The sequence below is a fragment of the Nuphar pumila genome, chromosome 16, assembly GCF_984573655.1.
Source record: "Nuphar pumila chromosome 16, dmNupPumi1.hap1.1, whole genome shotgun sequence".
In the NCBI taxonomy this organism is placed as follows: domain Eukaryota; kingdom Viridiplantae; phylum Streptophyta; class Magnoliopsida; order Nymphaeales; family Nymphaeaceae; genus Nuphar; species Nuphar pumila.
In genome coordinates this window covers 32,575,493-32,719,671 of record NC_143264.1, presented here as the reverse complement: position 1 = coordinate 32,719,671, position 144,179 = coordinate 32,575,493, and the positions used below count along the sequence as shown (strand labels likewise).

General features: G+C 35.9%; 3 protein-coding genes across 4 annotated transcripts; 1 reads left to right on the top strand and 2 right to left on the bottom strand.

The window, feature by feature from the left end:
- Window positions 1-12,223: 12,223 nt before the first annotated feature.
- LOC149813147 (cell division topological specificity factor homolog, chloroplastic-like) lies at window positions 12,224-24,518 on the bottom strand. The gene is made up of 2 exons (XM_089991377.1): window positions 24,349-24,518; window positions 12,224-13,167 (listed from the first exon to the last, which is right to left on the bottom strand). Exons 1-2 carry the CDS (start codon window positions 24,460-24,462, stop codon window positions 12,559-12,561), a joined length of 723 nt encoding a protein of 240 aa, XP_089847503.1. The 5' UTR covers window positions 24,463-24,518; the 3' UTR covers window positions 12,224-12,558.
- Window positions 24,519-52,005: 27,487 nt separating this feature from the next.
- RRG (sporulation protein (DUF155)) lies at window positions 52,006-132,970 on the top strand. 2 transcript variants are annotated; one of them, XM_089991463.1, is made up of 8 exons: window positions 52,006-52,449; window positions 52,850-52,961; window positions 55,649-55,808; window positions 73,947-74,095; window positions 74,172-74,323; window positions 132,186-132,300; window positions 132,401-132,587; window positions 132,669-132,820. In XM_089991463.1, the coding sequence occupies exons 1-7, from the start codon at window positions 52,136-52,138 to the stop codon at window positions 132,539-132,541; spliced, it is 1,143 nt and encodes a 380-aa protein (XP_089847589.1). In that variant the 5' UTR covers window positions 52,006-52,135; the 3' UTR covers window positions 132,542-132,587; window positions 132,669-132,820. The 2 variants fall into 2 exon arrangements, with proteins under 2 accessions (XP_089847589.1, XP_089847588.1); XM_089991462.1 differs by having other exon boundaries at window positions 132,401-132,970.
- A 1,930-nt stretch (window positions 132,971-134,900) lies between these two features.
- On the bottom strand, window positions 134,901-139,034 carry LOC149813145 (uncharacterized protein At5g01610-like). The gene is made up of 3 exons (XM_089992089.1): window positions 138,887-139,034; window positions 136,679-136,733; window positions 134,901-135,350 (listed from the first exon to the last, which is right to left on the bottom strand). The coding sequence occupies exons 1-3, from the start codon at window positions 138,971-138,973 to the stop codon at window positions 134,974-134,976; spliced, it is 519 nt and encodes a 172-aa protein (XP_089848215.1). The 5' UTR covers window positions 138,974-139,034; the 3' UTR covers window positions 134,901-134,973.
- Window positions 139,035-144,179: the final 5,145 nt, after the last annotated feature.

Sequence of the window (144,179 nt, the reverse complement as noted above, 5' to 3'; positions counted from 1 at the left end):
TTCAAATATTGAATAGGAATTTTTCTCGATGTAAGCTCACATGTCCATATGAAATAAGTAATTTGATTGTGTTTATATAGCCTTAGAAAAATAGTCGTTGCCTTTTTGAAATGATAGTCTTTTTGGGATGTGAGATGTCAAGTCATTTCAAAAAACATCTTTATGGATTTTCGAAAAAGTCTTCTTTCCATAAAAGTAGTATTTGAGGTACACTAGTCATTGTAATATTTTAGGTATGATATATTTTATGAAAAAAAGTCTCTTTCTTATAATAGTACATTGAACGTTGGATGTGTATGTCATCATGTAGTTTTGTCTTTATTCTAATTAATAATTTGTAGTACTTAAGTATTTTATTTAGAAATTGTCACTTCTTTACTTAAATGAGTGTAAGTACAATAAATGCTTTGAGATCTTTATTTGTAAATAGTCATATCAAGAATTGCTTTATGATGTGCTATTTAATGTCTACAGAGAGAATGAAGACTTTTAAGCAAGTCGACATTCTTGAGTGGGATTAAAATAGTTATTTCTAAAAAGATTTTTAGAGGAGGTATTTAATGTTTTACAAAGAGAATGATGACTTTAAGTAAGTCGACATTCTTGAGTTGTAAAAAGGTAACTAAAGTCTTTTCTAAACATATTATATTTGTTTTTCTTTGTCTAGCCGATTTCTATGTTTTGTCTTTTTCTTACATACTTGAAATCATTTCTTTTTTATTTCTTTTCAAGTTGTCTTATAAATGATAGAAGGTACAATTATTGTTTTTTGAAAACATGAGCTAATATATCATGTCAAAATACCTTTTCCATAAAGGTTTGTAAGAAGGTACAATTATTAGTTTTCAAAAAAGTGTTTTTTGAAACTATCATATACTTCTATGAAATATAGCTTTTGGGAATAAGTGACTTTTATGATAAAGTATGTAATATGCAATATGCATGCTTCTGAAGGTTCTGTTACATATGACTCTAAAGAAGAAAAAAGTCTTCATCTTGAGGAAGCCGATCTCTTTAGATGATCTTTAAGAATGCATGGCTCATCAAGCTTTTTCTTCAAGAAGTATGATTGCACCAAGGTTGTACTTGAACAGGAGGTCTCTATCCTTTTGGGTGAGATATCCTTGCATCAAATACTCGTTAGATTCATGGCAAAGCATATCCAGTCATAATATAACATTTTTCAAGAAGACATATTATCATATCATATTAAATCAAATATGACAGTGTATCATATTGTGTGTCATCAAAATATAGTTTCTCAACAAAAACATTACACAATACGTATAATAAAAAAATTCAATTAGCATATAAGATGGGTAAAAGATTCATACCTAAGCACCATAACCTGACTTGCAGCTTAGCTTATGGATAGACAGATTCTGTTATCTTCGAGGCCTTCTTATCAATCAGGAGAGTTTCAATTCGCAGCCATCCTTTCCTGTAGATTGAAGCTATTGGCTTCCTGTGTTTGCACGTTGCTTCGTGGCTCTCCACAACAAAGACAACCAGAACCTTAATGTTCCAGATCCTTCGGTCATCTCCAAGATTCAGTGCTATCCCCAGATGATCCTCCTTGTTCTCACAACAGATCTGATAAGAGCAATACCCTCAAAATTGATAACAGCCGATGCAACTTCCTTTGATATAACATGCAAAAATCATCCTTAGATCAACAAAATTTGAAAGGATTAGATACAATAGAATTACAACACATCCCCAAACATTCTTCAAAACCTCAGCACAGAGAGGGTCACTTCCAGATGAATGTTGAGTCATACTAGCTTCATTCCACCAAACTTAAGCAGAAAATGGGACACTAAAGAAGCTAGAGTCTTCTACTTTGGTTCTGGAACCAGCAATCCATGGAAATGGAATGCTCAAAATCAGCTTAAATCGATTCAATCTTAATAAAACAGAGGCAAATCATGCCATTCTCCGGTGGCAAAGAGGGAAAGGGAGGCTCTACAAAGTAAAGGCCCTTTCATAGTATCTAATAGTTTCTATGCATTTGGAAATAAGCAAGTGAATCTAACGTATATTTTGCAGACAGGAGTTTTAAACCTTTCTGAAAGCTCTATACCTTCCAGGGCATCAGCATTGTTATCCTCCTTCAAGCACAGCTCGACCTTCCCACGAAAGGGGATAGACATGAATAGGTACCAACGATACACGGTTGTAAAATCACAATACAAGGCCCAGATGCAGAAAATTAAATCGCACAAATGCATACTTGCAAACAATAGAACAATACAGTATATGATACTGCAGGTTATCAAAACAGGAGACCCAGATTCGTGGATGATCAGAGATGAATGTAGGACTTAAAGATCGCACGGAAGATCAAAACATGGACTAAAAATGAAATTGAAAATTGAATGCAACATGACAACTGAAATAAAAAAATAAAATAAGATATAGATTGAAGTCATAATATACAGAGCTGATGAAATTCGACATGACAAAGAGGGGAAAACAATGAGTCTGGTATTATGAAAGCCAGAAATCTCACGCATAGATAATCATGACTAATTAGAAAAATAAATCAAAGAAACGGAAATCAAAATACCGACTGATTCATTCTGAGAGGATCAGACTTTCTATATAAATAGGGAATTACGGTAGCATAAAAAAAATTGACTATGGATTAGAAAGCAATATAGACAGCAAAATAAACGAAAGGAAAGGAAGAATAAAAAGAAAAAAAATGTTGGAATACCTCCATTCCTTTTGATATAGCAATGGGTAGATCGACTCTGCTATATGCAGATCGATTCTACCGTAGATGCATTTAAGATAAAACAGAAAGAAATGACACACACACAAAAAAAAAGGATAATTAGAATGAAGAAGCTACTTATCTGTGACTGCAGATACTTTGTGGTCGAATTCTTTTTATCCGATGAGAAAAAACTCAGAAACTGAGAAGAAAAAGGAGAAGAGGAAGATGGACCAGATGATTGGAACAATGAGGAGGTGAAGAAGCGGTTGTTCAGAAGAGAAGGGCGATGCTGTGGTGAAAACAGATGGATTGCTGAAGAAGGATGCTGGGGTGAGGGCGGATCTGTGAAGGAGAAGAAGGTGCGGGGGTGTGAGGCGATAAAGGTGAGAATCTGCAGAAAGGTGGAGAGGTGAAAACGGATGAAGTGGAGGAGGAAGAGGGGTTTGTTAAATAGGAAAGGGAGGAAAAATCGAGAAGGGGTTTGTTGGCGATGGATGGAGGAGAGAGCATGGTGGTCGTTGGTGATTGATGGTTCGGAAGATGGCCATGGGGGTTCGGTGCTGGGAGGATGATCAAGGGTCGAGGCGAAGCAGGAGGAGGGGCTCAACGGGGAAGCTTCTGGAAGAGAAGAGTGCGGCTGATGGAGGCGTGCGAGAGAAAAAGAGAGAGAGTTTCTGAAAACCCCCTTTTTAAGAAATCGAGTTTAGGTTTTTTCCTTTTTCCAAAACAAGCCCTTTAATTTTTTATAAAAATTCCAAAACAAGGCTCCTTTATAAAAAAAATCAAAAGTTAGATTTTAAAAAAAGATGATTTTTCAAATAGTGGTCTTAAGAGTTTTTTTTTGTATTTTCTTTGTGTTTTTCTGATTTTTTTGTGTTTTTTGAAAATAAGACTAAAGAACTAAGAATTTTAAACTGATTTTGCAAAATTTTAAAAATATTTACATAAGATGGGTTTTCTGAGACATCGGGGTTATTTTTGGGAAATTCTTCAGAAAGTGAGTTTATATCCGAGTTTTGAGGAAATATTCGAGGTTAAAAACCTTGAATCAAGAAATACACAGCTATGGATCCAACAGGATACCAGATGGGTTGTCTAAGCCTTTCAAAATTTATTTTTGATATTTTGAAATTTTTAATTTGAAAATTTGGATAACGAGGCTCAGATTTAGGTTTTGACACTGGATCCGGATCCGAAATCGAATTGGATATATCAATATGGGATTTAATCCAAAAAACCTGAAGAATAACTGAAATTTAGTTTTGAATTTGCTTTGATTTTCTCAGAAAATGGGGCCAGGGGCAAAAAGGACATTTTTACAAAACTTTGAAAATTTTGGGGTGTTCACACCTGCACACATGTTGGGACGTCCAGCAACAGGGAAAGACCTATTGCTGACGTCGGCTGAAGCAAACAGGGTCGCGGGCTGCAAGAAAGGCCTGCGGCTACCTTACAGGCCGCGACAGGCTGCCCCAGACTATGACAGTCTGGGCGCCCCAAAAGCCGAATAGACCACATCTTGGTCTAGTCCATATGGGACCAGACCCTACTGAAACAAAAGAAGAAGTCCCTGGTCTAAACCATGGAGGTTCGGACCAGGGATACACGGTGGAGGCCTGCGGCCTACGCTGGAACGCTTGCAGCCAGCGACCAACAACCCGGGTGCAGCCCGCACCCGATCGCCAGCCACTTAGTGGCTATAGGGTGGGGAGCCTCTGTCTGAGCCCTTGCTCGATCTAGAGTGACTCTGACAGGTCTGAACCGCATTTGGTTCAGACCATGTCAAGCCAGAACACAAAAAGAACGGGCTATGGCAGCCCGGACGGACGAAGAAGAGGGTGGCGACTGGGCTGGGTTACGAGCGAGTCCAGTCCGGTTGCACCAACACCCCAAGGCTCAAGGCTGCCTCGCTGCCAACCTCTTAGCCGTGAGAGGTTGCTGCGAACAGAGTAGACCCCAACCTAACCCTCCAAGAGAGAAAACCGAAAAGAAAACTAAAGAAAAAAAAAGCGACAACTTGAATGCTTACAAGAATGAAAATAAAATAAAGAAAAAAAATGAGATTCACCGTATGAAAGAAGAAAATGGCCTTCCATCATGGATTCACCTAGAACCCCTTGCATTTACAGAATGAAAGAAGGGAGTTTCGGGTTCTAAGCATTTCAGAAATCAAAATGAACCCATTTTCAACAAGAAACGAGAAACCGCAGATGAGAAATGCATTTACATGAACAAATGAGTGTGTGGGTGCTCAAAAATGTGAAGCAACAACTATTCTAACACATGCACACTCTCATCTGTTGAAAACCCTTGCATGCATCGGATGCAAAGAAGGTTTTGGCTTCATGCTTTAACCAAATATACAAATCAACATCTCATCCACCAAAAACGGTAAGTAGAGAGTGGAGCATCTCACCTTGATTCGAATGGAGGAAGAGAAGACGAGTTCTTCTCTAGCTTGAAGATGATACCCAACAAAGATCACACACACACACAAATCCAAAAATTTGATGGAAGAGGAGAGGAGAGAAAGAGAGAGAGGGAGAGCTCAAGAAAAATTGCCACTTTTTGGGCTCTCCTTCTTTCTAAAAAGGTTTTATACCTTGCATGGCTAGATGGGTGGCTAAGATTGCCTTGGAGGATCCGACGCTCATGGTGTGTTTCACATCCATCAAGGCAATGGCAAGAGTGAAAGACTCTTGCATGGCCGCCCAAGAGTCCCACTAGCATTCTTCTTTTCAAAAGTTCCATGGAGTTGCCGCCCCATGCACCCAATAGGAGCTTACCTCCTTCATGATTGCACTCCTCTATATTACAAGGATGCCATGTGGCTGCCGCCCACATGGCCAATCGAATGGCTTTATTTTAAATGCTTACCCTTTTCTTACCACCATGCCACCTCCCAGCTTGGTCAAACATGACCAGCTAGGCTACCTCACAAGGGTGATGCCCAGTGAGGTCGAGCCAAGGGTAGGTTCGACCTCCCAGTCGAGCCCAACCAAACCCTTAAACAAAGAAATTTGATTTTTTTTTTCATTAGCATCTTACACTTAGAGTTTACACACACACACACACACACACACACACACACACACACACACACACACACATATATATATATATATATATATATATATATATATATATATATATATATATATATATATATATATATTTATTTATTTATTTATTTATTTATTTATTTATTTATTTATTTATTTATTTATTTATTTATTTATTTATTTATTTATATGTGTGTGTGTACGCAAAGATCCTCGTAGATATACAAAACATTTTTCTAAAATTTTTTATCATGCATTGAATTTTTTTCAGAAAATTTGCGGGTCTTACACTAGGGTGAGATTCAGGTCGAACTCAGGTTACGGGAGAAAACTTTGTATTCCACACAAATTGCAAGCTTTATTGCCTTTAAAATAAAAATAAGTGAAAATAAGTAATTATTATAATGTGTTACCCTCTTGCAGAGGGCTCAAAAAGAATAATAAATGGTTTTATTACAAACCCAAATTAATGAATTAAATAAATCTAATCTAAAAGAAAAAGAAAATTGGGTCCTCAGTTGCTTGAGATTTAGTCATTTTTAATCTTCACTGCTTCCCTTTGATCAACAAGCTTATAAAAGCTACTAGATTTGTTCTGTAGGCTCCTTTACTCTTTGCTTACTTGATAAGGGCTCTCTGAGGGACCTTCAGAGGACCTCAGAGGGCTTTTTAGGGACTCTTTTGAGGGCCTATCGCACATCCAACCGTTTTCCTGCAAAACAAAAACACAAGACAAGCAGAACAACGCAAAGAAACTATATCAAAATCTAATATTTCAAATAAGAAAGCAAGGAACTAACCTAACAAACTATAACTAACTTATAACAACTAATTAACTAACATTTAACAAATAAACTAAATAATAATAATAAAGAAACTTACTTATAACAACTAAATTAACAAACTAACTAAGAAAGCAAGAAGACAAACTAACCAAATATCAAGACACAATTAAAACTAAAATATTGACTAAAATAACTAGCTAACAACTTGTTATACGGTGTCTAACTAATTAATTAACAAAATCTGAAACAAAACTAACTAAACTATATAATCTAAACTAATCAAAAGAATACTAACTGAAATAACAAGAATCAATTAAATACTACTTTGCTAACTCACTAACATGAAAATAATGACCTAACTAAAAGACAAAAAAAACCATAATTGACTAACAAGAATTAAAATTAAACTTGATATGCTCACTAACAAACAAATAAAAAAGATGATGTACGGCAATTTAAACTGACTAACAAAATATAAAACAAAATAATGACTAGCTAAAGTATAATGAATTAAAAATAATAGAACAAGAACCAGCTGATGTTATTTAATTAATCTAAACAGGGTAAACACTAAAACTATTTTAATAATTAACTAACGTGAGTTAAGTTAAAACTGAACTAACCAATAACATAAACTAAACTAATTTGTAGCTAATATGATTGAAGGCAAACAATAACAACTAACTATTTTATTCTAAAAAAATGATAATTAAAATAAAGACAGAATTCGGCTACTATTAATTTGCAACTAAACTAATTATGAATTATTCTAATCTAAACTAATATCATTAAGCCAAAACTAACACAAATTTAATTGCTGTGAAACTAAAATCTGATGTGAATTAAAAAATTATAAAAATAAATAAAATTAACTATAACTATTTAATCAGTTGATAATTGAATCTATCTAAAAATAATAATTGATAATTTTAAACAATTAATTCTAATCTAATTAATGGATCAAACATTTCTGGAATTAAAAGAATAACTATCTAAATGATAAAAGGAAATAAAAATTAAATCTAAGCTATTCGACTGAATTAAAATAAAAAGAATTAAGATGACTAATATATTTCCTTTCAATTTTTTTGATCTAACAAATAATTAACTAAAAACTAATTTAACATTAATGAAAAACTAAGTGCATGCATTGAACAATAAATAAACTAGCCTAATACTGAATTTAAACAAAGAGGAATCAGATCTAATTAACGCAAGTTAAAAAGATAAAAAAAAATTGCAAAAACTCTAAATTTGCTAGTTAAAAAGAACTAATCAATGAATCTAATAAAGACTGAATAACAAAAAGAAACTGATATAAATTAAATCTACCCTAAATCTGAATCTAAACTATCTGAAAATCACAAAAATCATAAAAATAAACTATTTTAAACCTAACGATATATGTTAGTTTGCATGCGATGAACCAAACTACGCTATATGCAATGCTAGATATGATATCTATATTTTTTTCCTTTTTCCTTTTTTTTTAGCAATGAATAAAAGCAAGCAATCTAAACTAAATGCAACAAGTATATGAAGATTAAACTATGTTATATGCCATGATGGAATATAATGTATGTATTCTACGAGATAAATAAAAACTAATCTAAATAATAATCTTTGGAGAGATGGGGAGAATAAGCAAACCTCATGATTCACCTTCGATGGAAGGGTTGAGGAGAAGAAACGATCTTTCCTTTGAGTTACACGTACCTCCGACGATGGGGACAAGAAGAACCGGCGCCAGAAGAGATTAGAAGCAAAAAGAACAGGAAGGTGAAAGCGAAAGAGCAAAAAGGGAAAACTGGTTGGGATTTGCACAAAGGAGGAAGAGAATAGAGAGAGGAAGAAAGAGGCTATGATTTTTCTCAAGAGGGAGACGCCCCTCTCTTCTGAAAAAGAAGGTTTTATAACATACATTAGGTTACACAATTTTTCAGAAGAAGTTCAATTAGTTTTCAAAATTTTTAAAAAAACACTTCTAGAAAAACGTGTTTCATAAAAAGGCAATTTTAAACAATGTAAAATACTAGTTAGCAATTCCTAAACTAATTAAACTACAAACTAAAGAATCCTAAGCTAATCAAAACATTGAAAAATGCAGGGAAGGATTTAAATATGCGATTTTATCTTTATTTTGAATTTCAAGGCAGTTTCTCAAAAAACACCGATAAGAATGAGTTTTTAATGCATTTTTTTGCTGGATCATGCATAAAAATATATGTATAAAATGTAAAATATATGCATGATCAAACATCAAAACAGAATTAAAGGACATTGTCTCTGCAATTTTTTGAGTTAAACAGAAATATTTAACCACCTTTTTGTAATTTGAAAAAAATGCATAACCTATTTCTGAAAATCTATCAAACATTAACCTTGTTTCTAATAATTTTTATAATCAGATCCTCTGACTAAAATTCTTAGAAACATAACCTTGTTTCTAAAAAGAATTGAGGTCTTTGACAGAAAATAAATGGTCCTTAAGGCAATATTTACTAAAAAATATTAAAAACCTAAAAGATGAGAGGATTCTTGACTCTTCTCTCAAATACCTAAAATCTGACCCTTCCTATGTCATCCCCTCTCTCTCCCTTCGGCCAGTTGCCCCTCCACCTTTGACGGTCGCGCTCTACCGCTGGTGACCTCGATCGATGACCGTATTGGAGGTGACGCTCAACTGCACTAGGAGAATTATAGTGGTGGCTCTAATGGGGGTTTGCTTTTCTGATTCAAAAGCGGTCGATTTGGGTTGTGTCGAGGGCTCCATCCTGGTTGTACCAAGGGCTATGCATACCCTCGATTCGTCGACGGTCTCCCCTCTCTCTTTCTCTTTTCAGTTTATGGGGTTTCACCTGGTGCTCACTAGACTCAGTCTTAATTAGTGGCTAAGACAAAGAGTGATTGCTCTTTGTCTCCCCAGCCCCCCAGCCCTTTGACCAGACTCGATTTGGTTTTATCCCGATCAAGTCGGTCTATTTGCCGTTGAAAAATCCTGGGACAAAGAACATTTGTTCTATGTCTCGTGCATCAGACCAGACTCTTTCTAGTTGCCAACTTCGATGGGCCGAGACAGAGAGCGTTCACTCTTTGTCTCGCTCCTAATCTGGTTAAACCAGATCGAGTCAGTCTTGCTGCTTGGTCGAAAAATAACGAGACAGAGGGTGGTGCCCTTTGTCTTGCTTGATTTAGCAATGACGACAACCTTATGGTTGCCGATGGTTGAGAAAGAGACTCTCTCTCTCTCTCTCTCTCTCTCAAAATTTTAAAGAAAATGCAGGGGGAGGGTTTACTTTTCGTAGGTCGTGTTCGGCTTTCCATGAGGGGGCCTTTCCTCTTCCCCCACTATCCATGCATTGGGGAGAGGGAGAGGCTCCCTCTTAAGTTTTTTTTTTTAAATTAATGTGGGGGCCTCCCCACTCCCCATTTCCTACCACCGTGGGGAGAGGGAGGGACGCCTCACCTTGGCCTAGCCGAGTCGGGTGAGCCCACCTAGCTCGGCTAGGTTCAGGTTTTACATTGTAAGCCGTTGATTTTTTAAGCCCTTAAAAAAGCTGCTTAAACGTAACGTAGCAAACACATGATTAAAATCTTTTCTGCTAAACAAACCATGTAAATGGAGGGGATGAAAGAAGATAGAACGGAAGGAGGAGATGCGTGATAGTACACCGGCACCACATCTCCTACGTTCCCTCCGGACTTCACTAAGAAAATGTATTCTGATGAAGATGGATGTTTGAAAAAGCAAGACCTCTTAGCTTTGCTGCCCCCTCTATAAAAATTATGGTTCTATCTCAAAAAAATACCAGAATAATTCAATTATCTCCAAGTGTTCACAATATATGCAGCATCAACATGCTTGACAGCCACCCATCTTGGCATTTCTCGAGATGAGTGTGGTGCCCATCTTGAGAAATGTTGAGATGGATGGCCATCAACAGCAGAGCTGCATACTATGCATGAAGCACAGCTGCATAAAAAGTTACCTCAAGAATGTGTTCACGTTATATGCAGCAGCGCCGCTGCATAAAAAATGCCCTCTTTAAGAATTATGGATACCCTTTTCTATTGGCTGTTTGGAAGATGGTAGTTGGCAAGGCGATGCCAAGTTCAGCCGAAATCCATAAAATGACTGAAATCCATAAAATGAATTCAAAACAGCTGATGGATTTGGCAAATCCATGATTTGGCAATTCACTAAACATACCCAGGCAATTGGATACACAGGAACATCAAGTCGAACCTTAGAAAATTAATCAGAGTCACCATAAAGTAGGGTATCACGGTAAAACCAGATTGAATTTTTCACATCCAGACCTAAGTTCACTGTTCACATCGCATCATGCCTAGGTCCTACCAATTTTGGGGCTGCACATACAGCCTACAGACACCAACCCGGCTGAGTGCCCAAGAATCCATGAGGTAGCCAACCCGATGTCCACCCCATTTGGTCCCAAGCCTGGACCACATTTAAGCCCCAACTGGATCTAGATAATAACCCAAACTTGAACTAGGATTTGGATACAAACTTGAACAAGGAATTGGAGCATCTGAAACCAAACGATGGCAATTGGCAAGTTTCAAGGAATGTAACAACCGGCAACAAACCTATAAAGCAGACACTTCGATGCATGATGCTTGCCAATTAAGGATAGGGCTAGGAAATGAGACGAGCAGCTTGTGGCTCGGCTGTGTTTGGTTTGTAAAGGACTCGTTCGAACTTGTAAAATATGCTCGGCAAGCTGAACATGAACAATATATGCTCAGCTTATTTCGGCTCGTTAAGTAATAATAAATATATCTTAGATATATTTTATATCACATGGTGTGGTATAAAATAAATAGTTGAAACATTTGGCTAGCAAGAGGTTTAGAGATAAAATCTTAACACATCCAACTTTGAAACAACATTTTAAAAGTTAGCCAGCTCAAGCTCGACTCTACAAGTTCAAATCCTATTGCTTCCAGATTTTGGACTGCATTTTTCAGTAAACAAGCTAGCTCAAACTCGGGTCGTTATGAGCTCATGCTTGGATAGACTTGGCTCACCACAAGAATGAGCCAAGCTTGAACACCTTAAGTTCGGCTCATTCGGCTTGTTTACCATCCCTAATTAAGTCCATAGAAAGCTGCTTATTATAATTAGTCCCAGACATACTTGATGCCCTGTAAATATAATTTTTTTTTATTAAACATGAGAAAAGCACTGCTATGGTTTGGATTTCCTGTTGCAGGCCAAGAGGTGTCATGTTGACCATGGAGATGAGACAGTGTCCGCAGTGTAAAATTCCACAAGTACTCCCTCCTACCCACTAGCGTTAATTTCCCATTTGTCTTTGGCCGGGTATCAAAATCTCGACTTCCTTGAACTTGAAAGCCTTAAGCTGACCCGCCTAGCCAGGTGGGAACAGCCCTGATGGGACTAGAGTAATTTCTGGGAAGAGTGCACATGCATAACTCAGATGCATAAAGATCAGTCCACAGGCATCATACTGAAACATTACCTGCATGGCTGCATCCATGACATCATGGATTCTCCAACTCTAATCATTCAATAACTATTTGAGCACATATAATGGGCAAAACACTTTCTGAAAGAAAAAAGTTTCTACACTACAGAGGAAACAGAAGAAATGGGCAGGCAAAAAATATCACAAGATTTTCCTTCTGAAGGAAATCAAGCAAATGATTTATCAAGAAAATTGTATTTTTGATAGTGGTTTAAGACGGCTGAGCTAGAGTTCTTCATGCAAAGAAGCATAACAAGACATTAGTTGGCTACACAGCTCACAGTTTTTATATACAAAACCTGAGACAGACCCAAGCACCTAGAAGGAAACCATAGGCTTTCCTTCACCCAGTGCAACCTTTTTTTTCATTTTTTCCTGAAAAAAAAGATAAGATTTTCTGTTCCATTTATAAAAAAGAGGCAAAGCACACCAAGTGATCAAGCTTAAGAAGGGCCCTATGACAGGATGTGAATCCCTCATTTAGGTTTATCACTGCTGGGGGTGAAGAAATCGAACCTGACATCAACAGAACCAGACTTTTCTCCAGTGTCAATATACTCTATATTGGTAATTCCCCTGTAACTCTCATTATAATCTTGATATTCAGGCTTTACTCGTCGGACAGGAATGGTAACAGAGTACATTGTTCCAAGATCAGGATCTGTTGAGACACTCAGTTGAACTTTGTCCTGAGAGTCTATCTCCACGAAATCAGACAGTGCTGCCACAATATTACTCACAATCTTCTGCTTTGCATCATCACTAACAGCACATCTGTCGGAGAAAAGTATCATTTTCAACCTCTGCTTTGCAATTTTGGCATTTGAATTCCTTCTTGCTGCTGGTGTTGGAAATAAGATCTTCCAAGCCAAACTCACACGCTCAAAGAAGCTCATGCGTAGAGCATTAAGGATGAGGTTTTCAGATTCTTGATTTAGTGTTCTATTAGAAACAATGTTCCCCATGAAAGCGAAATATGGATGGAAATGAATCCGTGGAAGATGGCTTTGCAATTTTGTGCATGGCCATGTGGAAGAATTCTTTGGAATTCTCAATCCCCCAGTAAGAAAACTACTTGATCCACCCTGCACAATACAAAGAGAAAATTACCAGTCAACATATAGATAAAGATGGACTCAAGACTCTGAAAGGCAAGCACAAACAGGAGCAGAACCAAATAAATAATGTGGAACTCCATGTGGTCGTCTCATTGTATTTCCATAATAAGATGCAACACCTTCCTATCTATCCAGAGAAAGAACCACCGTCTCTTCCACAATCAATGCAAAATATATACCAACCACCAGTTAATTTGGTGTGGCTTAAACTTGCCATATATGTGAACTGTTCAATCAAGGCCAGATATAAGTTGACTTTTGACTAAGTCGAACAAAGTGAAAATGAATGTAGCAGGGATGCACCATGCATTGTTTTTTCCTCTTTTGTATTTTAACTAATAAATAGAACATTTTTGTGTTCTCTGTCATTTTCCAGTAATTCTTGACATAGCTAACATGAAGAATTAAATTATCGGCTACACAGCAGGCACTTCTGAAGCTGAATCACAATATTTTCAACTATTGAAAAACAACAACAGAAACTGTGCTGAAGAAAACATAAGCAAGATGAACAGACAAAAATTTGAAGAAACTTGAAATGACTTAAATTGGAGCCAATAGCACCAGAGGCAGAGTTAAAAAGTACCTTGCGAAGTGGAAGGGCTATTGGACATCACCTTTCGTCTTAAATATCATAAAAGCAATGTTATCTGAGATGGGGCAGCTTGGTATAAATTAGGTACGAGTGGGGCATTTTCAGGGGTTTATTCATTTGCTTTGGTTTTCAAAATCTGACCATACAAATGTGATGTACGTGCTTGATCTTGCCGGAATCAACTCTTGGATCATCCAATTACTACACATGAGCAGGTTTTTGAGTGTCATCAGTATTTTATTGTATTATAAGATATGATAGGTTGTATCATAGTATCAATACATGAAGTGATGCAATATACACTACTGTATTGCCTTAGTTGCAATTATCGATTTGTATCGAACCATAATGTATGATACATGGGTGTATCGTACTGTATCACACGATACACCTGTTGAGGAAATGCCATATTATTGTCTTGTGTAATACCCCTTTATTAAGTATTGTGTATATACATTTTAATATAGGGGTTTATCTGTAAATTAGCTTGTACAATACTTGGTAGTTTTTTTTGTCTTTTAGTATGCCTTATGCGGGTCGACCCCTCTTTTAATATTGTAACCCTAGTTAGTTGATATGAAACTTCAAGGTCTTCCTCTTTTCTTCTTTTTCTTCTTCTTGAATACGCATATGCCTCCATGTGTGAGCTCTAATATGGTATCAGAGCAATAGCTGCTCAAGAGGAGGTTGTCTGCTGCGCTGAAGAAGGAAGAAGCAGAGTCTAGTGCATCGGGGCACACGCTGCAAGGGACGTCATATAAAGGAGACGTTGAAGTGAAATTTCAGATTTGAGCAAACCAAGTTCAGAATCTGGTAGAGGGTAAATTCAGAAGATTTTTTAATTTTATTGTGTTGATTGGGTCAGATTTATATTTTTGGGGATTTTTCTTGTATTTTCTAGATTTGATGTGAACAGTGTCCAGATTTGAAGAAATCGACTGGTCTGTCCCTATTGACTTGTTTTAAGGGCCTAAACCAGTTCAGTTTGGGTCATTTTTGCTCTACAAGCTTCTGAATAAGGGTGTTTTGCTGAGTATTGTGGTATTTTGCAAGATTAAGCATGTTTTCTAGGGTTCTATAACAGGCAGTAACCAGTTTTTGGCCTGTTGATAGTGTTGACTGTCGTGCTTGACCAGATTTGTTAGTCCACTCACTCTTTTGGTGATTAATGTGAGTATTTGTGTAACCAGTGTGTAGTTGATAGCTGGGCTGTGTTTTGCATGTTGATTTTGGCTTGATTTTGTGTCGGCAACTTGGTGTTTTGGTTTTGTTGGTGGTGTTGCTGAATATTGACCCTTGCAACTTATTAGTCCGGGTACTCTATTGTGTATCTAGTATTTTTGGTGTTTCTATTGGCTAGTTTTTGTGTTTCTATGCAGTTTTGAATTGTAGTTTGGGGTGTTGGTGTGAATGGAGAAAGGAGACATTATTCAGCAGACTCCAGTAAAATTGGATGGAACCAATTATTCAATTTGGTCTGACTTCATGGTGGTCATTATTGATGGTAAAGGGCTAGGGGGCTTTCTTAATGGGACTACAGTGAAGCCTAAACCTGGAGAGCAAAACTATGAAAATGCAACCAGAGAATGAAAAATGAATAACGACAAGGTTAAGTCACGAATTTTTGGTTCTATAAAGCAAAGAATTGCTATGAATATATTGAAGTTTGTGGAGGCCAAAGATGCTTAGGGCTACCTCAAGCAGGTTTAGATGCAAGAGAATTGGGTAAAGTAGTATCAGTTGATACAAGACCAGTAAGCTCTAAGGCAGGGAAGCAAATCAGTGGAAGAATATCACTGAAATACAACTGATATGGGATTCCTTAGCTTTGATAGACAGTAATAAGAAATGTGAAAAGTGCAAGGACAGAAAGGCATGTATGGAAGCAGAAGTGCAATCTAGGAAAACAATGAGAGTGATTGAGTTTCTTATGGGTTTGTGTGATGAGTTTGATAATGTTAGGTGTGCTATCATTCATAGGGCATCTTTTTCACAGGTTACACAGGCCCTTTTTGAGATCATTGCTAAGGAGACTAAGATTGAATCACTTCAATCCTACTCCTCTAGTATCTCAATCATGGTTGCAGCCAAGCAATTCAACAACTATGGTGGGACAAAAATGGGAACTCCAAAGTATGATATGAGTAGTGTATGTTGTCACTACTGTAAGGAAATGGGACACATGAAAAAATCTTGTTTGATATTAAGGAAGGAGATGAAGATGGGAGGGAGTGCAATAATGTCAAGGAGTGCAGGAGGAGAAAAGAATGTTGTGAAGGAAGAAAATCAGGTCTCAGTTGCTGCTTCCACCTCCACTGACTCTTCTGATGCTTAGGCCTATGTTACCTCTAGACTTGATCAGCTAGCTCAGTAAGTCCAACACCTTCTCTCATTATCTACCGCCTCCAGCTTGTCTACTCCTACTGGTACATCTGGTTGTGCCTATGTAGGTATTCCTAACTTGGCTTCGGGTTGGTTGATAGACTCAGGAGTGTCAAGTCATATGATTGCAAATAAGTCTATATTAACCAATTGTAAACCATGTTGTGATGTCTTTCACACTACAAATTGTTCTCTAATGACTATTTTAAAAGTTGGTTATATTACCTTTTAGTCCAATCCGTATGAAAAACTTAATGACCTCAAAGTAATTCTTGTTCATTCTCTCACTATGAACTTACTTTCTGTTGGCAAAATTACCTAGTATAATTGTGATGTAATCTCAGATTCTCCACCCCTGATGGTTGCTATGTGCAAGATCGATCGTCAAGGAGGAGGATTAGGACTGGGCATAGGCAGGGCCATCTTTACTTTCATGATCAGTTGGATCAGAGTCTGAGAGTTGTTGATGGATGTAGAGTTGATGTTGCAGTTTTGGATTCTTCAGTTTTGTGGCATAGCCAGTTGGGTCATGTGTCTAGTTCTAGGCTTCAATTTATGTTATTCTCTGGTTTACTTGGAAGCATTAATAAGCATGGTGTTTCTAGTGATGTCAAGTGTTATGAGAGTTGTAGGTTGTTTAAAAGCCATGCTCTCTTATTTAGTTCTAAGAAAAATGAGTTTGTGTGTCCCTTTGAGATAGTTCATTATGATGTATGGGGTCCTTCCCCTGTAGTGTCCAAAGGAGGATCTATATATTTTATGACATTTATTGATGATCTTACCAGATATACATGGATATATTTTATGAGAAATCAGAGTGAATTGTTTGATATTTTTAAAAGATTATGTGTGTATGTTGAGACCCAATTTGCAGTTAAAATAAAAACCTTGTGTTCTGTCTCAGTGAAAGAATACATAAATAATGTGCGGCATGAATTCATATTTGAAAAAGGAATTATGCATCAAAGGTCCTATCCTTACACTCCATAGCAAAATGGGGTGGCAGAGAGGAAGAATAAACACATATTGGAAACCACTAGAGCATTGTTATTCAACAGTGGAATGTCTAAGGAGGTTTGGGCACAAGCAGTGAGAACAGTCGTGCACTTGATAAATCGAATGCCCTCTAAGGTGGTTGGGAAAGTCTTCTCCCTATAAAAGATTGATTGGAAAAGAACCAGATTATGATATGTTGAGAGTACTTTGGAGTACATGCTTTGTTTTGGTTCCTATACACTTCAGAGATAAATTGTCCCCTAAGGTTGTAAAGTGTTGCCTTATAGGATAACCACAACAACAACAACAACAACAACTACGCCTTCATCCCAAAACAATTGGGGTCGGCGATATGAACCAACAAAGAAAATCATTATGGGTCTTCCACATGAATCCTTCTCCTCCATTCATTTCTATCCAATGCCATGTCCTCGGTGAGGTTCAAAGCATTCATATCCTTTCTTATCACCTCCATCCATGTCTTCCTAGGCCTACCCCAACCTCTTTTAACTAATATATTTTCTCATTTCTCCATCCTTCTAACTGGAGCATCATTAGGCCTTCGTCGAATATGTCCAAACCACCGTAAACGATTTTCTCTCATCTTATTTTCAATGGGTGCAACACCTACCTTCTTACGTATCTCCTTGTTCCGAATCTTATCTTTTATTGTATTTCCACACATCCATCTCAGCATACGCATCTCAGCTACACTCATTTTTTGAATATGATGTCTCTTGGCAGCCCAACATTCCGTACTATATAGTAAAGCGGTCATTCTATAAAACTTTCCCTTCAACCGCAATGGCATTCTACGATCGCACTACACTCCAGTTGCACTCTTCCATTTCATCCACCCAACCTTTATCCTATGATTTACATCTCCAGCAATTTCTTCATACTTTTGAATGATAGATCCCAAATATTTGAAAGAATCATCCACCGGTATTTCGTGCTCACCAAGCTTCACTACACTCCCATCACTACTTTGTTGCTTACTAAATCGACATTCCATGTATTTTGTCTTACTCTTACTCAACTTAAAACCTCTTGCTTCCAATGTCTGTCTCCATAATTCTAACTTAGCATTAACCCCAGCTCTAGACTCATCAATCAAAACAATATCATCAGCAAACAACATACACCACGGCACATTTTCTTGAATTGATCTCATAAGCTCATCCATCATTATAGCAAATAGGAAAGGGCTTAAAGCAGATCCTTGATGTAACCCAACCGTTATAGGAAAATTGGTTGTCACCCCTCCACAAGTGCGGACATTGGTTACTACTCCTTCATACATGTCTTTAATTATACTAATGTACTTGAGAGAAACACATTTTTTCATCATTGTCCACCAGAGAACGTCCCTAGGTACTCTATCGTAAGCCTTCTCCAAATCAATAAAAACCATATGCAAATCTTTGTTCCTCTCTCTATTTCTCTCAATAAGTTGTCTAAGAAGATGTATAGCTTCCATAGTTGATCTTCCAGGCATAAAACCAAATTGATTCTCCGATATCATGACAATCTTCCTCAACCTAGATGCTTTAACCTTGTGGGCAGGAAAGTATGGACATCAAGACATGTAGAGTTCTGGGAACATGTGTCGTTTTACAATCAGAATGAACATGGAGTCTACTTTGTCCTTGGTACCTTTTTCAGAGACTTCAGATAAAGGTAAAGACAAGGAATGGGTTACATATAGCAGGAGCCCTTTGGAAGTTCCTACACAGTCATTCCTTGATTAGCATGATCCATAGGAAGAGTCTTTGTCAGAGCCAAGTCCTAATGTCCCTTAGACTATTCCTAATGAGTCAACACCTTTATCTTCCCTTGTTCCTCAGGTGCATAGAAGTTCTAGACCCTCTATTCCTCCATCTAAATTTGTTTTTTATGATTCATTTTCTGCTACTAATCAAGCTTTCTTAACCATGATTCAATCTTATTATGAGTCAAAATCCTATGTTGAGGTTGCATCAGATCTAGTGTGGCAAAAGGCAATGACAAAGGAATTAAAAGCTTTGGAAATGATGAATGTGTAGGAGTTATTTAAACTACCAGATGAAAAAAATGTACTTGGGTGCAAGTAGGTGTATAAAATCAAGACAAGGGCAGATGGATCTATCAAAAGATATAGGTTACAGTCAGCAGTATAAAATAGATTTTGCTGAGACCTTTGCACCAGTTGTTCACATGACTACCATTAAAACTCTGATGACAGTGACTATAGTCAGGAGATGAGACTTGTGGCAGATGGATGTTAAAAATGCCTTTTTGAATGTGGACTTGGAGGAAGATGTGTATATTGTTGATGAGGAGGGTAGAATGTGCAAATTGAAAAGGGCTTTGTATGGGCTGAAACAGGCCCCAAGGGCTTGGTTTGAAAATTTTAGTTCAGCAGTGGTAAGCTTGGGATTTAGAAAAAGCTATCATATACTTGATTTGTTTGTGACATCTTATGATAGGGGTCAGTGTCTTCTTTTGCTTTATGTAGATGATATGGTCATTGTTAGAGATGACAGGGCAATGATTGCCCACAACTGACCCAAAATTTTGAGATAAAAGACTTGGGAAAATTGAAATATTTCCTACGCCTAGAAGTTGCATACTCCAAGTGAGGATATCTATTGACTCAGCACAAAAATAAGTCATTTTGATCCCTTTTTAAAAAAAATCTGACACCAAAAATGTGGTGACCAACCACTTTTGAGGATCCTTTTAAGGCCTTAAGAGTCATTTTGATCCCATTTTTTGGCATTCTTCCTACCCAAACTTCATTTTAAAGCAAATCCATTGCCTTTTGAAATCAAATCAACCTCGAAAATTGGGGATTTTTTCAAATCAAAGCCATAGATATGTGGTTTACCCTAAATCTATCCATTTTCATCCTAAACAAGTGTTTTTCTTGCCTCTAATCCTAGAAAACTAAGCCTTAAAAGCTTGATTGGAGGCAGAGCTGGTAAACAAGCTGAGCTTGGTCTGTTCAAGCTCCGCTTGTGAGCTTGTCATGAGCCAAGTTGAGCCCGAGTTCATTATGAGCTGAACACAAGCTCGCTTGTTTTCTAAAAAAAAATTTAAAATATCTTTTTAAAGCTTGATAATATATAAAGTATACATAATATTGTACAATTCATACAATCTGTCTATGATATAGGTATAAAACATATATCATATGCATTTTATGTATAATATATATAATTATATGTATAGAATATATAATATGTAAAATGCGCCTATACGAGCCAAGCTGAGCTGAGCTTGCCATGTTCGTACTCATCTCATTTACCTAAACGAGTTGACTATGTCGAGGAAATGCCACATTATTGTACTGTGTAATACCCCTTTATTAGAATGTATGTACACTATACTTAATAAAGGGGTATTACACAAGACGATAATATGGCATTTCCTCAATAGACTCATAGCCCGGCTTGCCGAGCCGAACAACGAGTTGCTTGTCTCGTTTCCCAGGCCTAATTGGAGGTGTTTGGTATTTTGTGCAACATCAACTGTGTTTGTAGTTAAAAAAGGTTTTTCAAGCATAAAACTGAGGGTAAGTTCCTTTTTTCTAATATTTTTTCCCTTAATCCCTTTTTTTGTACTAATAGAACTCAAAGTCGAACCTGAGTGTGTGATTGAACCTAGATCTATCCATTTCTGGCCTAAAGTAGCTAATTTTTATGCCCTTAAACTTGAAAGTTGAGTCATAAATGTGTTATTGAGTTTAGTTCTATCCATTTCCGTTTCAAATCACCAATTTTTGTGTCCTCAAACTCCAAAACTGTGTCCTAAGAGGTTGGTGAAGGGTGGAGATCATGGAGGATGACACCCAAATGATCCAGTATGAAAGTACTATAAACCAGTTGGCTTGAAGATGCATTTAAGAGGAATAGTAAAGTGTGATTTTTGTAGTTTTACAATGTACGGTGGTTTATGTAGATTTAAATGTCCTGTTGTGGGCATAGTAACTCTACCTTATGATTATGTACCCATCATAATCCATCTGATATTCAGGTTGAGCTTCTTGCAAGCCTTATAGAAAATGATAAAAGAAAGGCGCAAGTTACAAGCACATGCAACATTTGTTGGACAAAAACTGTCGGAGGTCATCCTTGATTCAGAAGATGAATATGACCCATTACCATCTCAGACAACGGAACACTTCAGTAAATATAGAAAATCATTGAACTAAAGCTTGATACTAAAGGCAACTTTATATATATGTGTGTGTGTGTTTCTAGGCTCTAGCTTGTATGGCCTTTGGTCATAATCATTATATATTTTGTGAATTTGTAATTTGTAACTTTTGCAATGAATTATGAAAACCTTTTTTTTGAAAGGCAAGCTGGGGTTAGGCAGAACCCCCACCAGTTATTATTCAACATACCATTGGGTTTTGAACTTGCATCGTCCCACCACAAGGAGACATGCACAGACAGTTCCTACCAACCACGCAGAGCCCCGTCGGTGACTTATGAAAACCTTTTGAATTTTGCATGTAGTGATATTTTGTTTTAACTAATTGTATCTTTGGTGATTAAATTTATCAATGACATGCTGATGCCCACTTCTTGCTAATGACCCAACATGGCGATATTGTGAAGTTCCTAAGGGTCAGAGAGTTACATGACTTTGAAATGTAGGTTTTGTCATTTATTGATTAACGGGGGTTTGCATCACATGAAGCAACACATTGCAATCCTTCTAAACATGGGAGTGTAACCATGTCGGAGGGCTTCAAATAATGCATAGGCCAAGATGTGACTAGATAAAGAAATTAGAAATATGAATAATAGAAGAAGGGAACAAACATTACAAGCAATGGCATAGTTTCAAGCATTGGCTACACAGTCAAATGATGAAGATAATGAGGAGCCACTAGACCCATAATAAGATGGCATCTTCGATGTAAAACGCACAACATTTGATGATGAAGATGACTGGTGAGTTTTGTTGTTTTCTCACAATGCTTTTATGTAATGAAATCTTGTGGCATCTATGTTTATGACTTTATGTAATGATTAACGAACTTTTGGTGTTAATGACATATCTATGTCTAGTTGATCTTACTGCTTAAATTCATTTTTTCTTGTATTATATGATTTTTTCTATATTTTTATAAATTTTGGGACTTTTATTTTTTGTGATTGTCTACTGTTTTTGTAAATTTTTAAGTGTCTTTTTTCTCCATATCTTATGATATGATACGATACGGTATGATACACATGTATCCCTGACCCTTTCGATATGCTTTTTACAACATTGTCTTGAAGGGATTGAAAATCAACTACCCAAATTTTTCGTAAATATTCAGGCCTCAAATGATCATGTTTTTCATTAAAAAAAAAATCATATGACAGTGGATTCTAGCAAATGGACCATGTTGAACACATCTACAAGTCGAAGTTTGTGAAAAAATTAGTGGAATTTCCCTGTCCATACCTAGTAAGTACCTACTCACAATCCCATATACACACGTGTAGTTTAGGGACATTAACTTCTATTATTTTGATATGTGGCATGGCACCTTTCTTGGATTTTATGCCAAACACCACATACCCAAATATGCACTTGTGATAGTTAAGTGGTTCACCAAAAAGGACTCTATCATCCCCCTTGGTAGAGAGTTAGGTATAATTTCTTTCTAGATGCATTCACACCTTATTTTCATTTTTTCTTTCATTTTCTTTGGTGGTGATGTGTTGACTTTCTGCTGTGTTCTGTACAACCACGCAAATGATGTCATATATAATTTGTCCATGAATGGCCCACCTTCCCCATAATGGCAAAGTAGTGGCATAAAACTGCCTTCTATCTCCCCTATTGGATATGGCAGAACTTGCGTTTAGAAAAACACTCTCCTACTGCTTGTAACAGTGAAATGCTTTGAAATTGGTTTCTATACAAACTAATTTTCTTTCAGCAAGTAGTATTTACTCTACTATTTTGTAGACTTTGTATTTTCCTCCAACCATTTTTGCTGCAACTTTTATGAATTTTTTGTAGGCTTTAAGACAATATGGCCAGTCTAAAGACTCTAAACATTCGTGTGCCAGTTTGGATTTGATCCTTTGACCAACTAAGAAGGCATCCAGCAAAGACTGAATAGCTATATAGTCTGCATGTTTAAATTCTCGCAGGTCGCTTGTGTTTTGGCATGGTAGCTTGGCACAACTCATTGTAATCTTCGTGAGTAGTAAGACCACATATGAAGTGAACCATCTTAGATCTCCAAGTTAACATATCCATGGTCCTTCAAACCGCTAAAGAGTAGAACTTAATTGGCATGCCTCGATGCAACAGATTATCTAGACATAAGGAACAAAGCCAGAACATTGCAAGACGTTCATCAATCGAGTGTCCATCATATCCTAATCATATGGCTGTCCAACGTCACCTAAAAGAGCAACCTAATGCAATTAGGTCGAAGAATCAACATTTTCCTCTCTGAGGGAGATGCCCTGCGTTTCTATCACAAAAGCAAGAAACTAAAGAGTACTACATTCTTCTTTCATCCTTTCATTCATATTTCTTCACTCTCAAAGAGATCTCCAAAGTCTCTCTGTGAATCATCCTATCCAAACCTTCCACACAGCCTTCCCTTTTCATCCCGTTACCCATCTGTCACTAGTGATCCTTCCTACTAACATATTACTCCCACCAATGGATCCATCACCTACTCAATCCCTCGCGAAACTAGGAAATGGCCCTCGCATTTTGAATCTGCCTACCACCACGCATCAAAAACCCAACCAACCAGAACCATATCCACCATGTTTCTTCCTCTCATTTAGCCCTATAAAAAGGCATCTCTCCGTTTGGACGACTCAAAAACACAACATCACACCGTTTTAGTTGCGCTGACAAGTCCCCATCAACATTTTGACAGAGAATCGATTCTTCTTCTTTTTTCCTTCCACACGGCACCAGTTCATTCTCGTGAGGATAAAGCATACAACAGATCAGCATAGGAAATTCCCCAATCACGAGACCAGAAACTTGAAAAAGGAGAACAAATTTCCCTTATCAGAAGGGGAAATAGGCCATAGAAATGCGTCAGGCAACGAAGAAATCTCCAATGAAACCACCAGACTTGTTTTGAATCGGTGCAGGAGTAATGCAAAGACAGAAACAGGAAGGAGAGAGAGAGAGAGAGAGAGAGAGACACCGACCTTGAGGGTCGGGAAGGAGGAGACCCTAATGATGTTTGGCGGAGCAGAAGAAACAGAAGCAGCAGCAATGGGAGCAATAGCGACCCCCACATCCCCAATGAGTGCCATCGCCATAACCCCCTTCGGAACTCACTCGATCTTCTCTTTTTTTCCTCTTCTTTTCTGTTCCGTTATTGGTGTTCTGTTCTACTTTTTAAGGGGAAATTGCATTTAAACCTACTTTTTAGTCACAATTTCAAAAGTAGACGTAGTTCTTTGAAAATTACAGGTTTCACTTTTCTTATAAAGTGCAAAATAAATGCTTATCGTTACTTGTAGTGTAAGGACACGCTGGTTACTTAATACACGATAGATAAAGATTTTATCCCATATCTGACCGAATTTGATTCTATTTAGCTGCATTTGTAAGACAAAACAATATCTGATTATTTGGATGCGGATATGATCTTGATTTTTTTATATTAAATCTAAGAAATATCAGAATTTGATGGATATCTGAACCTGTCTATATGTAAAAGAACGGATCTTGTATGAGCTTGCCACCATCCAAATCCAATTCTAAATTCGAATCTGATTACCAACATCTAATTAGTCGAATATGGTATTTGGTCATATCCGATCTGAATCCTAATCATTTACAACCCTGGTCCACAAAAAATGTGGACGTGCCACCTAATATGCTATATAACATGTGTCCAACTAGGGCTGGTAAACAAAACCAAGCAGCTTGTGAGTCAGCTCGGTTCAGCTTGTTGGTAATCGATTCATGTGATCGTTCCACAATCAATATTTCTTATTACACAACAATGAAATGGTGCATCTCAATGGATACATCAAACTTTATAAGTTATGATTCTTTTGATGTCGTATTTTACATAAATACATGCATACTTATAGTGATATGCCTTAAAAACTATGAATGACATTTAAATAGAGTCCCGTCTAAATTTAGACCAATAACCCTTACGAGTTATAAACCGGTCAAATGACAAGTCTTTAAACATTTAAGTATGTAGGGTTATATGTTTCATGTTTGTAAAATTAATATAAAAGAGTTAGAACAAAATATTGAAAAATACATATTTGTATGTTATTTGAAAGAAACCAAAAGCTTATATATTTATTTCAAGACAAAAAAATTATTGACAAAAGTCATGCTGTATTCTTGAAACAAATTAATTTGCATGAGTTGCATAGTAAAACCTTGTAAAATAGTTTGTGAATTTTATTTTGATATACTAAATGAAAATATATTACCTTTAAAACGTCATGAAAGAAATATCTAGGTCTTTTTGAAAATTATAAATACTTCGTTTGCAATAATGAAGCATTTTATATCATTCTTGATTATGAGAGTAACAGTCCAATGAGTTACTAAGAAATTATTTAGATATAGATGCATCTTATTGGGTTCAAGATATGAATTTTGAAATAAACCCTATGCTGTAAATAGAGTTTGGATTATGGCCATCCCACCTGAAAGTATCAACCTGTATGATGTAACAGTCTACAAAAGAGAAAAATACATAAAGATGAAAAAAACTTAAAGAGCTATTTATATAGTATTATACTTAGATTTAAGGAACTAATTATAAATAAGGCTTTTTGTTGGTTCATTAGAATTATGTACTTACAGTATCACACATTCATATAAAATATGATAAATAAATACCCAAAACTATTATTTAATGAAGTATTGAATATATATATATATGTGTGTGTATGTGAGAGAGAGAGAGAGTAGAGCATAGGTGCTTGTGATATGTGTTTGATGGTTTTTTAGGTTTTTTCATTTTATTTTTAAATGTTGATGGTACAGATGTGATCTATGTACTTGATTTTATAGGGATCAGCTTTTGAAGTGTTTGATTTAAACACATTTATGGGTTTTTATAAGGTTCGAAAGTTCAATGGTCCAAAATCTTTGTAAATTTTTTAGGCTCCAAATATCATTTTTTTTCATCTAAAACACATGATCCAGGTGTAGATTCCTCATAAATCTTTCATGCCCAACACATTTATGGGGTCGAAATTGGAAAAAAAAATACCAAAGAACACAAAAATCCATCAAACACTTATCCCAAGCACCTAATGTTCAAGCACCTAGGCTCTACTCTCTCTCTCTAATAAGAACCCATTTGCAAGTTTCCTTATGACATGGGTCCCAATTAAATCACTAACTCTCTCTCTCATGTTTGTCAAAGTTAACACTGACCCTATCCCTATCCTCCCAACTCCATTATCTTCTCCTCTGGGTGGTTCAAACTTCATTCTACATCCAAGCAAAGGGTGACTCTCTTTGCCTGGATGTTCTTCATTTTGGTTTTTGTTCTCCTTCCTAATCCCAGTCACAGCTATTTAGTTCAGTATTTCTCAATGGTGCCACCTGGGTAAAGATGCACCCGTTTATATCTTAGTGGTTACAAGAGTGAGTCCTGGTTGCAATCCGCACATCCTCGTTCCCAAGATTTCCCATTGAAATCATGCTAATTTCTGTGCTTATCTAAGATTACAAACCCGAGCATAAAAGAAACAAGCAAGACATTTATTTTTTTGCTGAAGTGGTTGGCTTTTCTTGTTTGCTTCTCGTTGCACTTGGAACTCAAAGTATATGCTTGTCTTTGAGATTAGAGAAAGTTCTGAGGATTAGCAAGACCTTCTTGATAAAGATGGTGCCAAGTTTGTTGATTTCTAAAAGATAGAAGAACTTTTGTAGCACAAAGAATCAAGAGAGAACGATATTAGACCCATCGAGAAAGAGAAATCTGTGAAGGGTACATATCTATTCTGTTGAAATGAACAAGCAATTCGTTCAAGTTTTGACATGATTGTTCTCTAAAAAAACCCATGATAGTAAGGAGAGTTGCAGATCATTTGCAGTGAAATCTAGCTTTTGAAATCATTTTTTTATGATCAAAACGAGTAATTTGTATGCTTTTTTGGAAAGTTAGATGAGAAGTTTCCTGTATATTCTACATACAAAAAAGTTTTGGTCTGTATCAAACTATTTTTTGAAGGGATAATCAACTAATTGGTAATGTTTTTTGTGAGATTGAAGGTCTAAATCGTCGTATTATGTGATCAGAGAGGTGAAAGGTGAGTTTTCATTATTGATTCCATCTCTTTCTTTTAATATTGTTAAATCAAGAATTTTTAAGATCATTTTTTTTGTTCTTCTGATAATTATTATATATGCTAATGCAGAGTTACTAGAATATGAGGATTGAAATATGAGAACTATAAATATGGGCATTTTCAACACTTTTTTTGCAAATCCAACCATGTGGATGTGCTTGGCATGATGAATTTTCTAGAAATCGGCCATTGGATTGTGTATTTTTGATGAAAAAATGTGATTTTTGAATACTTGAATATTTAGAAAGATTATTAGCCATTGATTTTAAAGTCTTAAAAAAATCTTCTTTATGCATCAAAATAGGATGATTGAACAACAGGTTCTTATAAAACTAAGCATGTAGATCACATTCGTACAGTTAGATTCAAGAGAAAAGAACAAAAAATCCATAAAAATTGTGGTTCACACATTAGTTTTCATATTTTCAGTTCTCATGTTCTAGTGACTTTGCTAATGCATAGTACATGAAAAATTCTATAATCTATGTCCATGACTTTTGAAATTTGTTTCGTAAAGGTTCAATCAGTTATGAGGGGGGAACTTCATACTTAAGTTGGTTGTATTCCTTGTGAAGCTTGTTTCTTGGATATTCAATTAATTATAACTTGATATTTGTCCGTTGTGTTTTTTGCTGAGAGTGAGTAGTACATCTATGTAGCAAGCCTTGTACATAATAGCAATGGAAGAAATTTTTTCATGCTTGTGTTTTTATAAGCAAAAGTAGTTTCTTTTTTCTTCTTATTAAGCCAAATGGAAAACCCTTTTCTGGAGGACTCATATTGGCAAGGCTCTAGTAGGTAAAACCATTGAAGTCCTCTTGCCAGCATTAGAATACACCATCTTCAACCTTAAGGCAAAGGGAGGGTTTCAAACTTATGTCATCATTATCTACTTAATGTTATGTGTGTCCACCAGAAAAGTAGGGCCATTGTGGGTATTCTTATATGCTATATCTTTCTTCGTGTCATTGATGAAAAGTAATTTTCATTTTTTATTTGACATATATTCTCCTACCCACAGTTTTTTTATTATTTGAAATACCTGAAGTTATGAGGGGTTCATGTGGGTTCAGTTTGAGGCCTCTTTTTAGATCGAGTTGGCTATACTTATATGTGAAAAATAAAGAGATTGCATTTGTTTAATGTTGCCCTTTGGAAACCCTTTCATTGTGTGACATATTGTATGATATGCTCTTCTTTCTCCCACAAAATTCTCAATTGCCAATATGCAAAAAATCCTTCAACATGAAACTATGGGCAAACAAGGCTACACGCAACATTACCACTAAACATACCCTTGCAAAGACTCAAACCTTCATAAACTTAATAGCATCACAACTTATTTAACCACTCCATTCAAAGTGCTTGGTATTATTTGCTCATTCCAATACCCACTCCTATGTTGTGGTAGAGTTTGTAATTAATATGAAAATATCAAGGCCTACTTAGATGGACATCGTGCGCCAACATAATAAGGGCCATAAATCAACTCATCTCATATCATGTATCATGAGAACAACTTAAACCCAATGGTCCAAAAGCTCGAGTGCAATGTACTTGAATGTAAAAAATAATTTTTCTATATATATATATATATATATATATATATATATATATATATATATATATATATATATATATATACAAACACACATAATAACAACAACAACCAACAAGTTTTATATTGTTGGACAAGAAAATACAATTTAAAAGTTAAATAAGTCTATATATAGTTAAAAACAAACTTTTAAGAATTAGAACAATCATTTTGATTAAATGATCAAATAATATAATTTGCATAAATACTTAAAAGAACCATGTGTTCATAAAAGAGTGTAAGAAAGCAATTAGTTTTCGTGTTTTATATGTTGACAAATATCTTAATCATGAGGAATGAAAAAGAATTTTGATGCCCATCAAAATATGGATATCAATATATATTTTTAATCAAAAGACATGAGTAATTATTTGAAATAAAAATTATCAAATTATGTTATCTTTTTATATCAATAAAATTATGATAAAATATGTTACAACAAATACATGTAAACTCATACTCTTGCCTTTTAAGTATGAAATATCTTTTACAAAAGATATAACACTAAAACCATAAATAAGATTGAAATGTTGAAAAAATGCCCTTGTATATTTATCTATAAGAACTGTGATATATGTTAGCTATAGATTAGCCTTGATTTTTATCATGTTGTTAGTGCACTAAGATGTTCTCAAAGTAATTTGTGTATTGCTTATTGGATAACAATTAAAGGTATACTTTGAAGTACTTAAAAAAATGAGGATTATATGTTTACTTTTCAAAAATAAAGAGTTTATCAACATAAGTTATACTAATTTGGATATTCAAAGGAATTTAAATAATCATATACCAATTTTTGCATATCTTTACAATAGGTGACTATGATTGGGCACAATAAAAAATAATTTGGGTATTGCTTATTGGATAACAATAAAAGTTATACTTTAAAGTACTTAAAAAAGAATGAGGATTTTATGTTTACTTTTCAAAATAAAGAGTTTATCAACATAAGTTATACTAATTCAAATAATCATATACCAAATTTTTGCATATCTTTACAATAGGTGACTATGATTGGGCACAATAAAAAACTAAAAGTGTATGGCTGATTTTTTTTGAATTATTCAAGGAAAACACCTCTCCTCCCATCATCAACCTCACATTGGCTGGCCTCCGATATTAAAGCCTTGAGGTCTCTCCTGCCTGAGATTACACCCAACTTCGATCTTGTGGCAAGGGACACCACCCATGGGTTTCGAACTTGTGACATCCTGTCGACTTGGTGACATTCACAAGTCACCCCTATCATATGAGTGGAGCCCTTGTGGGCAAGTGTATGGCTAATTATACTGTAAAGATAAAATAAAATTTCAGGCTTACAACAACATGATTTTGTAAATTTTTCATTGAGTTAGGAATTATTATTACATCCCATGTAATAAATACATATATTTATTAATAATATTTTATGACTCAATGTAAAAAACTAAGAAACAATAGTAAAATGAATCATGTGCATAGAAAATATCATCTAATAGGATATTTTGTCAACAACAAAAAATTATTAATCTACTAAGTTGATAATAAGCAAAACTTCACATATCTTATGATTAAGACATTAATAGAAAAATATCCAACGCTCTTTTGAATACCATGGGAGTTAAAATTTGTTCTCTATTGGCTTTTAAGGTAAGTGGAATGCTTTGTTAAGAAGTGTTCTCTTAGGAATTGCAATAATATTTTAGTTTATAATGTATTTGATAAAACTTTATTTTCATATTATATTTTAAAATAACTAGATTTTGACTTTAAGTCAACATGCAAGGACTAGTTTTTTTTATTGTTTTTTTTACTTGAAATAGTCCCTGCCATGAATCAGGTTAGACAATTCATTTATATGGCTGCTATATTGCATAATATTCACATTAGATATATAGTCATTAGTTCTTGAGTCATTGAAGAAGTGATTTTGCATCAACACGTGACTATTGAATTATACAACTATATATATATATATATATAGAGAGAGAGAGAGAGAGTAATGGGTTCATGCTAAATGAAATATGCTAAATCAAACGTGCTTTCATATTTATATTTACCATCATGTTAAGTTGTTTGTTTTCTTGAAAAATAATTAAGTGTGAAATAATATTACCTAATTTGAGAATAGAATTAATTTTTTTTAATATTCTTATTTACTTATTTATGTTTTGTGGCATTGTTGTGACATTGATTACTAAACCACATTTCTCTCGGGGCATATTCACCTTCGACTATAAGGTAAGCCTCTATCAAGTGCTTTATTGGTATATCTTAAATTCTTATTAATGTATAGCAAGTGGATAATATTTTTGTGTGTTTTCACATTTACTTGAGTGTTTGTTATTTTGAGCATTATATTCTTAATAGTTATCATAGGTACTAACATGTTTTACTTTTTTATGGTAGGAAAGCACATAGAGAAATAGGATTAGTTTGTTGTTACATGAAGTTAATTGGTTGATTAATTCACTATTGAGTGATTCTATTGGGCCAGTGATGAGAGAGATTTCAGCCAATCATGTCAATGATTGGGCAACTTGAACTTATGTTTTTGTTAATGAATAATAAAAGCCATCATATACTTTCATTTGTCTGTGTAATTATAATTATTTGAATTATTATTGTTTGAGTGATTTCATTTGCATTGTTAGTGCTTGAATTTTGTTTAATGTAATGTTTGAATTGTTATTTTTTGAATGATTTCATTTGCAATGCTATTTTTTGAATTTCGTTGAATGTAATGTTTAAATTATTATTGTTTGAGGGATTTTATTTGCATTGCTATTGTTGAATTTTGTTGTACTGTTATTGTTTTATATGCAAATTCTGTAAAAAAAATAAAACTAATATAAAATTTTATTTTTGCAGGTTTAAGACCTATAACGGTGACATTCTTGTATCACCATTATAGATCTTAAACCCATCATAGCCTATAATGACGACTACTATCACACGATATTCCTGTGTCGCCATTATAGGTCTTAAACCTGTCATAGCCTATAACAGTGACTATGAGGTCATTGTTATAGCATATAGCAACGACTTCATGCTTGTTGTTATAGGCTATAACATAATTTAATTCTCATTGTTATCTCCTATAACGGCTACTATGAAGTCAACATTATAGGCTAAGTCGTTGCTATTGGAATGTACCATTTAACGACAACCTATAATTGTACAGATGTTATTACTCAACAGAGGCCAAAACTAGACAACCACTTTTTGTTGCCGTTATAGATCTGTTGCCGTTATAGATCTATAACGGTGACAAAGAGAGCAATAGTGGTGTATTTTGTTGCCACTATTGACCCTCATCCTTGTAATGAAAGGAATATATTAATTAATCAATTACTAACGAAAATTAAATTTTTTATATATAAATTCATAATATTTGTTGTTCTAAAGAACTCTTTACAATTAAAATTTTCAATTCCTAAACACCTAAAAATTCAAATCTTTCTCAATTGAAACAACAACCATCTTCGCCTCAATCTGAGAAGACGAAGAATTGATGCACTACATTGACCAAATATAGTAATTTTGTCATAAATCTCCAAATGAAGAAAAGGATTTTACATCCATGAATATCAAAGTAAGAGCTTCTTAGCCTCCCTCCATTAATGAGAAGGGAAATCCCCAAGTATGTATTTCTTTCTATATATAGAATGATAGGGTGCTTCCGTCCCTAGTACTTAATAGAAGCTTTAATTAGATTTTCAAAAATTTTGAACCTTTTTTTTGTTGATCACACCCTATAAATATGATCTATGAGTATTATTTAGTAGAAAACAAGTTTTGGATCATGTGATTATAGCATTCATGTATGTTTTTTAAGACCTTTAAAAATCAATGGCTTGCAATATATCAAAAAATTTGTGGCTTAAAAAAATCATATTTTCATGTACATGATCCAAAGCATCATTCCTATCAAATAAACTATGTTGAGTACATTCATACAACCTACAACCATGATTTATAGTATGTGAGAGTGGGTAAGTGCACCGCACTGTAGTATTTCTAGTATGTTTGTGTGTGTGTGAGAGAGAGAGAGAGCCACACTATTTCTTTAGCCCAAAAATGGCAGCTCGGATCATTGTTGACATTGGTGATGGTGCCAAGAGAGAAGAGGTCGAGATGGTAGAGTGTGGGATTCCATGATAGGAAGAAGGTGGATCAACTCATCAAGGTATAAGATGCATGTGACAAAGATGTTCTCTCAAAGGGCAAAAATTAATGTTCTCACAACCCTAATTTAAGAAATTTGATTCAAAACCCTAATAAACAAATTAAATTAGCTATAAAAAGTCTTAATTTAAAAAAATTGATTCAAAACCCTAATCAAAGAAACTCAAAGAAAAAACTCTAATCAAATCAAAGAAAAATCCTAATCAAATTAATAAAAAAAACTATTCATTTTTTTATTTAGAGCCTTAATCAAAGCTCTAATCAAAGCCCTAATTAGAAACCTAATCAAAGCCTAATCAGAGAAGAAGAATGAGAGAGAGAGGGGGGGGGGGGGGGTAGACCCCCTTTCCTTAACTTTTTTTTAAAGAGTGTTCTCCTTACCTTGTTCTCAGCGTAACAGGGAGGGTGGAAAAATGTTTTATGGTTCCACAGATGTGTGCATCCGGCATTTGATCACCACAGTGTCCTGTGCGATGACATTGAATCAAACACGCCCTAAGGTAATATAAGTTAATAGAGGCAAGTAGAAAATAATAGAGAAATAAGGCTTGTGACTTGTGAAGTTAACATACAATCGAGATTAGGTGATTGTCCTTTAGATTAGCATGAGCACAAATCTTGCAAAAGAGGTACCCCGTGTGGAAGGTGATATCTAAATCATTTCAAATTTTTTTCACTTTTTTTGTTTCATTTGAAGATGGGTCAAGTATTAAATGGTCCCTAACATCAAATGATGAGTTCTAGGTCGCCTCTTGTTATGCAGCAAGTTTTGAACCAAGTGTGAATTGGTTCACTAAAGGGACAACAGTATGGGGAGTGGGTCCATCGTCTCAAGCTCAATTTTTGATGTAGAACTTGTTATCTGGTCATGTTAATACTCTAGATTAGGGGTGGCAAAACCTGACACGACCCACCAACCCGCCTCTTAGGCAAGTTCGGGTTGGGCTTAAACTAACCCGTTTAATAAACGGGTCGACCTGCCTAACCCGTTTATTAAATGGGTCGTGTTCGTGTTAGGGGTATGCCAACCCGCCAACCCGGCTGACCCGTTTATAGGCGAGCGGGTCAACCCACCAACCTGTCTGCCAACCCGTTTACCCGACCCAACTCGTTTATTAAACGGGTTGGCAGGTCGTGTCGAGTTACCCGTTTAATAAATGGGTCGGGTTCGTGTTTGCCACAGCCGACACCTTTAATAAACGGGTCGGGTTCGGGTTGAGGTATGCTGACCCGCCAACCCGTCGGGTTGACCCGCCGTCCCGACCCGATTGCCACCCCTACTCTAGATCATATCCAAAAGTGGGGGTGAAGTTTCTGAATCGTTGTTGAATGTCGATCTTAAAGTCAGCTTGGGAGAATTTAGTCTTGAAGGTGCAACCAGGCTCAAGCCTTAGGGATCTAATCTTGGGCTCTCAATTTGTTAAGTTTTCTAAAATATGGCATTGGGTTTGGAGATGTTGGCTCTCATGACTTGGTGGCAGATTTGGAAGGGGCGAAATGGCCGATTGTTTAAAGACAAGTGTAACGATATGGCTTGCATTCTCTTGGTCATTCAATCAAATTTGTTTCACAAAGTCATCACAACATGGCCAAATCAGGACATAAAGTGGATTGGGGCTCGCCTTTTGGAACCCTTTCTATGAGATTGATCTCGTAAACTATCTATCCTATGAGCATATTGTATCTGAAATTTTTATATATCTGAAATCTGTATATGTTGCTTAATATAAATTTTTTTTTTTTTTTAAACATGCAATTGAGATAGCGCTTCTTGATGATGATGATTGGAAGAAAATACAATTAAAATAAATTATGTTTTGTAAGGTAAAAGTCAGTAGTCACAAAAATCCAATTAGCCTCGTATTCTTAGGGCTTGTTTGATGGCGCATCCTATGGGACATCGCAGATGCACGGGATGTTGATGCCATCAAATGTTTGATGCGGCAAATGCGAGGAACTCGTCTGCCGCATCCTAATTTCTGTATAATTTTTGCTCCATCTCCTGTTACAGTGAGAACGGGGATGCGAGGAGCAATTAAAAAAAAAACACGGGAGAGGGGTATACCCCCGACCCCAACTCATTCTCCCATCTCTCTCTCTCTCTCTCTCTCTCTCTCTCTCTCTCTCTCTCTCTCTCTCTCTCTCTCTCTCTCTCTCTCTCTCTCTCTCTCTTCAGGTCGGGCGAGGCCACCAACAATGCCATCGAAGACCACCCACGGTTCTCTCTCTCCCCCTTTTTTTCTTTCTTCCCCTTATTCTACTTCCCGTCTCTCTCTATGTCTCTACCCTTTTTTTTTCTTCTTCATATTGATTTCTATTATTTAGGTTTTTTTATTGATTAGTCTTTTTCAATTAAATTTTTTAAATTATGGCTTTTTATAGTTAACTTGATTAGGGTTTTCTTTGATTTTTTATGGTTAGGTCTTCAAATCAATTTTTTTAAAGCTTTTTATAGTTAATTTGATTATGGATTTTCTTATATAAGATTAGGGATTTTTTTTATTTTCTTTGGTTAGGGTTTGAATTAGGGGTTTTATTTAATTTTATGGGTTTTTTGTTTATTTATAATTTATTTTATTTTATTTGATTAAGATTTGAATTAGGGATTTTTTATTTAATTTTATGTTTTTCTCTTATAGTTTAGGTTTTTTAGTTTATTTATGATTTACTTTATTGCATTTTAAGGTTAGTTAATCTGATTACGGTTTTTCTTGTATCTGATTAGGATTTTTTTTATTTTCTTTGGTTGGGGTTTGAGTTAGGGATTTTATTTAATTTTATGGTTTTTTTCTTATAGTTTAAGGTTTTTGGTTTATTTATGATTTATTTTATTATATTTTAAGGTTTTATAATTTGATTAAGAATTTTGGTTAGGGTTTGAATTAGGTATTTTTTTATTTAATTTTATAGTTTTTAATTATAGTTTAGGATTTTTTGGGTTTATTTATGATTTATATTATTGTATTTTAAACATTTATGATTTAATAGGATTTGATAATTTGAGTTTTTATGGTTAATTTTCTTTTAGGGTTTGATATTTTTATGATAAACTTTCATAATTAGATGTGATATGACATTGGTTAAATCATTTATATATAAAAATTTCATAAAATGATCGTATTGTACGAGTAATTTGACCCAATTTTCTAAAAACCCTATAATTTTTTATATTCTTTCGATGTCCAGAATCATAAATATCCGACATCATTAGGACCTTTTTACCCTTTGCAACTAAAAAATTAGGTATTTTTGCGATAAAATTGTATCGCCCATCAACTATCTACAACACCAACTTAAATCCAGAATCACGAGTTTTTTATGCGAATTTAGACCTCACTAACTCGCATAAATTTATTTGAGAAATTTTGGTGAAATAGAAATCACCAAAATCATAAATATTCTATACGTGAATATTTAACACAAATATATTTGTGAAACAAATCTCGCAAATATCCTAATGTTTCGCATATACTTTTCGAAATCGCATAAATTTATGTGTGAAACACTTACCACTAATTTCATAAATAGCTTACCTTTTTGCATATATTAAACGTCACTCATGAAGTTATTTGAAAATCCCCAAATATCATAAATATCACACTTAAATATTTGTAAAATTATAACAAATATGTGATAGTTTTTATTTTTTATGATTTTCTGAAATCATATATAAACTCATTGTGGATTTTCACATATAACAACCCAAATAAAAGTGAACATAAGCAAATAGACATTCAAATCATTTAAACATTGAAATGATTTGAAAACATATAAACAACGACGTTATATACAAATCATTCAACAATGCTTTTAGTTTAAACATTTAAACATTCAACAGTAGTTTCAAGGTTGACCATTCAAATCATTTAAACATTCAACAATTGTTTTAGTTTTATATTCAAATCATTTAAACATTCAATTACTGACATTGTATACAAATGAATAACAACCAAACAACTTTATATAAAAATTCAGTCATAGAAACATTCAAATAACATTATATACAAATTAATGAGTTATAATATTGATTTTTAAATATATACAAAAAAACAAAAAAAAAATCAAATGGATTTCTATGGTTGAGGATGTGATTATCGCGATTGTAGCTCCTCGATGACCTTATTTGTATTCTCCAAAAAGCCAGCTTGAGTACGTATCATATCTTCTTGAGTATGTACCATATTCTTCAACATGCGAATTTCTTCAAGTGTAAGAGTCAACTCTCTTTCCGATCTACTTATGGTTTTTATGTGCTTCTCTCCAACTTTCTCCTCCTCTTGAAAGGCCCTCTTTGTCGTTGAAGAATATGCAACATGTTGGGCAGCTACAAAATCGTCATTGGTGGCATGTTCCATAGACGACAAGACGATATCTTTGTCGCCCTCGCATCAGTCTTGAAGTTCGGAGAGAAATACCATGGGGTAATCTTTCATGGCATGCGATAGAAATTTTCTAACTATATAAGGGTGACTGGTTGGCTCCTGAACAAACCCAAACTGTTGAATGACTTGGCTGGATATTTGGCACTCAACGTCATTCATATTATGCATCTAAATTTCCTTCTTGGCGATGTCCTTCACTCCCACAACTACATCAATATTCTTCTCATCCTCCAACACACCTTCATAGGGGCACCCGTTTACCTACATTTTCTTTATGGTTAGGCCCACAAACATACATTTATTAAAAAAATATATGAAATATCAACACCAATACTTATGTTTGCCCTAATCAACTTGTGAAGCGATGTAGTGCGATCGGCACGTGACATGCAAGGACCCACCAATCTTCGATCATGACCATGTTCGTTGTATGATCAACTCCATATTGTGACATATAGAAATTCATGGGCAACGTCATGCATATGGAGTCTTTCAATGGATATATGCTCTCATATCCAAACTTGCTTAACACGGATTAATAAACAATATGCATCAAAATATAATATGTAAATATATAACTATAAATCAAAAGTTTATGTATAATGAAGGAATAAATACTTCCAACAACACCAACATCTTGACAAGGTTTTTTCTTTCGCTTATCGTGTTACTCAAACTTGCATACAAGTGTGCAAGTACAATTGCTCCCCATGTGTATTGATCGAAGCGATCCAAGTCTTCCAACAGTTTGATGTATGATGCATGAACTGACTTTTCACCAGTATCGATGAATAAGCATGAGCCAAAGAAGTATAGTAAGAATGTTCTCACTATCTTGTCCACCCTACTACCGCCCTTGACTCCAGCACACGGCAATTTTGCTTTCATTCTCCTCACCTTACTGAGATCATAATTGCTCATAAGTCATGAAAACTTGATCTTATCAGTTTCAAACACATCATTATCTACTTACAAATAAATACCACATAACTACTTTAAATTTCCTCGGCATTGTCCATTAATTGGCTCTCCATGGAACTTTAGTCTGGTTAATCGTGTCACGTCCTCCAACATGATGGTCATCTCAAGATCTTTGAATTAGAATATACTGGTTGTTGGATTTCAAAACTACACAACGACCTCTAAGAGGGGGTGACTAATGTTCTATGGTGTAATTTCTAAGTTGAGAAAATGAAATCAGTCAATTATAATGAATTTCTATATATTAAACACATACATGATAAACTAATCAATTGCATTTATGTATAGTAGCAATATATATATATATATATATATATATATATATATATATATATATATATATATATATATATATAATCATTGAAATGAGTCCATTGCAATGAATTTCTACTTGTTCATGAGCACTGAACCTTCTTTTCCGCTGCGACCTCTTCGTCGGAGCATGCACTTTCTCCTATGCATGGAGAGCAACATCAGACTCCTGAGTGGTGTTCGCATCCGACCCAACCACATGAACCTTACCTACCTCTACTTCCTGAAGAGTGTCCATATTAACCTCAACTCCTTGGTTAGATACCTCCTCCACCCTTTCACCACTGCCACTATAGGTGACTGCATCTTCAACTTCATTTATCTGAGCATTGAGGTTAGCAACAACCTCATAGTCAGTCAATAGGTTAACCCTCTCCCTCCTTAGATGTTTTCAGGATAAGAGACAAGATTGTAACTACAGACTGCTCAACTTTTTCTGCACATTCTGCCTTAGATACAAGTTACTTTGAAATTTATAGCTATTTATTGCACAATAATTTATGTTGTGCATCCAGCTCATTGCTTGAATGCAACTGTATATGACTATTATAGTGTATTTTTTATGAAAAACGTCAGGCACCTACATTTTTGGCAATGGATGTGGCTCCCTTTCTACCTCCTTATGCACACTAAGTCGTGCTTCCAAAGTACCTGACCCAATTCATAGTTCTTCAATGGCTTTTGTTGTTATGCTTGAGAAATTTGGGATGATGTGGGTATCATCCCCTTTTTATTAGCCATATTGTATTAATAAATAGATTCAAATTTTTATACAATAACAACACATGAAATATTGAACAAGCATTGCAAAAAACAAATAATATATTTGCATTTCAAAAAAAATAAAATAAAAAGGGAACATTATACTTACCGAAAATAATAAAAAAGCATTTCCTTTCAAGCAACAAAAAAAGCCAAAAGTGAACATTGTTTCATTCAACTATTAAACAAACTGTAACAATGTTTAATTAAGCCATTAAATAAAATTGAACAGTGTTTGATTCAACCGTTAAATAAAAGGGAACATTGTGCTTACCGAAAAAACACATCATCAATGGTTCAACAATGATGAAATGCCTCCAATGAATAGTTACTATAAATAGTTGTCGAAAATAACTACTAGAAATATTTGACAGAGATAGTTGTTGAAATGGAAACAAGTTGGGGACCACTGGTTGGGGACAAAAGACAAAAAAAAACCCTAGATTATACGAAAATAATGAGGTTGGGGATCACAATAGGTTTATATATGATTTGAGCAATGTAAAAAAAAAAAGAAATATCGCATATTTGTTATAATTTTATAAATATTTAAGTATGATATTTGCAATATCTGAAGATTCACAAATAACTTCATGTGAGAGCGTTTAACATATGTGAAAAACTAAGCTATTTGTGAAATTAGTGGTAAGTGTTTCACACATAAATTTATGTAATTTCGAGAAGTATAAGTGAAACAATAGGATATTTGAGATAGGTGTTTATATATATATATATATATATATATATATATATATATATATATATATATATATATATATATATATATATTAATGTATATTAATGTATATACGAAAGCGGAAGATATTTACAATTTTGGTGGTTTCGGTTTCACCAAAAATTTGCAAATAAATTTATGCAAGTTCTTGAGATCTAAATTTGCATAAAAAGCTATGATTTTGGATTTAAGTGGGTGTTGGAGATAGCTAATGGGTGGTACAATTTTATCGCAAAAAAGGCCTAAATTCATAGTTGTGAAGGGTAAAAGGATCCTAGTGATGTCAGATATTTGTGATTTTGGACATTAGGAGAAAATTGAAAATCAATTTTTAGGAAATTAGGTTAAATTACTCGTACAATATGATCATTTTCCTTCAAAAATATCATTTCTTATTTTGTTCCAAATGACTCATATTGTAAACATTTTAGTTTTAGATCCAATATGAGATCCATATTCGAGGCAAAAATCCAAAACAAACATCTCAAAATACTCATATGGATCCAAAATGAAGTTATTCAACCCATTATTCGTGTGTGTTCATATTGTCCGCACACTGCGTAAAACAAATATTGGCCACAAGAAGCACAACCTCTTGTATAGTCGAAACAAACATTGAACGTGATATAATTGTTACCGAACAAATATAATGAGTTGTTCGTTATGCTATTTTGTTCATTTTGTTTAATTCTGGACAAACCATCAAACAAACCCTTAAGGGCCATAAGGCGTGGAAGAGTAGATGTAACAACCTCAACTCATACCCCTTGAAAATGCGGATTTTTTTTTTTACAATTGCAGAAAACTTTCCAGAGATCCGGGGTCCTTACAGTTCCAATTTCAGCTGGATAACTACACACCACAAACGAACTTATATTTATCATCCATAACTAACCAACCAAACTCTCTTATTAATGAATAAATAATAGTCTCATATTCAAGTCAAAAGTAAAATAACAACTGCAGAAAATAAAAAGAACTAAAAAAACAAAAGTAGAGTCACTTTGTCTACAAGTGAAGCAGTTTGAAGCAAGTGTGACCCTCGTATACTCTAAAAAATTAGTTAACTTTACTGATCACCTGTGGCTACGAAAAACCATAAAAAAAAGGGGTCAGAAATGTAAAAAATTCTGCATACAGATTCCTCAAATGAAACAAATGAGCCAAAGAATACAGATAAGATTTCATGCAAGAATTTAGAGGAATGCAATTAAGCATTTATGCAGTAGGGAACATTTACTAAGCATGAGGAAAGATTAAACAAAAACAGGGATCACAATTTAAGTAAGCAAGTCATTTAACATGCATTAAAAATTAAACATCATGCATTCACTATCATTTAATAATTAAAAGAACAGATAACATATGCATGTTCTAACGCATAGCAAAAATATGCATGATTTATGTGCAAAGCATGAACACTTTATTATCTTTCATTAAAGTTTTTCTTTCCATATACATGCCTTATTAAATGCATATAATTTAAGTTCCTCTTTTTAATTATCATTGCCCACGGATATACCAAACGGGTAAAATCTCTGAGGTCAAGTTAGGTTTTCAGGGTAGCTTAGCACACAATTTGTATTTTTTTACTAGGTTCCAAACTTAGCCCTCGACCGATATCAGGAAACAATATCGTCCATCGGAACATTAGACCTGCACATCTAATGTCGAGGACACAAGGGATATCCCATACCCACAAATGACACTTTCTTGTTACCAAAACAATAGTTGTGTCAAACACACCACCCCCAGGTCAAGTGGCGGACTCTCCCCAAAACCGTGGCCAGGAGAAAGAACCTCAATATCAGGTTTGAGGGACAAAATAAAGCCCACAGAGTTTTGTTTTCTCACAGTCTCTCCAAGACCAAATCTCTAGGATCATCATTCTCCAGATGACAGATTTCAGAACGTATATTACATTGTTCTTATTCATTATCTTTTTATTAAAAGCCAATTATTGAGTTTTGCAATTCAGCATGCAGAAACAAGGCAAAAGCTTGCATCTACCCCTGCGAGAACCATTATGGGTCTCCTGTCCGTGAAAACAGATAGAACAGTGCAATATAGTGCAATAAAATATATATGATTTTTGTGATGCATTTAAACAATAAAAGAAAGAGCAACCCAAATCTCAAAGCTCTCCAGGCCCTTGATGATTCATTTAGACCATTGATGCATCATACGCAAAAACCATAACAACCTGCAATGTATGCAATGAGGTCAACACGCTTCCAAATGCATATTTATATATGTCAATTTAACCATGTGCACGATATGTCACATTCATATGCATGTGTTCACCATTCATGTGCATGTGTTTTTACGAAATCATTCCAAATACATGCATTCACTCATGGGTCATCTCAATTGGGATAAATGAACAACTCATGCATTTATGTACATGTGAAACACACATCAATGCATGTATGCACATGCATTTGAAACAAACTTTATATAGTATGATGCTTAAGCACGTCACATCAAGTCAAAGCATATAAATAATTCCAAATCTTGACATGTCTCGAGAACCAAAAATACATGCACACCACACCTTCTGAAAATTTATATGCACATTCAGAAATGCAAACATATATCATGTGTAAGCCACAAAATATTAATAAGCATATCTTTGTTCAATTCGGATGCATACTCAAGTCAAATGCATACTTTTATTCATGAACCAGTTCCAATAAAAATATATGAACATGCACGCCATGAGGTACGTGCCAAAATACATCAATTCCAAGTATGCACATGCATATGCAAGCAACATTGCACTAATGTCTCAATCAAGCATAACATGTTGATTCTAAGCACAAGAGAAATATCATTCTTTCCTTGATTCACCTCTAGCAAAACATGCATACAAGTATATAATCATGTGAGTGCAATAACAACTTTCATGATCCATGTTTTCAATACATGCACATATCCAAACATTCACATGCATAGAAAGATAAACTAAATCTTTAACACATGTATATCAGGGAATAACATGAACACTTTTCATAAGAGAATATGTATATAGCCATATGCAATTTGTTGAGTTAATGAACTTGAAAACAATTTTGCAAACCTAATCACCTCCTAAGCATTCATCTTAACTATGCCAAAAAATCAATTTTATAAGCATCGATCAAGCCATTCAAGTTTCATCGAGCGAGAACCCAATTCAAGAACAGAAAACGCAGATTAAAGTATGTATATAAATATCAGCAAGAATCTTGATCATAACCCAATATGAATCTTTTTTTTTATATATAAACACCCCATACACAAAATTTTTATGTGTAAAGAACCGAAACACCCATATAAAAGAGGACATATGGATCCTTATCCACGTAATCTAGAGTAAACACATAGAATCATTTTTTAACCATGAATTTGCACTAAATATTGTAAGAAAATAGAATCGATATTCTATTTCTCACGTGAATCAAGAGAAAGAACTCGTACCTCAAAATTGATGCTTAAAGGGGAAAAACACAGGGATGTTGATGGCAAGGAACGGCCCAATCAGGCATAGTCGGAGGTGTCTGCCGAACATAGGGAAGAAGTCACGATAGAGAAAAGATTAAACAAAAGGAAAATAGAGGAACAATCTTCCAAGAACACGGACCTAAGTCCGCTGCCTCTGCCTAAGGTCGATGTCTTCACAGCGTATGCGGGCTTATCCTCTGGCCCCAAGGCATCACCACACCTCGGCTCGCACAATAAAACCATATTTTCCTGCTATTTCATTGTAAAGGAGGCAATTGATTGACCATCCACACCTCATACTCTAATAAGGGAAGCTAACACCATCTTGCTAAATCAAATTAATGCAGAAACATAACCAATAACTGATAAAACTTATTAATCAACCTAAACCTACCGCAACCCTACCCTAACAAAAGGATAATTGGCAGAAAACCAAATCAAACCTGCCTGACAACCCCGATGGAAAGAGGACTTTATCATTGTACCTTAACCCCATTTCCAGTTAAGCTACGTAGCGTGAACACTCATGCCGACACTACCCTACTGTAGAAATTAATATTTGCAACAAGGTTTTGTTATTTAACTAACACAAAACTCTCATGACATAAAAAGAATTTATCTAACTAACAAACTTAACAATTTGGATCACAGAAATATTTTAACATACTTGTTTAACAACATATGATCTAAATATCGTATCAGGAGAACTAAGACTCTCTTTCACCTCGTAAAACATGCAACGTGTGATTCGTTTCTACCTACATATAAAGCAAATTCAACCATTATGTTTTTGCCCATGAAACCACAAAACACCCTGTTATACTACAGTCAAATCAAAATAATACTCGAACCGAATGAATAGCCAAAACCCCTTAGCATAACCCGACATACTATATTTTTTTTTCTGATCCAGACCATCGAAAATCCCCAAATTGCTCGATTTGGAGTTTCCCGACAACCCCCCACAACCACTTTTTCATAATAGAAATATGAAATCCCTCCCCCAAATCATATATTTGGGGGTTTTCGGATTAGGGTTAACAGTACCCCTCTTAAACTTAGAAATCTGAAACCCTTAATGTCTATATGCAAACCCCTTTTTTTCTCTTTAATTTGGGATTTCTTGGACTCCCACTCACTCACTAGCACACTTAATACCCAAAAGAAATCGACAACAACCCTATATCTGAAATCTAAAATCTCAGAATCAGTCGATTTGGGATTTCCATTATGATAAGCCCCAAATCCCCTTTTCACTTAGGGATTTTAGGTCATCTCCACAAAGCATGCCCAACTTACAGTACCTCTAAGGAAAAATAGACAATAAAACCTACCTGTTTCGGGGATATGGAAGTAGTTGCAGCTGAAGGATGGTTGCCGGCATGGCTTTCTTCTGCAGCTGCACGCGAAAAAGTGAGAGACGAGAGACAGAGGGTGTCAGCTACGGGTGGGAGTGGGAGTGCTTCCACAACCCTCAGTTGCTATGACGCCGAGAAAATGATTCGAGCAGGAGAAGAACAGAGAGATAGAGGGAGTAAAGCAGAGAGGGAGATGAAAGGACGGCACAAGAGGAACAGGGAGGCCCTTTTTTGTAGAAGGGGGGGTCTTCCGAAAAGAAAGGAGCTCCCCTTTCATCATCCGGTTGTCGCGCTCCTGCCCCACCCTCCCCCTTTGTGATTTTCGCCTTGAGGGGTTGGGGTTCATTCTAAACCCTACCCTAGTCATTTTTATTGGGCAACCGATATCGGGTTGGCTTACACGTGTTTTTTTTTTATAAAACCATAAAATGGGGAGCGGACTGGGTCTCAGACTTGCGAGCCGGTCGCGGTCTGATGCTTATTAGGGTCTGAAATTTGGACCCACGACCATTTTTGCAATATGGATCCACAAGTTGGGTCCAAACAGATCCAACCATGGATCCCTTATATATTTTCATTTATTTTATTTATTTATTATCTTAATTATATATATATATATTACAATATATATGATATTATTTACACATGAATCCTAGATCCGAAGTGTGAATCCCAGGACCATTTATGTATTATCTTCAATAATTCTGACTTAAATAAATAGATAAATTAAGGTTAATACATGTATATATATATAATTATTATATTAATATATATATATATATATATATATATATATATATATATATATATATATAAAGACCCCTTTATGGGCCCTAGATCCAAAACTTGGATCCTAGGCCCAAATCCCATAATTTAGTCAATTTATATATAAAAATTTAAATTAGATAAAAGAAATTGCAGTTATTACATCCTTTCCGCCTAAAAATAATTTTGTCCTCGAAATTAGAATGTACCAAAAAAGTGTGGGTAGTACCAAAATCAAATATCACACATGTAAAAAAAAAATTAACAGATTAAACAGTTATTTATCCTACCCCCCCCCCCCCCCCCCACACCTTAGGATTGATCCCGAACAATTTCATTCATATTATCAAATCAAAATTTTCAATTCACACCAAAAGAAAATTAAACTATGAATTCAATAAAGCACACAAAATTTACATGCTTAGATAAAAGTATTAAATAGCCTTACCAATGAAAAAGACTGCTCTGGAGTACGAGGCACGACTTCCGATGCTTCAGGACAGGGCGCACTTACCAAAATTCAAAAACTTAATGCTAAAGAGATGATAAAAGTGTAAGATATTATGGTTGCGATGATACCAAACCTCTAATGACCCCAATCATAGCCCTTGCAAATGCATTTTTTTTTTTTTTACAATTGCAAAAAATTTCTTAGAGACCCGGGGTCCTTACAGTTCCAATTTCAACTGGATAACCATACACCACAAACGAACTTACATTTATCATCCACAACCAACCAACCAAACTTTCTTATTAATGAATCCATAATAGTCTCATACTCAAGTCAAAAGTAAAGTAACAACTGCAAGAAATAAAAAGAACTAAAAGAAACAACAATAGAGTCACTCTGTCCATAAGTGAAGCAGTCTGAAACAAGTGTGACCCTCGTATACTCTAAAAAATTAGTCGACTTCACTAATTACCTGTGGCTGCGAAAAAACATAGAATGAGGAGGTTAGAAATCTGAAAAATTTTGCGTACAAGTTCTTCAAATTAAACAAATGGGCTAAAGAATACAGATAAGATTTCATGAAATAATTTAGAGGAATGCAATTAAGCATTTATGCAGTAGGGGGCATTTACTAAGCATGAGGGAACATAAAACAAAAACAGAGATCACAATTTAAGTAAGCAAGACATTTAACATGCATTATAAATTAAACATCATGCATTCACTATCATTTAATAATTAAAGAAACAGATAACATATGCATGTTCTAATGCATAACAGGAATATGCATGATTTATGTGCAAAGAACGAACACTTTATTATCTTTCATTAAAGTTTTCCTTTCAATATACATACCTTATTAAATGCATATAATTTAAGTTCATCTTTTTAATTATCGTTGCCCGCGGATATACCAAACGGGTAAAATCTCTGAGGTCAAGTTAGGTTTTCAGGGTAGCTTAACACACAATTTGTATTTTATTACTGGGTTTCAAACTTAACCCTCGACCGATATCAGGAAACAATATCGTCCATCGGAACATTAGACCTCCACATCTAATGTCGATGACACAAGGGATACCCCATACCCACAAATGACACTTCCTTGTTACCAAAACAACAGTTGTATCAAACACACAACCCCCAGGTCAAGTGGCAGACTCTTAAACCATGGCCAGGAGAAAGAACATTAATATCGGGTCCAGGGTACAAAATAAAGCCCACAGAGTTTTTGTATCCTCACAGTCTTCCCAAGATCGGATCTTTACGATCCCCATTCTCCAGATGGGAGATCACATAACGTATATTACACTGTTCTTATTCATTATCTTTTTATTAAAAGCCAATTATTGAGTTTTGTAATTTAGCATGCACAAACAAGGCAAAAGCTCGCATCTACCCCTACGAGAACCATCATGAAACTCCCGCCCGTGGGAACACATAGAATAGTGCAATAAAATAAATATGATTTTTGCAATGCTTTTAAACAATTAAAGAAAGAGCAACCCAAAGATCAAGACTCTCCAGGCCCTTGATGATTCATTTATACCATCGATGCATCATACGCAAAAACCATAACAACCTGCAATGTATGCAATGAGGTCAACATGCTTCTAAATGCATATTTATATATGTCAATTTAACCATGTGCATGATATGTCACATTCATATGCATGTGTTTACCATTCATGTGCATGTGTCTTTACAAAATCATTCCAAATACATGTATTCACTCATTAATCATCTCAATTGAGATAAGCGAACAACTCATGCATTTATGTATATGTGAAACACACATCAATGCATGTATGCACATGCATTTGAAACAAACTTCATATAGTATGATGCTTAAGCACGTCACATCAAGTCAAAGCATATAAATAATTCCAAATCTTGACATGTCTCGAGAACCAAAAATACATGCACACCACACCTTCTGAAAATTTATATGCACATTCAGAAATGCAAACATATATAATGTGTAAGCCACAAAATATTAATAAGCATATCTTTGTTCAATTCGGATGCATACTCAAGTCAAATGCATACTTTTATTCATGAACCAGTTCCAATTAAAATATGTGAACATGCACGCCATGAGGTACGTGCCAAAATACATCAATTCTGTGTATGCACATGCATATGCAAGCTACCTTGCACTAATGTCTTAATCAAGCATAACACGTTGATTTTAAGCACAAGAAAAATATCCTTGATTCAGCTCTAGTAAAACATGCATACAAGTATATAATCATGCAAGTGCAATAAGAATAACTTTCATGATCCATATTTTCAATACATGCACATATCCATACGTTCACATGCGTGGAAAGAAAAACTAAATCTTTAACACATGTAAACCAGGGAATAACATGAACACTTTTCATATGAGAATCTGTATATAGCCATATGCAATTTGTTGAGTTAATGAACTTGAAAACAATTTTGTAAACCTAATCACCTCCTAAGCATTGATCTTAACTATGCCAGAAAATCGGTTTTATAAGCATCGATCAAGCCATTCAAGTTACATCTAACGAGAACCCAATTCAAGAACAGAAAACACAGATTAAAGTATGTATATATATATATATATATATATATATATATATATATATATATATATATAGATATATATATATATATATATATATATATATATATATATATATATATATATATATATCAGCATGAATCTTGATCATAACCCAATATGAATCCATTTTTTTTATAAACACCCTATACACAAAATTTTTATATGTAAAGAACTAAAACACCCATATAAAAGAAAATCTATGGATCCTTATCCATGTAATCTAGAGTGAACACATATAATCACTTTTTAACCATGGATTTGCACTAAATATTGCATGGAAATCGAATCGATATTCGATTTCTCACGTGAATCAAGAGAAAGAACCCGTACCTTAAAATCGATGCTTGAAGGAAAAAAACACAGGGATGCTGATGGCGAGGAACGACCCAATCAGGCATAGTCGGAGGTGTCTGTCGAACATAGGGAAGAAGTCACAATAGGGAAAATATTAAACAAAAGGAAAAGCGGAGAACAATCTTCCGAGAACACGAACCTAAGTCCGCTGCCTAAGGTCGTTGTCTTCACAGCGTACGCGGGCTTATCCCCTGGCCCCAAGGCATCACCACTCCTCAGCTCGCACAATAAAACCATATTTTCTTGCTATTTCATTGTAAAGGAGGCAACTGATTGACCATTCACACCTCATACTCTAATAAGGGAAGCTAACACCATCTTGCTGAATCATATTAATGCAGAAACATAACCACTGACTGATCAAACTTATTAATCAACCTAAACCTACCACAACCCTACCCTAACAGAAGGATAATTGGCACAAAACCAAATCAAACATGCCTGACAACCCCGATGGAAAGAGGACTTTATCATTGTACCTTAATCCCATTTCCAGTTAAGCTATGTAGCATGAACACTCATGCCGACACTACCTTACTGTAGAAATTAATATTTGCAACAAGGTTTTGTTATTTAACTAACACAGAACTCTCATGACATAAAAAGAATTTATCTAACTAACAGACTTAACAATTTGGATCACAGGAATATTTTAACATACTTGTTTAACAACATATGATCTAAATATCGTATAAGGAGAACTAAGACCCTCTTTCATCTCATAAAACATGCAACATGTGATTCATTTCTACCAACATATAAAGCGAATTCAACCATTATGTTTTTGCCCATGAAACCATAAAACACCCTGTCACACTACAATCAAATCAAAATAATACTCGAACCGAATGAATAGCCAAAACCCCTTAGCATAACCCGACATACTATATATTTTTTCTTGATCTAGACCATCAAAAATCCCCAAATTGCTCGATTTAGGGTTTTCCGACACCCCCCACAACCACTCGTTCATAATATAAATCCAAAGTCCCTCCCTCAAATCGTAGATTTGGGGGTTTTCTGATTAGGGTTAATAGTACCCCTCTTAAACTTAGAAATCTGAAACCCTTAATGTCCATATGCAAACCCCCTTTTTTTTTCTCTTCGATTTGGGATTTCTTGGACTCCCACTCACTCACTCGCACACTTAATACCCAAAAGAAATCGACAACAACCCTACATCGGAAATCTAAAATCTTAGAATCAGTCGATTTGGGATTTCCATTGTGATAAGCCCCAAATCCCCTTTTCATTTGGGGATTTTCGGTCGTCCCCACAAAGCATGCCCGACTTACGGTACCTCTAAGGAAAAATAGACAGTAAAACCTATCTCTTTCGGCGATCTGGAAGTCACTGCAGCGAGAGGATGGTTGTCGACGTCAGTTTCTTCTGCAGCCGCATGTGAGAAAGCGAGAGAAGAGAGACAGAGGGTGTCAGTTGCGGGTGGGAGTGCTTCCACAACCCTCAGTTGCTCTGGCACCGCGAAAAGAATTCGAGTGGGAGAAGAACAGAGAGACATAGGGAGTGAAGCAAAGAGGGAGACAAAAGGAGGGCACAAGAGGAATAGGAAGGCCCCTTTTTGTAGAAGGGGGGGTCTCCCGAAAGGGAAGGAGCTCCCCTTCCATCATCCGACGGCCGCGCTCCAGCCCCACCCTCCCCCTTTGCGATTTTTGCCTTGCGGGGTTAGGGTTCATTCTGAACCCTACCCCAACCATTTTTATTGGACAACCCTTATCAGGTTGCCTTATACATTTTTTTTTATAAAACCAAAAAATGGGGCGCGAAACCGGGTTTGGCTCCGAGACCCGCGAGCCGGTCGCGGTCCGATGCTTATTAGGGTTTGAAATTTGGACCCACGACCATTTTTGCGATGTGGATCCACAAGTTGGGTCCAAATGGATCCAACCGTGGATCCCTTACATATTTTCATTAATTTTATTTATTTATTATCTATTTTTTATATATATATATTACAATATATATGATATTATTTACACATGAATATTGGATTCAGAGTGCGGATCCCATGCCCATTTATGTATTATTTTCAATAATTCTTACTTAAATAATTAGATAAATTAAGGTCATTACATCTATATATATAAATTTTTTTTACGATATTAAATAAATATATATATGTATATATATAAAAAGACCTCTTTATGGGTTCTGGATCCGAAACTTGGATCCTAGGCCCAAATCCCATAATTTACTCGATTTATATATAAAATTTTTAAATAGATAAAAGAAATTGCGGTATTTACAGTAGAGGTGCAAATGGGTCAGATCGACGAAGGAGGTTTTGCAAATTGTGATTGTTTCGAATCTGATTTTGATCCGGATCACTATATATTAAGCTGTTTCGGATCCAAACCGTTTGCAGCCCTACGAAATAGGGGTGAGCCTTTTGTAAGAACTAAGAAGTGAGCTCCAAAGACTTGAACCCATGATTTCTCGCCAACAGCTCGCGCACTTTATCTCGTTACACCAACCAATCTGTTAACGAATCCATCTGATGAACCCAACTAAAATAGATTTGGGTCTGTACGATATCCGACTCAAACCCCGACCATTTGCTTCCCTGCAGTCGGTCGAGGAAGCGTGCCCTACAGTCGGTCGAGGAAGCCTCTCTCTGTGTTACTGGTGCACACACAGGAAGAATCAAGAGGGTGTACACGACAAAATTACGTTGGTGAGCCGTTGAGTGAATGGGTGTCTCCAGATTCTGCTCCCTCCGTCGACACATCAGAACCATTCTTTCTCCTCTTCGTCATCAGAGTTCCGCAGCTCCATCTCGATCTTCTTCACCTCTCCCCGACAGCATCTTCTCTATAAGACACCCCCCACTGAGGTCCATTCTGGGCCTGAGTTTCTTTTCCACGTTTTCCGCTACAGGTTTTGATGTCACCGAACCTCCATTTGAGCACCAAAACTCATTCTCTCAGGGCCAAGAGAATTGTGTGGGTTCAGAGTTCGCTGAGCAGCTGTATATTCCTGTCAAAGCATACTTTCTTTGCACCAGGTAGGATTTTTCATCTGTAATCGATGGATTCGATATTTCCTGGTGTTTTAATCAATGCTAAATCTTAACATATTGGGACAAATTCATGGTTTTAATAGTTGGGCACTTCAATTTTCATGAAACTTACTCTCCCTCTCTCATTTGGGTACTTAATTTTGAGCATCAACCTTTGCCTTCTCTCATATGGGTACTGTTTACTTCTATGAAAGATAGGTTTCTGAGTTTCGTTTTATCTTTTTTTTTTATGTGGGTATTTCTTAATTGAAAAGAAGATTGTCTATTTTTTTTCACCCCCTTATCATCATTAAATTTACAGGAGCTATCTAGACTGGTTTTATTAATTTAGCGCTTCTTAAACTAAGTTTCTTGTTTTTTTTTTGCTTTTTGTTTTCCTCGACAGTATTGATCTAAAGAGCATGCAAACAGAGAATGCATACAATGTTATCCCGCCTGCTTCCCGCTCGTCAAATTACATTGCTCTCAGGTTTTGTGATATCCCTCCTGAAGTTGCTGTAAGTGTCTTCTACTTGTTAATGCCATTTCAGTTTTTTTTCCTGCTGCATGTTCTTACAAGTCATGAATCTGTCTACTGGGTTCTGATCATTATCTGCTTAAGCTTACTGGCTTTTATTCTATAAAACAAATACACAGACACAAACCGTGACTTAATACAAGTGCGAGATGCCAATTTGCAGCTTTTTAGAAAAATAGGACACAAGCCTTTCCCAAAAGAAAAAGAAAAATAGGACACAAGGGCACTGATTTTTAATTATTTAATTTATAAAATTATTTTTTGATATTTAATATATAAGAACACATCTAATATTGGCATATTATTAAAAGTATTAAAATATTATTAAAAATAATAAACTAAACCCACATGTTTCATAGTTTGTCATGCTGTGTGTCGTCATCTGGTGTTGTGTCCCCTAGACACAGGACCCTAAATGTCGGGTCCCCTGTGACATAGAATTCATTTTGATTATGTTGTTAATCATTTTTTTTAAAGAACTTGCTGTTTTTCTCTCTCTTATAGTATATACTTAATGTATTCTAGTTTTTGGAGGATAAAGTTGGGTAAAACTAATGAAGAGAAAGTTCTATAGGAGCATGTGAATCTGAAGCTATTACAAGAGATTGCCTGAGTATAAAAATCTCCAACTATCATCTTTTTCCCCTCAACCTACAAATAATTATTTAGATTTGTTGATGGACTATTTTTGCAAATGGTAGAGAAGTACTATAGGGAATCCATTGACATGATGGTGCTTATCTGCATGGAGAACAATCTTGGTGAAATATGGAGGAGGTTTAGTTAAAATTCCTATAATCTCCAGAATATCTTAGGCATTTGTATTTAACGGGAAGAAACGGAAAAACTAAGCTAGAAAGATGTTTTTTTTTTATGGCTTTCACAGTTTTTTACTGCATTGATGATTTCAGGTACTAAATCTAAATCTACCTAGTTCCAGAGCTGAAATAAGCAGATGTGCTAACATTTGCAGTGGTGGATGCCTATTAGTCATTGAGTTGCAAATAAGTTTTGTTTCACAGATGGATTTCCCTTCTGCACATTGCTTTATTACCATATAAGAGGGGGTTTATGTCTCATATGGAACATGAGATTAGGGATTTGATGAATATACATACGAGGGAAAACTGGAAGTGACTAAAATGCTGTCAAAGGACAGAACTGGATGAATAATGAATTGTACATTTTAAAGGTATGAAGGATGAAAGTAGTACCCTTCATAACAACTCAATAAGGGCAACACTATTCTATGGTTTTGCATTTTGAAACTAGGGATGGCATTGATCATGTGGTGTCTAGGCTGAAATAATTTATCTAATGTTGATTAGATAAGGAAAGCATGACTATTGTTAAACTTGGAAACGATAGCAGTTTAAGATGTATTTGCTGGACTTGTTCATAATGTGAGGTGGCACAAAAGACTTTTGGAAGCTAAAGTGGATAGGAGATTCTTGAATATGGCTGTGCTCTTAATGCATGGATCAGGTCATCAGCAAATTGGAGTTTGTGTTGTGGTAAACTGCATTCACAGCATGAACTTTCTTATGTTTTCTTTTACTTCTCTTATGTTTTCTCATATCCAAATTTTTTTCTTGTGGGTTTTAATGGTGAAAAAGGGCAAATTGACTTGTTATTTGGTTGACACTAACGAGTTCCATCCCTTTAAACTTATGGCAGGAACATGCTAGGATTTAATTTTGTCAACTTTTGTTAACTTGTCAACCACAGTGTAGATAAGAGGAGGTGTTATGGTGATGATGATGATTTTTACATATTTGGAATAGAATGCACCTCAAATAATTCAGATGTTTGAGTTTGCTTTTTTTTTTTTTTTGGGGGGGGGGGGGTGGGGGGGTGGGGGCGGGGTGGGGGGGTTTCACTCAAGAAGATTGTTGAATAATGACTACTAAGTTCATTTTGTAGACACTGAATTTTTTATGGACCTCCTTTTATGTGAAAATGATGGTTTGCCTCTCTTTTTTTATACATCGAATATCGGTTGCATCATTATCATGATTTTACATGGTTTTGTGTTTTTGTATATAATATTTGGTTGTAATAAAATTTATAAGTATTCTTTTCAATTTACTGGATGTCAGTGGCTTTGAGGTTGATACTTCCCTTTCACTCTTGTACCCATATTCCCATACAAAATTTGTTTTATTTTTTCTTCTTTAGCATGCTTGCATGATGTGGCAATCATGTACAGCTTCAACAAACTTTAAAATGATTCTCGGACAGGTTTTAATGAACTAGGTCGGATCTATTAATTCTGAACTAAGGAAACCATGTCTATTTTTTTGCTTTTCAGTTCATATTTCCTCGTTTAAGTGTGTTTCCATGTTAATAAAGACATGCTTACAATGTCTGGAAGCGTTCTCTTAATTAAAGGTTTCCAAAGTACATGATACACCCAATAATCACATTAACTCTAAAAATATCTTAGTGACCCTTTTCCTCTACATTTAAAATCTAACCTAGGTTTTATCATTGTATGAGAATATCATGGAAATGTATGTCATTGTGGTTGGTGTGAATCCCCTGTCTTAACAAAAATGTATATCTATACACATAAGTACATAACTGATGCATATAGATCTACTTTCTTGCATGTGATTAGGAAGTTTGGTTGAATTTAGCCATTCTAATTCCTGAATTTTGTTATAGGGCTTTGGAGTCCTAGAGAATGGAGGATGCTATCGTTATATGGTTGTCTTCCAATATGGATCCGCTGTGTTGTTTAACATTGCTGATAATGATGTGGAGAGGTATCTGGAACTTGTGAGGAGGCATGCTACTGGATTGCTGCCGGAGATGCGGAAGGATGGTATGGCTTCCTTCTAGTGTCGCTTGATCTTGCTTTTGAAACAGCGAATGGTTTAACAAATTTTAAAATCATTTTTTTTTCTGAAAACGCCTGAAGATGCTTATTTTGCATTTACCATATTTTGTGGGTAAATGCCGTTGGTTGAGCAATCCTGGCCATCAGAGAGTAAGTGAAGACGCTTGAGATGAAGGTCACCTGGTCGAATTCCACTGCTTCCAGGATAAAACAGACCACTTTCTCTGGTCAGTCTCTATAAGGCATGGGGGTTGGTGGACTACTTGAGGTTTACTTCGTTGTAAGGTGGGCTCACTAAGTGAGCTGCATCCCTGGGAAGGTTTCTCATCATAAAAGCAGTTCTGTGAGTAAATAAGACGACTTTCGATAGTAATGAACATATTTAGATGAATGTGACACATGTTCAGAACTTAGATAGGCTACTACGAGGTCAAGTATTTTATGATGTCTTCCTGTACTTATCCTTTATATGTAAAGGCATGTTGAACCGTGCTTTGAAAATACAAGTGGCAAACTATTAACTGAGAGGATCATATCAGATGCTAACTATGCATTAGATAAATTTCTGCTGCAATTTTCATGGTCCTATGCAACTGATTTTATGTTCTGCACTTGTTTTTCTATACCAAGATGGGCAAAGTCTTATTGATGCTCATGTCTTTCTTGTCTGAATGTATTTTTTGGTGACACCAGCATTTGTTTTCTTCTCACTGGCTTGTGCATACAACTGTAGCTGTTCTGTTAACTTCATCTGGTACTTAAAAAATGCTACATTTTGCGTGATATTAATCACGTTTTTTGGAAAATTTGAAACTGCTTTTAAGATTCCTCTAGAGACTTCCATTTAGTTGGAGCCTCATTTTCTTTTTAACTTAAAACGTAATCTCCTGAATGTAGTAGTTTTCTTGTGATAGTTGACCCAATGTTTGACATTACCTTTACTTTCTTTGTTTGTCCATGTTCCCTATTATCCATTTCAGAATACTGAATCCGTGGTTTTGAATTTGCTTCGTTAGCAATGAAAAGTTCCCGTTGCATGCTTTCAAAAGAGTTAAGGCAAAATGAACTACCTGCCTCCATTGATGAGAACTAGCTTGGCTTGATTACTGATCACAACCATTCTATCTTTCATGTCTGTTATGAATCTATCTTGCAATGATCTTTCTAGACATGTCTATAAATTATCTGAATATTTGGAATATCATCTGTGTTTGGTGGTTTTGTTGACTGCTAGCAAGATATGGTCTATGGAAATTTCTTTTGCATTCAATACCTCAAAGTGTGGTTAAGATTACTCTAAAGCACTAGAATAAGTTTCTCTACACATAAAGTTTGTCTCCTTGTTGGGTGAAAGCATATGTTGGAACATTGAAGTGAAAAGAGGAGATTAGGAAATACCATATCCTCCACAACTCAACTATGTATGTTTATCAAAGGTTCATGCAGTCAAATAATTAGTCTTGTTTAGGGGACAAATTGTGGTATTTGTTATCTACATGTTGCGACATTTGTCACTCGGGGCTATACCGTTCCACCCTCTCTAAGGTGGACCAGGGTGTGAATGGGTTACATGGGTGGTTTCATCTTTATTAGGGTAGTTAGTAGTTCATGCCCTCATTTCACGAAGTAATTAAGTTCAATAGCCTCCATACTCCCCTCAGGGTGATATACATGGCATGACATGGTCTTGCCCAACTCAAATCACGTGCTTTGGCGTTCTGAGACCAAGTGAGCACCTTGCTTGTGAAGGCGATAACCAAGATCTTAAATGTGTGGCTGTTTGCATACGTAGTGAGACTTTTTCTTACGATGTGGGGTCACAACCCACCCAAACTCTCATTGGAGCACCAATGCATTTCACAGTTAGTTCATAACCACACATAAGTCTAATGATGTTCATACATGCTTCAATACATCATGTCATAACATAATAAAACATAACAATTTAGATGCAAATAGATGTATTTCTACAACGTACTGTGCTTATCATCTTACGAAGGCATCATAGCCAATTTGAGAGGCAATAATTTATATGAAAAACATAAACATCATGATCATCATATGCTACTTATGCAAGTACAAGTATTCTTTTATGTCATATGCATCTTTCTTTTTTTCGCATAACCTTACTATTTCGTAGGCAATTTGTATTTAGCACATTACAAAATAAGAGTTATCATATGGCACTTCCCGTGCATAGACATTATGACTCAATGTGTTTATGTCAAGCATAATTGTTCCATTTTCTATGTCAAAGTATATTTATCACAATCGTGAGTATAGATAAACATGATTTCCATGAGTGTTTGTCATATGGCGAATTCCATAAGCATAGACATTGCAATGTCACCTTGCCTTTATCATAAGCATGTGTAAAAATATCGGCCATGCATCTTACACATAGACCCGTATGTTCTTTTCATCTTGCATTTGTCTCAAGTATAAGTATAGACAAGTGTAAGCCTTTCTTGTGAAAAATCATCGCGCATTCATTGGAATCATATACATGTATTGATTTTTGTACAATGTAACATCGCTTCGATCATACTCATTTGTGTAGGCAAAAACAAATTCATTATTTGCACATCATTGATTTTAAGGCAATTAAAACCTAATTTCAAAAGTGTATGTGCATCTAACTCGATATGATGTTTTTACGTTTGGAAAAGCTTGGGCATACGCAAAGATTTTCTTCCAAGTATGCGTAGGAGAGTATTGTTTGCATTGGACTTTGCGCAATCTATTCAAGTTATAAAACTCTATTTCATCCGTAGTCAAAACCGATTCTTGTAAATACCTTGCTTTCCATTCTTATAAATACCTTGTCAAAACCGATTCTTTTTTTTTTCTTGCTTTTCTCCTTTCTTCTTCTTTTCTCTTTTTTTGTTTTGTTTTGATTTCCATGTCAATGGAACCACCGGCTGCTGGTCTGTCCAACCAGCTTGGGATTGGTCTGGATCCGACAACATGGTTTGGCTTGGACTAGGCTGGACTGGACCATTTGGTCCAGCCGGTTTGAACCAACTCGGCACAGACCGCCCGAACTGGTCTGCTCGGTTTCGGGTAGGTCTATGCCGACCCAAAAGAACCCAGGTCTGAACCGGTTGCTGGTTCAGTATTGTGCGGTCTAGGCATGGTTCAGACCTAGCCTGGACCACAATTAGGGTCCGGACAGGGTCTGTCCGACCAACTTTGTTTCATCATAGTTTGAGACATTAAAAAATATATCTATGGCAAAAGTTTTTTGAAATATATTTGCTGTTTAATTTCAAGAGTCGAACCTCAAGAAATGAGAGAATTATCAAAATAAATATTCATATTGGTTTCTTCACCCTTTTGAAATAATTCATTACCTATTAAGATAATATGCTTTTGTCAAAGAGTTTAAAGAATTTGAATAAGTCATAAATGATTATCTAGCCCTCTTTTTCTTCACGAGTTACTTTAGATTCTTTAAGAACTCGTTTTCAATTTGTGAATCCTATCACATTCACATGGATTTTTAAGAAATCATTTTCAATTTGTGAATCCTATCACATTCACACAAATTTCTAAGAAATCATTTTCAATTTGTGAATCCTATTACATTCACACGAATTTTCAAGAAATCATTTCTAATTTGTGAATCCTATTACATTCACACGATTTTCTAAGAAATCATTTCCAATTTGTGAATCCTATTACATTTACACGATTTTTCAAGAAATAATTTTCAATTTGTGAATCCTATTACATTCACACAAATTTCTAAGAAATCATTTCCAATTTGTGAATCCTGTTACATTCACATGAATTTTCAAGACCTTCTTATCATTGAGGAACATTACGTAGTAATATGAAAATCTCTTAAGTATGGTTTGGTTAGAGAGAAGTAGAGTTCGTAAGATGCTTAAAATTTTCAAGAGTGATAACTTCATTAAAACACAATTTACTATTTATGATTGATCATGGTTTTTGAAATGAGGAAACACCATTAGAGTTGGTGCACCTCCATTTCAATCATGTATCTTGCCCAAAAATCGTGTGATTCAAGAAGTGTATGAATAAAATAAAATAATCATCATGGTTCATATTATGTGAATTCCTTCACCATACCCACATGTATTATGAAACACATGTTTATATGGTTTGAGGAGAGAAGAGAATAAGAGAAAGAAGAGTTTGAATAAATATCAAAATGTATAAAATATAAATTCATTTGCCTTATCTTGTTGTTGCAACTAGCTTGATCTACTTCACCTTTGGATCTTCAAATCACTAATGGTGTAGAGTAGAGTTCCTTAACGGGCACCCTACACTACACTAAAGTGGAGAACATAAGCAAAATACCAAAACCATGGGAAAGGAAAAGAACAAGAGAGAGAAGAGAGGGAGAACTCTTGAATGTTTCTTCTTCTCAATTTGTAGTAGTATTTATAGGCAAGAGGTAATGATTACAAGAAAGTTGTGTGACTTAGATCATTTGGAGGGAATGGAAGGTTGGAATTTGTCCAACCTAATTCTAAAAAAAATTCTCCCATGCATAACCCTTGACTTTCATAGCATATTAAGACTTTTCCTAATATGGAAACCTACACCAAGCTAAGGATTCTAGTTTTTTTTCTTCTTTTGATTTACCTAGGATTTGTAGAGATTCTACTTGGGATTTAGTAGATTTCACTTCTATTGCAAATCTCAAGGTCATGATTAGCAAAAATCACTCCCCTTTGTTTGTCCTCTAGTTTAGTTCTAATCTATGTCACATGGGTGCGGGTGCGGGGATTCGGCACTTCCAAAAAACCCGGGTGCGGGGGTGCGGCAGGGGCAAAAATGTAAAAAAAAAATTATATATATATATGTATATATAATTTTGAAGTTTTAACAGTTTAACATTTAACAGTAAACATTGTCATAAACTCATAATATGATTCATCATGCATGCAGTATATCAACCTAAATATCAAATTATCAATCAAATAAGTAAAGCAATTACATAAATCGACCTAAATATCAATCAAATAAGTATTGCATAAAAGAACTAAATTACATACCAAAGTATATCCTGATGAAGTAATGGATGCTAATAATTTTCTTCTTCATCATCAAATGCATCATTAGAAGGAATACTGGGCTCAGATAAATCCATGTTTGTTACGTTGAATTTATGTTCTCCCTCGAAGTCACACTCTTCTGGGTTTACATCCCAAAATTTGGATGTTCCTTGTCTGCATTATAAACCCAATTTGAAAATGATAAATACAATACAAGTATATTTAAATGAAAACTAAGAAATAATCAAATAACTAAGAGAGCAAATTAGTACCTGTATTCATCATTGCTTCGCGAAAGTAATCGAAGATTTGAATGAACATATACTAAATCCCCTGCACGCTTGCTGGTGAGTTTATTTCTCTTCATGTTGTGGATTTGAAAATATGTGCTCCAATTTCTTTCACAACAAGATGAACTAGCAGGCTGCGATAGCAATCTTAATACAATACATTGCAGAAGAGGTGTTTCTGATCCAAATGTTAACCACCATGTGATAGGATCTATATTATCTTCTTCTCTCGCGAATAATGCCGGTGCATATAATCTCGAAGATGAAAATTTTCCAAACTCTTGTGTGACTTGATGTAGAAGATATGCTTCTGGAAAAAGTCTTGTCATACACATATTTCTATGTCTTGATAGCTCTGGGTCTAAATTTGGAGGGACACGACCAATACCACCATCCCGCCACTTATTTGCATAATATTTTGGATTAAGAGAATGTGCCATGCAATGCAAATGAGTGTTGCTCTTATCCCATCTTCTGACTAAAATTGAATGAATATGATTAAAAAAATCTGAATCATCTAATGCAAGATTTTTTTCTTCATGCATGAAAACTATAGCTTGTATTTTTTCAATCATATTATCCCACATTTCATAAACTCTGTGAAGCATGGGCTCATCCTTATCAACTTCTCTTAACATTTCCCAAATAGGTTGCGTAAATTGAAGGAAGTATACCACTTTGTCCCAAAACTCATCATCAAGAATGAATTTCTTAATTTCTTGAGCCTTCATATCATCATCAACACGATAGAATGTCCAATTTTCATCAGTCACCATGTTAATCAAAGCATTCTTCACTCTTTTAATCCTCTTCATCATCACAATGATGGACGCAAAACGTGTTTCAGCGACCTTCAACAATTTCAAATCAGAATGCCTATTAAATATAGCATTAGCACGATGGTGGTTAACAACAAAATTCCTAATGCTTTTGACATTTCTTTCTAAATCTTCAATCCATGAACATAAAGCATATGCTTGTGAATTTTCTTCTTCTTTGGGGTTGCATATGCTTTTTAGGGCTAGATTTAAGCTGTGTGCTACACAGGGAGTCCAAAAAATATGAGAGTACTCACTCTCCAAACTCAACGCTGCACTTTTACAAACCGGAGCGTTGTCTGTAATGATTTGTACCACTTTCTGATCACCCACTTCTTTTATCACTTCTATAAACAATCCCTTCAAATACTCTGCATTTTTATATTCTCCAGATGCATCAACTGCTTTCAAGAATATTGGGCCACTAAGCGAACAAACAATGAAATTGATTAATGGACGCCTTTGAATATCTGTCCATCCATCAGACACAATGGAAACTCCATTTTGCTCCCATGAATATTTTTTAATTTCTAGCAACCTCTCCACGTTTGCCCTCTCTTCTGCAAGAAGTGTGGTTCGTATTTTTTCTGAACTTGGAGACACATAACCACTCAAATTACAATTTGCCAAGGATGTTACTAAATCCTTTCAATAAGGATTTCTAGCCGCATTAAATGAGAGTGAACCAGAATAAAAATACCTCCCAACTTTTCTATCCAATTCTTCTCTTCCATATGTATTGAATGCTGCTTGTATCGTTCCTCTACCTCCTAGATTGACTTTTCTTTTTTTTTCAGCATCTTCTTGGTGGCTTGCAAATGGCACACTGACTGCAGAAGAATCGGCCATTGCCTTTCTCTTCTCATATTCTTCTTGTATTTTCTTGTATTGCCTTCGCATTGCCTCATCAACTTTTCTGCAAGCTGAAATGCCATGTCCTGATATCTTCAACAAATGAGCCTTCACTCTTGTGTAAGACCCAACAAAATTTTTTTCGCAGAGCTTGCATCAAAATCTTTTGTTTCCACCACCTCCTTCTCCAGTTTTTGCAAGTTTATCTACATGTATCCATAGTGGCCCCACATCATCAATCCCACTGCAACTATCAGCAAAACTAGCAGCAGAACTCACATGTTGGGATGAGGATGACGCAAGTCCTTTCCCTTTATCCGTCATTTTTATCCTGAAAACACAAAAAAAAATACATTACAATTTTCAAATCAATTCGAAAACACAGGGAGAAGGGGGGGCTCAGCCCCTCCCCTGCCAACCCAACAAGAGAGCGAGAGCGAGAGGGGCTCGACCCCTCCTTTGTCGACCCCAAAAAAAAAAAACAGATGGGGGAGGGGCCCCCTGTCGACCCAAAGAAAAAAAACAGATGGGGCTCGGCCCCTCCCCTGTCGACCCCCCCAAAAAAAAAACAGATGGGGGAGGGGCTCGGCCCCTCCCTTGTCGACCCAAAGAAAAAAAACAAGCAGATGGGGGAGGGGCTCGACCCCTCCCCTGTCGACCCAAAGAAAAAAATAGATGGCGCCTCCCCTGTCGACCCAAAGAAAAAAACATATGGGGGAGGGGCTCGGCCCCTCCCCTGTCGACCAAAAAAAGAAAAACATAAAGGGGAGGGGCTCGGCCCCTCCCCTGTCGACCCAAAAATGAAAAACATAAAGGGGAGGGGCTCGGCCCCTCCCCTGTCGACCCAAAAAAGAAAAACATAAAGGGGAGGGGCTCGGCCCCTCCCCTGTCGACCCAAAAAAGAAAAACATAAAGGGGAGGGGCTCGGCCCCTCCCCTGTCGACCCAAAAACAAAAAACATAAAGGGGAGGGGCTCGACCCCTCCCCTCTCGACCCAAAAAAGAAAAACATAAAGGGGAGGGGCTCAACCCCTCCCCTGTCGACCCAAAAACGAAAAACATAAAGGGGAGGGGCTCGGCCCCTCCCCTGTCGACCCAAAAAAGAAAAACATAAAAGGGAGGGGCTCGGCCCCTCCCCTGTCGACCCAAAAAAAGAGCTAGATGGGGGAGGGGCTCGGCCCCTCCTGTGCCGAAAAACGAGGGAGCAGGGGAGGCTCAGCCCCTCCCCTGCTGACCCAACAAGAGACCGAGAGGGGGGGGGTGCTCGGCCCCTCCCCAGCCGACCCAAGAAGAGAGTGAGAGACATAAATGCGAAAGGAGAGGAGGAGCCGAGAGGATGAGCCGAGAGGAGGAGCCTGGGAGGCGGAGCTGGGGGCGGCGGCGCTGGGGGCGGCGGCGCTGGGGGCGACGGAGCTGGGGCGGCGATGGGAGAGCTCGAGCTCAGGGGGAGAGAGAGGAGAGATTAGGGCAAATTTTTTTTTTTGCCCTAATCCTCTTCCTTTTCATCAGGGGAAATTTTTTTTTTTCGCCCAAAATTATGGACAGAAATGACCCTGGGTGCGTTGACCGCACCCAGGGTCATGTTGACCGCATCCGGTGCCGCACCCGCACGCGATCCCGCGTCGCGTCGCGTCGACGCGGTTGCGGCATCTGTTTTGCCGAGTCCCTGTGACATAGGTTCTAATTCAACTATCTTAACTACCTAGTTACTTTTTTATCATATTTTATTATTTATTATTATTTGTTGATATTCCTTTTTGGAACCTCAATTTATGATAATTTCGTATTAGTTCTTATTTTTCTTGAAATTCCATATTAGTACTTTTTTTTTGCAATTCTATATTAGTTTTTATTTTTCTTGAAATTCCATTTCACTATATTTTTTTTTCTACTTTGGATCCTTTAATTGGATCTGATCCAATTAGGTCCAAACTCTACATTAATACTTTAATATATTTTTCCTTAATTAAAATCATAGCTTAAGGAATAATTTAAAAGTAATTAGCTACTCTAAGGTTAATTTGACATTGTTTCTAATCAATTAAGATAATTTAACAAATAAGCATTGCTTTAATCCTTTTGGTTAATTAATACAAAAATTCTATAGTCTAAAAATATAAATAACATTAATTAGCTAAGTTAAACATTAAATCAAAATTTTCACAACTTTGATTTTCCACATTAAAATTCCTCTTTATTTGATTAAAATTTTAGAAAATTTGTGGGTCTTACAATATATATATATATACATATATATATATATATATATATATATATATATATATATATATATATATATATATATATATATATATAGAGAGAGAGAGAGAGAGAGAGAGAGAGAGAGAGAGAGAGAGAGAGAGAGAGAGAGAGATTCCCTATTGTCCAACCAAAGGAAGCATTCCTTCTTTAATGATCGAGTTTTTCATCAATCCGACTATATATTGAAAAATTATATCATTTATTTATTATCATGTTTTAGATTCTGAATCTTTAATATTTAAACACATTTTTTAAAGCACTAAAAATTGACGGCTCACAATAATTCGTATTGTAAAAATTTTAAGTGCATTGTGAGCCATCTATTTTTCACGTTAGAAAATACATGTCTAAATGTTGTAAAAACTTCATGTAAAGCATATTTCTTACTAAATTATAAAGAACAAATATATGAAGTTTGATTGATGAAATGCTTAAACATTGGAGGAGAGTTATCGGATCATCATTGGTTGTAGATTTTGGACCTTCCCCATATATATATATATATTCTTCATTTAGAGAATATCCCACCCCTTGTGAGCAGCCAAACTTATAAGAACCTGTATTAAGATAAACTTTGCAAGTGGCAAAAACATTTCAAAGTAATCAACTCTGTAAGATTGGTTATAACCTGTAAACAGGTCTATGTTTGTACCTTCAATTGAGCCATCTACCTTGAATTTAAGGGCATAAAAATATATTGTGAAAAGCTTATCGGAACACATATTAGAATGGTTAATGATACTGGTGTATTGGACCGTATCATAACATATTATAATATACACTAAAAAATGATTTTTGAAAATACAGAAAATAAAAAAACTTAGAAAAAATTGGATTTATGTGCTAATAGATCAAAACTTTAGAAAACCACCTTTTGTTTGCAAATAAAGGATTGTGACAGATCTTGATGAGAAAGATTAGGAAAGGCTGTATCAGGAAATATTTACAAAAGATATTGAGTAGAAAGAAGAGCCACAGCAATAAAAGTTAAAACAATGAAAGATGGAAATAGAAAGGGAATAAGGAGAAAGGATGACTATGAGATGAAAAAGGGTCTCAAGAAGGATTAGAACTAATGTAAGGAAGATAAGAAAGAAGCTAGAAATTGTAACATAACTATAGACTTAAGATGGAAGATCATTGTTGGGTGGCTCACTGTTGAGCTCTGATACCATTCAAATTCTGGTATCTTTTTCTGAAATACAGAAGAAACAATGAGAAGAAAAAAGGTGCAACAGTTGATTCCTTGGCCTCTAAGATTTTTATGGTGAGATGGGGCACCTAGTTTCTTTTAATTATACAAAGAAGCACTAATATGGGCAGATTACAATCAATGATGGAAGTTGAAGAGAATTACATCATATGCCTCTCATAGAGGACTCCTAAAATACAGCATATGAGAAATAATGAGACAAATACCCTCTGACATCAGAGGATACATGGATCTGGTTCCAGATCTTCCCCTTTGTATCTAGGTCTTCACGTTAATAATATCAAAGGAGAAAATACAACTTTAAGAGCTTAACCTCTAAAGTTTATTTTTATTAACAATGAAAACCTTGGGTGTGTTTTAAGCAATGTTGTCCGTATCGTACAATACAGTATGATATGAAATGGGGATCTTCGAAACACGAGCTTAGATTAACAAGGGCAAGTGTCAAGAATGACACTAAAGCATAACCCTTAAAAAGGGTATAACTGGAAAGAAAATAAAAATAAAAATGTATTCTTTATTGATATGAAAAACCAATTGCTTAAGAAGCATTGGAATAAAATACAAGAGGGGCTGCACCCCTTTATATACACAGCTGAAAGAGGACTCAATAGAGCTGTTGGACACATTCCAACAGCTCTATTTAGAGTTGTTGGAATGTGTCAGTCCAACAGCTCTATTAAGAGCTGTTGGACTGTGTCATTCCAACAGCTCTATTGCTAGTCAAGTCTGGACAGGACTTGACTAGCAACAGTCATTCTAGTTCAAACTGAACTAGATGACATAAAGACAAAAAATAAAAATAAAGGAACAAAATTACAGAAAAGAAAGAAATGAAAAATGTATTTATATATATATATAATAATATAATATTATTATATATACATATATGTACAGTTTTACATTTTAACACTCCCCCTCAAACTTACGGTACAATGAGCGAAAGTTTGTCTAAGAGAAAGTGAAATCGGGGAGCAGCGAGAGGCTTTGTAAAGAAGTCTGCTAACTGATATTCTGAAGTGACATATGGCAGATCAATTATCCCGTGTAGATATTCCTCTCTGACGTAGTGACAATCCATTTCGATGTGTTTGGTGCATTCGTGGAATGTTCTGTTACTGGCAATGTAGATCGCACTTTTGTTGTCACAACACATTTGTGAAGTCTTTGTTGCTTCAGCTCCCATGTCAGCAAGCAGTCGTCGGGGCCAAACTACTTCCATGGTCGTGGTTGCCATGACCCTGTATTCAGCTTCGGTGGATGAGAGAGATACCTTCTGCTGCTTTTTACACCTCCACGAGATCAATGATTCACCTAAAAAGACACAAAAGCCAATGGTTGAGTGTCTGTTATTGGGATCACCTCCCCAATCAGCATCAGTATATGCAATTAAATCAACAGAAGAGGAGGAAGATAAGAAAAGTCCTCGTGAAAGAGAGGACTTGATGTATCTGATAATACGCATGACTGCTCCCATATGAACAGAAGTAGGAGCATGTTGAAATTGACTTGCTGTATGAACAACATGTGCTATATCTGGTCGGGTAATGGATAGATAGGAAAGTGCCCCGACAAGCTGTCTGTAAGGAGTAGGGTCTGCAAGAAGTTCTCCATCATCAATCTTCATTTTAACATTAACAACTTCTGGAGTGTCAACTTTCTTATCATCAGTAATACCAGACCTGAAAACAATATCAAAAGCAAATTTAGTCTGAGATAATAAATATCCTCTAGGAGAATAAGCAACTTCAATGCCTAAAAAATATCTCAACAAGCCCAAATCAGTCATTTCAAAATGAGATTTAAGAAGTGTTTTGATTGTTTCAACTCCCTGTTTATCGCTTCCGGTGATGATCATATCATCCACATAGAGAAGAAGCACAATGATCCCTGCATCAGAATTCTTAATAAACAAAGCAGTGTCAGTTAAACAGAATTGAAAACCAATATCAATCATAACACGACTAAACCTATCATACCAAGCTTTTGGTGCTTGTTTAAGTCCATAAAGAGCTTTTTCTAAGCGAAGGACTTTGCCCTTAGGAATACTTAGACCAGGAGGGGGTTCCATATATACTTCTTCAACTAGCTTTCCATTAAAAAAAATATTTTTGACATCCATTTGAAAAATATACCATTTTTTGATAGAAGCTAAGGCAATTAAGGTTCAGACAGTAGTCATACGAGCCACCGGAGCAAAGGTTTCTTCATAATCAATCCCATATTCTTGGGCATAGCCTTTGGCTACTAAACGGGCTTTATATCTTTCAAGAGTACCATCACTCTTGGTTTTAATTTTATAAACCCATCGACATCCTATAGTTTTCTTCCCTGGAGGAAGATCTTGAATATTCCATGTAGAAGCCTTTTCAAGTGCATCTAATTCAGCTTTCATGGCTTCTATCCATTTGATATCATTTTTTGCTTGAAAATATGTGGATGGTTCTTCATATGAGTGAATTAATGCAATAACTGCCCTATATGTGGGTGAAAAAGACTCGTATGATACAAACTTTCCTAGAGGCCTCGAGATTCAGGATGATTGTCTAGTTGGAATGTTAGAATATTTCTCAAGTGCACATGGAAGATTAGACTCTTGTCGCCTGGAATATTGAATACTAGTATCTCTATGAACTTCTTCATTTTCAACATTAAGATCAATAATTCTTTGATCATCATCAAAGTTACAGTCAAGGTCATATTCATCAGATGTTGATGTTAGATCTAGCAAAAAGGAGTACTCAGTGACGTCTTTTAATTTTCTAAAATCAAAGAAGCTCTCCTTTTCAAGAAAGGAAACATTTCTAGACACATATAGTTTATTATTTTTGAAGTCAAAACATCTATAACCTTTCTGGTTTTCAGCATATCCTAAAAAGGCACAGGGAATCGCACAAGGGGAAAGTTTATCATTTTTGTCAGTAAATATGAAACATTTGCACCCAAATATTCTTAGTCTAGAGTAGTCTGGCGAAATGTTCATAAGTTTTTCAATGGGAGTTATATTTTGTAACGAAGAAGATGGCATCCTATTAATGAGATAGGTGGCAGTTAAGGCAACTTCTGCCCAAAAGTCTTTCGGGACTTGATTTGCTATTAATAAAGTCCTAGTGGTTTCTATAATATGGCGATGTTTTCGTTCTGCCAGTCCATTTTGTTGAGGTGTATAAGGACAAGATCTTTGATGTGTGATGCCATGCAATTTAAGATAATTTTGAAAATCTGTGGATAAAAACTCTCCCCCTGAATCTGTGCGAAAAATAGTAATATCATTTTGAAACTTGTTTTTAACCATATTATGAAAAGTTTGAAAGTATGAAAATACTTCAGACTTATGTTTGAGAAAGTACATCCACGTATGTCGGGAGAAATCATCGACAAAAATAACATAGTAAACAAATCCTCCTTTAGAAATTACTGGTGCAGGACCCCAAACATCCGAGTGTATTAATTCAAGTGGTCTTGAAGAGAAAAAGGTTTTGTTCTGAAATGATAATCTTTTCATTTTGCCGAGAATACAATCTTTACAATCAAATGATTCAGAGTTACAAAATTTCCCTAGATTTGGAAAATGTTGGATTTTGGCTATATGTGGGTGACCAAGTCTCTTATGCCACAGTTCCAACTCTATTTTTTGAATATTATAACAAAAAGCTTTCTTCGGCATTTCCAAAAAATCCATGTAATAGAGTCCTCCTTCTCTATGACCTTCCCCAATCAGCTTGCCTGACTGGCGATCCTGTACCCAACAACCATGAAAAGAAAAAAAAATATTACACCCATAATCAGAAATTTGAGATACAGATAAAAGATTTAAATTTAATTTGGGAACATGTCTAATTTCTGGAATAATTTTTTTTTTGTTTTATAAATTTTTTCAAAATTTCCTATTCCTTCTATTTCAAGAGAAGTCCCATCAGCAGTAAAGACCTTTGACACACTTGTTTTATTTTTAACACATTTGGATAGACTTTGATTATTTGGGGTCATATGAAAAGATGCACCAGAGTCAAGAAGCCAAGAAATTTTACCTAGATCAGAAAAAGATGAGGCTGCTGCGCCGGTTTAAGCTTCAGATGAGGAAGAGGCACCTTTGATGAGAGGCTGAAGAATCTCTATTAGTTGGGCCAGGGAAACTGGTGCATCCTGATCTTTAGGTTCCGATCCAGCAATTGCAGATCTTTTTTCTCTCAGCTCCTTAAGTTTGGGACATTGTGGCCTGTAGTGTCCCGGTTCATGACAGTGATGACAAATAACTTTCTTCTTATCATAGTCACCATTTTGTCGGTTAAAGTGAGGAGGCCTATATGATCGAACATGATTCCCTGGTCTAGACACGGCTAAAACGGAATCATCTTCAATTTTTAAAGAACCTTTCCGGAGACGATTTTCTTCCATTGTTAACTCTTCAATAGTTTCAACAATAGAAGGAATTTTTCCCCGGTGAAGTAGGGCCAATTTAGTGGTTTCGAATTCCAGCCTTAATCCAGTGATAAACTGGTAAAAATGTTCAGCATCGGGTTGTTTCTGACGAAGCTCGATGTCTTCGGCACAATGCCACTTTGGTTCTAAAAGGGAAAGTTCTTCCCAAAGTTTGGACAGCCCATTGTAATATTCACGAATAGTTTTGTCTCCTTGTGTCATCATTCGAACTTTTTCTTGGAGGTTGCACACGTGTGCAATATCTTTAAGGGAATACATATTCTTAAGGTATTTCCATGCCTTATCAGCATGATCAAATTTGGCAAGACTTGAGCATTTTTTAATGTCAACGCTATTGATAAGCCATGACATTATCTTCGCATGAGATATTCTCGATTCTTTCCATTTCTTCTCGTATGAGGCAATAGCCTTGATTTTCTCTTCTTCCGATAGAGGGACCTCTTTATCTCCCTCTTTTTTAGTAAGAGATAGCTTAGGTTCCGAATCTGAACCATCCACAATCCCCCATAAGCCTTTTCTCCATATATGATGCTTCATGAGTGAAGCCCATGTTACATAGTTCGTATCACTTAGTTTCATAGGCATGATGGTGACTTTATCATTGTCATCCATCGATTACAAGGAGAGAAAGAATAGGGATAGAAGAGAAACAAGAAGGAAAATGAAAAAGAAAGAAAAAAAAATAATACAAGATGTGAAATCTTCTCCAATGAAGTGATAAAACACTTCTCTTCAAGTGGCGAACACTTTTGCAAATGGGCACGGAAACCGAGACAACTTTTCCTTAAGATTTAGTACTTCCGCGGCTCTGATACCATGAAATGAAATGGGGATCTTCGAAACACGAGCTTAGATTAACAAGGGCAAGTGTCAAGAATGACACTAAAGCATAACCCTTAAAAAGGGTATAACTGGAAAGAAAATAAAAATAAAAATGTATTTTTTATTGATATGAAAAACCAATTGCTTAAGAAGCATTGGAATAAAATACAAGAGGGGCTGCACCACTTTATATACACAGCTGAAAGAGGACTCAATAGAGCTGTTGGACACATTCCAACAGCTCTATTTAGAGCTGTTGGAATGTGTCAGTCCAACAGCTCTATTAAGAGCTCTATTAAGAGCTGTTGGACTGTGTCAGTACAACAGCTCTATTGCTAGTCAAGTCTGGACAGGACTTGACTAGCAACAGTCATTCTAGTTCAAACTGAACTAAATGACATAAAGACAAAAAATAAAAATAAAGGGAAAAAATTACAGAAAAGAAAGAAATGAAAAATGTATTTATATATATATATAATAATATAATATTATTATATATACATATATGTACAGTTTTACATTTTAACATGATACGTATCGTATCGATGCAAGAGATAGATACAATACACACCCGTATCTCGATACGGGTGTGTATCGTAGGTGTATCACATGTATTGTACGATACTGTGCCGTATCATACCTTATTGTACGATATGGTGTTTGCAAACTTAAAAATAGGCAAAATCGTGCTTTTATGTTTTCGGGTTTTAAAGAGCTTTTGAGGGACGAAACCCTCATTCATATAGAATATACTGGAGAGCTTTCCACGGACCCTAAGGGCCGTGAAACTATTTTGGGGGCCAATCTTTGCGTCGGGGAAAGGGCTTTCATGATTTCATCAAGTAAGAGTGCATTTCCACTATTTTTTCAAACAAAGAAGTGGGTTAATGTAAAAAAAGTGAATTTCCACCATTTTTTGACTCAAGAAAATGAGTTAAAGTAAACAATCTTTATTATGAGTAAAATTACAAAGCTCACAAAAATTCAATATTTATATCAAGGTAGAAATTAGGATCCATACTCCTTTAACAAAGATGACATCAGATGATCCAACATGACAATGGGGCACTCAAGTAATGAGTGAAAACCAATTGAAAATCAAGTGCAACTATTGCCATAATATTTTTGTTTATGTAATATAAAAGTATGAGTCTTGTGGCAAGTTCTTGATTGCAAGATATTTAATATTTTGCATTGTTCTGGTAAAGATAGTTGTCATTTGATGATGTCTTATGCAGCTCATAGAGAAATGCTTCATATGTGATTTTATTGGTGCATTTTGTGCATTTCATAATTGTTTTGTGTGTGATGATTTTTTACAATTTTGCTATTTTTATCTGTTTTTTTTTTATATTTTTTAAAAATTTATCATATTTTATGATACGATACATATCTTATTTTGGGCATGACCGATACGGGTTACTATACGATACAACCTTGGTTTTAAGTATTGCATATTTTTAGGTGTTACTTTGAAAATTTCTTTAATAATTTTCACTTCCCATTAGTCTCCCTGTTTCTTTTATATGTTAAAAACAAAATGTAAATCACTAGAGTCAGGAGTTGGAGCATGAAGTTGGATTGGATGAAAAACAAATAATCTACACCACCCCCCTTCTCCATCTATTTTTGGTGTATCATCATCAGCCGGCGTTGTCCAAATTAGATGTGATTGGCTTTATAAGTCCTATTTCTCCATTCCCTCCATTCCTTGCTATCTAAGGTATAACCTGGCTCACCTATGCAGGTTTCATGTGCATGTGCAGGATCATCTATACTTTCTGAAGCTTGTATCTCATAATTTTGTTTTATCATCTTTGAGACTTGATAAAAAAAACATCTTTATCATTTAGCTGGGCTATTCTAGTTTAATTGTTTCTCTTTGCAGGTCCATGCGTATTCACTCACTATGGACATAATGTTCATGGTTCAGATTGATCATGACTTTAGATTTATTAATGTCTCCTTACATGAAGTAGCACCAAGAAAAGCCATTCATTGTTCGAGTAAATTCTGGTCTAGTTTGAGGATTCGTTCCTGAAGAATTTTGTTGAGCGATTGTAACTTGTTTCCAATCAGGAATCTTGAACATAAAGTGAACAATTGTGGCAACTAGGAGTTGCATGAAGTCGGGAGTTGTCCAAGCCACTTCAGTAAGGAGTCTGGAGTCCCATCTAGTCTACTTGGTTCACGTCATCACCTAATCAGGCTGTTACTTTTAAACCCAAAATTAAACAGATTGTAAAATGTACATTTAGATAGATCTTCTACCACACTTTGTTGATTTACTATGTTAGAGGTTAATCTGAAGTTTTCTTATCCCTCTCTTTAGTCATATTTTCAAGAAACTAATTTTCATTTTTCTCATAAGTCACTTTTTTTTTGTGATTCTAGATTATGCCGTTGTACAGAAACCACAACTGGAGACATGGATGCAAGGTGGGCTTGACTATATTGTTCTTAAAAATCTTGACGTTGACGGAATCCGTATTATTGGAAGTGTGCTTGGCCAAAGTATTGCTCTTGACTATTTTGTTCGGCAGGTACAAAAATATCATCTCCAACTGCCTTCTTTTTTTTGGTATTTGAGATATTGATACCTTCAGTTCTATTCTGTAGGTTGACGGTATGGTTGAAGAATTTACAGACATCAATCGTGGAATGGAAAAGACAGGCACCTTTACCATGCAGAGGAAAAAACTTTTTCAACTTGTTGGAAAGGCCAATTCGAATCTGGCTGACGTTATTCTCAAACTTGGTCTTTTTGAGAGGTATGCATTTTAACATGTAAGAAAATCTTGTCTGCTTTTATGTCCATATGGGTCCTCTGATAGATGTCACGGATGTTAAGACATGCATCCTGTATGACTGGTGCTAGCTACTGTCTCCTTCATGCAATTTCCCAACATCCAAAATTAGTCTGCCTCAAGCAGTGGATTGCTATTGTAAATTAGCACCCACTCTGTTAGTTTTTTGGCGGAAAAGTTATCTTGGGAGTCATGCCTTGAGATAACTTGTGGAAGAAGAAATAAGAGAAGATAGGAATAATAATGGATGTATCGATAAGGCTAAACAAATCATAATGGATGTATCGAAAGAAGAGTGATCAACTAACAAAGCCATATAAAGTGGCAAATAGGAAATCCTTGAAAGACACATTTCAAGGAACAACCGATTGAACAAAAAATTTCAAGTCAAGTGAAATCCTCAAATAAGTTTAGTAAAATCATGCAATAAATGCAATCATATGACAAAATAAAATGTCCACCAATGAGAGTCTTTAACAAGAATGTCCATCAAGAGATATAAAATGGACAAGGACAAAAGTGAACCACAAATGCTATAGTTTCAAAACCTAGACAGGGCAAAAACAGGAAAAACACCAATATCAAGTGAACAACACACAAGTGTTTTCTAAGGAACACACTCACAAAATCCACAACAGGGTACACACAAAAAGGCTCACAATATAAAATAATAAGATTTTATTATTCTTCACAAGTATGCAAAATGCATACATTACAAGGAGGGGAAAACCCCTATATATACACAAGAGAGGAGAGGAGAGGAGAGGAGAGGAGAGGAGAGAGGGCTAAGAGAGCCAAAGAAAGGGAGGGACCATTCCCAACGGCTAGATTTCTAGCTGTTGGAAGAGTCCATCGACTAAAAATCTAACCGTTGGAAGATTAGTCAACTTAGGTTGACTAGGTCCAAAAAAAGGAAAAAAGAAAAAAAGCAAAAAAGATATATATAAATATATATTTATATGTATGTACATAATACATATACATATATATGTATATATGTATGTACATACACACACACACGCACACATATATATATATATATATATATATATATATATATATATATATATATATATATATATATATATATATATAGTCTTATATGTACAATTTAACAATAACCCACCACAACAATTAACTCTGGCTCCACAACATCGAGCTGTACAAAAAACAATTGACTGATACAACACACTCATAGAATCAAAGGTCAATCAACTGTCAGTCAGAGGAAAACACATTAGCAATCTATATTGATAAGAAGACAGAGGTGCACACATAACTCACCTCAATAACTAACTCTGGTTCCACAACATCGAGGTGAAAAAAAAAACAATTGAGTGATAAACACACTCATAGAACCGAAGGTCAATCAAGTGTCAGTCAGAGCAAAAAACATTGACAATTTATACTGACAAGAAGATAGAGGTGCACACATAATTCACCTTAAGAACTAACCTTGGTTCCACAACATGGAAGTACATATAACTCACGTTAATACAACCAAACAAATAATAATGGATGTATCGAAAAAGAGTGATAAACTAATAAAACCATATAAAGAGGCAAATACGAAATCCTTGAAAGAAACATTCTAAGGAACAGGAACCTATTGGACAAAACATTTCAAGTCAAGTGAAATCCTCAAATAAGTTTAGTAAAATCATACAATAAATGCAATCATATGAAAAGATCAATGTCCACGGATGAGAGTTTTTAACAAGAATGTCCATCAAGAGATACAAAATGGACAAGGACAAAAGTGAACCACAAAGGATACACTTTCAAAACCTACAAATGGCAAAAACAGGAAAAGTTCTCACAAAGTTTATTAATACCAAGTAAAGAACCAAAAGGCCAACCACAATGTCCACCAATATCAAGTGAACAAACACAAAAGTGTTCTCTAAGGAACACTCACAAGAACCCACAAAGGAGTATACACAAGAAGGCCCACAATCAGTGTTATTAAAAACTCGCCTCAAGGCGCAAAAAGCGCGCCTCGCCTCAAGGCGCAAAAAGCGCGCCTCGCCTCAAGGCGAGGGGCTTTATGCCTTGAGGCGTATGGGTAAAGCGTAAAAGGCCTGAGGCGTGCGCCTCATACACCTTGAGGCGCACTCCTCGAGGCAAGGCGCGCCTCAGGATGAGGTGCATATGCCTCAATAATTTTGGTCAAATGAGGGTCAAAACCCTCATTTGACCAAAATTTAGGGCTTAAACATAAAGGGGTCGGGGGCCTTTATGTTTAAGCCCCTCTTTTTTTTTCACAGCAGTCTCTCACATAAACTCTCACAGTAGTCTCTCTCTCGGCTCTCACAGCATTCTCTCGCTCTCTTGTGGTGAAGCCCCAAAACAGGTTCTTTCTCTCGTTGCTAGTTTTTTCTCTCTCTCGTTCTCCTCTTCTTCTTATCTCTTCTCATTCACAACCCATTTACACGTCTTCATGATGCAACCAATTTTTTCATGTTCATTCATATATTTTTGTAATACATAGATGCTGTTAAAAGTAGGATTATGATGGATTTCTATTCTATTGGGTCTAATTTTATTGCTTTTAGAAATGAATGCAAAAATGATTTATAAGGTCTGACTGGGATTCAGTTCTGATCATTTAGACTCGAATCAGATTTAATGCGGTTAAGTTGGATCTGAATCGAAACTATATGTGGTAATACTGGATCCCATAAAAAAATAAAGTGAAAAGCATGTTATTTGCATGTAGAAAATGCAAATGGATTGGATTTTGATCCATCTTACAATATTTATCTGGATAAAAAAATAATCCAATTTAATAGATCCATTTGCATCCCTAGCTGGAAATCATATCAGCTCGTTGCTAGTCCATCCAACGCAATCCTATCTGTTGCAATATAAAACATAATCTTTCCTGATAGAACACAAATTCTATATGATCTGTATTCAAATGCGGATCAATTTTAATTAGTTTGTGACTTTTACACGTAGACATGTTTCAACCTCTTCTTTCACCAAATCAAGTATTGCCTTATAAAATTTAATTCTGAGTAAAAGTTTCTTACAACAGATCTAGTTCGGATTTGGATTTAAAATTATCATTTAAAATTTATTTTGGATGTGGATCAGCCTTGTCTCCAGTCTCCTGACCCATATATGATCTCATTATTTCCTAGGATATTGTAATTGTGAGCATAAAAGGTACCTAGGTATTCAATTGGATCAGCCTTGGCTCCACCCTCTACTTCTTCTGCTTCGAGCCACACATGTTGTTATTGCTAATACGCATTTTGTTGTTAATGTTAATTTTTTATTGAATGAATGCTCAGATTTTATTTCTTAGATACTTACATAGATCATATTTTTTCCATATTTATTTGAGATTTTTTATTTTTTGTTGGTTGTTGCTTCATCAATAAAGCATTTCTTATTTATTTATAATTTTAGATAATTTTTATAGTTTTTTTAAGTTTTAATAAAAAAAATTTTGAGGCTTACGCTTTGCGCCTCAAGGCTTACGCCTCACATTAGATTTTGGTGGAGCGCCTCGCTACGCCTCAACGCTTTTCACAACACTGCCCACAATATAAAAAATAAATATTTTATTGAGTATCACAAGTATGCAAGAAGCATAATACTTAAAACTCATGTGAGGTAACATGATGGAAAGAACATGTAAGATAACATTCATTGAGGAGCCATGAGTCTAAGAAATATCACAACCACAAGGCACAAACCATTCAAGTGCAATAAAATTACCCCAAATGGGCACAATCACAAGGGCCATTAAAGGGGCCAATAAGAAAATACATGATAACATAAATATTTTTAATAATTTTAAAAAGCACACTTAAAAAAACATTCATAAACCTTATAGATGAGTTCAACATAAATTCCACAAGGATGAGTGCATAATTCCCATAAAAAAACAAGTTTTTGTATGAAGAAATCATGCTCAATTCCTTGTGCACAAATAGACAAACTCATTTATCAATGTGTATGTAACAATCACAAGTGCACAAGGATCATATATCAATATGAAAAATCATTTATTCAAATTTTAAAATAGCAAAATATCCATGATCACTAAAACCTTAACCACATAAAATCTTTAATACTACATAAAATATTCTATGTTTCACATAAGAATACATCAAAGAGAAAAGAAATAAATTCAAACATGAGTCAAGCAAAATCTCATAAAATCATACTTATGAATGACACATAAAGCCATTTTAAATATTTTAAATTATTTTAAAATATTTAACAATATTAGAAAAAAAAATAGAGTCCAATAAAAAAAAATAAACACAACAAATTTGAAGTCATACATAAGAACATGTTTTGTCATTTATAACCATGAAGTGCTCAAATAACACATCTAAGTGCCAAAAAACACATGCTCAAGAATACTAGATCATATACATATATATTAAATAAAGAGAGTTCAAAAACTTAAGATTCAAACTAGATTTCATAAAAGCTTATACATATAAATATCATTTCACAAGACCAAATAAATATTATAAACCTTATAAAACATTTAAAAATAAATAAATCCAAAAATAAATTTGAAAAACATTTAAAGATTTTAGTTTTAACAAAAATAACAAATATTTTTCAAAGATAATAAAAATAAGTGCTTTCTCATGCATAATGCATGGGATAGACAACTCAAGTAAAAGTAAAGATTTAAGATACATACCGGGTCAAGATCTTCCTTGAATCCAAGCCATATATCGATCACGATTCTTTTATGAAGCAAGAACTTGAACCAAAGAATCGCAAGACCCAAAAAGGCAAAAAAAACCAAGAAAAATTTCTTTGCTCTGATACCATATGATGAAATATGAGAAAAAATAAATACAAAGTGAACATGCACTATTACAAGTCCAATAGAGAACAAAACAAAGCCACAAGGCACTACACAAGCACACAATGCATATACAAGACTTCAAATAGTCAAAACAATAACACAAGGTCATAAAAAATATCATCTTTATTGAGTAGAATGCTAAGAAAAAGCATTAGAAACAAATGAGGTTTTTTACCCCTATTTATATATAAGAGGCAGTCTCAATAGAGCTATTTGAACTGTCCAACAACTAGAAATAAAGTTGTTGAACTGTTCCAACAGCTCTTTTGACTAGTTAACTTTATGTTGACTAGTCCAAAAAGAATCACATACTCAAGGATGTATATATATACATTTTAACAATTATATAAATATAAAATGACCAAAATGCCCCTACATGGACAAAACCTATTACAATAATAAAAAACTAAAAAATATATAATATATACATATGTTAAAAATAAAAAAAGTGTAATATATAATATAATAATAATATAATAATTATTTATATTTTTCTTTATTCTTTTATTTATTTTTTGTCTAGTTCATTTCGAACTAGAATTAGTATCTAGTCAAGATCTAATTAGATCTTGACTAAAGATATAGTCGTTGGACCTAGTCCAACGACTATAAATCGAGTCGTTGGACTAGGTCCAACCAGAGTTGCCAGTCGAGGAAGCGGGAGCGAGAAGAGATACGGGAAGCGGAAGCGGGAAGCGAGGCACTTTCAAAATTTTAGGAAGCGGGAAGCGTGGGACCACTTAGGAGCGAACCGGGAAGCGTCTCGGAAGCGACATAGGAAGCGTCTCGGAAGCGAACCGGAAGCGACCTAAGAAGCTATAAATTTCTAAATTATAAATTATAAGCTACAAAGTTCTAAACTCTAAGTCTAACCTTAAAATTAACATAATCCACTACTTCACTTCATCATGCAAGATTCAAAATAAAAGTATACCAAAAAAATATTATAAGACCATGACAAAAAAGTAACATAAAAGTTTTTAAGTTGGACTACTCCAACTACATCATCAAAAAAACAATTAATAATTCAAGAGTTCATTAATCTGTCATCTTTCTCTTCCCCTTCAAGTCAGCAATAGATCGTGAACTTTCTACATCATCACGTGCTTCTTGTCCTCCACGACCATGTCTTCTGCTCCTTCCTTCATTTCCTATAATGAATACCTTAAAAAATTAAAATGTTCAAAAACCATAATTTAAAATATAAAAAACACAATATCAACATACCTTGCCTAGGTTTCCTGCTAAAGAAACCATCAATCCGACCTTGAGGAACTGATGGTCGCTCTTGTATATCTACAGTTCTACTAGCTCTGTTGGATTGATTTGTATCCTCTTCAACTTCATTTGTACGTATGATTATTGGAGGTAATGGAGCTCTTGGTTGTGCATCTTTATGTTTGGATTTGGAAATAGTGCTTGATTGTTGTGCACTATCATCTAAATCTCTCCATCGCATATCCTCTAATCTCAACGTATTTTCTTCTACAATAGGAAGTTCTGGATTGATATCCCATTTTCGACTAGGCCCTTCTTTGTAGCGATCGTTGCACATTTTATAACAAGAATATAAAATATGAATGTTAATAAACAATCAATGACAGAAAAAGAGAAAAAAAAATACCAAAACAAAAGTACAACACAGTTTAATTATACCTGTCAATCAATCGAAGATTGGAATGAATATACACTAAGGTATCAGCACGATCTTCATTGAGTCTATTTCTTTTAACATTGTGAATGTAACTATAGGTGCTCCACACTCTTTCGGCAGAAGATGTGCTAATAGGTTGAGATAAAACTTTAATGGCTAATGCTCTCAACTCAGGTGTATCACCACCATAAAAACGCCACCAATTAAGCACCGACATTGTAGGATTCAGTACATCTATTCTTGCTGCATTTCAGCTAAATCTTCCACTTCTTGATGCAAAAGCCACAAGTTGTGACCTATAAAGTGTAGATAGCTCTTCATTTCCAGAAGATATGACTTCAAGCGCGAGCATTGCACCGTCTAAGATATCATTATCCTTTTTTGCAAAAAAAAAATGTTTAGTAACTATAACAAGAAAATGCAAATGAAATAATAAAATAATTAAATCATTAAACTTTAAACTTTATAAATAGATAGAATAAAATTTTTACCAGGAGAAACTCGTTTGACCCCTCCTGCTGCTGGGATTTTGACATACTCCGACTCGTAATATTTTGGAGTAAGCATGTGGGCTAGACTATGGAGAGACACATTCATTCTATCCCATCTATTTGAGACAATCTTATGAATCTTTTTATATAAATCTGGTTGTCCTTTTAGATTGTCTTTGATTTCCCCCAACATGTTGTCCATGCCTTCATACACTTCACCAATTATAGGGCCTTTCTGATCACAAAATTTAATCATCTTATAGATGGGTTTTGTAATCAATAATGCTAAACGTACAAAATCCCAATATTCTTCATCAAGAACAGTTGTTTCTGTTGTAACAACCCTTTTTTTCATAGTGTCATCCGTGCATGATTGCTTCCAATCGCTCCATCTATCTGAAATTACTGTGAGCCTTAAGCTCTCCCTCACATCAAGCAAGCGTTTCAAAGTAGTATAATGTAAAGCAAACCTTGTTTTTGCAATCTTTATTAATTCTAATTTTTCATTACTTCTAAAGATTGCTAGTGCTTTTGAATGATTTGTGATATACTTCACAATTTCTTTACTCTGCAAATATGTTTCTCCCAACCAATGAAACTCATGTGCCAAATCCTTGAAGATCAAATTAAGTGTGTGCACAACACAAGGTGACCAAAAAATATACTTGTACGTTTGTTTTAATTCTTCACCTGCTAACTTGCAATTTGCTGCATTGTCTGTAATCACTTGCACTACATTAGAAGGCCCCACAAGTTTAAATCCCGTCTTAAAAAACTCGACAATGTTTGCAGCTGACTGTTGCACATTAGAAAAATCGCTTGCATATAAGAACATCAAGCCAAAACAGTTTGAGGCAAGTATATTTATCAAGTGTTTGTTCTTGATATTTGTCCAACCGTTTGAGACAATGGAAACTCCAAACTCCTCAAACTTTTCTCGAAATTCATTTAACTCCCTGTGAACACACTCTTTTTCACTGTCAAGCAACGTTGTTTGCGCTTTTTCATATGATGGGGATTTATATCCAGGCACTTTACTAACTGCAGATATCATCTCTTCCCAATATGGTGATCGAAGCACATTGAAAGGTATGCCATTTGCACACAAAAATCTGATAATTTTGTGATCTACATCATCTCTTTCTACCTTTTTAAAGGTATCACGAATATCAACTGTTTTTTGACTTCCACTAGATGACGTAGTTATACTAATAGGCTTCTTCAGAGTATCAATTCTTGATCTCCTCAACTCAAATGCACTTGATGAAACCTCCACTCGACGAACTTGCCTCTAAATTTTTTTTGCCAATTCTGCATTTTTTGCAACTACAGGGCAAAAGACAATCCCAACACTTTGTCCCTTTGGAGATCCCATGAGATGTGCAAAAACTCGAGTATATGACCCATGATAAATTTTTTTGCAGTGCTTGCACATAAAAACTTGGGTTCCACCTTGCTTTCCTTGCCCACTCTTCTTTTGTTTCAATACATGGCGCCATAGCACTGTTGTTTTATGCATGCTAGGTGGTTCATCATCTTGGTCATCTTCAGAATAGTAGTCATATTCTTCTTCATCTTCCTCATCAAAACAATTTTCATTTCTGTCCTCAAACTCATATGGACAATCAGAAGACCTCTTGGTCTTGCCCTTTCTTGCATTGTCCTTCCCAACACCACTAGATGATTCATGCTCCAAATTGTAAAAAGAATCATCATCGTCATCATAATTATCGTGATCATAGCTTGTGATGGTCATTAATGAAGCAAAGAACAGGCAAATATACCTGCATCATAAAAGTATAGGAATCATTTTAGAACACTTTAAAAAAACTATTATTAACAGCAAAACATATAGAGTGGAATGCGAAAACAAAAGGAAAAAAAAAAGACTCAAAGTGAACCATGAACGCCCCTTGCAATCGAATTCCCGTAAAATACCGTGGGGTTTACTAAACAACTTCAGTGTCAGCGCACATAAACTAATCATGCTCATTTCTTAAAATAATCCAGACAATATGTATCACACAGCTTCGCAGTCACAATCTAAATTTCAGAACTATGAAACCAATCAGATTTCCTTTTTCTAATAGCATTAACACCCGTAATGAATACAAAGGAAAGCATCAAGCCTTAAAATTCAAGTTTAATCAAACTAAATCTCAAACAAACATGACAGTTGAAACTTGAAACACCATAGATTTAATTTAACCCAGGAAATCACAAATAGGTAGAAGCTTGATAAATCCAATCTAAAAAGAACTGCAGACTAGTTCTATTTATTCTTATCAGAATATGCCTATCAAATCAAATTTAACGAATCAGTACATGAATCAACCAAGAGTCCAAGACTCAATGAATATAGCAAAATTTATGAATCAGCCAATTTTTTTTTTTGAGATAAAATAAAAAATGGCTACAATTATTAATAAAAATCTATTTCATATGGACAAATCGAACTATTTGCTGCAGTCAAGGCTGGGTACTGGGCTGGGCTACAAAAATGGATAAAAATCTATTTCATATGGAATCAGGGCTTGGCTAGCCGGCTAGGACTGGGCTTTTAAAAAAAAAAAAATAAATAACTGTTTCGGGAGGCTACCGTAACAGTTTTTTTTTTAAAAGTCCAGTCCTAGCCGGCTAGCCCAGCCCTGATTCCATATGAAATAAATTTTTATTCATTTTTGTAGCCCAGCCCAGTCCTACCCAGCCCTGACTGCCATTTTTTATTTTATGTCAAAAAAAAAAAAATTCGGGGACACTGCCCCCGATGTTCGGGGGCAGTGTTGTGAGAGGCGTACGCCTTATTACCTACCTGAGGCGTGCGCCTCATTACCTGAGGCGTACGCCTCAGAGGCGAAGCGAGGCGCTTCGCCTCATTGATTCAGTGCAGTGGCGTAGCTAGGATTCATGTGGGGGGGGGGGCAGTGTTGTGAGAGGCGTACGCCTCAGGCGTTGAGCCTGCGCATTTACAACCTTGCTAAGCAATGGAGGAGGTCGCCGGACGTCAGTGGAAGAGAGAGGAACATACCTGAACAGAGACATTGCTCGATCGAGGTCTTCAGATGTCAACAAAGGAGGAGGTCGCCGATCGTCAGAGGTCGCCGATCGTCGGAGGTAGCAGATCGGCGTAGGTAGCAGATCGTTGGAGGTCGCCGATCGTTGGAGGTTGCAGATCGTCGGAGGTCGCCGGTCGTCGGAGGTCGCTGGTCGCCAGAGGTCGCCGGTGGCCGAAAATGAGAGAGAGAGAGAGAGAGAGAGAGAGAGAGAGAGAGAGAGGAGTCGGGTGAAAAAGAAAAACCCTGCCTTCGCCCTTAAGTTTTCACGATTTTTTTAAAATGTCTGTTTTACCCTTATTCAGATTTTTTTTTGTTTCCTGTTTTTCACATGTCAATTTCGTTTTAAAAAAGGGTAAATTTGGTATTTCGTAAAGGCGTCCCCCTTTAAAGGGGGACGCGTTTTCCTTTAAAGGGAAACGTGTCGCTTTTTAAAGAGGGACGCGTCCCCCTTTAAAGGGGGACGCGTCCGCCTATAAAGAGAAGCGCGTCCCCCTTTAAAGGGGGACGCGCTATAAAGGGGGACGCGCTTCTTCTTTTTTACGTGCGCTTCCCTGTGCGTTTCTGAAGCGCCGCATTTCACGCTTCCGAAGTGCGTCTCAGGGAAGCGCGCTTCCCCTTTTAGCTAGGCGCTTCCGGTAACCCAGGGTCCAATGACTCTTAAGAAGAGCTCTTCTCACTCTTCTCTTTTCTTGTATAAATAGGGGTGATCCCCTCTCCTTTGTAATTTGATGCTTCTTAAGCATTTTTCATGAGAAATAAAAGTTTATTATTTTATCTTGTGTTCTTTCATTTATACCCTTTTTGTGGGTTGTGCTTGTAGTGTTTCCAATAGACACCTATTGTGAACTTTTGTGCTTTCGTGGAAGATCACCATTTCATTATATGGTATCAAAGCTTGGAAGCTTCTAGATCTTGGAGAGTTTTCACCTCATTTTTCGTGCCTCCTTAGCAAAGGGCGATTCATCCTCTTGTTCGTGATTCAAGTGATTTTTGTGCAACTCTCATTGAAGAAAGAAGACGTTTGGAGGATAGATTGGCTACACAAATTCGTGATTATGCTCCTTTTCTCTTTCTCTCTTCTCTTTCTTTTTTCTTTTTCTTCCAATCTATCTTTTTTTTTTCTCACCCTTGTAAAAGATGAATGACAATAATAAAGTCACCATCATGCCTATGAAATTAAATGACACCAACTATGTAATGTGGGCTTCAATAATGAAGAACCACATTTGGGTAAAAGGGTTGTGGGGTATAGTAGATGGTTTCAATTCAGAATTAAAACTAGTTCTCAAAAAAATTGAGAATGAGAAAGAAGTACCTCTGACAGAAGGAGAGAAAAATAAGGCTTTGGCTACCTATGAGAAAAAATGAAAAGAATAGAGGATAGGGAATGCCAAAATTATGTCATGGCTAATTAATAGCGTTGACATCAAGAAATACTCTAGTCTGGCCAAATTTGAGCATGCCGATAAAGCTTAGGAATATCTTAGGAATATGTATTCCCTTAAAGATATTGCACATGTGTGCAATTTGCAAGACAAAGTTTGAATTTTGACTAAAAAAGACAAAAGTATTATTGAATATTATATTGAGTTATCCGAACTTTGGGAAGAGTTAGCTCTTCTTGAGCCAAAATGGCATTGTCCCGAAGATATCGAACTTCACCAAAAGCAACTCGATATGGAACACTTTTATTAATTTGTAAATGGTTTAAGTCCGAAATTTGAAGCAACCAAATCAGCTCTTTTACATCGAGGAAAGATTTCCTCTATCATTGATATTATAGAGGAACTAACTATAGAGAAAAATAGACTAAAAAAAATACTCCAAAGCATGAAGATGATTCTGTTCTAGCCGTATCTAGATCGAAAAATTATGTACGTACTTATGGCTTCACTTTGGTAGATAAAATGATGATTTTGATAAGAGAAAAGTCATTTGCCACCATTGTCATGAACCGAAGCACTATAGGCCTCAATGTCCTAAGTTAAGGATAAGAGAATAAAAGAAAGTTGCATCTGTTGGTTCGGAATCAAAAGATCAAATCAATCAAGATGCACATGTATATATGACTTAATTAATGGAGATCCTTCAACCTCTTCTCAAAGGAGCATCCTCCTTAACTGAAGCCTCAACCAGAGCAACTGTTTCATCTTTATCCGATCCAGGTAACTTTCCTTCGCTCCTTGACTTTGGTGCTTCTTTTCATATGACCCAAAATATCAATAGTTTGTCTGAATGTCTTAACAATAACTGAAGTGTATTAAAAGTTTTCACAGTTGATGGTACATCTCTTGAAATTAAAGGAATAAGAAATTTTAAAAATCTTCAAAAATCCAAAAAATTCTTTATTTCAGAAGTTAGATATATTCCTAAACTAAATCTAAATATTTTATATGTTTCTCAAATATCTGATTACGGGTGTAATATCTTCTCTTCTCATGGTTCTTGGGTACAAGATCACCAGTTAGGGAAGCTGATTGGGGAATGTCATAGAGAAGGATGACTCTAATATATGATTTTTTTGGAATTGCCCAATGCTTTTTGTTATAATGTTTAGAAACTAGAGTTGGATCTATGGCACAAAAGATTTGGCCATCCTCATATGTTTAAAATCCAACAATTTTCAAGTTTAGGAAAATTTTGTAATTCTGAAAGTTTTACTTGTAAAGATTGTATTCTTGACAAAATGAAAATGTTACCATTTCATGATAGAACTTTTGTTTTTTCTAGACCACTTGAGTTAATACATTCGAATATTTAGGGTCCTGCACTGCTCATATCAAAAGGTGGATATGCATATTATGTAATTTTTGTCGATGACTTTTCTAGGCATACTTGGATTTACTTCCTTAAGTATAAATCTGAGGTTTTTTCACAGTTTCAAACATTTCACAAAATAACTAAAAATAAATTTTAAAATGATATTTCATTTTTTTGCACTAATTCAATGAGAGAATTTATGTCCAAAGAATTTAAAGGCTATCTCAATTTACATGGCATCACACATCAAAGATCTTGTCTACACACACCACAACAAAATGGCCTGGCCGAACGAAAACATTGACACATTATGGAATCAACTAGGACTTTAATTAATAGCAAATCAAGTTCCAAAAGGTTTTTGGCAGAAGCTGCCCTAACTGCTACCTATCTCATTAATCGAATGCCATCTTCTTTTCTGAAAAATATAACTCCAATTGAAAAACTTGTTAACTTATCTCCTGATTACTCTAGATTAAGGGTCTTTGAATGCAAATGCTTTGTTTTCACCAAAAAGAATGATAAACTCTCCCCCCGTGCCATTCTTCGTGCCTTCTTAGGATATGCAGATAATAAAAAAGGCTATAGGTGTTCTGATTTTCAAAATAAAAAATTATTTATCAAGAAATGTATCTTTCTTGGAAAAAGAAAGTTTTTTTTATTTTGAAAAGCCAAAGGAAGTAATCGAATATTCTTTTTTGATAGATTTGACTTTGAAATAATGTAATCATGAATACGATTTAGACAATGGTCAAGGTACTATTTATTCTGAATATAATATTGATAATGAAGAGCAAACTCATAGGGGCACCAGTCTACAATATTCAAGAGGTAGAGAATCCAATCTTCCATGTGCATTAGAAAAATACCCAAAGTACAAACTAGAAGGTCATCTAGAATTTCTAGATCTCCTGAAAAATTTGTCCTACGAATCTTTTTCACCCACATATAAGACATTTATTGCATTAATATAGTCACATGTAGAACCGTCTTCCTATTCTCAAGCCAAAAACCATACAGAATGGGTAGAAGCCATGAAGGCATAATTGGAAGCATTAGAAAAGGCTAACACTTGGACCATTCAAGATATTCTTCTAGGCAAGAAACCTATAGGTTGCTGATGGGTGTACATGAAAAAGAGTGTTTAGGGTCTGGATCTCATACCAGACCCGAGTCCATTTATGTACAGTTTTCATAGTATAACTTTGTATATCTTTTTTTATTTCAGGTCTAGATATTATACCAGACTCGGACCCAATGTACACTCAAACCTATTAATATGTACTTTATTCCATTTATAATGCTTCCTCTATGTACCAGACTCGCACCTCCTTTACTTCCTCTATTCCTATGTAACACGGACTCGGCTAAAGGGTTGCCGCACCCGAGTCGACATGCCCCGACACGGGTGCGGACTCGGGTGCGGCTTCGGACTCGGCCCGGACTCGGTCAATGCCGAGTCCGACTCGGTCAACGAGTCGAGGCCGAGTCCGTCGACATTTTGGACTCGGTCAACTTTGACCGAGTCCAAAAATGTCTATTTCGAGTTTTAAATTATGTTTTGGATCCGGGTCGGGTCGGGTCCAAACCCGACCCAGATCCATTTTTTTGGCAGCCGAACCCTAAAAGGGGTTTATCGATAGGGAGAGGGGCTTACCCTCTCGATTTTGCCTCTCCCCCTCAGCCCCTGCAGCTTTCTCCTGCACCCACGTCGATGATCCAGACTTCGGCGACGGTACCCACTGGCAGCCACCGTCTCCCCCTCCGTCAGGTATGTCGACCCTCCTGCACCCTCTGCTCGTAGCCTCCCTCCTTGCACCCTTTGCTCGCAGAAGAGGGGCTCGCCCCCCCTCCCTGCACCCTCTGCTCGCAGAAGAGGGGCTCGGCCCCTCCATGCTTCCCTGTTTTCGCAGGGGAGGGGCTCGGCCCCTCCTTGTGCTTCCCATTCATACAGGAGGGGCTCGGCCCTCCTCCCTGCACCCTCTGCTCGCAGAAGAGGGGCTCGGCCCCTCCATGCTTCCCTGTTTTCGCAGGGGAGGGGCTCGGCCCCTCCCAGTGCTTCCGATTCATAGAGGAGGGGCTCGCCCCCCCTCCTTGCACCCTCTGCTTCCCTTCAATTTATTGTTATATATATAATTATAATATTTAAAATATATATATTTATAATATATATTTTTTAATATATATATATATATGTATGTATATATATATATATATGTATATATATATATAGCCGAGTCCCCGTGTCCAATTTTTTTGGAATTGCGCCGCACCCGTGTCGCACCCGCACCCGCACCCGCACCCGCACCCATGTGACATAGCTCTATTCCCTTTCTCTTTTCTCCACAGGTTCCAGAGCATGTTCTCACATGGTATCAGAGCGAAGATCCGTCTAGGGTTGAAGAGGCTTCCGAAAGGTGTGATCGACCGATCAGAGATTTGAGGTCTCCTCTTTCTCTTATCTTCTACTCTTTCTCAGTTTCCTTTACTTCTTTCTACCTCTCGTTTCTCCATCTTCTTTCTAATTCTTCTCTGGTGAATTCATATCCACGTGGGTCTGATATTCACGTGAATCATTCTTCATGAAAATCCTGTGCACCTCAAAAAAAAAAGGGAAAAAGAAATTCTGTTTCACGTGAATCGCTGAAATCGATTCACCCATTCACGTGAAACCCCGATTCTTTTCACGTGAAACCCCGATTCTTCTTTCCTCGGGATCGCATCCTCTCTGTGTAAAAAAAAAGGGGAAGTTCTGATTCACGTGAAACAACAAGCTGATTCACGTGAAACTGAAACGACCCACGATCTCTCTTCGCATCCTCTCTGCGTCAGATCTGAGATATCAAGTTATTTTTTCTATTCGTATTGGCTGTGTAACAATGTCAGATCTGAGATATCTGATTCTGACACGGTCTCTTTGATCCTTTTAAGTGTCTCCTCTTGCCGTCCTCTTGCTGTTACAGTCGATATTCACATTGCTCTGTCTGAAAATGCTTTTAGATTAACATTTTTATTACGTTAATCTCAAATCTCATAAAAGAGTAAGGGAAAACTTAGGTCTGATTCACTTTTTTAATCTAACAACCCCTGATCATCAGCTTTAAGGTTTCTTAGACAAAAAAAAAACAAAAAAAACAAAAAAAGAGGGCGATCAGTAAACTTCCCTTGCAGAAGACTGAGCTCTTTGTGAACACTCTAATTAAATTTCCTTCTTCCATGGATTCTTATTCTTCTCAATCGAGTCTCTCTTTGAGCAAACTTTTTGATTTGGAAGAGACAAATCATACCTCTTATAAGGAGCCAAGGTCTTTTAGGCCACCTGGATGGAACCACTCCAGTCCCACTAGAATTTGTTACGAGAGAAGAGAAAGATGATAAAGGGGCAAGTTCAATTGTGTATGTCAAAAATGCAGAATATCTCAACTGGGAAAGGAAAGATCAATCAATAGTTGCTTACATCACTTCTACCTTGTCTCAAGAGGTTCTTGTTGCAATCCCTGACAATTGTACAACCCTACAACTTTGGGAGAAATTGGTTCAGACGTATTCACAAGTTTCACAGGCGAGGATGGTTTTTCTCAAGAGGGAATTTCAGCTCCAAAAAAAAGATTCCATGACCATCATGGAATATCTCAACAAGATGAAGACTATCACAGACCAACTTGCGATTACAGGATGTGCCGTGAGTGACAGCGATATGGTGCAACAAACTCTGAGTGGATTGGGACACGACTACAACATGATCGTCACTTCACTATTGTGCCTGCCTACTCTTCCTACTTTTGATGAGTTGCGAGCTAAATTGATTCAGTATGAAATGACCTTGAAGGGATTTTCTAAAGAAACACATGCTCATTCAAATTCCCAAGCAGTTCTTGTCACAGGAATGACTTATGGTTGAGGACGAGGGCGAGGAGGACAAGGGCAAAATGGACACAGAGGACGTGGATTGCTTCCCACTCCAAATATCACTCAGGGATAAAGGTCCATCCCCACTTGCTTACTTTGCAACAAAAGGGGACATATCAACGCGAATTGTTGGTACAACCTCGAAAATAAAGGAAAGGCTCCACAGACAGAACAAAAAGGAAAACCCACTAATATCAGAGACAATGGAGAGATTAGAGATCTTTTAATATCTGCCCTGTCAGAATTGAAATTAAAGCAGAATGATCAAGGCACATGGCTCGTTGACTCAGGGGCAGCAAATCACGTGATTGGCGATGCAGGTAAACTTTCTAGCCCTATCCGTTATTTTGGCAAAAATAAAATTGTCACTGGAGATGGATCCTCCCATCTTGTTTCTCATGTTGGAAAATCTGTCATTCCCATGTCACATTCTACTCTTGAACTTACTGATGTCCTTCATGCTCCAAATATCAAGAAAAATATTGTCTCTGTTTCTTGTTGATGACAATTATGCTTCAGTCGAATTTACTCCCTTCTCTGTGCAGGTCATGGACCTTCGCACGAGGGAAACATTCGCTGAAGGAAAGAGATGAGGCAATATGTATGTCTTTGAAGAAGCTCCATGTCATTCCGCCTGCCCTATTCATCCGGATTCGAAATCTTCATTAAAGTCGTGTTCCTATTCTTCAGCAAATGTTTTTAGTATTTTTGAATGTAATAAGCCTTCCTTATGGCATAGTCGATTAGAACAATGTGGGAGTCATTTTATTGAGAAACTTGTTTCTAATAATCTCATTCCAAAAGAAAGTCTCAATGTGGATGAGAAAAGCCAGAAGTGTTCCAGTTATTTTTTATGCAAAAGTCATGTATTGCCTTTCCATTCTATTAATAAGCGAGCTTCAAAGCCTTTTGAGGTAATATGTTCTGATGTATGGGGACCTGCCTCAGTTGTCTTTGGATCTGGGAGCAGATACTACCTAATCTTTGTTGATAGCTACTCTCGATACACCTGGATATACTTCATAAAAAATAAATCAGAAGTTTTCCTTTTGTTTCAAAACTTTCTTTTCTTAGTAAGAAATCAATTCTCTGAGGCCATCCAATTCTTCCAATGTGGTGGAGGTGGGGAGTTCTCATCTAGTGACTTTATTTATTTTCTTCAAAATAATGGGATAGGAAGAAGGGTGTCCTGCCCTCACACCCCTCAACAAAATGGGATTGTTGAGCGAAAACACAAACATAGTTGAAAGCGCCATGAGTATGCTTCACGATAGTAACCTTCCCTTTAATCTGTGGACAGAAGCTTTTCACTCTACCGTGCATGTGATCAATGGATTGCCTATGATTGTTCTAGAAAATAAATCTCCCTATTACTGTCTTTTTGGAGCTCATCCTAGTTATCATGATTTGCATGTCTTTGGATGTGTTTCTTATGTGCATATTGATCGATCTCTAAGAAACAAGTTTCAGGACAAGGCTCAGAAGTGCAGATTTGTGGGATGTGCCGACGACTACAAAGGATATAGGTATTACGATCCTGACAACAGACGCATTAGAATCTCAAGAAATGTCATCTTTGATGAACACAATTTTGATCACAAAGCTGGCACATCGGATATGTTCTCTACCACCACCGAATTTTATTATCCTTGGTTGAATTCAAAACTTTTTGCTAGTACCAATGAAGTCTGCTCTCCAGATTGTGGGCAGTAGGAAGAAGAAATGTCTGAGAACATTGGCACTTCAGGATTACAGAATGGGAAAGAAATACCGCCCATACCGGGCAGATACAAGGGCATTTGCTATACTAGACAGAGAACGACAACGCCAGATCTTTCAAATCACATCTCAGCAGCTGCACCTACCTCCTCACATACTTTTGAGGCCAGAAGATCCAATCGCATGCGACACTCCATTGATAGGTGGGTCAGTTATAACAACTTCTCCTTAGACTTTCAGCTCTTCTTAACTGCTCTAAATAAGGAAGATGAACCTATCATGTATTATCAGACAGCTACTTCTACTAAATGGATAGAAGCCATGAATGATGAAATGCAAGCATTACATGAATGTGGTACCTGGGAAATTGTCTGCAGACCACCTGATAAAAATGTTGTTGGATGTAAATGGGTCTACAAAATAAAGTATAAACCAGATGGAACAATTGAACGATACAAGGCGAGACTGGTTGTAAAGGGGTTCACTCAAGAAGCAGGACAAGACTATGATGAGACATTCAGTCCTGTAGTGAGAATCAGAACGATTCAAATTATTCTTTCTCTGGCCGTTGAACATAGATGGAAGCTGAGTCAGTTTGATGTTAAAAATGCATTTTTGCATGGAGATTTGGAGGAAGTCTACATGGAACAACCTCCTGGTTATCAAGAGCAAAACTGTAAAACACATGTGTGCAGGCTAAAAAGAGCTATCTATGACCTAAAAGAAGCATCTCGCTCTTGGTTTGACAGCTTTACACTTGAGATTCAGAGGCATGGGTTCTCACGTTCCCTATTGGATCACTCATTATTTATTTTTAAAAGTCAGAATGTGATCACTCTGTTGTTAATTTATGTTGATGATATTGTTATCACAGGAAACTCTGAGGATAATATCAGAGAAGTTAAAAACCTATTAGGACATAGATTCAAAATGAAAGATCTCGGAGCCTTGCGCTATTTTCTTGGCGTATAAGTCGATAGCCAGACTCATGGCTTGACCTTCACTCAACACAAGTATACGATAGATGTTCTCAGCAAGTCAGGTATGAAAAACTGCAAACCTTTAGCAACTCCTAGTGTGCTCCACCAAAAATTAAGTGCTCATGATGGAGACCTGTATAAGGATCCCACTAGGTACCACAATCTAATAGGAATGTTGCAGTATCTCACATTTACTCGACCTGATATTGTTTATTCAGTCAATCAAGTGTCTCAATTTATGCACGCACCGCATACTAGACATATGGAGGCGGTTAAGAGGATCCTCAGATATCTGAAAGGGACCATTGGAGATGGGTTGATATATTCTCCACAGTTGTCTGGTAAGAATGTGCGTGAACTTACTGTATACTGCAATGCAGACTGGGCAAGAGATCCTGATTAGCGAAGGTCTACGTTAGGATATTGTGTTTTTATTGGGAGAAACCTAGTCTCTTGGAGTAGTAGAAAACAAAAGGCTATTGTTAGATTGAGCAGTGAAGCTGAGTATAGATCCATGGCTGATGCTACTGCTGAAGTCACATAGGTCAGGCATTTACTAACTGAAGTAGGAGAAGCGATCTCTCCGTCTACCTTGCTGTGTGACAATCAAAGTGCTCTCAATATATCATTAAATCCCGTACACCACAGTCGTGCTAAGCATATTGAGATCGACCAACATTTTGTGAGACAAAAGGTGGACGAAAAAGAGATTGAGCCTGAATTTGTTAACACTGAAAGACAAGTTGCAGACATTTTTACCAAGGGTTTGACAAAAGATCGCTTTTGGATGCTTAAAGGCAAGAGGGGGTGAAAAAGAGTGTTTAGGGTTTGGATCTCATACCAGACCCAAGTTCATTTATGTACAGTTTTCATAGTATAACTTTGTATATCTTTTTTTATTTCGGGTCTGGATATTATACCAGACCCGAACCCAATGTACACTCAAACCTATTAATATGTACTTTAGGTCACAATTTCTTTTTATAGAAATCGTGACAGCCGCACCTCCTTTACTTCCTCTATTCCCTTTCTCTTTTCTCCACAGGTTCCAGAGCAGGTTCTCTCAGTACAAAGTTAAAATCAAGAGTAATGGAAAAAGCCAAATTAGTGGCCAAGGGGTATGCCCAAGAGTATGGCATCGACTACGAAGAAGCTTTTGCTCCAGTTGCCCGAATGACCACTTTCAGGACTTAAAAAATGATCCATATTTCAAATGGATGTCAAAAATGCTTTTCTCAATGAAAATCTAGTTGAAGAAGTTTATATGGAAGCCCCACCTGGTATTAGTATCCCTAAGGGTCAAGCTTTTCGTTTAGAAATGACTCTTTACGGTCTTAAACATGCACCAAAAGTATGGTATGACAGGTTTAGTTATGTTATGTTTGATATTGGATTTCGATCTTGTTTGACTGACACTGCTTTATTTATTAAGATTTCTGATGCAGAGATTATTCTTCTTCTTCTCTATGTGGATGACATGATCATCACTGAAGAAGACAAATAGGGAGTTGAAAACATTAAAAAACTTCTTAAAACTCATTTTGAAATGACTGATTTAGGTTTATTGAGATATTTCTTAGGAATTAAAGTTACTTATTCTCTTCAAGAGTATTTATTATCTCAATCTAAATTTACTTTTGATATTGTTTCCAGGTCTGGAATTACAGATGACAAGAAAGTGGATACTCCAAAAGTTTTCAACATCAAAATGAGAATCGATGATGGAGAACCTCTTGATGATCCCACTCCTTACTGACAGCTTATTGGAGCACTTTTCTATCTTTTCATTACTAGACTTTTAGCACACACTATACACACAACTAGCCAGTTTCAGTACACTTTCACTTTTGTTCACATGGGAGCAGTTTTACGTATTGTTAGATACATAAAGTTCTCTCTGTCATGAGGCCTCTTCTTGTCTGCTTCATCTTCATTAGATTTAATTGCTTATACCGATGTTGACTAGGGAGGTGATCCCAATAACAAACACTCAACCACTGGTTTTTGTGTTTTCTTAGGTGAGTCCTTGATTTTGTGCCGCTGCAAAAAGCGGTAGAAGGTCACTCTTTCGTCCACCGAAGCTGAATACCGAGCTATGACCTTCATGACAATAGATGTAATATCATGTGTTTTTCTATAATATTAAATTCTGAGACTTCATAATCGATGAAGATCCTCAATTTTAGGTGGCGTTAGTTGAATCTGGGCGTGGCCCAGGACCTATTGACAAGACCTAAACGAGCCAATTAAGATTTGGTAAAACTTTTTATTTTTGACCTTTAAAATCGAGCGAAATTCAAGTTAAATTCAGGCAAAATTCAAGTAATATATCATTAAATGTGTCTCAAAATTCTGAAAACATTGATATTTTATTTTTCTGAATTCGGGCTACGGTTGACCCAAAAATCATATTTTTTCAAAAATGATCCGCCTCGATATGACTAGGGATGGCAATGGACCAGGGCGGGGTGGGGGACAAGGTCTCCACCCCGCCGCGTCTCTAAAATTTAACCTTCATCCCCGGTCCATCCCCATGGCGGGGGAGACTTTGGATCTCCACCCCCGCCCCGTCTCAAAATATTAATCCCCATCCCCGTCCCCACCCCCGCCTTGTCCCTGCCCCGCCTCGTCCCCCTCCTTGCCACCGCCACCGCCACCGCCACATCCTCGCCCCATCCCCGTTTTTATAGAAGTACACAATAAACCCTACCCAGTAAAACGAGAGATTGGAAAGGAAAGAAACAAAAAACCTAATAATGCAGTTAAAAATTTTCAATTTTAGGATGATTCAGATAAATCAGAGGAAGATTGAGAAGGATCCTCACTCAAATGTGGCCGCGATAGTCGTCTCCTGAGGGCGGGGCGGCGGTGAGAGCGTAGCAGGGACGGGCAGCAGCGCAATGGCTCACCTCGTCATCGTGGGTGACTCGATAGGAAGGAGTGGAGAACTCAGAGCCGGAGAAGAAAGACGTTAGGGCAACGGTAGTCGGCAACAACTTGCCTCGTCGGATCATCGTCGGTACTCGATAGGAAGGAGAGAGGGGTTGAGCACTCAGAGCTGTAGAACGGGAGGGGAGAATGCTAGAAACCCTAGTCAACCATTTCTTTTAACCCTTTATCTATGTTTCATCTGAACCGTTGATCAAGTTATGATCAACAAACGAGATTACAATAATATGTGGATGACATGAGGGGGCGGGGCGGGGGTGGGGATGGGGGAAAGTGTCGGTCCATCCCCGCACGAGGATGAATTTTAACCTTCATCCCCGCCTCCATCCCCGTTTCATGCCCTCCATCCCTGGTCCAAACGGGGCGAGGCGGGGCGGGGCCTCGCTTTCCCCCGGTCCACTGCCATCCCTAGATATGACCGGTTCTAGATTGGATTGGATCAAATTTGATCCAAGTTAATGTGGATCTGGACCCAATGCAAGATCCATATTAATTAGGATCTGGTCCAGTTCGAGACCTATATGGATATTGGATTTGGACATTGGATCTAGATCCAGATCCAAAATCTAAGTCCAACTAATTTAAAGTTTTAAATTCAATATATAAGTTAAATTGAATGAAATTCGAAGTTAAAAAGACAACTAGAGGGGTGAGACACCCTCTGAAACTTTTTGGAAATTTATTATTTAATAAAATATTAAAAATTAATTAATTCCAAAATTTCTTTTGGATATGGTCTACCTATTATTTAGGCATTCTAGAAGATCCCAAATGGGGTTAAAGTAAAATAGTAAAACAAAATAAAATACCAAATGGATAAAAACAAGTAATTTAAAAGGAAAGAAGTTACCCTTATAGCCAAATGGGAAACTCAAGAAGGGACGTCACCCTCTCTTTAGAAGACTAAAAAAAAATTAAGGGGTCTAACTCGCCCCCCTCTTTTTAGATTTCATTTTCTAGAGAGAGAGAGGGAGAGAGAAAGAAAAAGGGGAAAAAAAGAAAATAACGAAAGAAAAAAAAGGAGGAAAAGAAGAAGAAGAAGAAGAAGAAGAAGAAGAAGAAGAAGAAGAAGAAGAAGAAGAAGGGGAAGGATCTTTTTCCGTTCCGGGCATCTGACGTATATTTTTGGTCTTTTTTCATCTCCGATCGAAGGTACGGGTCTTTTTTCATCTCCGATCGAAGTGGTTGTAAAAATGTCTACGAAGAGACAATATGCATACAAGCACAAATACCTCACAAGAGATGTGCACAAAGGCACTCAAATAACACTTGAACAAGCACACACAAAGGCGTAAGAATAACAAGAGATTGAGCTTACAAGCTTGAGGAAATACAAGGGGAAGCCCCCCCTATTTATACACCACAAAAGGAGCCACCAAGGGGGCTCCCAAAGGAGTCGTTGGGAGCCCCCAACGACTCTTTGGGGAGCCTTCCTTAGGTGGCACAAACAACGAAAAGAAAAAAGAAAAAAGAAAAAAGAAAAGAAAAGAAAAGAAAAGAAAAGAAAAAAGAAAATAAAAGAATAAAAAAATGCAATCATATTTCAAATGGAATATGCATAAAATAGGAAATTACAGAAATACCCTTTTAGGGTTATTATGAGAAATATATATATATATATATATATAGAGAGAGAGAGAGAGAGAGAGAGAGAGATATATTCATATATATAGTATATATGCATATGTATCTCTCTCTATATATACAAATATATATACGTACATATAACGAGATTAAGGATTACATTTTAACACCCCCCCTCAAACTTACGGTGCGATAACCGCAAGTTTGTCAAGAAGAAAATTAAATCTAGGTGAATAAAGAGCCTTAGTGAAGAAATCAGCTAGTTGGTACTCAGACATCACATACGGGAGATCAATGACCTTCTTCAAGTATTTTTCCCTGACATAATGACAATCCATCTCTATATGCTTTGTGCGTTCATGAAAAGCATGATTCTTGGCAATATATATTGCACTTTTGTTATCGCAGCATAACTTTGTTGGCTCTTTAATATAGACTCCCATGTCTTCTAGAAGACGTCAAATCCACACAATTTCCATGGCTGTAGATGCCATGACTCGATATTCGGCTTCGATAGAGGACAAAGCGACATTTTGTTGCTTCTTGCACCTCCAAGAAACCAAAGATTCACCTAATAAAACACAGAAACCGGTGGTGGAGTGACAGTTATTTGGGTCACCTCCCCAATCAGAATCAGTATAGGCAATTAACTTTAATTCAGAAGATGAAGGCAAGGATACTCCCTTATTTGTAGTTTCCTTTAAGTATCTGATGATTCAAAGAACGATACTCATGTGAATCGTTGTGGGAGCATGTTGAAACAGACTGACAATATGAATCACATGTGACAAATCAGACTGAGTGATGCTAAGATACATTAGCGAGCCTACCAGTTGTCTGTAGGGAGTAGGATCAGTTAGAGGAATTCCGTCATCGATCTTCATTTTTGAGCCCACTATTTTAGGAGTTTCGCAAATTTTGTCATATGAGATTCCTGACCTGTCAATAATCTCAAAGCAAGTTTAGTTTGAGATAGAAAATAACCACGTTGGGAGTAAGCAACTTCAATTGTCAGGAAATATGTCAGAAACCCTAAGTCTGACATTTCAAATTTCGAAGTCAAGACAAATTTGATATCCTTGACTCCTTTGACATCATCACCTATTATTAACATATCATCAACATACAACAGTAATATCACAATACCTGCATCGGATTTTCTAATAAATAATGCAGTGTCTCTATAACAGGAAGAGAATCCATTTTCTAACATAACATTGTTAGATCTGTCATACCAAGCTTTGGGTGCATGTTTCAAACCATAGAGAGCTTTTCGAAGACGGAGAACTTTATCTTTAGGAACTTTCATACCTGGTGGGGCATCCATATAAACTTCTTCATTAAGATCACCATTTAAAAAAACATTTTTAACATCCATTTGAAAAATGTTCTAATTTTTAATAGACGCAATAGTGATGAGACATCTGACTGTAACCTTCCATGCTACGGGTGTAAATGTCTCTTCATAATCAATTCCATATTCTTGACCATACCCTTTCGCAACTAAGCGAGCTTTGTACCTCTCCAGAGATCCATCGCTCTTAGTCTTAACTTTAAACACCCAACGACAACCTATAGTTCTCTTTCCAAAGGGTAGAGCTTGAAATTCCCATGTGTTAGATTTTCTAAGAGCTTTGAGTTCATTTTCCATAGCTTATTGCCATTCAACACATTTTTTGGCTTCCTCAAAATTTCTTGGTTCAAAATAAGAATGAATGGCACTAAGAGAAGCTTTATAACTTAGGTGAAAAAGAGTCAAAATAGACAAATCTTGTTGGAGGCTTCCTATTTCTTTCAGATCGTCTGGGATCATGTGTGGGAATAGAATCACTATATTGTTCAATTGTACTTCTTAAAGTATTTCTATCTCTACGCGAATAGGTTATTGGGTCATTTGTTGTTCTGTCTTCTTGAGTACTAGGTGAGTTGAAGTCATTAATGTCTACTTCATTATCATTATCATGGTTTGATGATATTTCATCATCACTAGACATCTTCATTACTAGATAATAGGTCAAATAAGAAAGAATAGTCAACATTTTCGTGGTGAGAATCATTCTTTTCAAAACCACTCTCATTTTCCAAAAAACGTCACATTTCTTAAAACATATAACCTAGCATTTTTAAAATCGTAACAACGAAAACCTTTTTGAGTCTCGGAATATCCAAGAAAGACACAGAAAATAGCTTTAGGTGAAAGTTTGTCATTCTTATCTGTAAGAACAAAACATTTGCAACCAAAAATTCGCAATCTGTTATAATCAGGTTTTCTTTTATATAGTGTTTAGAAAAGAGAGATTTTACCCAAATTTCTAGACGGTAAACAATTGATAAGATAGACAGATGCAAGAGTTGCTTCAGACCAATTTTTTTTGGAATATTTTGAGTTATAAGAAGAGTTCGAGTGGTTTCAATGATATGCCTATGTTTTCTTTCGGCCAACCCATTTTGTTGAGGGGTTTTAGGACATGACCTTTGATGAACAATACCACTATCTTCAAGATACTTCTTTAATTCATTTGAAAGATACTCTTCTCTGAAATCAGTTCTAAATATCTTTAAGTCACTATTAAACTGATTTTTAATCATCACATGATATGATTTAAAGCATGAAAAAACTTCATGCTTATGTCTAAGAAAATATATCCAAGAGTACCTAGAAAAATCATTCAAAAAAATCACATAATAGACAAACCCTCTTTTTGAAACTACAGGTGTTGGTCCTCAAACATCCGAATGAACAATTTCGAAAGGTTTAGAAGTAAACATGGATTTTTGTTCAAACGGGTTTGATATGCCCCGGTTCTTTACAAAAATAGCAAATAATTTTGCTATAATATTTTTTTCCACCTTGTCTACCATTTTCTCCTTGATTTTGATTTTTAAAATGAGGGGGACGATAGCTTCTTAAATTGTTTCTAGGTCTAGACAGCGCATTGACCCCATCGTTGTCTTCAGAATTGGATGGAACCGCAAGCACATTAGACCCTTGCTTACTTATACCCATACGGGTTTTTCTCCACTTAATTTGGTGAGAACTGTGAAAATCTCTATAAAAAGAGATTTTGTGTATAAACACAAAGCTAGAAACACGAAATGTGCACAAAGGCACAAAGAAGAACTCTCACAAGTGCACAAAGGCACGGATACACATGCACAAAGGCATAAAAAATATCAACTTCAATATATTGGGTCCCAAAAGGGGCTTTACAAAAGCATAAAAGAACTCAAGGGGGAGCACCCCTATTTATACAAAATGGGCGACCATGGAGGGGCTCCCAATATGATCGTTGGGACCCCTCCAATAGTCATAATTAGGACCGTTGGAGGGCCCAACTATCATATTGGGTGGGCCTCTCCATGTGCTAAAAAGCAAAAGGAACAAAAAAAGAAAAAATAAAAGGAAATAAAAAATGAAAATTACATACATATTCTTATAAAAAAGAATGTGTAAAATGAGGTGAAATGATGAATATACCCTTATCGGGTACATATATATATAATTAGATAGATACATATACATATATACGAGATATATATGTATACATATCACTCTCTCTCTATATACAAATATATATAAAAGATACAATACAATTTAACACCCCCCCTCAAATTTAGGGTGACATAACCGAAAGTTTGTCAAGAAGGAAGTTGAATCTTGGATAGCACAACGCTTTTGTGAAGAAGTCTGTCAGTTGGTATTCTGTTGTAACATATGGAAGGTCTATGGTTCTTCTTAAGTATTCTTCACGAACATAGTGGCAGTCCATCTCAATATGCTTCGTGCGCTCATGAAATGTGTGATTTTTGGCAATGTAAATTGTACTTTTATTATTACAACGTAGTTTTGTTGTCCCTTAAACTTGAATATTCATATTTTCCAGCAAGTTGCGAATCCAAACAATCTCCATGGTAGTGTAGATGTCATGGCTCTATATTCGGCTTCTGTGGATGACAGTGAGACCTGTTGTTTCTTACATCTTCAAGAAATTAAAGATTCCCCTAAAAAAAAAGGCAAAAAGCAGTGGTGGAGTGACGGTTATTCAGGTCACCTCCACAATCAGAGTCAGTATAAGTAATTAAATTCAATTTAGAAGAAAAAGATAAAAATACCCCCTTGTTTACTGTACCCTTGTAAACACACCAAATTTTTACCTTCATCCAGTGTTTGTCCATTTCATAAGTCATCACAGATCATTGCATGTCATTGCACGCATTCTGCATAGCATTGTATGACATTGCATCTCATTTTCGAGATCCAGCACTCCTATTTCAAAACATTCAATCCAGATTTGAATTTTAAAGTTTTATTTCAAAATCAATTTCAAAACCTGGGTTTTTATTCAATACTCTGTCATTTTCCAACCCCAGGACTTTGTATTTCGAAATATTTTCTCAGAAAACAATCTGGATTCCTTTCAAATTCAAACTTTAATCGATTTCAATTCACAGATGAGACCCATTTAGATGGTGTCGCTTCTGAATGCCTCTATTCATCAAATTTCTCAAATTTTTGAAAGTTTCAGTCCGATCAGGACTCTGTCTCAGAGTCCTAATCCGGTCAGAAGTTTGGTTTTTAAGTCTGTTTTACTTCCATTCTCAATCTTTTTCGTTTCTTTTCGAAATTTAGGTCATTTCACAGAGTCCAGTTAGTTCAGGACTCTATTTTAGAGTTCGGTCGAGTTGGGAGTCTAACCCTGACTGTGTTTTCTGACTTATTTCATCATTTCTTGATAAAATCTTTTGAAAATTCTTTCATTTGGCTTTTAAAATCTAAAATCTCAGAGTCCTAAGAGTTCAGGACTCTAACCCGGAGTTCCAGTTCGCTTGAGACCCTATTTTCAAAGATCTTGAATTTCAAATACTGATTTTAACCCCTTTTCAAAGCCATTTTTAGTGTTTATTTCAAAAATGTTCAAAATTCGATGTGGGCCCACTCAGTTGGCACCATATCCAGAGGAATTCTAACTCAGTTAGGACCTTATGCAATTTCAAAAATCCTAATTTTAAGTTTACTTTTGAAAATCTTTTGAAAACTCCTTCAATTTCAAGTTTTAAAATCGCTTTTTGAAAAAACTCAAGTAGGGCCCACTCGGGGTGACGCCATATTCGAGTAAGTCAGGGCTAGACTAGGGTTAGTTGATGTCTTGGTTAGTGTTAGAGGTTTAGAAGAGTCAAAACCATTTTGAAAAACTCATTTTTGAAAGTTAGTTTTTAAAACTAGTGTTTTTAAAGGTTTTTAAAAGTGTTTTAAAAACCCAATGTGAGAGAATGCCAAGTGGCACCACATTTGGGGGATTTTTAGGTTTAGCTAGGGGTTAATTAGGAACTATTTAGGATAATTTAGACTAGGGGTAGTTAGGTAACTCCACCCCAAAATCGCCCCCCCCTTTAGAGTCCAAAATTTTCAAAATTGTCAATTTTTAAACCTAATTTTTTTATTATAAATAGAGGCATAAGGGGGGTCGATTTTCCCATATCTCTCCTCTTGGAACTTCTTGGAGCTTCTCTCTCCTCTTCAGCCCTTCCTCCATTGCAGCAACCTCAAGGTAACTATTTTCTCTAATTTTTAGTTTTTATTTAATGTTTTTCATTGTTTTAAACATGATCTAGCCATTGGTGTCATCCCCTTCATGGATTAAACCATGGATTCAACCTCAAGAACCATCAAGAATCAGCAAGAACGATCCAAGAAGGTGATCTAACCCTGTTTTGGATGATTTACAGAGATTTTAATCCATTAGAATTGATTTTAATATGATTCTTTACATTATTAACCAATAAAATATATGATTTACCCTTTTTAATGGGTTAAATCTATGTTTTAAAGGTGATATCAAATTCCAGCCATTGATTCCCTGTTTTTATTTTATTTTCATGGTTTATTCATGTTTGTTTTACGTCCTATAGCATAGAAATAATTTTTATTTACTGTTTTATGGTTTATTTTATTGATTTACATTAGTTAATGCATGGTTTTTCAAGTCTCTTAAATTTCTGTGTGTTGTAGGTTTAGAACAGTAAAGATGATGTTAGTTCGGATTGAAGCACTCATTTTTTATTTCTGATTTTTTTATATGTGATGCATGCATGAGGTATTGAGTTACTGTAGAAAAATCAGAGGTTTTGGATCTCGGGAACCCTGTCAAAAAAATCAGACATCAAATCGGGTTTTTAAAGCTTTAAAATCATGGTTAAAATCAGGATGGTAACTTTCTATTATGATATTTCTCTCATCTTATATCCGATTTTAGATCTGTAAAGTGCTGTGGATTCACGTTGAGTAGATCTGTCTGCTGTGAAATTTTCAGATTTTTTTATCACTGTTTAGTATTTTTCCCCTTTCAGAGAATCTGTTTTTAAATTTAAAACTCGTTAGGGTTTACCAAAACCCTAATCAGACTTGTGTTAGTCATAAATCCCAAACCACAGATCTGATTTTAGATCTGTAAAAAGTGAGTATTGTTATTTTTCTGTCTACTGTTCACCACTAAAATTTCAGAGATTTTTGTTTAAAATTGCTATTTATGTCTGTATTTTCAATCTGAAACAGCTGTTTTAATCCCTGTTAAGAGTGATATATTTTAGCTCAGATTGCCGGAAGGGTTTCTCCCTAACCGGAGATGATTTTTCCGATCTGTAAATTGAGAAATCTCTGTTTTCCTTCCTAGTTAGTCTCTGTAAAATTTCATAAATTTCCATGGAGATTTGACCCCTGATTCAGGTCTTGGATTGAAACTGGTTGGTGAATTAGGTCAAAAATAGCATATTTTTAGGGTTTAATGCAATTTTCGGATTAATTCAATGTCAAAAAATTATTTTTATAATTCCAATTCGACATTAGGGTTATAACAAGTGCAGGTACCAATTTTTATGGATTTTGGAATCCATTTGATCTCTGAACTAAGCAAATTGTAAAACCGGGTTCCTGAAAGATCCAAAAACACTGCTAAAATCACAGTTTTTGTGATATTGTTGGATTTTCGTGCATAGGCATATATTTTTAGGGTTTAATCATGTTCATAATCATATTAGGATGCTTTAGGTTTAATTTTGTGCTCATTTGATTTCATTTAGTGCATAAAACCTAAATTTTTACCAAAATCTCTTTCTAAAAACCCTGATTTCAAGGCCATAGTCTTGCTATCGGGGGCAATTTGGTCATTTGACCTAAATTTCGAAATCCCTAACCCTAATTTTCATATTTTTAATCATGTCACATCATATTTAGTTTGATTTATCTTTATTCGTATTTCAAAACTTGCATTTACCAAATATCTTTCTAAAAACCCTAATTTCAAGGCCATAGTCTTGTTATTAGGGGTATTTTGGTCATTTTGACCCCAATTTCGAAATTTCATATTTTATCTTCCTTATTTATTCAATTTTATTTCATACTTTATCATTTTGATTTAAGGGAATCATGGCAAAAAGGCTTATATCTAGCAAAATCCAGCAATTTCCTGATATTGTTGGATAAATCTAGAAAAGCCAACATATATTCATTAACCAAGTTTTCTAGTTTTGCAGGTACATTGAAGACTTTATTTTTCATGTATTTAAATAGTGATGTAATTTGTAATTAAACTTTGGAATAAGAATTTACATTTCCTGCTTAGCTTAGGTTGCATTGCATATAGTTTATTTTTATAATTTTAATGTGTGATGGATGATGATTCATGCATATTTTTACAAATTCACCATGGTCTACACGAATGACACATGCACTAGCTTCTATGAAGTTTATAAACTTGGTGGAATTTGTATTTATGGCCATAGTCAGAATATGAATGATACTTAGATTTATGATCTTCACATTAGCCACATTCAGCCTACACTCTTAGGCTAACTTCAAAATGCACTGCATTTTTCAAAAATACAAAAAGTATTTTTCAATTCCTCAAATCCATATTCATTCATTTCATGCATTTGCCAATTCCAATTCAAATTTCAATTCAAAGAAGTTCATTTTCTCAAAATCTCCTAAGTCTTATAGCAAAATCGATTTTCCCAAAGACATTGAATTTCAAAGAATATTTCAAGTGTTTTTCAAGTTCATAAACTCAATTTTCCAAGTTATGCATTCAATTTCAAAGTTTGAATTCAGAGAAATCAAGTCTCTCAGAATCGATTTTCACCAAATGTCAAGGATTTCTCAAAATCGATTTTTATTTCTCTCAGAAGTACATTTCAAATCCCATTTCACGATTTCTCATGTGATATCATTTCCAAGATTTACATTTTCTAAATATTTCAAAGCAAACATCATGTTTTCAAATGTGCATTTTCTGAAAATTCATAGCACATGCCTGATTCTATGTGCATTTAGAAATTAGAATATGATTTATACAAGTTGAATAGAGTAGAGCATAAGATTGATCCTTGGTTTAATTACCCCTGTTAAAGGTGGCAGGAACGGTTGAACCTCGTACCGACATGCGAGTCTCATTCTACGGAATTTTCCCGCATTTTAAAAACGGAGGCGAGTTATTTTCAAAAACTATTTCAAAGGTCAGTTTGATTTGCAAAAGTTAAAAATTTTGCGATGATAACAACCCTTTATGTATCTGATGATGCAGAGAATGACACTCATATGAACTGTAGTAGGTGTATGTTGAAATTGACTAGCAACATGTACTGCATGAGAAATATCAGGCCTCGTAATGCTGAGATACGTTAAAGATCCAACTAGTTGCCGGTAAGGTGTGAGATCTTTTAGGAGAATCCCATCATCAATCTTCATCTTCGAACCTACTATTTCAGGAGTTTCACAGACTTTGTCATCTGTTATTCCTGATCTGTCAAGAATCTCAAGCAAGTTTAGTTTGAGACAAAAAATAGCCTATATGAGAATAGGCAACCTCAATTCCCAAAAAATATGTCAGAAATCCTAAGTCTAACATTTCAAAATTTGAAGTCAAAATAGATTTAATGTTCTTGATTCCTTTGGTATCATCACCTGTTATTAACATATCATCAACATATATCAGTAATATAACAATCCCTACATCAGATTTCTTAACAAACAATGCAGTGTCAGTATAGCATGAAGAGAAACCATTTTCAATCATTATGTTGTTAAACCTATCGTGTCAAGCTTTGGGAGATTGTTTCAAGCCATAAAGAGCTTTACGAAGACGAAAAACTTTATTTTTAGGAGTTTTCATACCAGGTGGAGCATCCATGTAGACTTCTTCATTAAGATCACCATTTAAAAATGCATTTTTGACATCCATTTGGTAAATATTCTATTTTCTAATGGAAGCAATGGTGATGAGACATCTAACAATAACCATACGGGCTACTAGAGCAAATGTCTTTTCATAGTCAATCCCGTATTCTTGATTATATCCTTTAGCTACTAGATGAACTTTATACCTCTTAAGAGAGCCATTTGTAAAATGTTCACGAAGAGACAATCCACATCCAAGCACTAATACTTTATAAAAGATGTGCTCAAATGCACTCAAACAATACTTGAACAAATACGCATACAAGCATAAAATAATCAAACATGCACAAAGGCATGCGATGAATGCATAGGAAATGCTTGAATCTCTCAAGCTTATTTTTACAAAGGGGGAGTACTCCTATATATACACATCCACACAAGAGAAGCGAACATGGGGGCTCCCAAAGGAGTCATTGGGAGCCCCCAACGACTCTATTGGGAGGCCCCCAATGTGGTTAAAAAATAACAAAAATAAATAAAAGATAAAAAATAATAAAAGAAAAAAAAATGTTAAGAAAATAATTACAAGCATAATTCCAAAGGGAATATGCGTAGAAGAGAAAATTATAGAAATACCCTTTTGGGTATTATAATAAATAAATAAATATATATATATATATATTTATATATACATAGAGGTACATATACATACATATATGGTATATATGTATATGTATCTATATATATACATGTAATGAAATTTGGAGTTACATTTTAACACTCCCCCTCAAACTTACGGTGTGATGACCACAAGTTTGCCAAGAAGGAAGTGAAACCTAGGCAAACAAAGAGCCTTAGTGAAGAAGTCCGCCAACTGATATTCAGACGTCACGTATGGGAAATCAATGTCCTTCAAATATTCCTCTCGGACATAGTGACAGTCCATTTTTATATGCTTTGTTTGCTCATGGAAAGTGCGATTCTTAGCAATATAAATTGCACTTTTATTGTTGTAGCATAACTTTGTTGGTTCTCCAATGTAAACTCCCATATCTTCTAGAAGACGCCGAATCTATACAATTTTCATGGTGGTGGACGCCATGACTCTATATTCTGCTTCGGTGGAGGACAAAGAGACCTTTTGCTGCTTTTTACATCTCTAGAAAATCAATGATTCTCCTAAGAAAACACAGAAACCAGTGGTGGAGTGACGATTATTAGGGTCACCTCCTCAATCTGAGTCAGTATAGGCAATTAACTTTAATTCAGAAGAAGAAGACAAAAATACTCTCTTATTTACGGTTCCCTTAAGATATCTGATGATGCGAAGATCAACACTCATGTGAACTGTTGTGGGAGCATGCTGGAACTGACTGGCAATGTGGATCACATGTGACAAATCAGGCCGAGTGATGCTAAGATACATCAACGAGCCTACCAGTTGCCTGTAAGGAGTGGGGTCGGTTAGCGGAATCCCGTCATCAATCTTCATTTTTGAGCCCACTGTTTCAGGAGTTTCGCAAATTTTGTCATTGGAAATTCCTGACCTGTCAATAATCTCACAAGCAAGTTTAGACTGAGATAGAAAATAACCACGTTGAGAGTAAGCAACCTCAATTCCCAGAAAATATGTTAGAAAACTTAAGTCTGACATTTCAAATTTCGAAGTCAAGACGGATTTAATACCTTTGACTCCTTGAACATCATTACCTGTAATTAACATATAGTAATAATATCAGAATCCCTGCATCAGATTTTCTAATGAATAATGCAGTATCAGTATAACAGGAAGAAAAACCATTTTCTAACATTACATTGTTAAATCTGTCATACCAGGCTTTCAGAGCCTGTTTCAAACCATAAAGGGCTTTTTGAAGGCGAAAAACTTTATCTTTAGGAATTTTCATGCCTGGTACCATTTAAAAAAGCATTTTTTACATCCATTTGAAAAATGTTCTATTTTTTAATAGACACAATAATGATAAGACATCTGACTGTAACCATTCGGGCTACGGGAGCAAAAGTTTCTTCATAGTTGATGCCATATTCTTGGCCATACCCTTTTGCGACTAAGCAAGCCTTATATATTCAGAGATCCATCGCTCTTAGTCTTAACTTTAAATACCTAACGACAACCGTTTTCTTTCCAATAGGTAGAGTTTGGAATTCCCATGTCTCAGCTTTCCTAAGAGCTTTGAGTTCATTTTTCATAGCTTCTTGCCATTCTACACATTTTTTGGCTTCCTCGAAGTTTCTTGGTTCAAAGTAAGAATGAATGACACTAAGACAAGCCCTATATCTGGGTGAAAAAGAGTCAAATCGAGTTGGAGGTCTCCTATTTCTTTCAGATCGTCTGTGATCATAAGCAGGAACATACTCATCATATTGCTCAATAACACTTCTGAAAGTATCTCGATTTCTGCGAGAATAGGTTATTGGGTCATTTGAGATTCTATCTCCTTGAATATTAGGTGAGTTAAATGTTAAAATATATGTAATTCATATATATGTATATATTTATATACATATATATTTGTATTATCTAAAATACCCGATAGGGGTATTTTAGTCATTTCACAAGTACCCGATAGGGGTACTTGTTTCTTTTCTTTCTTTTTTGTAAATTCCTTTTTTATTTTTTTATTTTTATTTTTTGGTTTTTTGCCCACCTAAAAGGGGCCCCACCATGGAGTCGATGGGGCCCCCAACGGTCACATTTGTGACCGTTGGGGGCTCCCAACGACTCCATGGGAGCCCCTAGGTGGCTCTTCTTTTAAGGCCATAAGGCCACTCCTCCTCTCCTTCTTTTGTGTATAAATAGGGGTGAACCCCTCTTGTATTTTTCACTCTTGAGAGCTCTCTCTCTTCAATAAGAGACATTTATATTTTTATGTTGTGTTGTCTCTTGTGGTTTTGGGTGTTAGCCCTTTTTGTTTGTTCATTAGTGGATGTTGTAAGTGCTTAATGCACTCTTTGTTTTTTCGCATATTTCATTACATGGTATCAGAGCCTTGTGTATGCTCTTCTTCTTAATATAGCTAGTTGTGTAGCTATATTTTTTTCTTGTTGTATCTCTCTTCATTTATCCTCTTGTGAGTGATTAACATGGAAGGAGAACAAAAGATTGATCTCTCCTTCAAGGTCAATGGCTCCAACTACATGATGTGGGCCGCTGCCATTGAAAACAACCTCAAAGGTAAAAAACTTTGGGGATACGTTATGGGCACCATTCCGGAACCACAACTTCAACTAACTAAGATGGATGGTGATCAAGAAAAAGCTCTTGAAGGAAATGCCCGCATGAAGGCCATTGAAGATCACCAATCTAAAATAGAAGATTGGGAAAGTAAGCATGCCAAGATTCTTGCTTGGTTCATGAACAATGTGGAGCTCAAGATTTGCGCCAACATTGCCAAGTTTCGGATGGCGAATGAAGCATGGTTCTTCATGAAAGGTATGTTTACTCAAAAAGACCTTGCTCGTCAATTCTTTCTTCAAGAAAAAATCCGGACTATCAAGCAAGGAGAAATGAGTGTAAGAGATTACTTTAGCACTATTGGTCCTCTATGGGATGAACTATCTTTACTAGAACCAAAATGGGTTTCTAGTGTGGATGTGGAATTGAGGAGAGAACAAATGGAAAAAGAGCACTTTTTCCAATTTTTACATAGGCTTAGGCCCGAATATAAACAAGTTAGTGAAAGTGCACTAGGATCGAGTCAACGAGCACTAGAGGGGGGGTGAATAGTGCTTTAAAAAATTGTCTGCGGAATATTGAAGGATTTTGCAAATCGAAAAGCAAACACACAAAGAACACAAGATTTTATCCTGGTTCGGTCTATCCCAGGGTTACCAGAAGCGCCTAGCTAAAAGGGGAAGCGCGCTTCCCCGAAGCGCGCTTCGGAAGCGCGAAACGTCGCGCTTCCGAAGCGTGGGGGGAAGCGCGCTTTCCTTTAATGGGGGATGCGTTTCCCTTTAATGGGGGACACGCTTCCCTTTAATGGGAAGCACGCTTCCCATCACGCTTCCCCCGCTTCCCCTGTTTTTTAAATTTTTTTGTATTTTTTAATTTTTAATTTTTATTTTTTTCGCTTCCCCCTCGCTTCCGAGACACTTCCAAGGTCGCTTCCGAGACGCTTCCTATGTCGCTTCCGAGACACTTCCCGAATCGGTCCTAAGTGGTCCCACGCTTCCCCGCTTCCTAAAATTTTGAAAGTGCCTCGCTTCCCGCTCCCGCTTCCCGTATCGCTTCTCGCTCCCGCTTCCTCAACTGACAACCATGATCTATCCCGACCTACATCCAGTCCCCAAGCAAAACCCGCTTGAGATTTCCACTATCAACCTTGTTAACTACAAGATCACATAGACCAAAACCGGTCCCACTTTCAGTAACAACCCTACTGAAAGCAAACAACTCCTTTAAACCAAGGAGTCCTTTTTACAGAAAAGAAATAACAACTTACAATACAACCTATGAGCCTTTTTTTTGAATGCAAATGAGATGCAATTGGCTTTTGAGGTTGTTGAAATACTCTACTTACGAATTCACTATCTCTCAAAGGGATTTGAGTGAAAAACTGAAGTGAAAATATTAAGTGAGTGAGAAAACAAATACTTAATGAATAGGAGTGAAAAAAATAAGTAAATGATTCAAATCGATTGAATTCTTGTTATTTTGAGTGTAAAATGCACTCATATTTATAGTTAAAGTTTTCCATACGTTGAGAGTATGAAAGGGTGTCAAAACTGTCCATTTTGAACGATCAAAACGTTTGAAAAATGAAAAGACACGCCTTTTTGAAGTTTCAGGAAAACGGCAAAATTAGTCGACTGAAACATCAGTTAGTCGACTAATAGTTAGTTATTAGTAGACTGACAGTTATCGTCGGTCGACTGATCTGTTAATCGAGCCGTTTGAAAATCTGAACTTTTGAAACTTAGTCGACTAGAGAAAAATTAGTCGACTGATCAGTAGGCTAAAAAACCTTTCAGTCGACTGCTGCTAAAATCTTCTGAAAAACAAACATTCTGTTCGGTCGACTGATAAAAGCATTAGTCGACTGCTGTTAAATTTTCAGAAAACACATGTTCTGTTCAGTCGACTGATAAAACCATTAGTCGAGTGCTGCTAATTTTCTAGAAAACAGACATTCTGTCCAGTCGACTGATAAAACCTTCGGTCGACTAATTTGACAAAAATGACTTTTTAGAAAATATGGCGCGAAAGGATTAGTCGACTGGTAAGTTGATTGGTCGACTAATAAACATGAAAATTTAAGAAAAGAGTTTTCTAAAAATATTCTCAAGAGTGTTTCTTTTAGAAAAGTTTTTCTAAAGACTTTAAGGTAAAATGCAACCTAAATATGCACTCTAAGTAAGGCTCTTACAAGAATCTAAGACTTTTAATGAATTAAACATTTGCACACTAGTCTTCAAAGATTTTTCATCGAATTCTTCAATTTCTTCATAGCCTTAGCTGAAATACAGTTGATTCCACTTGCTCATCATCAAAACCTTGTACTTGAAGTATCATGTATGGCTTCATTGTCGTAACAATCTTCCCCTTTTTTATGATGACAAACTTAATCAAAGATGAAACACTTAGATGCATAGATGGAGATTTTACTCCCCCTATCAATATGCTGCAAAACATTAAAAGTTAGTACTTTCAAAGCACATATATCACATATTGATTGGTTTGCATTTCCATTCATCATTACTTCATGCATTTTATCTTTTTCTCCATATGAGATTTTTCTCTTGCAAGATCTCCTGTAAATTCAATTTAATGCTATCTTTTATCTTTTTCTCCCCCTTTGTCAGAATAAAAAAGAGTAAGGGCAGAAATAGCATAAGCAAAATAGCGATACAAGTTTAAAATATTACAACCCATAAAGTATGAAAGTTTAGACAATAAAGATCAGAAAAGTGAGTTGAGCAAATCCTTGATTGAAGTAATCTCTTTCTGAATCGAAGATAGTTGTTGAGTCACATCTTCACGAAAAGTGTGTTGATGCAGCTCCAAAGCTTCCAATCTCTGCATAACTTCATCATTGTCTTGATTTGTAGAAAATTTCTTTCTTTTTGCATGTGATGAAGGTGTCGCAGAAGGTGAAGGTTCAGAAATAGATGGTTCAATAGGATCAGATAGTTCAGTTTGATCAACATTTAAAGGAGACAGATATTTAATTTTCATTCTTTTAAAAATTGTTTGATCAAAGAAATCTTTTTGCTCAATATATTTTTCATTTGTTAAGGGAACTTTGAAATGTCTAAAAATACGAGTTAAAAGACAACCATAAGGAAGAAATGGTTTTTGTTTCCACAAATTTGTAAAATACACATTGGCCCAGTTGACAGAAATATTTCCAAATAAAACATAAAGAGCCGTAGAAAGATCTGTGGAATAATAATCAAAAGAACCAGTTTTAGGTAGAACATTGTGGGCAAGGATTCGTCCAGCAATGCGTGCACGAGTTTGAAGATTAGTATTTTTGAAAGGAGGGCAGTGAGGTGCACCTGGAAGAAGAATTTGTTCAAAAACTCTTTCATCATTTAATTCAATAGTGTTGAAAAGAGTGTCTGAAGGTGGAATTTCAAGAATTTCTCCAAGTAGTTTCGAATCAAACTCGATTTCAACATCACGAACAAGAGAGGACAAAATTCAAGTTTCATGATCCATTTGTAGATTTGTGTAAAACAAGTGAATAAGAAAAGGATAGTGAAGAGTATCTGCACAAGCATAAAAAAGATGTGAAATTTAAGGAAATAATTCTCTTATGTTGTAACGAGAAAATAAGTGAAATAGAACATTTCAGCCTGGTAAAATAGGTAGTGTAAAAATTGATCCAAAAGTATCATATAAAAGAGGATTTCGGAGTAATCTGAGTGAAAAACCATGTCTTGAAGTAGGTGCAAGAGGAGGAGAACCTAAACCTTTTGTAGATGCAGACTTCGTACGAGGCATGATTAAAAAACATATTTACCAAAAAAAAATGTCGGCTTCCAAACGATTTCCGGCAAAGGAAAAAGCTGTTCGGCGTTCAGATACGAAGGAAAATACGATGGCTGACGGCGAGTGTGAAGGCTGCCACAAGGAGATTCCGGCAATGGCGGAAAATACACTGTCACGGCAAGAGAGTTCCAGCGTGTTTTGAAGATGCGCCAATTACTGCAAGAGGATTCCGGCGTTTCAAGATCATGGCCAGAAGACTCCGGCGTCTCCTTGTCACAACAAGAAAATCTCGGCGAAGATGGGATCAAACGACACTCCGAGGGTTTTTTGGAAGAGAGAGAGGCAAACGAGAAAGAGGCAAAAGAGAAAGAGGGTTTTCGTTTTTAAGAAAAAATGAAAAGGTACGAAAACGAAGTGAAACGATGCCTATTTTAAAAAGAACGGGTAAAAAAAATCCAAGGGGTATCGAGTCCCTTCTTTTAAAATTTTAATTTTTTTTTTTAATTGACTAAAACTTTATCGGTCGACTAAAAATGTGCGTCTCATTCTAAAAAATATCATCAGTCGACTAGAAATATATTAGTTGACTAATATGGTGCGATTCATTCTAAAATTCTAAAACATCAGTCGCATCAGTCGACTAGATTTTTATCGGTCGACTAATATAGTGCGATTTTGAGATTTTGTTCAAAAAACAACATTTTTACAAATCTAAAAACGAGCAAATATCTAGTTCTCTCCTAATTCTCATAAAATCTTCATTCTTAAGAGGTTTAGTGAAGATATCGGCATGTTGTTCTTTAGTGGAAATAAAATTTAACGAAATATCTCCTTTTAACACATTATCTCTTAAAAAATGATGTCTAACTTCAATATGCTTAGTTCTTGAGTGCTGAATAGGATTTTTCGAAAGATTTATAGCACTAGTGTTATCACAATAAATAGTTGTTGTGGAGTAATTCAAACCAAAATCTTTTAAGGTCTGTTTCATCCAAAGTACTTGTGAACATGCTAAACTAGCCGCTATATATTCAGCTTCAGTTGTTGAGAGTGATACTGGATTTTGCTTTTTACTAAACCAAGAGACTAAGGAATTTCCTAAGAAATGACAAGTTCCACTAGTAATCTTGCGATCAGATTTACTTCCTGCAAAATCTGCATCATTATATGAAACTAAATCAAAGGAAGATGATTTTGGGTAAAACAAACTGAAATTTGAAGTATCTTTCAAATAACGAAGAATTTGTTTTACGACAGTTAAATGAGATTTCTTTGGATTAGCTTGAAATCTTGCACACATACACACACTAAACATAATATCAGGTCGACTAGCAGTTAAGTATAATAGAGATCCGATCATACCTCTGTAGAGCTTAGTATCTACACTTTTACCATTTTCATCTTTATCAAGAGAATTAGTTGTACTCATAGATTCCTTCTTGATTTGGATGAGTCCATCCCAAATCTCTTGAGAAGTTCTTTTGTATACTTAGCCCGATTGATGAAGATTCCTTCTTCAGTTTGCTTTATTTGAAGTCCAAGGAAGTAGTTTAATTTGCCCATCAAGCTCATTCCAAACTCTTCCTGCATAGCTTTAGCAAATTCTTTACAAAGAGAATCGTTAGTAGAACCAAATATTATGTCATCAACATAAATTTGCACAATAAGAATATCTGAATTAAGATTTTTAATAAATAAAGTGGAGTCTACCCGACCAATGGAAAAACCAGATTGTTCTAGAAAATTTCGTAGTCTTTCATACCACGCTCTTGGTGCTTGTTTGAGTCCATACAAAGCTCTTTTCAATTTGTAGACTTTTTCTGGATATTTTTCATTTTCAAAGCCTGGAGGTTGCTCTACATAAACTTCTTCATTGATGTGTCCATTTAAGAATGCACTCTTAACATCAATTTGATATAACTTGAAGTTCATGTAACTAGCAAAAGCAAGCATCATTCGAATTGACTCTAATCGAGCCACTGGTGCATAAGTTTCATCAAAATCTATGCCTTCTTGATTAAAGCCTTGTGCTACTAGCCTTGCTTTGTTACAAATGACTTCACCATTTTCGTCCAGCTTATTTCGGAAGACCCATCTTGTTCCAATTACTAGATGATCCTTTGGTCTATCAACTAGATCCCAAACATCATTCCTAGTAAATTGGTTAAGTTCTTCAGACATGGCCAAAAGCCAAAATTCATCATCACAAGCCTCATTGATATTCTTTGGTTCTAATTTAGATATGAAAGCAACATTTGCAATATATTTTTCTAATTGCCTTCTAGTTTGGACACCACTCTTTATTTCACCAATAACTTGTTCATGTGGATGATTAGGAACTTCTTTCCAAACCGGTTGAAGAGGAATATTTTCTTGAGAAGTACTCTCTATCTAGGGTTCTTCTTAAAGTATTACTTCTTCTCCTTCGCTTAGAGGTATATAACCTGCTCACAATTCTCATCAAATGCAACATGTAAAGATTCTTCAATACAAGATGTTCTTTTATTGAAAATACGATAAGCTTTACTTCTAGAAGAATATCCAAGAAATATTGATTCATCTGATTTTGAATCAAACTTATCAAGATTATCTTTGGTATTTAACAAGAAACATTTACTACAAAAAATTTTGAAATATGAGATCTTTGGTATACGATCATAATACAATTCAAAACATGTTTTATGTAAAATTGGTCGAATAAGAACACCGTTTAGAACATAACATGCTGTATTAATTGCTTCAGTCCAAAAGTATTTTGGTAAATTTTTATCTTGAAGCATGGTTTTAGCATATTCTTGCAAAGTTCTATTCTTTCTTTCAACAACTCAATTTTGAGGAGCCGCTCTAGGAAAAGCAAACTTGTGAGATATATCATGTAAATCACAAAACTTTAGAAAATATTCATTTTCAAATTCACCACCATGATCACTACGAATTTTAATTATTGATGTAGATTTTTCATTTGTAATTCTTCTACAAAGTTTAGAAAATTCTGAAAAAGCATCATTTTTGCTTTTTAAAAAAATTACCCATGTAAACCGAGAGTAATCATCTACTATAACAAAAGCATACTTGCTACTATTCAAACTTTGAATTCTAGATGGTCCAAATAGATCTAAATGTAAAAGTTCAAGAGGACGTTTTGTTGAAACTATATCTTTTGCTTTAAAAGAACTCTTGATTTGTTTACCCCTTTGGCAAGCATCACATAAGTGATCTTTTTTATATGGTATTCTAGGTAGGCCTCTTACAAGATCATTCTTGGATAATTTTAAAATAATTTTAAAGTTAACATGTCCAAGTCTCTTGTGCCATAACCATTGAATTTCATTTGAAACAATAAAACATTTTTCATTAAAAGTGAGTAATTCATCTAGATATAGTTCATACACATTGTTCCTTCTTTTACCTTTAAAAATGATCTTTTTAGATTGAAAATCAGAAATTAAGCATAAATCATTTTCAAAAGAAACATGAAAACCTTTATCACATAATTGACTAATAGATATTAAATTATGCATTAAACTATCTACTAAAAGAACATTTTCTATCAAGGGAAATTTTGGATTACCAATATTACCAATACCTATTACTTTTCCCTTGTTATTGTCACCAAAGGTGACGGTTCCTCCATCCTTATTTTGGAGGGTGAAAAATAACTCCGGCCTTCCAGTCATATGTTTGGAACAACCGCTGTCCAATATCCATTTGCTCCTTATGTTGTGTACCTACAACAAAATTAGAAAACAGAGCATTTGACCCCTTTCTATTTTCGGGTCCATGAGAGTTAGTCTTAGGAACCCATATCCATTTGGATTTTGGTTTCCTTTGATAATAAATATTCTTTCTATAAAAGGATTTATCATGTCTAGAATAATCATGTCTAGGATAATCATGTCTGGAATAATAAGCATTATAGTTTCCATGATTAGATGCATTTCTATTAGAATTAGAAAGTTTAGTTCTATGAACAAATGGTTGAGAATAATGTCTTTGATTTTTCACCACATAGTTTGGTCTATTTTGAGTATCAAAAAAGCTATATCCCAATCCGGTTTTATTAACCGAGCATCTTTGAGAACCAAGAAGTCTTTCTAGATTCTCTTGACCATTTGTGAATTTGGTCACTATAGAAAGAAGATCATTTGATTTTTCTTTTAGACTAGTTATTTCTTTTTGTAAGATATTGGTTCTAATTCCAATTTCTTTTATCTCAAAAGCTTGGCAAGAGTTTTTCTGCTTGAGATCTTCTATCTCTTGAAGTAACACTTTGTTTTTAGAGTCAAGAGTTGAATTTTCAATTTTTTAACTCTTTGTTTTTAGAACTTAGACTCTTAAATTTAGCATATAAATCATTGAATGCTTCTAACAAATCATCATAGTCAAATTGACTTACCGAATCTTCTTTTGCTACAAAACACATGTTAGCAACTTTTTCATTTGATTCTTCATCGGAAGATGAGTCACTATCATCCAAACATGCTTGAAATGCCTTTTTCTTCTTGAATTGGTCATTGGGCTTGATTTTGAGAAGAGAACAATCTTTCTTGATATGTCCTGCCTTTTTGCAGTTAAAGCACTTGACTTCATTTGGATTGGAAGAATCTGCTTTCTTTACCTTTCTTTGAAATCTTTCCTTTTTGATGAAGCTTTTGAATTGCCTTGTGATGAGGGCAATATCTTCATCTTCATCTTCTTCTGAATTTTTTGAGTCAGAAAGTAGCCTTAAAAGCAAGAGATTTCTTCTTGGGTTTTTCTTCTTGTCTGTCTTGAAGTTGGACTTCATATGCCATAAGGTTACCAACCAAATCTTCAAGAGTGAGAGTGTTAAGATCATTTGCTTCTTCAATAGCAGTAGTTTTTCTCTCCCATTCAGGAGTTAAACACCTTAGAATCTTTCTGACTAAATCCACTTGTGAATATTCTTTTCTAAGGGATTTCAAAGTGTTAGTTATATCGGTCATTCTAGTTACCATGTCCGATATAGATTCATTTTGCTTCATTTTGAATAATTCAAATTTATGAACTAAAGAAACAATTTTAGATTCCTTTACCTTTGACGTACCTTCGTGAGTCACGAGAAGAGTATGCCATATTTCATTTGCTGTAGAGCATTGAGAGATGCGATTGAACTCTACCTTGTCAACGGCACAATACATTCATGGCTTTGGCATTCAGTGAAGCAGTCTTCTTTTCATCATCGGTCCATTGGCTGAAATCAGTTGATGGAGTTTGGTACTTTTCTGAAACAACTCTCCAGATTTCAAGATCCATGGATTGCAAGAATATTGTCATTCTTACTTTTTAGTATCCATAGTTTGTTCCGTCGAAGAGAGGAGGACGAACAGAGGAGCTTCCTTCTTTGTGCTGAGATATTGTAGTTGCCATGCTAGATGATGGTCAAATCAAAGCAATAGCAAACCTTGCTCTGATACCAAATGAAAGTGCACTAGGATCGAGGCAACGAGCACTAGACGGGGGGTGAATAGTGCTTTTAAAAATTGTATGCGGAATATTGAAGGATTTTGCAAATCGAAAAACAAACACACAAAGAACACAAAATTTTATCCTGGTTCGGTCTATCCCGACCTACATCCAGTCCCCAAGCAAAACCCGCTTGAGATTTCCACTATCAACCTTGTTAACTACAAGATCACACAGACCAAAACCGGTCCCACTTTCAGTAACAACCCTACTGAAAGCAAACAACTCCTTTAAACCAATGAGTCCTTTTTACAGAAAAGAAATAACAACTTACAATACAACCTATGAGCCTTTCTTTTGAATGTAAATGAGATGCAATTGGCTTTTGAGGTTGTTGAAATACTCTACTCACGAATTCACTATCTCTCAAAGGGATTTGAGTGAAAAACTGAAGTGAAAATATTAAGTGTGTGAGAAAACAAATACTTAATGAATAGGAGTGAAAAACAATAAGTAAATGATTCAAATCGATTGAATTCTTGTTATTTTGAGTGTAAAATGCACTCATATTTATAGTTAAAGTTTTCCATACGTTGAGAGTATGAAAGGGTGTCAAAACTGTCCATTTTTAACGATCAAAACGTTTGAAAAATGAAAAGACACGCCTTTTTGAAGTTTCAGGAAAACGACAAAATTAGTCGACTGAAACATCAGTTAGTCGACTAATAGTTAGTTATTAGTAGACTGACAGTTATCGTCGGTCGACTGATATGTTAATCGAGCTGTTTGAAAATCTGAACTTTTGAAACTTAGTCGACTAGAGAAAAATTAGTCGACTGATCAGTAGACTAAAAAACCTTTCAGTCGACTGCTGCTAAAATCTTCTGAAAAACAAACATTCTGTTCGGTCGACTGATAAAAGCATTAGTCAACTGCTGCTAAATTTTCAGAAAACACATGTTTTGTTCAGTCGACTGATAAAACCATTAGTCGACTGCTGCTAATTTTCCAGAAAACAGACATTCTGTCCAGTCGACTGATAAAACCTTCGGTCGACTAATTTGACAAAAATGACTTTTTAGAAAATTTGGCGCGAAAGGATTAGTTGACTGGTAAGTCGATTGTTCGACTAATAAACATGAAAATTTAAGAAAAGAGTTTTCTAAAAAGATTCTCAAGAGTGTTTCTTTTAGAAAAGTTTTTCTAAAGACTTTTAAGGTAAAATGCAACCTAAATATGCACTCTAAGTAAGACTCTTACAAGAATCTAAGACTTTTAATGAATTAAGCATTTGCACACTAGTCTTCAAAGATTCTTCATCGAATTCTTCAATTTCTTCATAGCCTTAACTGAAATGCAGTTGATTCCACTTGCTCATCATCAAAACCTTGTACTTGAAGTATCATGTATGGCTTCATTGTCGTAACAGTTAGATCTTCCCTCCTACATAGATCTAAGCCTCTTCCCTTAGAAGATGCCATAGCCGAAATATGCCAAGAAGAAACTCGTCTTGGCATGATTAAATGACTAGATGATGTATGGGCCGTATCAAAACCCGTCAACCAAATGAAAGCTTACAAACCTCCACATTTTGGAAGGCAAAATAATTATAATGGCAACTATAGAAAAGCCATTTGCCATCATTGTCAAGAGCCGGGTCGTATAAGACCTAATTGCCCTAAGTTGAATGAAGCACCTAAAAATAAGGTTGCTTCCGTTCAAGAAGCTACTCAAAAGAAAGAGGAAGCCATCAAAGGAAATGAATCTTTTTCTTACTCAACTATCGGAAGCATTACAAACTCTACTCAAGATACCATCAACCTCGGGTGCCGCCATAGCTTCTTCCTCTCCTCCAGGTATGTCGTCTTGGATCCTTGACTCTGGAGCTTCCTTTCATATGACCCCACTTGAAAATGAGCTTTCTGATTTATGTAATAATTATAAAAACTCATATGTTTCAACTGCCGATGGTACATCTTTACAAGTAAAAAGTTTTGGAACTTTAAACTTTTCAAAAGATTTCTTTGTGCCAAACGTGAGAGTTGTACCCCAACTTAATTTAAATCTTCTCTCTGTTGCTCAAATATGTGATCATGGATGTGAAATCTCCTTCTCAACTAAGGATTGCTCTATACAGGATCTCCGGTCCGGGAAGCAGATTGGGCAAGGCCATAGGAGGGGAGATCTCTATTATATGAGCAACTTGAAACTCCCCACTAACTCTTTTTGTAACCATGTCCAAGATAAAAATATTGATATTTGGCATCAAAGACTTGGACATCCAAGTTTCTCGAAAATGTACTCATTTCCATTTGGAAAGAAATTTTGTAATGAGAAACATTTTGTTTGCAAGAATTGTATTTTTGGCAAAATGAAATCTACTCCTTTTCCTAACCGAACTTTTGTGTCCAAAAGACCTTTTGAGTTAGTCCATTCGGACATTTGAGGTCCTTCCCCGGTCATGTCTAAAGGAGGGTACTCCTATTACGTTACTTTCATCGATGACTACACTAGGTATGTATGGATCTACTTTCTCAATTTAAAATCCGAAGTCTTTGACTTCTTCAAAAAGTTTCATATGATAGTTAAAAAACAATTTTCAAGTAATATCTCTACTCTTAGATCCGATTCGGGTGGAGAATATTTATCAAATGAATTTCAAAACTATTTAGAAGTAAATGAAATTTGTCATCAAAGATCGTGTCCTAGGACTCCCCAACAAAACGGCTTGACCGAAAGAAAGCATAGACACATCATGGAAACCACTAGGACACTCCTTATTTCCAAAGAAATTTCAAAGAGTTTTTGGGCCGAAGCGGCCTTAACCTCAACTTATTTAATAAATAGAATGATATCTTCATCCTTACAAAATACATCTCCATATGAAAAACTATTTGAAAGAACACCCAATTTCAATAGATTAAGAATTTTTGGATGTAAATGTTTTGTCCTTACACATAAATGGGACAAATTATCTCCTAAAGCTATTGAATGTGTTTTCTTGGGATATGGAGAAAATCAAAAGGGTTTTAGATGTTTTGACTTGAAAAATAACAAACTTTATGTATCCAAAGATGTAACCTTTTTGGAAAATGAAAATGGTTTTGTGAAAACTAAAGATATTGACGAAAGTGAATATGCTTTTTTATTTGATCTCTTATCTCAAGAAGATGAGACTCCTCAAGAAGAGGAAATCTCTAATGAGTCTTTGAATGACTTAGAGGATATTCCTCTTGATAATGTTATAGATGAAAGTGATAGACCAATCCAAACCTATGTTAGGCGTGGTCAACAAACTCAGATGAGCGCCTTAGAAAAATACTCTCAAGGATCCAACATAGAAGAAACCTCTTTAAGGAGATCCGGTCGGATCTCCAATCCTCCTAATAGGTTTGTTTCCTATGAGTCCCTAACTCCAAGATATAGAGCATGTCTAATTGCGTTGCATTCATTTCATGTACCTTCACACTATAATGAGGCCAAAAATATTCCCCAATGGGTTGAAGCCATGAACTTAAAGCTTAGTGCCTTTGAAAAGGCAAAAACTTGGGAAATAATTTCGTTACCCACTGGAAAGAAATCAATTGGATGTAGATGGGTCTTCAAAATTAAAACTAAGAGTGATGGTTCATTAGAACATTATAAAGCACGATTAGTAGCTAAAGGATATGCTCAAGAGTATGGTATAGATTATGAAGAAACCTTCGCACCTGTTGCTAGAATGACTAGTGTTAGGACTCTTATTGCCATTGCGTCAGTGAAAAAATAGCCTATCTATCAACTAGATGTTAAGAATGCATTTTTAAATGGCGAATTAAATGAAGAAGTTTACATGGATCCCCCACCAAGAGTATGTATTGGTAAAAATAAAATTCTCAAACTTAAAAAGGCATTATATGGTTTAAAACAAGCCCCAAAGGCTTGGCATGATAGATTTAGTAATGTAATGACAAGTTTGAATTTTCGTTCGTGTTATACTGACACTGCTTTGTTTGTGAAAAGTGCAGGGTCTTCAGTAGTTATTTTACTACTTTATGTTGATGATATGATCATCACTGGAAGTGATGAGCAAGGAATTTATGATATTAAGAAAGTTTTAAAAGAACATTTTGACATGTCTGATCTTGGCTTCTTAAGACACTTTTTAGGGATTGAAGTGGCGTACTCTCCTCGAGGGTACATTCTCTCTCAGATGAAACTGGCTGCTGACATTTGTTCTAAATCTGGTATCTCTGATGATAAGAAGACAGAAACCCCTGAAGTCATCAATGCAAAGTTAAGGTTGGAAGATGGAACACCTCTCGAGGATCCTACTCCCTACCGGCAACTTGTTGGGTCTCTAACCTATTTATCCATTACTCGGCCAGACATAGCTCATGCTGTCCACTCTGTCAGTCAGTTTCAACATGCACCTACAACCGTGCACATGAGTGCAGTCTTAAAGATCGTCAGATATATCAAAAACACCATAACTAAGGGAGTTTTTCTTTCCTCTTCCTCATCACTTGATTTAATTGCTTATACTAATGCGGATTGGGGAGGAAATCCCAATGACCGAGTCTCAACTACGGGTTTCTGTGTTTTCTTAGGTGACTCTATGATTTCTTGGAGGTGCAAGAAGCAGAACAAAGTATCCTTGTCCTCAACGGAAGCAGAATATCGTGCTATGGCCACTACAACCATGGAACTTGTATGGCTAACAAGTCTCCTCAGTGATATGGGCATTGTCATCTCTACTCCTTCGAAGATGTGTTGTGACAACAAAAGTGCAATTTATATTGCAAGCAATCACACCTTTCATGAGCGTACTAAGCATATTGAGATGGACTGCCATTACGTCCGTGATGAATACCTGAGAGGAACCATAGCACTACCTTACGTCACATCTGAGTACCAGTTTGCAGACTTCTTTACTAAGGCTCTTGCTGCTCCTCGTTTTTTGTTTCTCCTTAACAAGCTTTCGGTGATATCCCCGTAAAGCTTGAGGGAGGGTGTTAAAATATATGTAATTCATATATATGTATATATTTATATACATATATATTTGTATTATCTAAAATACCCGATAAGGGTATTTTAGTCATTTCACAAGTACCCGATAGGGGTACTTGTTTCTTTTCTTTCTTTTTTGTAAATTCCTTTTTTATTTTGTTCTTTTTATTTTTTGGTTTTTTGCCCACCTAAAAGGGGCCCCACCATGGAGTCGATGGGGCCCCCAACGGTCACATTTATGACCGTTGGGGGCTCCCAACGACTCCATGGGATCCCCTAGGTGGCTCTTCTTTTAAGGCCATAAGGCCACTCCTCCTCTCCTTCTTTTGTGTATAAATAGGGGTGAACCCCTCTTGTATTTTTCACTCTTGAGAGCTCTCTCTCTTCAATAAGAGACATTTATATTTTTATGTTGTGTTGTCTCTTGTGGTTTTGAGTGTTAGCCCTTTTTGTTTGTTCATTAGTGGATGTTGTAAGTGCTCAATGCACTCTTTGTTTTTCCGCATATTTCATTACATTAAATTCTTAAATATCTACTTCATTTTCATCATCATGGTTTGATGATATTTCATCATCACTAAACATATCATCATTACTAGACAGTAAGTCAAATAAGAAAGAATACTCAACATTTTCATGGTGAGAAATATTTTTTTCAAAGCCACTCTCATTTTCTAAGAATGTCACATTTCTTGAGACGTATAACTTATCATTTCTAGGATCGTAACATCGAAGCCCTTTTTGAGTTTTGGAATATCCAAGAAAGGCGCAAGGAATAGCTTTAGGAGAAAGTTTATCATTCTTATCTGTAAGAATAAAACATTTGCAACCAAAGACTCGTAACCTGTTATAATCAGGTTCCATTTTATATAAAACTTCAAAAGGAGAAATTTTACCCAAATTTCTAGATGGTAAACGATTTATAAGATACACAAAAACAAGAGCTGCCTCGGCCCAAAAGTTTTTAGGAATATTTTGGGATATAAGAAGTGTTTGTGTGGTTTCAATGATATACCTATGTTTTCTTTCGGCCAACCCATTTTGTTGTAGGGTTTTAGGACAAGACCTTTGGTGAACAATACCACTATCTTCAAGATACTTCTTGAATTCATTGGAGAGATATTCTCCTCAAGAATCACTTTTGAATATCTTAAGATTACTGTTAAATTGATTCTTAATCATCACATGAAATGATTTAAAACATGAAAAAACTTCATGCTTATATCTAAGAAAATAAATCCAAGAGTACCTAGAAAATTCATCCACAAAAATCACATAGTAGGAAAATCCTCCTTTTGAAACAATTGGTGCTAGTCCCCAAACATCGGAATGAACGATTTTGAAAGATTTAGAAGTAAACATAGATCTTTGTTCAAAAGACATACTTCTCATTTTTCCAAGAATACAATCATTACAAGAGAATGCATTTTTATGAAGATTTTTAGCAAAATGTAAATAAGATAACTTGGTGATGTTAGGATGATAAGTCTTTTGTGCCAAATATTTATATCTTTATGTCCGACAACATTACAAAAAGATTTTTTTGGAACTTAAAGAGAGTTCATATAGTATAAGTTTCCCTTCCTAGAGACTTCGCCAATCAATTTCCCGGACCGGCGATCCTGTATTAAACATTTATCAGAAGAAAATTTAATATCGCATCCATGGTCCGAGAGTTGAGAAACAGAGAGAAGGTTCAAGTTTAATTTAGGTATAAATCTAATTTTTGAAATACAAAAATCTTGAGTTTCAAAATTACCTATGCCTTTAATTTCAAGAGAAGTCCCATCCGCAGTAGAAACAAAAGATGAAATATTTTTCAAATAATCGGAAAGAGAATACATGTTTGGGGACATATGAAAAGACACACCCGAATCCAAAATCCAAGAAACTTTACCTGGAGGGGAAACGGTAGACACGGCGGCACTGGAGGTGTCTCCCTCGAGGAGAGGTTGGAGAGCTTCTACTATTTGATTTAGTGAAAGGGATCCATTTGAAGACGTCTCCTCCTTTTGCGGTATACTAGTGGTCGCCATGGCTAGAAGTTTCTTCCACTTAGGATATATGGGTTTGATATGCCCTGGTTCTTTACAAAAATGACAAATAATCTTGCTATAGTCCTTCCTTCCTCTTTGTCCACTATTTCTCCATTGATTTTGAGTTTTAAAATGAGGAGGACGATAGGTTCTTACATTATTTCCGGGCTTAGACACCTCATTGACCCCATCATTGTCTTCATAGTTAGAGGGGACCGCAAGCACATTTGACCCTTGCTTACTTATACCCATACGGGTTTCTTCACCACTTAATTTGGTGAGAACATCCTCAAGAGGAGTGAAAGATGACAAAAGAGAAGACCTTATTTGCTCAAATTCGGGCCTTAACCCATTCAAAAAATTGAAGAATCAATCTTCTTCTAGTTGTTTATGACGAAGTTCAATCACTTCTCCACTCCATTTTGGTTCGAGCATGGCAAACTCGTCTCAAATGGAAGAAAGATCGGCGAAGTATTCTCTAACGGTCATGTCACGTTGGAGAAGAGTAAGAGCCTTCTTTTGAAGGTAGTATTTATGGGATAAATCCCTTGACGTATATATTTTTTCAAGATAATGCCAAGCTTCTGAAGCTTTCTTGAACTTAATAATACTGACATTAATCTTAGTTTCAACCGATGAAAAAATCTAAGAAAAAATCTTGAAATTTTTCATTTCCCATTCATCGTATTTCTTAGAATAATCCTCAAGAGCTTTGGTTCTTTCGTCCCCTTCATGGATCTTGATTTCACCTTCCGTTATCATGGTGATTTTTGGTTTCGGTTCTAGGATTGTGCCTTGCACGTAACCCCAAAGACCCTTTCCTTTTATATGAGCCTCCATGTTCCCGGCCCAAACGTGATAGTTGGAGCCATTTAGTTTAAAACCGAGAGCAAAATGAGACTTTTTTTCACCCATTAGAGATGAGAGATGGAAGAAGAAATATGTACCAAAGTAAGATTTTTAGATCTTGTCGCAAAACTCTTCTAAAATATTGGAGGAAGAGAATCCACCACTTCAATCTTCAAAACACCAAAAGCATGCTTTTCGAGGCACTTAAAAAATGAAGAATCCCACGATCTTTTATCTTCAACCAATCTCTGATACCATGTAAAAATGTTCATGAAGAGACAATCCACATCCAAGCACTAATACTTTATAAAAGATGTGCTCAAATGTAAAATAATCAAACATGCACAAAGGCATGCGATGAATGCATTAACCAAAAAGAAAATGCTTGAGAATCTCAAGCTTATTTTTACAAAGGGGAAGCACCCCTATATATACACATCCACACAAGAGGAGCCAACATGGGGGCGCCCAAAGGAGTCGTTGAGAGCCCCCAACGACTCTATTGGGAGGCCCCCAATGTGATTAAAAAAATAAAATAAATAAAAGATAAAAAATAATAAAAGAAAAAGAAAAAGAAAAAGTTAAGAAAATAATTACAAACATAATTCCAAAGGGAATATGCGTAAAAGAGAAAATTATAGAAATACCCTTTCAGGTATTATAATAAAAAAGATATATATATATATATATATATATATTTATATATACATAGAGGTACGTATACATACATATATGGTATACATGTATATGTATCTCTCTCTCTCTCTATATATATATATAATGAAATTTGAAGTTACATTTTAACACCATCACTCTTGGTTTTGACTTTGAACACCCATCGACATCCTATAGTCTTCTTTCAACTGGGAAGTGTTTGAAATTCTCAAGTGTTGGCTTTTCTAAGCGCTTTGAGTTCACTCTTCATGGCTTCTCTCCATTCAATACATCGTTTGGCATCTAAAAAAATTTTCGGTTCAAAATATAAGTTAATGACACTTAAGCAAGCTCGATATTTAGGAGAGAAAGAATCAAAGGATACGAATCTAGAGGGAGTTTTTCTAGTTCTTTCGGTTCTTCTAGGGTTTGAATCATGTGTGGAGATAAATTCACTAGGTTCACTATATTGCTCAATAGCACTTCTAAAGGTGCTTATATCTCTATGAGTATAGGTGATAGGGTCTCTAGTTATATTTTCTTCTTGAGAGGTAGTAGGGTTAGAATTATTGTTGATTTCAACCACTTCATTGTCACTATTATATGTTGATTCATCATCACTAGAGATATCATCATATTTAGATAATAGATCAAAAAGAAAGGAATAGTCGGCATTTTCTAAATGAAATTCATTCTTTTCAAAACCACTATCATTTTCCAAAAATGTTACATTCCTTGAGACATATAACTTATCATTCTTAGTATCATAATATCGGAACCCTTTTTGGGTTTCAGAATAGCTAAGAAAAGCACAAAAAATGACTTGAGGTGAGAGTTTATCATTTTTATCTGTAAGGACAAAGCACTTACAACAAAAAACTCTCAATCTATTATAATCGGGTTCTTTTTCATATAGAGCCTCAAAAAAAGAGATTTTATCTAAATTTTTGGATGGAAGACGATTAATACGATAAACAAAAGCAAGAGCCGCCTCGGCCCAATGTTTTTTAGAATACTTTGAGAAATAAGAAGGGTTTTAGTGGTTTCAATGATATGCCTATGCTTCCTTTCGGCCAAACCATTTTGTTGTGGGGTCTTAGGACACGATCTTTGATGGACAATACCATAGCCTTCAAGATATTTTTTAAATTCATTAGAGAGATATTCACCTCCGGAATCGGTCCTAAATATCTTTAAATTACTATTAAATTGATTTTTGATCATCATGTGATATGATTTAAAACATGAAAAGACTTCATGCTTATGTTTGAGAAAATATGTCCAACAATATTGTGAAAAATCATCCACAAAAATCACATAATAGGCAAAACTTCTCTTGGATATGACGGGTGTTGGTCCCCAAACATCCAAATGAATAATTTCGAAAGGTTTAGTGGTAAACATAGGTCTTTGTTCAAAAGGCATACTTTTTATTTTTCCAAGAATGCAATCGTTACAAAAGAAAGTACTTTTACAAAAAAATTTAACAAAGTCCAAATAGGACAACTTGGTGATGTTGGGATGACCAAGTCTTTTGTGCTAAACATTTATGTCTTTATGTTGGGCCGCATTACAAAATGGGGTTTTAAGAATTTGAAGAGAGTCCACACAGTATAAGTCTCCCTTCCTAGAGCCTTCCTCAATCAACCTCCCAGACCGGTGATCCTGTATTAAACATTTATTAGATGAGAATTGTTTAAAAAAAAATCACTTTTCAACGGGGATGAGTTGGAGTCATTACAATGGAAGTAGTTTGGCTCAGACGTCTGCTAGCTGATATGGGAGTTGAAGTGACAACCTTCACGCATGTGCTGTAACAACAAGAGTGCGATATATATTGTCAGCAACCAAACATTTCATAAACGCACCAAACATATTGAAATGGACTGACACTATATCAGAGTGGAGTATCTTAATAGAACCATTGATTTACCATATGTTATATCAGAATATCAATTAGCGAACTTCTTTACCAAACCTCTCACTGCTCCTAGATATCATTTCCTCTTAAACAAACTTTCGCTCATTGTACCGTAAGTTTGAGGGGAGTGTTAAAAATATAAAAAGTGTAATATATATAATATATATAATATAATAATAATATAATATTTATTTTTCTTTATTCTTTTATTTCTTTTTTGTCTAGTTCATTTTGAACTAGAATTAGTATCTAGTCAAGATCTAATTAGATCTAGACTAAATATATATTCGTTGGACCTAGTCCAACAGCTATAAATAGAGCCATTGGACTAGGTCCAACGACTCTTAAGAAGAGCTCTTCTCAGTCTTCTCTTTTCTTGTATAAATAGGGGTGATCCCCTCTCCTTTGTAATTCAATGTTTCTTAAGCATTTTTCATGAAAAATAAAAGTTTATTATTTTATCTTGTGTTCTTCCATTTATACCCTTTTGTGGGTTGTGCTTGTAGTGTCTCTAATAGACACCTATTGTGAACTTTTGTGCTTTTGTAGAAGATCACCATTTCATTACAACATATGCACTCGTATATATATATATATATACATTTTAAAAGAGTATCGGGCAAATAAAGGGGGACCTAAACTAGTGGGAACTAAGACAGTGCCTACATGAGTGATGTGGTGGTGTGCACCATCTCCTATCACAAATTGACCCATTCTTTGATAAAGCATGACATGAATAAATTTTCCTAAATACCTTGTCACATGATGGGCTGCTCTTGAGTCGAGATACCAAGTATTCTGCGGAGATGAAGAAGGAAACTGCTGTCCCCTATTATTTGACTGCACATATCAACCAGAAGGCCATGAGTTCATAGATGAAGGTTGATTCACACTTAGCTGACTGAATGGTGTACTCAAGGCATCATGATCTTGCATGGATGCTATCAAAGCGTTCCAGGTGGTCCTGGAATTCTGGTAGGAGGAGCTTGTAGCCTCTGAGCTCCAAAAGGAACTTCAGCAAGTGCCCAACATCGCGCTGAGATTGGAACCGCAGGTGGAGGATATGTAGAAACATACCTTCATTAACAATCTAAGCTGATATGCCCATGTTTCCTACACATCTGGCACATAACATTATTATTGGGACGTGGTCCACCGCCTGGAGTAGGTAAATACCTGCCCCTCTGTCAAAGTTATCGGACCTGCCACATCCTTTACCTCTGCCCCCATGAGCAGGTCCTATAAACGAACCCGAAAGGCGTACTTCATTGGGTTGTCGATCGACACTCTTCTTCCCAGATGCACCACTTAAATCAAACAAAGCTTCATGTTCCAACAACATGGAACACAACTGATCAAAAAGTGGTCGAGGTCTCATCCCCGTGTACATAGTAACAAACTTATTGTATAGGGACCTAATCCTCATATCGTCTGCATGCAAATGTCTTTATCAGGAACTGGTACCCTGAGATAACTGTGCACCCCAAAACTTTATCAGGAATGTGGCGGAAAAGCTGTCTTGGGAGTCATGCCCGAGATAACTTTGTGTTAGAAGAAATAAGAGAAGGGAAAAGGGGGTCGTTTCTCTGTTGTGAATCAAGCGGACGCCCTGCAGACTTTATTATATATATATATATATATATATATATATATATATATATATATATATATATATATATATATATATATATATATGTTGTACAAAGATACCCCTGTTGAGGGAAACAATTACCACAAGAGTACAATATACCGCTGATAAAATAACACATCACACACACAGATAACACATTATACTCTAATCTTTTGGTGCCCTTCAAGAAGGCCTTATCTGCTATATGTTTCACATTCTCTTTTTTCTATTTCCTGGCATCACAGATCTGAAATAGCATGGAGAAATGCAAATTATGCACAAATATGGGAGTACCTCCGTGATGAGTATGAACTCACAACACGATTTGGTAGCTTGGATTTCAAATTGAAGTTCGTTGAGGTAATCCTTCTATGTTTTTATTCCCCTGTTTTTTACAGTAGCACATGGGCTTGAGGGGTTGCTTAGTGTGTGTGTGTGCATTTTTTTTTGTTTGTTCCAGCACAACATCCATTTCCTTCAAGAAATCCTTCAAAACAGAAAATCAGATTTCCTGGAGTGGTGTATCATCTTATTAATAAGTCTCGAGATTATGATTTCGGTGTATGAAATCGTGTGGAGATCTCCAATTTCCCCACTTTGAAGAGCTAACTTTATTTCTGTCAGAAGCTTGAAAGCAAGCACAAGAGGTATGGAGCTCTATGCAGTTTTCCTTCCATAGCTCAGCATGTTACTTTTTTTGAAGAGCTCATCATATTGTTGACGTCCAGCTTGAAAGCAAGCTCAAGATGAAGATATGCAGCTGTATCCAGTTTCACTTCTGTAGCCCAGCATGTCATAACATTCTTTTTGATAAATTACACCATATATTGTGAACACCAAATAATGGTACTGCAATATGAGCAATTAATTTTGTTGCAAATTGTGCAAGTCACAGCACTTACTCTGCTGTATGAAATTTCACTTACATACATACATACATGCATACATGCATCAGAAACACCTTATAAAGAGAATATTTCAATAATTATTGCTATATGAGCAATAGCAACCAACTGTTTATGTCGCAAAATCTGCAAGGGTGATTCTCTCTGGGGCTGGTTTTTGTGAAATCTCTAGCTGTGGTGTGTTGTTGCATGGATGCTGCTGTCATCTGCCTAATGTGGACAATGGCTGGATTTCAATGCCGCCTCTTTTGTTCATTCTTCAAAATTCTGTCATTTTTTATAGCTCTCAGGGCACGCTCATTGGCATTTTTCTGCCGTGGTCCTTGTTCTAGTTTGACCAACGGGAATGTGGTAACGAAGTAAAAAAGAAACTCCATTCATGGAGTGCCTCTTGATAGTACAATCTGGGCAGATTGATCCTAGGTTTTTCTTCGAACTGTGGTCTTCAACATTGTGTGCTTAACAATTACGGATACGATAGAGAGATTTTATATCATGTTGTGATAACTTTGATGCAAGCTCAATGATTCAGCCTTGTACATTACATATATTAAGCTAGTGAAACTCAAATGTTTTAGTAAAATGAAACTCAAATGTTTTAGCAAGGGAGAATAGAAAAATACAAAAATATGCAACTTAAGTACACTGGTATGCCACAGAAGTGATTTAGGCTCTGTTTGGGAGACTGTTGAGATGGAAACATCATCTTTGCCAAAGTGTGGTATTAAAGATGGTGTTGCCAACAACTTCCTCGTGAATGGTGTTTAAATGTGGTGTTGGGTTGCCAACTCTATTCTCAATACAGTGTTTGGCCAATGCCATTGCTTCTAAACAGCAGAAAGCATGAGAGCTCTTGGAGAAACCACAACATACCTTCGATTCATGGCTGCCAAACAGAGTATAAGTTCATAAACCTCCAAGTTAAATACTTGCAACAGAAATGTTGGGACTCATGAATTTGGCTGCTGCTTATGCATCATAAGGAGGTCAAGCTAACAATTCCATTCCAGAGGATACATATAGGTTATGGACCTGGTTCTCAATCTTCTAAACAATCATTAGTAAGTCTCTCTTTATGCCTACAACAGCACTACAGTGAAACGTACTTTGCAACCGAGTCAGGCGCACAAATACTTGTTTTGCCGAGCTGCAGTAAGCATTGGAGCCACGTAAACGATGGTTTATATTATAAATTGTCATGTTGAGTGCAGGTTGGGCAGTTGGGGTCAACTAAGATAGAAAGAGCAGATAAGGTTGGTACTACCGTAGAGAGAGAGAGAGAGAGAGAGAGAGAGAGGTGGATGGTAATGGGCAAGTTTCTTGTCACCTCTGCATGGTGGAGTGGAAACTCGAATCACAATCCATATGAAATAGAAAATCAAGGTTCTATGTTATTTGTGTGAATGCAGACACATGCACACTACCATTGTTACGAAAGGCTAAAGTTAAGCCTTTAATCCCTTCATGGGTCTACTTGCTTGAAAGGCTTAAAAGCTGCTTCGGTAGGTAAAAGAGACATACCTCTTAACTTGAACCTTTCTAAAGAGTTTTTGAACCGACTGCAACAAAAATCAAGGCCTTGTACGGGACAGAAATCAAGACATGATCAACTTCAAAACAACTATATCCTGCGATTCTATGATGAAATTCTCAAGTTTGCAGTATGTTGCTCAACTTACGCAAGTTGTGGTGAGAATCAAATCTGAGTTGAACAGAGTAGCCAAGTCTATGATACCATCACCAGCAGTTTAAAAGTCACTCTTGAACTTGGAAGGTATATAATTCAGATGGCAAGCCTACAGATACATGCCATTCAAGCACGTGACTACTGAATCCAAGATTTGATGCAAGAGAGCGACCAAATTCTGATGACCAAAAAAGAATCAGTTTCATAATGCACATCCATGTGCACCCTAATTTTCTGATCATGTTGCTCTTCTGTTTAATGCAAGCCAAGTAGCATGCTTGCAGTGAACAAATTGCATAACGTATCATGATGCATGCAAATTGGACATGAGCACACATACACACATGCATGAATGGTAGGTATAAATGCTAAAAGGTTACTCTGATTTAAAATAAGTAAACAACACATTACAGAATTCAAACAATAGATCCAATGTTCTACTCAAGATTCCTCCACTCTGATGGATTCCCGAGGCATCTCATATGCATCTTTTGGCCTCGTCTTGTTCACGCCAGCGGTAAAACATATCTTGTCTTTATAGCTCTCAACGCTGATTGTGCTGACTTTAACCCATACGAGAACCTTGGTTTTCATCCCTTCAATCCCTGTAAGCTTTCCACGCAACAATACTCCTTTAACTCGAGTAGCATATCTTAGCACTGAAGAGTCTTTGAAGCTCACTTCACAGACAGAAGGCAAATGCACAATTAGTTTGGCTTTGGTCTCATCAAACTCGTAGCATATTATGTTCCGTGGGAAGAGGCCTGATGGCAAACCATAGTCTCGGAGGAGGTCTGGCAAGGGCTTCTGTTGTTTTCCTAGAGAAAACAAAAGGAAAACAAAAAGACGATGATGAACATCGAATAACACTAATAAATAGCAAACTTTAGACAGAGCTATCTGCAGACACTTGCATTGCACATATAGAAGGTATAAAACTATAAACACTCACGTTCATTCATGCACATGCACATGCACATGCACATGCACATGCACATGCACACAAACATGCAGCAGTCAAATATTTGACACAAATGTTCCACTCAGCAGTCAAATAGTCACAATATGATCTTGTATTTTCAATGATTTTACTGCCATAAGAAATACTTCAGTTATTAACAAAGTGTACTCGTGATATGCTGCCCCAAGTTTATGTAAATTGGGCTAGTAGCACTAAAAGTTTAACATCAAGCCAGCAAATGTCATGAGAAGCCAAAATAAAGAACAAAAAAAGATATGGCATCGGACTTTGAAATTATATTTTGGATGAGATCTGGAACCATACTAGCTGGGAATATGTGGCACCAGGAGTTTAATAGTTGCAAAATTTACAGAGGATAAATTACATAGGGAGTCGTCAGATGTACTCAAATGCAGGGATCATAGCAATAAGGCTTAGATCATATGGCCATGCAAAAAACTGACACAGAAACTAGTGCAGGAATATATAATTTGTGAATAAGTGAGAAGGCTGGAGGGAGCAACTGGAAAAACCTTGAATTTGTTGAAGAAAATGAACATGTGAAATTGGGATGAACAAAGCAAACTGAATTCCACCATTGTTAACACTCAAAACAGTTCAAGATTTATTAGGAATATGAGAGAGAGAGAGAGAGTAATGAGTAACCAAGGTTTGCTGCAAAGTTCATGCATGATGAAAGATAGGGAAAGAGAGGGGTAAGGGAAGCAGACTTGGAAAGCGTGGATATTGTCAAAGATGGCCCACCATCCTTTGTGTGTATTTCCTGCCACATTCTAACTTAGATTCCACAAAATGTACTGTGGTCCTGCACACAGTACTGAAAAGTGAAAACAAAAGGCCATTATGTATAATGCATGTCAAGTTGATAAGGCAGCTACAAAAAGTTCTGCAACATCAACAAATCATGAAAATTGTCCAGTAACAAAGTGCATATTGTCATGCTGTACATGATCTTATGAACAACAAAATGAACTCATGTAATCACTGCCTAAAAAATTTAACAAAAACTGTTAGACAACTATTTGATGAAAGAAATCACCGAACATTCAACACACATCAAAACTATGACACAAAGATGTCAAAAATGCATCTCACAGTGATAGGAAAATAAGAAAATGAGGAAGTATTAAAGAAAGAAACTATGGATAAGAAAGTAGGCTGCACCTTTTAGCTTGTTGAAGATCCATTTTGCCTTATCTTCCACAGCATTGGATAAAGACTGTGAGCAATAAAGACCACAATGTAGGTTCACATATCAGTTATGTAATAACAAGGAAGGAAAATAGAACAATGCCGCATGATGGAGAAACAACACATCATCAAGAAAAAAAATTATGATGTTAACCTTTGGTAATAAAGTAGAATACACATTTCATTTGACATATGCTTTAGATATCACTTTGTTTCATAATGTAGATTTATCCACTCGTCAACCTTCTTTAAAAATCAAACCTATTGATGCACGTGACTTTGTTGTCGAAGTCTAACAGTGGTAGTGGACTGGTGATGATACCAGTGCCTTTCCATGGTTGATATAATCATGATGTAGAGTTAAAATGGTCTTCAATTGCTAGTTTGTTTCACAATGCAAGGCCTACTGAATATGGCCAATAAAGGAAAAAATTACTTTCACCTGGCTCCTATTCCTATGCTAAAATCATAAATTTAAGTAACCACACAACCATTAAAAGACTTTGATTTTTAGCTAATCACGACCTACTGCAGCATTTTCAGTGATGATCTATAAGAAAGACCACATATAATCAGTATGATGCTCAAACAGCCTGGAAAGTAAAATGAGAAAACAATTCCATTTGTAATAGGCACAAGTATTTTGCATTATAAATTTCCAGAGAAAATGGGAAAGATGGACGACCAAAAATGCATTCCATGATTTTTAGTCTGATATCCATACCCAGAAAAAGTAATGAAAATGAATCAAACCATATCCATTTCGTATAATTTATATCCAGAATCCAATAACACTAATGGTTGCATTACTCTGGGCTTCTCATTATCTCCGCTTCAAGGAAAAAGATAAGAGCAGGACTACTATTATAATTTATTGGAAAACTTCTTTGCTGTAGTTAACAATAGATCTCAAAAGAAATTGCAAATGAATAGCCTTACACATCCTCAACTCCACCCACTTAAAATTTACACGTTCCACCTAATGTAATCAATTGCTTCATCACTTTCATACAAATTACAACAGAGCCAATAAAAAACACAAGAAACTGTGTGACTTTCATAGAGCACTGACAGGCTGACCTTAGAAAGTGTAAAGGCGAAAGCAAACACTGTTGGTTCTACCATGTGTGAATGTCAGATGCAGTCAGGGAATTAACAAGGTTGAAGTATTTTGGACAAATTAGCCAAACCTTTGCAGGATGCAGCAAACCGTGGCAACTTGTTTTCAACAACTTGATAGTCTGGGAAAACATTTCCCATATTGGCAATAATGCACTGCCTAAATTACAGCTGCGTCTTTTACCTAGCAAACTTTTCTGAAAAGTTTATATGCATTTTGAAACGCTTTTACCTAGCAAATTTATCCAATTAAGTAGTGTTTGCACTCAACAAACGATCATCAACTAATTCCTAAAGCAGTGTTTTAAAAAAATGAGAAAAAAGTGATTTATCGTACAAGCAATAATGATAATAATTCAATCTGATGCATGGTTTAATTCTCCTGGAATTATTACTCTATTGCATTACCTATTAATCGTTCCTAAATGCAACCCATTGTTCTAGGCGTACTCAGCACAGTCTGCATTAAACACTAAGAAAAAAATCACTGTGAAACCCCAAAAGGATTCACCAACCAAAAAAACAATTGCTGGGAGAAAATTTGCATCATGAGCCATGGATAGCTGAAATCTGATTAAAGTTTCAGATGGGTAGCAATCAATTCTCATGAGCAGCCCATTTTCCCCAAATGTATAGCTTTTACCTTAAGCTGACGACCTTTTTTTTAAAACATAAACGACTTTGACTCAAAGAAAATTGTTTAGCAAGCCTGAATCTTCTACATCTTCATCACACATCAAACCCAACTTCATCAGTTGCAACGTTTCACCATCATAAGGACAGAAAAAAATGACAGGGGGAAGATAAAACAATAACGTTGCATTGCAGGCCATTATAAAATCAAAAGACCATTTGTAAATCAACAAAGTATCAAACATAAAACCCATCATGACTAAACAAAGAAGGTTACTAGAAAGTAACAAAAATCACAACCATCACAAGAGAACAGATGAATACGCAGCATTGATGAAATGGGAAGTCAGAGAGAGAGAGAGAGAGAGAGAGAGAGAGAGAGAGAGAGAGAGAGAGAGAGAGAGAGAGAGAGAGAGAGAGCTGACTCACGGTAATATCTTCACCGATGGAAGAGAACTCTTCCCGGGCTTTCCTTGAGATCCAAAGGCTGCCCACCCTGTTCAAAGCTTTCTCCATCTTGAACACTTTCGGTTCAAGAATCTCTCTCTCATGCAACGAGAAAGCAGAAATGTTTCAAGGGGAGCCTCTGGCCTCTTTACTCTCTAAAGTGAGAGGTGGGGTGACTCCTCGTTCCCTTATATTGGCCAAGTGTTTAAGAAAATGCGAAAAAGCATAGAGGACTCCTTTTGCGTTTTAATCTGTGGGAAACAAATGTGAAAGAAAAGAAAGCCCATCATTTGATTCTTATCATATCATCAACTACTTTACCTTCGGAACTACCGTATGTACATTTCCCGCTTAAGCAACCCTGGTAACAAGGGAAACAGGTTACATGTTCCCCTCGGGTCCCAAAAAGCACCACCTATAAGCTCCTATGTTTGTCAGCATTAATTGCGATTGCAAAGACTTAGTACCCTCTCCTCCAATGATAAAAAAAAAATAACTATTCTAAAAAATGAGTGATGGTAAAGACTTAAGTGCCCCGAAGATGATTATTTAAGACCCAATGAATTATCTGAGAAAGAAATCTCTCTTGGAGGAGGCCATCAACATTAACCCTATCACTCTTTCTCTCCCTTTTTTTTTCTACTTTTGTGCACATCCAACAGAAGATCCTACATTGCTCTATCAAGCACCGACTGACCTGTACATTGACTATTGTGGAGCCTGATTCAGAGTTTTTACCCTTATAGGAGGAGGGTTTGGGGACTCCTCCCAGCGTGGGTAGCATCATTCAACTAAATGAGTTGTGGATCTTAATTCAGAGTTTTTACCCTTACAGGAGAGGGATCTGAGGGCTCCTCCCAGCGTGGGTAGCATCATTCAACTTGAAGAGTTGTAGAAACTTATTCAGAGTTTTTACCCTTACAGAAGGGGGGTCTGAGGGTTCCTCCCAGCGTGGGTCGCATCATTCAACTTGATGAGTTGTGGTGATTGATTCAGAGTTTTTGCCCTTATAGGAGGAGGGTTTGGGGGCTCATCGCAGCGTGGATAACATCGTTCAACTTGATTCGTTGTGGAGCCTGATTCAGAGTTTTTGCCCTTACAGGAGCGGGGTTTGGAGACTCCTCCCAGCGTGGGTAGCATCCTTCAACTTGATTCGTTGTGGAGGCTGATTTAGAGTTTTTGCCCTTACAAGAGCGGGGTCCGGGGGCTCCCCCCGATGCGGGTCCCACTGCACGGTCAGGGGTCCAGGGGGCTCGGGTGGCAGCGTCCCCCGAACCATTTTTTTTGAGGCCTTGTATAATTTTTTTATTTTCTTTCCCTCTTTTAACTATCGAAAAAGAGCAATAAAGCGTTTTGTTTAATCGTGGGGCTCATGTTTCCTTCGGTTATTTCTTGCTCGAGGTTTTTGTTGAAAGTGCAGTAGGATCGAGGCAACGAGCACTAGAGGGGATGGGGTGAATAGTGCTTTTAAAAATTGTCTGCATAATTTTGACGGATTTTGCAATTCGCAAAGCAAACACACAAAGAACACAATAATTTATCCTGGTTCGGTCTTTCTCGACCTACATCCAGTCCCCAAGCAAAACTCGCTTGAGATTTCCACTATCAACCTTGTGTAACTACAAGATCATACAGACCAAATCCGGTCCCACTTCCAGTAACACACTTACTGAAAGCAAACAACTCCTTTAAACCAAATAGTCTTTCTTTTTACAGAAAATTGAAACAAGTAACAACTTACAATACAACCTATGAGCCCTTCTTATGAATGCAAATGAGATGCAATTGGCTTTTGAGGTTGTTGAAATACTCTACTCACGAATTCACTATCTCTCAAAGGAATTTGAGTGAAAAACTGAAGTGAAAAATATCACGTGAGTGAGAAAATGAATGAGTAAAAAGCAAAGAGTAATTGATTCAAATTGATTGAATTGCAGTGCTTTTGAGTGTAAAATGCACTCATATTTACAGTTGAAAGTTTCCATACGTTGAGGGTATGAAAGAGTGTCAAAACAATCCATTTTGAACGATCAAAACGTTTGAAAAATGAAAGGACACACCTTTTCAATGTTTCAGGAAAAATGGTAAAATTAGTCGACTGAAACAGTAGTTAGTCGACTAATAATTAGTTATTAGTAGACTGACAGTTATCGTCGGTCGAGTGATCTGTTAATCGAGCTGTTTGAAAATCTGATTTTTGGAAACTTAGTCGACTAGAGAAAAGTTAGTCGACTGATAATATCATCAGTAGACTGAAAAACCTTTCAGTCGACTGCTGCTAAAATCTTCTGAAAAACACAAGTTCTGTCCGGTCGACTGATAAAAGCATTAGTCGACTGCTGCTAAATTTTTTCTGAAAATGCATGTTCTGTTCAGTCGACTGATAAAATCATTAGTCGACTGCTGCTAAATTTACAGAAAATAGACATTCTGTCTGGTCGACTAATAAAACCTTCGATCGACTAATTTGATAAAAATAACATTTTTGGAAAATATGGCGCGAAAGGGTTAGTCTACTTGAAGTATTGCCTTAGTTGAAAAATAGTTGATTTACTTTTTTATCATCAAAACCTTGTACTTGAAGTATTATGTACGGCTTCATTGTCGTAACAATCTCCCCATTTTTTATGATGACAAACTTAATCAAAGATGAAGCATTTAGATACATAGATGGGGATTTTACTCCCCCCATCTATATGCTGCAAAACATTAAAAGTTAGCACATTCAAAGCACATATATCACATATTGATTGGTTTGCATTTCCATCATTACTTCATGCATTTTTAAAACTTTTTCAAGAATGCAATTTTGAATGCTTTCTCATGATGTAATTTCCATGTCATAATGCAATATTCAATTTCTATCATTTTCTCTTAATTTCTCATTTCTCATGCAAGGTCTATCTTTTTCTCCTGCAAGTTCCATCATGTGTCTACCAAGATACACCAAGTTCTATCTTTTTCTCCCCCTTTGTCATAATAAAAAAGAGTAAGGGTACAAATAGTATAAGCAAAATGTAAATTCCAGTTCAAAATATTACAACCCTTAAAGTATCAAAGTTCAGTAAAGACAGAAAACAAAGAGCATAAAAGTGAGTTAAGCAAGTCCTTGATTGCAGTAATATCTTTCTGAATCGAAGAAAGTTGTTGAGTTACATCTTCACGAAAAGTGTGTTGATGCAACTCCAAAGCTTCCAGTCGCTGCAAAACTTCATCATTGTCTTGACTTGTAGAAAATTTCTTTTGTTTTAATTAAGATGAAGGTGTTGCAGAAGATTGTGAGGATTCAGAAATCGATGGTTCAGTAGGATCAGATGGTTCAGTTTAATCAACATTTAGAGAAGGCAAATATTTGATTTTCATTCATTTAAAAATAGTTTGATCAAAGAACTCCTTTTGCTCAATATATTTTTCATTGGTTAAGGAAACTTTGAAATGTCTGAAAATACGAGTTAGAAGACATCCATAAGGAAGAAATGGTTTTTGTTTCCATAAATTAGTAAAATACACATTGGCCCAATTTACAGAAATATTTCCAAATAATACATAAAGAGCTGTAGAAAGATCTGTGGAATAATAATCAAAAGAACCAGTTTTAGGTAGAACATTGTGGGCAAGAATTCGTCCAGCAATGCGTGCACGAGTTTAAAGATTAGTATTTTTGAAAGGAGGGCAATGAGGTGCACCAAGAAGAAGAATTTGTTCAAAAATTCTTTCATCATTAAGTTCAATAGTATTGAAAATAGTGTGTGAAGGTGAAATTTCTAGGATTTGTCCAAGTAGTTTAGAATCAAACTAAATTTCAACATCACGAACAAGAGAGGAAAGAACTCCAGTTTCATGATCAATTTGTAAATTTGTATAAAACAAGTGGATCAGAAAAGGATAATGAAGGGTGTCTTCACAGGCATAAAAAAGATGTGAAATTCCTGGAAATAATTCTCTGATTTTGTAACGCGAAAACATGTGAAAGATGACATTTTGGCCTGGTAAAATAGGAAGTGCAGAAACCGATCCAAAAGTCTCATATAAAAGAGGATTTTAGAGTAATCTGAGAGAAAATTCGTATTTTGCTAAAGGTGTCGGAGGAGGAGAACCTTTTGTGGATGCAGTCTTCTGACGAGGCATGGTTGAAACAAATTCACCCAAATTTTTTTTTCCAGTTGTAAAGAACACAGTCGTTGAGAAGAACAGTTGATGTCGGCTTCCAAATGACGTTTGGCGGGAGGAAGATGTTGTCGTGCTTCGTGCAACAGAAATAAAGGAGGATACGGTGGCTGACGGCGAGTGAGAAGGCTGCCACAAGGGGATTCCAAGAGCTGAAGATGCACTGAGCACGACAAAAGGATTCCAACGAGATCTGAAGATGCGCCGGTCACTGCAAGAGGATTCCGACGAGTCCCTGTCACGGCGAGAAGATTCCAGTGAGGAGAGGTTCGGACGACACTCTGAGGGTTTTTCGGAAGAGAGAGAGGAGAGAGAGAGAGTTTCATTTTTCAAAGTGTTTTGTTTTTAAGAAAAATAAAAAAAATCAGGAAAAAAAATCCAAGGGGTATCAGGTCCCTTTAGTTGATTTTTTTTTAAAAAAATTTTTAGTCGACTAAAATTTTATCGGTTGAGTAATAAGGTGCAACTCAATCTAAAAACATTTTAAAGCATCAGTCGACTAGAAATTTATCGGTCGACTAATATGGTGCGATTTAGAGATTTTGTTCAAAAAATCAATATTTTATAAATAAAAAAACAAGCAAATGCCTAGTTCTCTCCTAATTCTCATAAAATCTTCATTTTTAAGTGGTTTAGTGAAGATATCAGCATGTTGTTCATTAGTGAAAATAAAATTTAATGAAATATCTCATTTTAACACATGATCTCTTAAGAAATGATGTCTAACTTCAATATGCTTAGTTCTTAAGTGCTGAACAAGATTTTTCGAAAGATTTATAGCACTAGTGTTATCACAATAAATAGTTGTTGTGGAGTAATTCAAACCAAAATCTTTTAAGGTCTGTTTCATCCATAGTACTTGTGAACATGCTAAACTAGCCGCTATATATTCTGCTTCAGTTGTTGAGAGTGACATTGAATTTTTGTTTTTTTACTAAACTAAGAAACTAAGGAATTTCCTAAGAAATGACAAGTTTCGCTAGTACTCTTGCGATCAGATTTACTTCCTGCAAAATCTGCATCACTATATGAAACTAAATCAAAGGAAGATGATTTTGGGTAAAACAAACCAAAATCTGAAGTATCTTTCAAGTAACAAAGAATTTGT

What these genes read in the sequence shown, in the direction of transcription:
- LOC149813147 (XM_089991377.1), bottom strand. Translation starts at nt 24,462, where the DNA reads ATGGCGATGGCACTCATTGGGGATGTGGGGGTCGCTATTGCTCCCATT. An exon ending in CCTCCTTCCCGACCCTCAAG is followed by an intron (nt 13,168 to 24,348) that starts GTCGGTGTCTCT and finishes TGTATTGTGCAG; the next exon opens with GGTGGATCAAGTAGTTTTCT.
- RRG (XM_089991462.1), top strand. Translation starts at nt 52,136, where the DNA reads ATGGGTGTCTCCAGATTCTGCTCCCTCCGTCGACACATCAGAACCATT. An exon ending in GCCGGAGATGCGGAAGGATG is followed by an intron (nt 55,809 to 73,946) that starts GTATGGCTTCCT and finishes TTGTGATTCTAG; the next exon opens with ATTATGCCGTTGTACAGAAA. An exon ending in TCAAATTGAAGTTCGTTGAG is followed by an intron (nt 132,301 to 132,400) that starts GTAATCCTTCTA and finishes TGTTTGTTCCAG; the next exon opens with CACAACATCCATTTCCTTCA.
- LOC149813145 (XM_089992089.1), bottom strand. Translation starts at nt 138,973, where the DNA reads ATGGAGAAAGCTTTGAACAGGGTGGGCAGCCTTTGGATCTCAAGGAAA. An exon ending in CCATCGGTGAAGATATTACC is followed by an intron (nt 136,734 to 138,886) that starts GTGAGTCAGCTC and finishes TATTGCTCACAG; the next exon opens with TCTTTATCCAATGCTGTGGA. An exon ending in GATCTTCAACAAGCTAAAAG is followed by an intron (nt 135,351 to 136,678) that starts GTGCAGCCTACT and finishes TGTTTTCTCTAG; the next exon opens with GAAAACAACAGAAGCCCTTG.